Source organism: Coffea eugenioides, chromosome 5 (genome assembly GCF_003713205.1).
Source record: "Coffea eugenioides isolate CCC68of chromosome 5, Ceug_1.0, whole genome shotgun sequence".
Taxonomy (NCBI): Eukaryota; Viridiplantae; Streptophyta; class Magnoliopsida; order Gentianales; family Rubiaceae; genus Coffea; species Coffea eugenioides.
Window position 1 is genome coordinate 42,042,655 of NC_040039.1, and position 141,634 is coordinate 42,184,288.

General features: G+C 36.8%; 17 protein-coding genes and 1 pseudogene across 20 annotated transcripts in view; 3 read left to right on the forward strand and 15 right to left on the reverse strand.

Annotated features, from left to right (window-relative positions):
• Window positions 1–3,036: 3,036 nt before the first annotated feature.
• On the reverse strand, window positions 3,037–4,533 carry LOC113771693 (YJU2 splicing factor homolog). Its single transcript, XM_027316262.1, has 3 exons — window positions 4,409–4,533; window positions 3,254–3,509; window positions 3,037–3,162 (listed from the first exon to the last, which is right to left on the reverse strand). Exons 1-3 carry the CDS (start codon window positions 4,531–4,533, stop codon window positions 3,037–3,039), a joined length of 507 nt encoding a protein of 168 aa, XP_027172063.1.
• LOC113772377 lies at window positions 4,376–7,460 on the reverse strand. The gene is made up of 6 exons (XM_027316972.1): window positions 7,234–7,460; window positions 7,111–7,140; window positions 6,953–7,032; window positions 6,435–6,466; window positions 5,091–5,387; window positions 4,376–4,997 (listed from the first exon to the last, which is right to left on the reverse strand). The coding sequence occupies exons 1-6, from the start codon at window positions 7,394–7,396 to the stop codon at window positions 4,664–4,666; spliced, it is 936 nt and encodes a 311-aa protein (XP_027172773.1). The 5' UTR covers window positions 7,397–7,460; the 3' UTR covers window positions 4,376–4,663.
• Window positions 7,461–18,660: 11,200 nt separating this feature from the next.
• On the forward strand, window positions 18,661–19,230 carry LOC113770855 (annotated as a pseudogene).
• Window positions 19,231–20,243: 1,013 nt separating this feature from the next.
• Window positions 20,244–22,580, forward strand: LOC113770803 (F-box/LRR-repeat protein At3g26922-like). Its single transcript, XM_027315388.1, has 3 exons — window positions 20,244–21,231; window positions 21,801–21,974; window positions 22,073–22,580. The coding sequence occupies exons 1-3, from the start codon at window positions 20,263–20,265 to the stop codon at window positions 22,349–22,351; spliced, it is 1,422 nt and encodes a 473-aa protein (XP_027171189.1). The 5' UTR covers window positions 20,244–20,262; the 3' UTR covers window positions 22,352–22,580.
• Window positions 22,581–23,882: 1,302 nt separating this feature from the next.
• Window positions 23,883–27,722, forward strand: LOC113771694 (F-box/LRR-repeat protein At4g14103-like). The gene is made up of 4 exons (XM_027316263.1): window positions 23,883–24,851; window positions 26,413–26,523; window positions 27,058–27,231; window positions 27,324–27,722. Exons 1-4 carry the CDS (start codon window positions 23,883–23,885, stop codon window positions 27,525–27,527), a joined length of 1,458 nt encoding a protein of 485 aa, XP_027172064.1. The 3' UTR covers window positions 27,528–27,722.
• Window positions 27,723–28,577: 855 nt separating this feature from the next.
• LOC113771695 (pentatricopeptide repeat-containing protein At3g12770) lies at window positions 28,578–31,549 on the reverse strand. The gene has a single exon (XM_027316264.1). The coding sequence runs from the start codon at window positions 31,547–31,549 to the stop codon at window positions 29,306–29,308; it is 2,244 nt and encodes a 747-aa protein (XP_027172065.1). The 3' UTR covers window positions 28,578–29,305.
• A 1,871-nt stretch (window positions 31,550–33,420) lies between these two features.
• LOC113770400 lies at window positions 33,421–34,576 on the reverse strand. The gene has a single exon (XM_027314839.1). It carries the CDS (start codon window positions 34,524–34,526, stop codon window positions 33,807–33,809), a length of 720 nt encoding a protein of 239 aa, XP_027170640.1. The 5' UTR covers window positions 34,527–34,576; the 3' UTR covers window positions 33,421–33,806.
• An 11,887-nt stretch (window positions 34,577–46,463) lies between these two features.
• On the reverse strand, window positions 46,464–51,911 carry LOC113770687 (disease resistance RPP13-like protein 4). Of its 4 annotated transcripts, none has more exons than XM_027315231.1 (3): window positions 51,693–51,911; window positions 51,414–51,511; window positions 46,464–49,333 (listed from the first exon to the last, which is right to left on the reverse strand). In XM_027315231.1, the coding sequence occupies exon 3, from the start codon at window positions 49,326–49,328 to the stop codon at window positions 46,707–46,709; it is 2,622 nt and encodes an 873-aa protein (XP_027171032.1). In that variant the 5' UTR covers window positions 49,329–49,333; window positions 51,414–51,511; window positions 51,693–51,911; the 3' UTR covers window positions 46,464–46,706. The 4 variants fall into 4 exon arrangements, with proteins under 4 accessions (XP_027171032.1, XP_027171028.1, XP_027171027.1 ...); XM_027315227.1 differs by having other exon boundaries at window positions 51,414–51,606; XM_027315226.1 differs by having other exon boundaries at window positions 51,688–51,911.
• Window positions 51,912–52,885: 974 nt separating this feature from the next.
• On the reverse strand, window positions 52,886–54,045 carry LOC113771697 (fasciclin-like arabinogalactan protein 21). Its single transcript, XM_027316265.1, has one exon. The coding sequence runs from the start codon at window positions 54,043–54,045 to the stop codon at window positions 52,963–52,965; it is 1,083 nt and encodes a 360-aa protein (XP_027172066.1). The 3' UTR covers window positions 52,886–52,962.
• Window positions 54,046–55,722: 1,677 nt separating this feature from the next.
• Window positions 55,723–60,672, reverse strand: LOC113770191 (disease resistance RPP13-like protein 4). Its single transcript, XM_027314585.1, has 4 exons — window positions 60,448–60,672; window positions 59,933–60,356; window positions 59,616–59,836; window positions 55,723–58,561 (listed from the first exon to the last, which is right to left on the reverse strand). Exon 4 carries the CDS (start codon window positions 58,557–58,559, stop codon window positions 55,923–55,925), a length of 2,637 nt encoding a protein of 878 aa, XP_027170386.1. The 5' UTR covers window positions 58,560–58,561; window positions 59,616–59,836; window positions 59,933–60,356; window positions 60,448–60,672; the 3' UTR covers window positions 55,723–55,922.
• On the reverse strand, window positions 59,784–62,756 carry LOC113771698 (fasciclin-like arabinogalactan protein 21). Its single transcript, XM_027316266.1, has 4 exons — window positions 61,948–62,756; window positions 61,760–61,848; window positions 60,448–60,515; window positions 59,784–59,909 (listed from the first exon to the last, which is right to left on the reverse strand). The coding sequence occupies exons 1-4, from the start codon at window positions 62,754–62,756 to the stop codon at window positions 59,784–59,786; spliced, it is 1,092 nt and encodes a 363-aa protein (XP_027172067.1).
• Window positions 62,757–63,422: 666 nt separating this feature from the next.
• Window positions 63,423–67,530, reverse strand: LOC113770669 (disease resistance RPP13-like protein 4). The gene is made up of 3 exons (XM_027315200.1): window positions 67,255–67,530; window positions 66,881–66,989; window positions 63,423–66,536 (listed from the first exon to the last, which is right to left on the reverse strand). The coding sequence occupies exon 3, from the start codon at window positions 66,523–66,525 to the stop codon at window positions 63,715–63,717; it is 2,811 nt and encodes a 936-aa protein (XP_027171001.1). The 5' UTR covers window positions 66,526–66,536; window positions 66,881–66,989; window positions 67,255–67,530; the 3' UTR covers window positions 63,423–63,714.
• Window positions 67,531–71,966: 4,436 nt separating this feature from the next.
• LOC113771699 (disease resistance RPP13-like protein 4) lies at window positions 71,967–76,679 on the reverse strand. Its single transcript, XM_027316267.1, has 3 exons — window positions 76,373–76,679; window positions 76,189–76,262; window positions 71,967–73,531 (listed from the first exon to the last, which is right to left on the reverse strand). The coding sequence occupies exons 1-3, from the start codon at window positions 76,677–76,679 to the stop codon at window positions 72,035–72,037; spliced, it is 1,878 nt and encodes a 625-aa protein (XP_027172068.1). The 3' UTR covers window positions 71,967–72,034.
• A 10,311-nt stretch (window positions 76,680–86,990) lies between these two features.
• LOC113770169 (xyloglucan endotransglucosylase/hydrolase protein 9) lies at window positions 86,991–89,659 on the reverse strand. Its single transcript, XM_027314560.1, has 4 exons — window positions 89,354–89,659; window positions 89,134–89,234; window positions 88,340–88,533; window positions 86,991–87,619 (listed from the first exon to the last, which is right to left on the reverse strand). Exons 1-4 carry the CDS (start codon window positions 89,550–89,552, stop codon window positions 87,193–87,195), a joined length of 921 nt encoding a protein of 306 aa, XP_027170361.1. The 5' UTR covers window positions 89,553–89,659; the 3' UTR covers window positions 86,991–87,192.
• A 13,164-nt stretch (window positions 89,660–102,823) lies between these two features.
• Window positions 102,824–106,497, reverse strand: LOC113769863 (geraniol synthase, chloroplastic-like). The gene is made up of 7 exons (XM_027314168.1): window positions 106,276–106,497; window positions 105,814–106,066; window positions 104,729–105,101; window positions 104,291–104,509; window positions 104,063–104,201; window positions 103,536–103,787; window positions 102,824–103,114 (listed from the first exon to the last, which is right to left on the reverse strand). The coding sequence occupies exons 1-7, from the start codon at window positions 106,495–106,497 to the stop codon at window positions 102,824–102,826; spliced, it is 1,749 nt and encodes a 582-aa protein (XP_027169969.1).
• A 5,994-nt stretch (window positions 106,498–112,491) lies between these two features.
• LOC113771700 (geraniol synthase, chloroplastic-like) lies at window positions 112,492–114,906 on the reverse strand. The gene is made up of 4 exons (XM_027316269.1): window positions 114,809–114,906; window positions 113,730–113,868; window positions 113,203–113,454; window positions 112,492–112,782 (listed from the first exon to the last, which is right to left on the reverse strand). The coding sequence occupies exons 1-4, from the start codon at window positions 114,904–114,906 to the stop codon at window positions 112,492–112,494; spliced, it is 780 nt and encodes a 259-aa protein (XP_027172070.1).
• A 10,514-nt stretch (window positions 114,907–125,420) lies between these two features.
• LOC113769821 (geraniol synthase, chloroplastic-like) lies at window positions 125,421–128,953 on the reverse strand. The gene is made up of 7 exons (XM_027314125.1): window positions 128,732–128,953; window positions 128,270–128,522; window positions 127,352–127,724; window positions 126,911–127,129; window positions 126,683–126,821; window positions 126,161–126,412; window positions 125,421–125,739 (listed from the first exon to the last, which is right to left on the reverse strand). The coding sequence occupies exons 1-7, from the start codon at window positions 128,951–128,953 to the stop codon at window positions 125,449–125,451; spliced, it is 1,749 nt and encodes a 582-aa protein (XP_027169926.1). The 3' UTR covers window positions 125,421–125,448.
• A 4,497-nt stretch (window positions 128,954–133,450) lies between these two features.
• The window catches only part of LOC113771701 (tricyclene synthase EBOS, chloroplastic-like), a 24,806-nt gene continuing 16,622 nt past the window's right edge, over window positions 133,451–141,634 (reverse strand). Inside the window, exons 2-6 of the mRNA XM_027316270.1 lie at window positions 135,144–135,199; window positions 134,798–135,016; window positions 134,574–134,712; window positions 133,922–134,221; window positions 133,451–133,798 (exon numbers count right to left, since the gene is read on the reverse strand). Coding sequence (XP_027172071.1) covers window positions 133,451–133,798; window positions 133,922–134,221; window positions 134,574–134,712; window positions 134,798–135,016; window positions 135,144–135,199 — 1,062 coding nt within the window. The remainder of the gene's footprint in view (window positions 133,799–133,921; window positions 134,222–134,573; window positions 134,713–134,797; window positions 135,017–135,143; window positions 135,200–141,634) is intronic.

Consider the following 141,634-nt stretch of genomic DNA (forward strand, 5'->3'; position numbering starts at 1 on the left):
TTGAGCTTTGTCCATATTACCAAACAAACCATATGGTTAAGTCAAATGACATTCAACCCCTTTGACCATCTAAACGTTTATCAATAAGGCCCTTGCCATTATCAACCATTAATGCTTATAGTGACATTAACAAAGGAAAAGTTCTAGAGCCCCAAAAGTACTATGAGGGGGTATTGGTTATTTGGCTAAACCATAAGGTTTATTTAGTATTATGGATAAATCTCAAGGGAGGTAAATATGATTAACCCTAAATAAAATTAAGCAATTGTTAGTTGTACAAAACGTTTATTATATACAAAGAAATTAAAAGTTTATTGTGCATATTACAATTACAAAAAATTTGAAAATGGAATATTATCGTATTTAAACTAAGTCGTTGCATATGTTACTTGGGTTGTGATAATAACTAGAGGAAATTTTCTATGTTGTGTCAAATCAATGCATGCAACAAAACCTAAGCAAAATATATACTAAAACATTTTAATTTGGATACAACAAATTTTTATCAATTTCAATATTTGTAAAACTTTTACGTTATATATTTTTAGAAATTATCGATAACTTTTTTTGGGAGTTTTCTTAATCAGTATGACATAATATAGTGAATTTAATAATCAATTTAACCTTTTGTTTTGTCATTAATTGTTGAAAACCTTTTGTCCTCTTATTAATTGTGATTTTCTTCTAACCAATATGCATGTAAAATATAGCAGTTAATTTTAATTATCACACATAACAATATAATAGTTGGAGATAATTTTAACACATACAATAATTGGAGATGAGGAAAATGATTGGTGAATATAGTTGTAAATGGACAGTTTTTAATTTTAATTACTAACATTTTTGAGATGTAATTTATTGAAACTTTTTATTTTTCTTATTAGTGTCATGATTGAAATGCAACAGTTCCAATTAAAAGACGTGAGGGTAATTTAGGTATAACAAAACTAAGATCAAAATATGTTTACATTCTTATAGTACTCCCTATTGCCAAAACTATAATGATAATGACTAGTAAAAATTAGTGCGTGCAACGTGCGTGCATCTCTCATTTTTTTTGTTTACATACAAATGCAATGGCTCAAAAATAGTGCATGTGGTAAAATATATTTCCAATCCTCTATAAAAAAAAATTTATTTTTGGCTAGATCTTTTATACAATCAAAGAAATTAATAAAAATCAGAGTGTGCAATTTGTGTGGTTAAATATTCAGCATTCGAAAAGAATAATGAAATATATTGAGGTGCTATATCAAAATCTCTTTATCTTTGGTCCACGTTTGATACAAATGCAACATCAAACCGTAAAGCACTCAATAACACCACTCTATAGTTGGAGTCTACATACACTGAAATTCTCTGCAATGGAAAAGGTTTTAGTTGATAACCTTATGGTAGAACGGAATGAATAGATGGTATCTCCAGCCGGGGAAGAATGTTTGAATAGCCCATTTCCTGACTCCCTTCAGTAGCCTCAATCGACAGGCCAGTTCTTGATCTTCCCCCAAACATCCGTTTTGCAGGACCTGAATCCAACTTTGTTGACATTTTCAAGAAATCAAATCTTAAAGTGAACTTTGGTGGATGGGAAACCTGCAAAAAGATTGGAAAAGATGGGCTGATCACAAGAATTCTTTGCACCATTCAGTAGGGAGAAAAGCTGGAATATTTGATGCTGTAATGAATTCCACCAACCCGGGATCCCCAAATGAAGACCAGATTTTTAGGTTTGGGGAGAAATGGTGTCCTGAGGCAAATACATTTAACATCTCCTTGGGAAGAAGCTACAGTTGGATTGGAATTTGGAAGATATGATAATCTTGGGTTGTTATTCTGCTCCTGGTTTTAGGCCTGCTGACACCGATGAATGTGCAGAGGTAGAAAAGAAACCATTTTTAGCGAGATTCGAGTTGGACCAGAAGTAATCTAAGAAGGCCTCACACAGTCTTTGGTTGACTAAATTCATGGATGGTGGAAGTGAGAAATGTACAAAAACTGCACGGAGCATTTCTTGCACTATGGCTGTCTAGTTTTGTGTTTTGCAACACATCTACTGATGCAACTGTACAGAAAAATGTTAAACCTATTGCAGTCTATCTAGCTGGAGGCACTAAAATTGCTCTTGCACCAGTTGTTCTTGCTAATGTTTATGCTAGTTTGAGTGAGTTGAAAGGGGCTCCTCGTGATTCTAGAATCAAGCAGAATGCTGATGAGCAAGATAAAACATTGGAACTTTTAATTTCAGCCCTATTTCGTTTAGTTCAGATTCAGGATGGAAGAGGTTTCCAACATTGAATCCAAAGAACATGCTGGTACTTAGACTGGTGCTAAAATGCTATACATTCCAAAATTCTGATCCAGAAAGCTTCCATATTAACGTGTTTAACTCACAAATTCACAAGGAAAAAATATTTTTGAAATCCAAAAGTATTTCTCCCATTCTTTAGAAATTAGGTTACTTCGTATTTCGAATTGAACTTTGAGTCTTAAGTACATCTACCGTATAAACAGTTAAAAAAGTAAGAAAACGAATAGTTTCTTACTTAATGAACTGAGTCCTGCAATGAATTCTTCAAGTAAATACATGCAATGGATTCTGCAGGTAAATATAGAACAGCAGAAGCAGAATTGAGTAAAAATCCCCAAGAACAGGGTATAGATCAATATATATATATTTTTTTGTATCAAAGTTGCTAAAATAATTGTAAATGATAATAGCAAAATGAGAGAAAGAAAAAAAAAATCAGTTGCTCTTTAAATTGACATGTCATGCAATTCTTTCTTACAAAAGAATAGAAAAACTTCCAACTTTAACAATCTTCATAGCTTTCATACTGGAAAATTGAGTGCAAACTATTGTTAGTAACAGCCAAATTTTGTTCAACCTCCTGATTGGTTTCTCCCCTTTTTCCCGCTTTGTTTGCATTAGAATCCAAAAGCGGCTTCTTCAGAATAGAAATTCTCACAGTACAGGGCTTGGTGATGGATGATTTACTTTTGCCAATGTAGCATTGGTTTCATCATGCCTTCTCCTCACCTTCTCACAAAACCATAGGCTTCTTGATCTCTTAATCCTCCTCCCCTGAACACAGACCTAATAAGTGCTTCATCTTCATCATCATCCTCATACAACTTCTTTCTCTTCTCCTCCTCATCAGCCTGATGCCGGACACGAAAAATCAGAGCATCCAAACCTACTGCTGCTTGTCTCGATTTTACCGGCTTTAAGTTCTTCCAAATCAGCAAGAACGTGCAATTCTCGTTTGCCTTTTTTCTCCAACTCCTTAAGCGCACCACCCATCTCTTCAGTCTCCTCCTCCGTCTGCCATGGCTCGAAATACTGCTTTGCACCAAAGTCAACAACGTAATCGCTGTTCTTGGGATCAGTCTTGAATGTATTCTCAGACGAACAAATGTTGCACTTGATGTAAAACCGGAATTTTTGAATCTTCTTTTCAAGAATTCGATTTCGTATCTTTGTAGATGAAACTACCGCAGCGGTTCCACTGGATAGTCATCGGCAGCATCGTCTTGACCTTCATTTGTGGGTCTTCACTGGATCAAAATCCGGCGGAAAAGAATAAGAAAAGGCCAAAGGGGAATAAGGAGACTGTGGGGGTAGTTGTTGAAAAGTACGCGGGAGAATTTGAATGGATGAAAAATTGATGATTCAGTCCCTCAACTTTTATTTGGTCAATTTAGTTCTTTAGCTTTAATTTTTTATTCAATTTAGTCCTCTACTGTTTCTTTTTTTCTTTTTTTCCCGGTTGGCTGTGAAGAGAAATTGTACAGTATCCTCTATCACAATTAAAGGATTTGAAAACCTTTTTGCAATCCATTATCTCATTTGCTTTTTTTATTTTGCAAAAATAAATCCACCCTAAATCAATGTATATTGGCGATCAAGAAAACCATAAACAACTCAAAGAAACCCCTATATATTTGGCGATCACCCAATTTGACCAATTAAACATTTTGACTCCGAAGCAACCAATTCAACTAGCGGAGAATGCACGCCCTATATGTGTGCATATTTAAAAAAAAAAAAGATTGATAAACAGAAACAAAAGAAATATGGAAGTTATTGGTAACCATTATTTTAAAGTATGAGTATGAATTTTTTTTTGGAAAAAAAAATTAAAGTATTGGCAATCATGGGCTCTCGTAATTCTTTAGGATTCATCAAACATGTGAAACAGACAAATCACAAAGTGACGACTTTTTTTAACATCATGCTGCTGCTCTTGCATTTTTTTTTGATAATTCATCATATGCTACTGCTAAGGCAAAGAAAAAACCACAAAGTGGTAACTAACTTCTACATCATGCTACTGCTACTTTATGTATAAAAAGTCGGTTTACTAGTCCACAATTCTCTTGTCATGGTAGATAGTAAGCAAATTACTAGCCAGCCATTGCTGCATAATCTGTACAAGTGTGCTTGAGCTTTTCTTGTTCAATGCCTCTTAATGAGTGTGCTTCCTCATTGTAATCAATGGGAGACCACACAAGAAAATGCCAATAACCCATTATTAGAGCTATATCAATCATTCGCAACCAGTCCTAAGAATTTACATACCATCACAGAAACTGTTTCAACCAGGAGTCTTTTGACAACTCTCCTCATCCTCTCTATACCTCTAATGAAAAGTTGTCATCATCAAGTTGAAGGTGCATAGTGTTGTGAATATTTAGCTTTCCGCTCAGGATCTTTGGCATTAGCCTCCAACTTAGCATACTTCTCCCGCATTTTCTGGATAGCCTTTTTCATGTCCCACTCGGGACCAGGATACACAAACTTCGTTTTTGTTTCCACAGCCTCACCTTTCATGTTGGACTCGCAAATCGTCTTCCAGTTCTCATCATGGATGATTTGGTCCATCTCTAGTCCATTCTTTCTTTGAGACGAATAAACAGCGGCCAATTGATTGACTTCCTGAGGCACCCAGTGGGCTTTGAGTTCTTCAAGTTGATCTGATAGGTCCGCTATTCTCCTGCAGAGTTAAGTTACAAAATAAACAGAAAAAGTATGAATCTCCAAATGCAAAAACAGGCAGCCAAAATCCATACTGGTACAAAAACAGTACCAGTAAGTTTCTCTGAATTTGACTGGGATTGCTGGCCTGAGTTCCTCGTACATACTAACAGCATTCCTATTGTCACATTCAACAATTAATTTTGTCTTTCCTGGTACACGCTTTAAGAAGTAGGCCACTCCTGCTTGCATAGCTTGGAATGCAACCAGACAAACATTTTCTTCTTTATAAGGAAACTCCACAATGTGACCAAGAGGATCCACTAGCATTCCATTCTCGTCCCTGATGATACATGCTACTATAAACCGATCTCCCATTCTTGTGATAATTACATTAACCTTATAGAACCTGTATCGCAACAGCATATCAAAGGTCAAAGCAGATTCTTATTATAGAATCCATAGAAAGCACCAGTAACAAAACCAACTTGAATTCTGGAATTGAGCAAACTTTTAACTGCCATTTACATTTGGATCTCATTTGATTGGATTTTCATTAGACACATCTCACTTTTAGGCTTAATGCAGTTCGGCGATATTCCATCATGTCATGGATTCTTTAAATCAAGACATGCTAAGCATGGCTCAATGAAATCTAGGTCAAAGAATTAAAAGCCACCATAACATCTAAATAATATCAGATTTCAAGTGTTTAAGGTGCAGAAACACAAACTGAAATCGAAGCTGCTAAACTACACTGAAAAGTGCTTTTGCCTCGAAAGTTCCTCTACTTAAGGTCTTCTTCATCTCCAAAAATATTTAGAAATAACTATGTGATTCTAAGTTCAACAGTACCTGATAATAGTATACGGACAGCCCCAAAAGGAAAAAAGGGAAACTAATAAATATCAAAAAACTTCTTTTGGAGTAAAAAATACTACTAGTATAACATTAGGTTTCCAGTGATTCATATGCGATAACAGATATCCAGCTTACAGCAGCACTGCTTAATTGATAAAGTACCTCAGCATATATGGTAGAGGTGTTCCAATCTTCCAAGAAGAAGAGGTCAGAGACCTAAAGAATAGTATGCCTTTCGACAAGCAATTTTAAAGATCTTTGAGTATGTTGTAAGCATGCAAGATTGTCAGATCATTCCCTAAGCAACCATATCACAATACCTTGGCAAACGTGATGCAAAACCAGCATTCTTGTAAAATTTCAAGCTACTACTCTTTTTTTTATCAAGTGAAATAGTCATTTAAAGGGCATAGGGTGATGATAAATATATTCACCACATGTACTGTAATGCCAGCTGTTGGCCAGACATGGTTATCAAATAACTCATGGTCTCTGGGTTCTGAAATTCAGCATTCCAAGATAGGGATGGATACCCACATTAGACATATGTATAGAAATTAGTACATCACCAAGAAGTAAATAAGAATAGACTTACCCTGCTGGAGGCTTATCCCACAACCATTTCTCCTATAAATAATGACAAAGAAAAGCTATAAGGGAACATTTTACAGAGGCTGTGTAACAATAGCTATGTCCTTAACATTACAAGGACAAGGAATTACAGCTAATCATGTGAGACACCAGTTTGCTCGCAAAGGCATTGTATTCACAAGCAAAAGCAAGGGAAATTTAAAAGGGTGCAAGATAAGTCTATCATCTCTACAACAGCAAAAAGCCAAAATAACTCGAACCATGAGGCATACAGTGCACCGATTCTATGCTGAACTGTCCTCATTGTATGACTACGATGAACTCGTGTAATCAAGACGCCTTAGCATGGAATTGTCCCATAAATTATTGGAATGCTTGCTTAGCAAAATTTCAAGCTTAGCTGCAGAATTGTTCTACTTTACGACAGCACCTTCTACTTTACAACAACACCCAAGGCCAGAAAAAAAAATTAACCAATAAAAAATACAAAATTTCTCCAGGACAGCCAATAGTACGATTTACCTTCACCACTTGAATGACTTTAGATTCAGGGGTTTCAGCTGTTTCAGATCCTAGGCTCTTATTATGCTGTACATTTGTACCTAACAATTGATAAACGACTATCAGTTTCTAAAATTCAGAGAAAATCTAATGCAGTAAAAATTTTCAGAATTCCTTACCCAGCCTGCTCATTCCTGTTGGCATGTTTCCTAGAAGAAGGGAAATTAATCAACATCTATATCTGAAGCCCACAACAGAAATAAATCATTCTTTCAATTAAAGAAATAAAAATTGTTTCTTACCTTCAATTCTTGTCTCATTTGAACCGGGATTAGAGGGGAAGACCTGAGTAGACATCTCCCTTGGGTACGAGTAACTAGAGAAGGAAAGAGGAGATTTTGGTTTTGATCTTGCCGATAGAAAATGGGAAAGTGAGGGAATAGCGTGCTTAATTCTGCCAAACATTTTGGAATTATGAAAAGAACAGAGGAATAGTTTATCTTGCTGAGCAAATGAACAAGGAGAGTAGATTTTGTTTTTTTGGTTGGCGAGTTAAGGGTTTAAGGCTATTTTAGGGGGAACAGGGTTTAAGGCCAATTTGTAGGCTATTCTAGACGAACTGGGTTCAAGGCCAATTTTTATCTCATCTTATTTATTTTTGAAAAAGATCTCATCTTATTTAGAGTTTTGTTTTCTGAACATCTACTCCACTTCTACTCTAATCTATTCTAAAAGAAGAGGTCCAACTGAGCCAATTGAAGAATGAACGGTGATTAAACTACCACCATATCAAACAAATGCACTATGTACTCGTATGTATTTAATGTTGAATTAGTGGATTCCACAATCTTACTTACAATATTTTTATTGATCAAATACTCAAAACTAAGCTGGCCAATAATTCGAATTGTGATAAAATTTGTCGAGTGGACTTAGATGCATGTGCAAAACTTCCAATTTAAATTTTAATGCATGTGATATACGTGTATTTCAGGCAAATTTAGTTCGTGTGCACAGTTATCCAAATAAACAGGGCACAAGGACCAAAGTATGGGATACTTAGGATGCGTCTGATATCTGAAATGAAATTTGAATCCATTAAATTATTGAATTATTAAGTATTAAATCTAATGCATTAAACAAAACTCTCGCTAAAATAGTTTAAAAGAAAAGAAAACTCTCATTAGTAAATATTAGGAGAGACAAACTCTCGGTGAGATATCTTATGAGAAACTTTGTTAAACATAAAATAAAAACAAAGGAAGGGGAAGGAAAACTTAGGCTTGAGGTCAAAGATCTCTTTGGTACGGAGGAAGAATGGTGAAGAGAAAATTGAGAGTAAAGAGAAAGCAGAGATAATGGATGGGAAGAAAGAGAACGGATTATCTTGGTCTCAAGATGTTCTGCATCATTTGTTTTTCCGACGAACTTTGCATGACTATGAAATAGCTTAATTTAAACATCTCGATATTTGCATTCAAAGGTTGGTCATCTTACAAGATGATGTCCAAAAACTGCACAGTCATATTTTAGCATCTTACCTTGAGAAGTTACAGAGTTTTATCAATGCAAAAAATGAAAATAGAAGAAGAAAATTAATTTAAAAAATAGCCAATGGTAAAGGAAGGAAAATTCTTGAGTACGTAGGCAATCGATTTAAAGAAATAGTCAAGTTGTTGGAAACTAAATGGCTACTGAAACTGGTCAATCCAATTTTTTTTTTTTTTTAAAAAAAGATTATTTCATACGTTGCTGATGCTATGAGAATCAAATTGCTGTACTTTGACTTCAATTTAACTGGAAAATAATTTGGGGCTGCGGATTGGTTTTGTCTGAAAAATATGAAACAATCCAAAAGCAATGACATGTTATCCAATTGAAACAAGGTTGAGAGCCGGATCAGGATCAGAAGCTTAAGGTTCGAGGACAGAACGTTGTGTGTTTGGTTTGATTTATATCCGTATTTACACCATTATTTGTGGGTTATTTAAATTTGCTGTTTGATTAACGCACGTTAAGAGGGATTTCAGATATTAATCTTTTAGAAAAATACTAGAGAAGAAGAACTCGCGCAACGCACAAGAGTTTGGTACCTGTGACTAAAGAAAATTGTAAAATAGTTTAATTATGCATCCTATCTCAAACAATTAACAACAAAGATTGACCTTCATAGCAGATAGATTGAAACGAGTTATTGATAAAGTTAGCAATTTGGAATGATGATTTTCTTTTTCTAGGTTAGTGATAAGCTTCTCAACTTGATTTGAATGGTATAAGCTTCTCACTCATTACTACACCATGGTACATCTAATCTATTATCGAAGCTTATTACAATAGAAACTAATATTTACATAAGATAAAATCAATAGTCTAATCTTAAGGTGGTTTTCAGTATCTTTTTTTTTTTTTTTTTTGTCGATACGATAGCTTACTACATTATGGGGAGGGGATGGCCAGAAGAGATCTAGGGGTAATTCGAAGGGGACTGAACCACTATCGGATCATACGGGTGCGTAGTACATCTGTCTGGATTTTTTAACTAAGACCACATTTAATTATAATAAATTGATGGAAGGTAAGGTTTGAACCCTTACCATTCATCCCATCAATTTTTAATGCATTGGTGGTGGCTATCAACCTAAAGGCTCGTGATTTTCAGTATTGATAAGCTTCTCAACTTGATTTGAATGATATAAGCTTCTCACTTATTACTACACCACGGTATTCAGTATCAAGGAAGGTTTCTTGGATTCTCTGCTGCAAATTCAATATTGAGTAGCAATTAAGTAGAGTTCAAGAAGGTGATGAATTACTGAAGGGCGCGTAAGGTGGCATAGTAGAGAAGTATCCCCCTTCATAAATAAGTTGAATAAGAAGAGTTTGGATTTGGACAAGAACTTGAGTTAGTGATCCATCAATCAAAATCAAACTTCAGGAAAGACCTGGCGGGGCAACATTAAATAACATAAGCCTTAATAGGCTTTGGCTGCAAAAGTTTCATCAAACAAATACTACTCAATTAGTACCATTACCATCCTAATCAAACATACAAAACCAAATATAAATTAATCCCCTTAGGTACTAATCAATCAACAAGTATCACGACAATAAAAAAGTAAGGTAATTACAAATATGTCACAATCACTTGCATCCACCAGTAATAGTTAAGATTGTTCTAAAAACTCTTAGTATATCTCTTTTATTACAGAAGTCACAAACCTATTATTAAATCCAAAAAAGAATTTACATGCTAAATCAATTTACTACCTCTAATTTATGAAATGCAAGAAACAAAGCTCTAAGTTAAGAAACTGGATATTGATCAATCAGGAGAGAAAGAACACAAATCTCAAGCTAAACTACCAAGCATAGCTTCGAGCGAATACACCGAAATACTAAGTGAAACAAACTACTAAGAAGTAATGATATAATAGAAGCTGTAAGATAATCCAACGGAAGAAAATGGAAGAGCAACCATTAATTCGAACAATCACATACTAACCTGTCCTTAGACTTAAATGTCTGAAAGGTCATTTAAGTAATTGCAATGAAATCAAAGCTGTAATGACTTGTATTCAGTGCTCCAATTACACTTCAAATATTTTCATATTTCCAAATTATCCATATTCTTGCGGTTGAAATTCAAACACAACCTTTGACCACAACTCATTTTTATATAATATAACTAGGGAGGGAGAGCCCGCGCGACGCGGGGGAATTTGGTGCTTGTGATTCAAGATAATTAATAATTATTGTTTAATATTTTGTAGTATCGGAACTAAAGTATGATGATTTTATCATGTAATTTTAATAGAAAAATCACAAGTTACATAGTGAGTCAATAAAAATAATGTGCAATAAGACATCCTTATCGTTATACTATTTAAGAATCCGTTGTGATCAAAAGCTATGTTTGAATTTCAACTGCAAAGATAAGGGTAGTTTGAAAATGTAAGAATGTTTGAAGTGCAATTAAACAATATCCAAAGGTCTCTTCTAAAACTTATCTAAGATGATAAAACATTTTAAAGTATCAATTGGACCCTTCATCTCTCGAATCTATATATGTTCGTGAAAGATCCCTCAAACAATGTTCTTGATTTCTCCCTCGACTTAAGCTCAACCTGAATTATCAAGTCAAGTTTATCTATCAATCACTTTGCGTCCAATCTAATCTAAAATAATTTTATTTTTTACTAACTATTTATATAATTTGGTGCGTATAATACGACTTAATCACATGTTTCTTACAGAGATAATAATGCCCAAAAATGATAGATAGATAAGAAACTTAAGTGATCTTTTTCAAAATTTTGTAGAAACTATTTGACGGGATTTTTATATCAATGCAAGTTTAGTTCCGATTTTACACCCGTTGGACTGCAAGTATACAGGTCGCAATTGTAGTACAAGATGTGTATCGAGTCGATCCCACGAGGAGCAATTTAACCAATTACTAAGCCCTTGTTCTCTCTATTATTTAGACTACAATTAAATTGAGCAGAGAAAGTCTAATGCTGTAATCTACAAATCTGATATACAAATCTAGTTTAACAAATGCTGAATGCAAATAGAGAAATTTCACTTAAGGAAGATTCTAGGGATGTAGATTCCACTTATGACATAAACAACACAAATGAATGGATTTACTTCTTGATATTATTCTTGTTTAACCAGAGATTCATTTCCAAAATTTCCAAGTCTCATTTTCATGATGAAATGGCCTAAAGCAATATAGATTTCCCTATTTTCATGGTGAAATACTACTACTACTCTGTTTTATTTCATGAAATGCTAAATAATCCACCTAAGTGTATCTCTATTTTCATGAACATACAACTCAAGCTCTACTCATGTGTTTCCATTGTTATTACCAATCCTCATTGAACAATAACAACTAATAACAAGCTATTGGTGATCAATCAACAACAAGTAATCACAGCTACACAAGTAGACAAGTTAATAAAAGATCTAACAAGTGTACATCACCTTCAATTCATATTATTTAGCCATAAGTTTCATCTACTCCCTAGATAAAGAAAATTAGCTACTCATGAATGATTTAACAATCAAACTCACAAGTTTATTAATGCAAAACATCATGAAGTACAAGTATAAGAAAGATAAAAGAAAGCTTAGCCAATTGAAGGTGAAGCTCTCCAATTCCTGCTATGTTCTTGCACAAGATGATTACAAGTGAAAACTCCAAATGCTTCTCTAAGAACTCTTCTAGAGAGAAAACTTGTTACAAGAAGGAAAACTAGCTACCTATCTCCTTGCTTCTCCCCTGTGTTTCTGCATAAAAGGTGGTAGAAATTCCATTCCTCTCACTTCATAATTTCCTCCACTCAGATTTTGTAAAAAGAAGTCAAAGATATGATGTTTCCTTTTGTCCACACTCATTTGGTCTTCTCTTTTATTGCAGAAGCATGTGCCACCGATTTCTGTCCCTCAAAATAGCTGGAAAAGTTGTGAGAAAGGTAAAGAAAAACGGCTGTGCCACTTGCTGAGGAGAGAGACAGATCCGAGCCTCGGATCCGAGGGCTGAAAATGATCCGAGCTCGGATCATAGGATCCGAGGACTTCCCATGATGGATCCGAGGTCGGATCGTCCTGACCTCGGATATACTCCGCCAGAAGTACAGACGAGGGGTCGGATCCCTCTTGTACACACGGATCCGAGCTCGGATCCGTGTTGAGCAATTTTCCAGTTTTTCACTTCTTCCCTTTTTCTACATTTTTGCTCCCACTTTCTTGTGTACTTTGTCCTCTGGATGACCCTGACATTTCTTTCAACTTGTGCATGAATTTCATACATCAATTACCTTCACAATTTCACAAAATTAACGCATTAATCCACTCATTTATCAATTTCTTAACCCTTAAACAATATTTAAGCAATTATCACCAAAAGAGTTCAAATATGGCTTTAATCTTCTCAAAACATACCAAAAATTCATGCCAAATTCGTACAAAATGTACGTTAAATATTCACTTATCACTATTCAGATTTGGTGTTTTTGGCTAAGGGCATTTCTTTATAATCTCATAAATAAGTTCAAATCTGCATAATTGTTAAAGATCTGAATTGAAACTATCTTGATTATAAAAAATTGGTGCAAATAATATTTTCTAAATTTGAAATTGTAGAAAATGGTAAGTAAAATCAGAAGAAATTCCTCATATGAATTCGAATTGCAAACTATAAGTAGAAACTGCTTAATGATATTTTCCATTGTTTACTTGTATAAGTATTCAATATAACATCTCTACTTAATTGACTCGTTTGAACTATGGATAATAGTTGTTTCAATCAAATCAAGAAATATTATTTATCATTGTACAACATACAATTATGAGTAAATGAATTAATACAATGCAATCAAAATGGTGCTGTAGCTAAAGCATTTAAACTCATCAAGTTCCACTACAAATTCTTTTACATAGCATAAAAAAGCAAATTTTTTGTATTTGAAACTATATAAACAATATAATACAAGAACGAGATCATAACATGGAAAGCAAATAGAGTGCAAATGACATCTTAGTACTATGTAGCATGATTATTCTCTTTTTTAGTTTCAATGAAGTACAAAATTCTAAGTTAATAAATTTTACAATCATAAAATTTCCAATTAAAATAAACACAAGTTGAATTCGAAATCATATTACATGAAAAAATAACTACTTGAACCATAACTGCTGGAATGTAGTCAACAGATCCCTAGAGTCAAGAATAATAGGAGAAAGTTCATGAGACATAAGGTTATTTGACTTAAATAAAGATATAATATCTTGGCTGAGGAGGAGAAGATGATAAAATTACTTTTCTAATTATTTTAGAAAGTGACAACATTATCTCAAATTGTACTTTGACCAGAGACAGAATCTCTGGAATCTACTAAGAAAAATAATACAATTAGTCAGTTTTTGGAATTAGAAGTATCAAAAGGCAAACTATATGGAATTCTTGAATAAACCAATCATCATGAAAAAAAACTAAAATCGAAGAAGACAAACCCAAAGAACTCATCTCAATTTAAAGGAAAAACTATGCATTCCACCAAATATTTAATAGCCATAATAAAATCAAAGAGGTGAAATCGAAAAAGAAGAAAGGATATCAGCTAAACATGAGGACATAAATATGATAATAATTGTTCAAATAATAATTAAGTTAATTAATTGTAATTAAAATCCAATTATGTCAACATCCAATTAATTCCTTAACGGATGAGAAAGGTTTCAGGAAATTGGAAGGCTTGAATGTTAGTATAATAAATAATTAAAAGGACTTTTATGTAATTCTATCAAAATACAAGCTTTATTCAGTTGTACTTGATACTCAACTTGGCACCAAATATTGTAACATACCAAACCTGCCCCTAACCTAAAATGTCTGAAAGGTTATCTAAGTAATTATAGTGAAATTAAAGCTATAATGACTTGTACTCAATGTTCCAATTACTCTTTAAACACTCTCACATTCCCAAAATAGTCTCACCCCTGCGGTTGAAATCTAGTCCTAAACCCGTTCTTATATAGTATAAGGATATAAAAAATATAACTAGGGGGAGTGCCTGAGCATCGCGCGGGTGTTTGGTGCCTGTGGGGAAGGAGGTTTTTTTGTTGAATAAACAATAGTACATTGTGAGAAAAATAAAACTTAGTATGAAAGATAAATGATATAATCAATCAATTCATACAGCGTTACAATAAAACTGTGTCAAATTGAAAGTCGTTGATAATGCAGAAAGGCAGAGCAACACAGAAAACTAACCTTATTCCAGAATCCTTACCAAGAGCTCTTACTTGCTGTTGCTCCGAACCTATAAGATTATAACCAACCCAAACCAATTAGGGTTAGGCAACGCGATAAGAGTCGCTAATTGTAGGTACTAAAAACACACCAACAAAATTAAGGGAGGAACTGAAAAATTGGAGGGGGTGCATTCTAACTTCACGCTGAACCACCAGGAGTAGTTGGGACTGAAGAGTATTTTGATCTGATTAGTATGAAGCCAGGTAGAATTATCCCAATCCTAAAATGCAAATAGGGAGAAACTGATAATTAACCGTTTAGGCATTAACATACTAATAGTTGGGCAATTGAATTGGGTGTAATTAATGACGAAATAATAAGCAATTTTAGAATTGAGCTCGAATGGAAGAGAAAACGATGAGGCAAATCATTGTAGACAAAGGAAAAAAGGAAAAACTTAGCTTCTGAAGTTGAAAGGGGATAAACTGACCAACGTTTGTGGTTCATAAATGCAGATTATAAATGATAGAGAAATGAGTTCCTACCATTGATAGAGAAATCGTTGGCTCATTTTCTAAATCCGATTACCATTCAAACGTTTCAGACAAAGCAACATCTCAAACGGTTATCTGTGGCTGAAAAGGGGAATTATTGGTAGCTGAGGGATATTTTGGTATTTACACCAACACACAAGCATATATGGATTATACAAAATGCAAAAACAATTGCACACTAATTACACATTCCATCAATACCCAGATGGCTCAGCAATGACAACTTTAAATGTATTAAAATGAGATTATTTCAGTAAACATACCCAAATAATTGCTTCCTTAACTTGTACCTAAAGCTTTTAAACTAATACACAACATTTCATATTTCCAAAAAGCCCCCACCTATGCGGTTGAAATTCAACCTATCTTTGACCAAAACTCAATCTTATATAGTATAAGGAAATATAATTAATTAGGAAAATGTTAAAATATGAGAATGCAAGATTTGTAAAACTAGTCATTTGTGAAGTAATTGCTAAGTTGTAAACCATAAATATTGACCCCACAATTATGAATTACTGGTCTTTAATGAAAAAATAGTGCTCAAAATTTCTTTCAAGATTTTTTGGGTTCATTGTAGCCTATATACGTATGTAGGCATATATAGCAAGGGGTTGAACATGTAATAATCATTAAAAATAATTATTTGTTAATTTTTTTATGTCCCTTTCTCTTCTAATTAATATTGGGTTCGAATTGTTAATTCGAATGTATTACTTAGTCTTGGGACAAATATTGCAGCTTGATGTACGCTAGCCAGAATCTTAGATTCCTGATCCGCTACATGCCTTCTGATTTTTCTTATTCTTCTACTATAAAGATGGAAATCATATTTATCCAACTCTAAAGCAATTAAGCAGCTAAAACCATTGAATATTTGAAAAGTTGTAGGAATGGAAAATGTTGAGAACTTTGGTGAGCTTCTTGAAGCTCAAACTCATGCATGGAATCAAATGGTCAACTACAGGAAGTCTGCGTCTCTAAAATGTGCAGTTGAGTTGGGAATCCCAGAAGTCATATATCAACATGGGAAGCCCATCACACTATCTGAGCTGATTTCTTGACTTCCAATCAACCCTTCTAAATCTCACCATATTTATCCCTTAATGTGATTCTTTGTAAATTCTGGCTTCTTTGCTCAACAAAATCAAGGGTTTGTGCTCACGACTGCAGGGCGTCTTCTTTTGAAAGATGAGCATTTCAGTGTAAGGCCACTTATCTTTCTAACAAGTCATCGTATGTTAGTGAAGCCCTGGAATTTCTTAGCTGAGTGGTTCAAGAATAATGATGCTTCTCCATTTGAAACTGCGCATGGGAAAAGCTTGTGGGGTTATGCTGCTGGAGAACCTGAGTTTGGAAAATCTTTAATGAAGCCATGGCTAGTGATTCTAATTTAACCATGGAGGTGCTGATGCAGATTTGTGTTTGAGGGCTTGGAATCATCAGTGGATATTGGGGGTGGCACAGGCAAAGATGGTAGAGCAATTGTCCAAAATTTTCCTAACTTGAAATGTGTTGTGTGTGATCTCCCCCATGTGGTTGCCAACCAAGAGGGATCTCAGAACTTGGACTTTGTTGCTGGAGATGGTACCTCATGGTAATGCAATCCTACTCGAGGTAACTTAATTTTAAGTTATTTTCAAACATCCTTCCCTTAAATACCATTTGAATCATCAAGGAACAGTGCAGGAATTTTGACATAATAATATGGTCTGGGATCATTTCAAGAAACAGAAATAATCGTTTCAACATCTAGCTAGTTTTGTGAGTTGAGTTAGCGTGTCCTTATGTTTGTCTCGAGATGATAGATTAATACCTGCAAAAAGAAGTGGAGTTGTTTGCTGCTCAATTTAGATCATTGTAAAACAAAGATGGAGCACTATATATAACCTTTACTCTGTGATTTTATCGGCAAAAAGCGGACTCTCCATGACTGGAGTGATGAAGACTCTGTGAGGATTCTCAAAAACTGCAGAAGGGAGAGACGACGGGGGGGAAGGTGATCATCATAGATATCATAACGGAAAAGCCAAATAGAAGATAATGAGGCAATTGAAACTCAAATGAGCTTCGATATGCAGATGTTGGTTTTATACGGTGCCAAAGAAAGAACTGAGAAAGAATGGGCAACACTCTTCTCGGATGCTGATTTCAGTAGCTACAAGATATTTCCAGTGTTGGGTATATGGTGTCTCATTGAAGTTTATCCTTAAACTGAGGATAATTTGTACTATGACTACTAAGGTGCAATTCTAATCAACCACCCAAGAATTGTTACAATAACCATTCCTAAACGGTGTAGTACCATTTGCGTACATACATGCTAATAGATTGTAATAGTCAATTATTCTTTATGTAGGTCTAGGGGTGCAAACGAATCAAGCCTCGATTCGGGCTCGATCAATATCAAGCTCGAGGTCGAGCTAGTCGAGTCAGAGTCGAGCGTGAGCTTGAGCTCAAAACATTAAACTCGGCTCGCGAGTTCGAGTATATATATATATATATATATATATTTTTTATTTTTAATAGTAAAATTACATAAATATCCTTAATATTTTATTATTTATTAAGAAAAAATATTATTTTATTTATTTTTTTAAAAATAAAATAATTATTTTTTATTTTTTTCGAGCTCGACCTTGAAAATTACCAACTCGTCGAGCTCGAGCTCGAGTTCGAGTTTGATGAAATTAAGTCAAGATTTGACTCGATAAGGCCAAAACTCGACTCGGTTCGATTCGTTTGCAGCCCTATGTAGGTCTCATACATATTACTTTTGTCTCCGTTATGAATTATACAAGTAATTCATGATGAATTATAACTTGTTCAAATAGTAATACACCGTTCAGAAATAATTGTACTCCTTTATTGTCATCAAAATTTGTGTGATTTGTAGAGCTGTTAATCGAACCGGGTAGCTCGCGAGCCGAGCTCGACCCGGCTCGATAAGAGCTCGACTCGGCTCGTTTACAGAGAGAAACGAGCCGAGCTTGAGCTCTACTCAATACTCGTTTATTAAACGAGCCGAGCACAGCTCGGCTCGTTGAAGCTCGTGAGGCTCGAAGGGTAGGGGTATTGTCGTCATTTCATCGTATATGTGGTACTAAACCTAAGTCATCTCCCGTCTGTACTCTGTAGCCCTAATTTTTCTTTCCTCTTTTACTCTAACCTTTTCCCGCATAGCAGCCATGAGCCGTCACCCTCCATTCTCAGTCACACACCGCACGCCGCACACACCCTCCATTCTCACCGCCAGGCGCCATCCCTAACCTCCCCTGATTCCTCTTTCTGTCAACTCTTTTCCAGTTCCACACCCGCAGCCGCACCCTCCATTCTCACCACCGTCACCGACTCACCATACGGAGCAGCCGCACCCTCCTTCTCGTGACTCCATGAGCAGCACCATACGGAGCCACCTCGGTAGAGCCAGGGGCTATGCACGGAGCACTGGGATGCATCACCCCAGAAGTCCTTGAGAAATATCTTAAAGTGGACTTTAAGGAGCCAGTGTGGTTCAAAGCCGGAGCACAGATCTTCTCAGAAGGTGGGCTTGACTACTTGGGAAACCCCAACCTTGTCCATGCTTAGAGCATTCTGGCAGTGCTCGGCTTCCAAGTTGTTCTCATGGGTCTTGTTGAAGGATATAGAATCAATGGTCTTGAAGGCGTCGAAGAGGGCAATGATCTCTACGGTGGCCACTACTTTGATTCTCTTGGTCTAGCCGATGACCCTGTTACCTTTGCTGAGCTTAAGGTGAAGGAAATCAAGAATGGAAGGCTTGCAATGTTCTCCATGTTCGGCTTCTTTGTCCAAGCTATTGTCACTGGCAAAGGCCCTCTTGAAAATCTCTTGGACCATCTTGACAACCCAGTTGCTAACAATGCCTGGTCTATGCCACCAAGTTTGTCCCCGGATCGTAAAGTTTTCTTGCTTTGTCTGGACTAAAATTTGTGAATGGAAACTTTTTTATTAATTTATATTTATTTTGCCCAAGTATATAAAGCAATTGAGCTCATGTACCGTCACGGATCCGCGATAGATAATCTGTTTTGGACATTTTGGTCACTGATGTGTTGTGGAAATGTTGAATTGGAGATGATAAATCAGGGAAAGTTTATCTTCTTTTGTTAGGCTAAATACGAGTGTGGCAGGACCTGATGTGGTGTCTCCCGTAAACGAGCTCGAGCTCGAGCTTCGAGCTCGATGAGCTCGCTCGATCTCAAACTCGAGTTCGAGCCCGAGCTCGAATTTTCTACCAATATATCGAGTCGATCTCGAGCGCCTTGTGAAGCTCGAATTACTAATCGAGCTCGCTCGAGCTAGCTCGATTAGAGGTTCGAGTCGAGCTCGATTGTCCTATGCTCGAGCTCGACTCGGCTCGTTTAACAGCTCTAGTGATTTGTGGACCTTGTTATCCATTTTTTTCCCCTTGAATAAATTTTGGACCTAGTTATCACCACGCTAGTGCTTGATTTAGAATTGAGATGAGGTAACGCATCAAGTAATTTAGTTAGGCCCGGTTTGAATTGCTATTTTTTGCCAAAAAAAATTACATTTGTCATAAATTTTTTTTACACATTTCTTAATTACCTTTTACCTCACATATATCGTATCCTTAAAAAAGTTCTATAATATTTTTTTCCCTCAAAAACTCTTTGAAAATTTTCAATCCAAACAACCTCTTAGTGTTTTAGCAATGCAAAATGTGAATATGCAAATATAAGATTATACCAGCAGTAGTAAACTAGCGTAGGAAAGATTAATTGATCTCATTAACCCTTTTGAATAGTTGGGAAAATTATTGCACCAAAACACATGTAAGATTAAAAAGTAAAAAATGTTGCATTGAACAAAGACAGCCCCTATATGCTTATTTATTGACAATATAGTTGTATTTTCTACAAAAAAAAAATAAAAAATAAAATGGAAGCCCAATATTTTGCCCAACAATTACACTGCCTTTTCCCTCCATTATTTACCCTCCTAATTCCTAAATCCCAGTAACCCCGCCACCAATGGCGGAGCAGCCAGTAGCCAAACGGCCGGCCACGCAGCCAACAACCATAGACGACCTTCCAGAAAACCTCCTCATCCGCATCCTCTCCTTGCTCCCCCTGATTTCCGCCATACAAACTAGCTTCATTTCTAGAAAATGGCGTAACCTCTGGCATTCCCTTCCTTCCCTGAAATTCAAGATCACCAAATTCCCTCGTAACCCCGCCAGCCCACTTTCTTTAATTGTCCAACAGTTCTCCGACTTCGTTTCCCAAACCCTCATCAACCGCCCCAACACCCTTCCCCTCCGCAAATTCTCCTTGCTCTTCCTCTACTCCTCCAATCACCGCTATCGCTCCCTCGTCACCACCTGGCTCCGCTATGCCCTTGATTGCAGCGTCAAGGAACTTAATTTCAGATTTGCCGTCTATCCTAAACGTCGTGAGAATAATGATGGCTCTGAAAATAGCCCATATTATGATTTTCATCTTTCTGATCTCATGAATAATACGTCCGTTATTCGTTTGATGTTATGCCGCTGTGAGATTATCATGCCTTCGCGTAATTTGGTTCGTTTTGAATCGCTGCGGTCTTTAGAACTTGTTGAGGTGGATTTATCCGATGAGTTGCTTTCGGACTTGATCTTGAGGTGTGAGAATCTTAAGAAGCTTGTTCTTAGGCAGTTTCATGGGTTGAGGAAGTTTAGGATTGTTTCTGAGAAGCTCCAGGATTTAGAATTGAGCCGGTACTATGTTGAAAATGCAGAAGATTTTGATTCATCAGTTGAGATATGTACACCAAACCTGTCGAGGATAGAGATACGTTATTTCTATGTGGCAAATTATAAAGGGGACTTATCCTCTGTTGTTGAGGCTGAATTGAGACTTCTTGAAAGAGAGACAGAGGGCTATATTTTTCAGTGCTGGAGCAAACCCATGAGCTTGTTAACTGGTGTCCAGCGTCTCACTGTTCAAAACAATTTGCTCTTGGTAATTCTTTTCCTGATACTAGTCGAATATGATATGAGCCTTTCTATCGTATTACCTACCCATATTTGCTGCAGATCTTGGGAAGCATAATATGGACTTGATTTTGGATCTATGATTAGAGCCGGAAATCCATATACCGCTGGATATGAAAATTAAGTAAATAGTACAAGTATAGAGACCCAGGCTTGAATATTTGCCACAATGTCAGAAAATTTTGGATTTGTTGGAAGTTTACTACATTCAGGGCAGGCACACTAAACGTGGTCCTTGGACTTGGTTTATGTAAACGGTAGGACCAGATGAGTGGTATATTAGTGGACTTTGTTTCCAACTTCTGCATTGCTGTACCCTAGGATTGGTGTGTTAATGGACTTTTTCTCAAATTCTGCGTCGGTGTTGGAACACTTAAGTGTCATGGTTTTGGTGTGCCTAAGATTTGCATTTATAATCTCCATTTCCTTTATCTTTATATCTTTATAGATATATGCATGTATGCCTATAGTCTTAGAAAGTATTATTGTAATATCCATTGTTTGCCTCGTACTCATGTTAGTTTTTCATATGTGAAGTTTATACATTCAGAGATGAAGCCTGATGAGTCATTTCAATTCAAAAATCTCAAGCATTTGGAGTTGAAAACGGGGTATACTCATAGTGAGATGGTTGGTCTTGCTGCGTTGCTTATGCAAGCCCCCGTACTTGAGACCCTTGTCCTTGATTATGTCTACCAGACAGAGAAAGAGGTAAGTAAGCTGACTTGTTTCAGGCTCTCGGTCTCAAGATGCAAGTTTATTTCGTCGTTTTCTATTGCACACCTTAAGTTGAATTTAATTCCTTTCAGGCAAGCTTCTGTGATGACTTTAAGGCTAGGCCTTTCACATTTGATATACCTACTCTCCAGGAGGTGAAAATGACGAACTTTAGAAACACTGATCTCGAATATCATGTGTTGGCCCTCTTAGGACGTGAAAAGGTTGTCTTAAATAAGGTTGTTTTGGTCCCTGCAAAACCGGAAAGATCATCCTTGAGTGGACCAATGGTTTTTGATTTGACTGCATATGAAGATTGGACTTCAGCGATCGCTGCATTGTTGAGACATCGTTTGGTTCCCCAGAAGTAACATAAGCTTTTGAATAGAAAATCTCTGGCAGCGCATTCACATTTTGGCTTCCAAGTGTAATCTGTGATCTCCATAGATATCAACTTGTGATCTCCGATCAGGCCAGAGAGCTTCTAGTGTCTGGAGTTTTCATTGCTAAAAATTGTTTCAAACATAACAACGATTGTATAAGAATGTGTATGAATGTTTTGATTATGAGATGGAGGTCAACTTCCCAGTCTTAGCATTATTTGGTTTGTTGTTTTATTTGAGTCCTTGTCACTCCTTGGTAAGAATTCTGTGAACCTGCAACCTTTGATGATCAGCTGTAATGACTCAACGGGTAAGTCCAAAAATCCGCACAATATCAGAGAAAGTGATGTGTTACAGGTATCAAGAATCTCGTCAATTGTCATATTGACACTAATCCTTTGATCAAGTCATCAAACTCCAACAATTAGGAAAGCTGAACCAGCGGATTGCTTCCAATTTTACTAACATAGAGTTAATTCAGTTGAAGAGAAGGGAGTAAAATTGAGTGCACGGAAACCAATTGTCACTAATTGGAAAGCTGAACCAACCTATGTTAGACGCAATAATACTTGAAAAAGTACCACACATTTCACCGTAACTGTTGTAGCATTTAGATAAAATGGATGGCACAAAGTAAAATACGCTAATTTGCATTCTTATAATCATACCAAGGACCAACCAATGAACAAGTAACTTTATTGTATTTATTTTGGTTTTCCTCTTTTATGGTGTCATATATTTATGGATAAATTATTGATAACCCTCTTGTGATTTCATTTATTGTCACTTAACTTCCTAACATTTTAAAATCTTTACTCATTCCTCTGTGGTTTCATATAAGCTAGTACTTTAACGGAAAACAGCCTATATGTAACATCATTAGTTAAAATACCAGTAATGTCCTTACTTAAATGCTAAGTCAAACTACGATTTAATCATCTTGTACAAAATCATAGGGGGATTATGTTGATAAATGTAAAAATTACAAGGGAGTAGAGTGCATATTTATGCAAATTATAGGGAGTTAAGTGGATATTATGATTTTATCACACGCATCTTTAGAACACATGTGGTCTATTTCATACAATTGATTATGCATTCCGTCCATTTTTAGCCTTACATAAAATCACAAGGGAATAATATGACTATTTAAAAACTTTAGGGAGGGTCATCTAGTATTATACAAAACTAAAGGGGGGTTATATGTAATTTATCCAATATTTATGGAAGTGTTTTTTGTTGTTTACTTTGACAAAAAACCAAAACAAACAAACTCACGATACTTGTATGAAATTTGGATAACTACTTTGTCAAATTTCTTTTTTTTTTTTACACATTTTCAAGCTATTTTTTTTCATTTTTTTTTTGTTTTTCATCAATTATTCAACTATATATTCGTATCCAATTATTAATAAATACACCTTAAAAAAAATGGCAATCCAAACAGAGCCTTACCCCACTCCCAATTTGAGTATTAAATCCCCCTTCCCGCCACCATTGGCAAATCACCACAACAAAAATGGAAACAAGCAATTCCATCTCCGCCACCATAGAAGACCTTCCTGAGAGCATCCTCCTCCACATTCTCTCCTTCCTCCCGACCACCACCGCCGTCCAAACCTCAGCCGTAGCACCCAAATGGCGCAACCTCTGGCACTCCATTCCCGTCCTCCATTTCAACATCCGCAAGTTCCACTCTTGCGTCCCAGACAGATCTGCGGCCGCTGCCCGCCAATTTTTCGCTGAATTGATCAGTCAAACTCTCCTCCGCCGCCCCCGCCACTCTCCTCTCCGGAAATTTCGGTTGAAGTTCGATTACAGAAACTATGATTCCATTAGATCCTATGTTAATTCTTGGATTCGCTATGCCGTCAGTTCCAGAGCTGTTGAGCTTGACCTTACTTTTGGACTCTATCTTTCTGTTAAAGCAGAAGAAGATGATGATGGAGAAACTTCTGCTGATTATTGCTTTGATTTTTCTGACCTGATAAATAGTTCAGTTAAAGTTTTAAAATTGCGTGGTTGTAAATTTAGCTTGCCTAGGAGTAGAGCATTCCCTATTAAAATTGAATCGCTTACAGCATTATACTTATTTGGCTTTGATTTTGGCTTTGTATCAATGGATATGGATGTTTCGAAGTTGGTATCTTTATGCGTTAATCTTGAGTTTTTGTGCATTGAGGATGTTTCGGGTTTGAACAATCTGAAAATAGTGTCTCCAAAGCTTAAGGAGTTGAAATTAAGCATCTCTAGGCAAACAACTCTTTGGGATAAGTCCGTGGAGATATTTGCTCCAAGTTTGCAGTCGATAAGCTTCATTTGGTTTTACATGGGGAATTATGTTCTGAAAGATGTATCATCATTGATCGAAGCTCATGTGGAGTTTGACAGCAGAGAGGAGTTGGAGGATTTTGCCTGTTGGAGTAATCTTGTGAGCTTACTCAGTGGTGTTGAGAATCTGACTGTTCAAAATATGTGGATGTCTAGGGTATGCATACTTCTCTTTCTCTAATCATTTGACATATTGGACATAGTTGATTATAGAAATCTTTGGTAAAGTTTATAATGAAGTATGGAGTTTGAGTTCCCTTTAAAATACTTGCTTTGGTGGAAATTGCATTGCTTTTTGAGTTTTCATACATACATACATACATACATACATACATACATATATATATGGACATTTCAACCGATGAGACAAATGCCAAGACTGTCAGATTTAGAAATTGCTTGTAGCTAATGTACCCATGATGTGAGAAATACCCATGATGTGAAACTGAGAATTCTTGGATTGTGAATTATGTTGTTCTTATTCTACCAATTACATTTTGAAGCAATCAAATATGGATGGTCGTAGTTGCAAAATTGGTACAATGAAGTGATGAGCCATGCCATCAGGCACTTGGCTGGAGATAAATGAATCTTGCTGGAGAAGTGATCAGATAGTTCTTATATGGTCTTTGTTGGCGGAAGAAAATAGAGTAGTCCCAACTCAGTCATTTACGCTTCCTTATTGTGTCTGTTCTCGTTACCACATTCACTCAACATAGTCCACAGGATTTAAAAAATGGGATAATCTGTCGTGCTAAAGACACCAGTGTTCACAAGTGTTTCAGGATTTGTGCTAGGTCAAATTCTATTTTGATGGTCTGCTGCTGTTTCCGACACCCAAGGCATGAGCATACTGCTATGGGGGTAAACTATTGCATAGGACCTCATAAAGCAGTTTCAAACAAGGATTCTTCAATAGCATTGAGATGTTCAATTAAGGTTTGGTTGCAAATTTTGTCTCGATTGCTTACAAGAGTTGTTCAGTAGCATTGAGGTGTTCAACATTGGGCCGTAAATTTTGTCTCTATCATTCCATCGTTGTTTTAACACTAAACCTGGACTTAGGCATAATCAGAACATGTGATCCATTGAATCACCTGTCTTGGTTTGTTTACACCCTTCCATTCTTGAAGATTTGCAAATATATATTAACTCCAAGTTGGACAAATATTTTAATATGTTCATGAGACTTAAACAGCATGCTTATCCTGGCAATATTGTGATGTGTTTTCATCCTAGCCACATTATGGATGAAGTGACTTGTATGATTCTGATTCTTGGCCTGTTTCTGTAAAAATTTCAACATTGAGCTGAATGCATGTTTGCAGAAAGAAGTCTACATTCACTTTAATGATGAATAAGGTTTCACTTTAAAAAAAAATAAAGAGATGTTAACGAATTTTATGATATAATATTCTGGAAGGTTATTTATTTTTTGTTTAAATTTGTTCTAAAGATTCTAGCAAATAAGTGATTTACTGGTTTAGAAAAACAAGTATCGATTGCCCTTCGATCTATACTAGTCTAAGGAACTCATTTGGTAGCTGATTGGAATATTATTAAGCACCTGTAGTGTCTGATTATGTTTTGTGAAATTTGTTGTGATGGGGACCTATGGTTATTTACAAAATGGAAGGCTTGTTTGCACTTGATTTTTTAACTGTAGATTTCATTTATTGATTCTAGCATGTTGTCTGCTGTATTAATTTCCACTCTAGTTTACGCAAATGGCGGAATTGGCGAGCGATAATTTTGAAGAGGTTAACAAGATGTTAGAAGTTCAATTTGATGCAGAATCAGAAGATAATCAAGAAGAGTTGCATGGAAAGGTACTGAGTTATCCGTATATTTTATACGTATTCGTGTGTCTGTAGGGTAGTACGTATGTGTTTGTGTAGAGGGAGAGCGAAATTTGCTCTTTTGCTGAGAAAAGATAATTTCTTTACCTAATTTTTTCTTTTTTTTGGTAACTCTAATCTTGCTATAATCATGTCAAGTTGGATCTGATTTTATAAGTCTGTGTAAATTAAGGAAAGGGATTGGTGTGTGAATAGCTCAGAGCTCGTTGTCTTCATTCTTTGATAGTCAACCTGGCACTCTGTTAGAACCAACACTAGTTGTGTTTTGATTTTTTGTTTCTGATAGTAAAGGCAATGCTTAGATAAATAACCTTTTTTTTTGTTTTTTCCTTTCTGTTTTTGGGATTATTTTTAAGATGTTGGAAACTTTCGTTTTGATGGAGCATTCTTTTCAACATACTATGAAATAATAACTATTCAGCCTGGTCTTTTTTAGATGTGTTTCAGTGATACCATCATGAATATTTTTTGTTGTTTCTCAAGCTTGAGGTTTTTTGTCTACAGCTTTTGGTCGAAGAGGAAATTTTTTCTGAAACTTTTGCATTCAACAATCTCAGACACTTGGTACTATTGACTGGGTATACAGAATATGATCTGCTTGGCTTAGAAGCTGTACTTAAAGCATGTTCAATGCTTGAGTCTATGGTCCTTGAGTATTCATATGAGACAGATTTTGATGTGAGTATGCAACTTATTAGTTTCTCTTCACCGAATTTATTTTAGCTTGATACTTGGTCTGGATTTTAACTCATAATGGGATTATTTTACAGGATATTTTAGGAGAAGAAATAATGGAGAGACCAATTGTTATGCACATGCCAAGCCTTAGGCTAGTGAAGATGGAAAAATACAGGGGAGTGAAAAATGAAGTGTATGTTGTTGGCCTTCTGAAAAAGTATGGGTTGGTTTTAGAAAAAATTGTAGCATATCCAGCCAAAGTAGGTGAAACATTATCACCTCCATTTGTTCTTTGATGACCAGCTTAAGATCGTTTGAACTCTAGTATCCTACCCTCAAGAGACATGAGAAGTCAATTCAGCACTCAATTTGGGAAACTGAAATGCTTATGTATGTGTATGTTATTGCTACCATGTGCTACATCAGTCTAGCCGTAATGTTGAGTGCAAAATCTATAAAGCTATTCTCTACATTGTTGTTGCTGTTATCGTTTTTTGCTTAGCCTTGTCTTGAGAAATTTGTCCAAAAGACATGTATTTTATTTGAAATAAGGTCATTTTGATGTCTTCCTTGGCGCTAATGGATCCTATGATACAACTGAGAGGGGAATGGAAATCAATACTTTCAAATGATATTCAGGTGTCTGTTGTGTGGGATTTCTGCAGTTAAATTGTAATTGCTGATTTACTAGCTCAGAAACAGGCGCTGTAGAGTCTTAACCAATCTATGATCATTGTGGAGCGGAAAATGCTCCTTGTGGACCTTGATAGAATTAGAGGCCGTACAGATGTTGAAGAAAACCATCGCAACAGCTGTAGAGGAAACTAGTGTGCGGATCCGCTGTCGGAATAATGGAAAAGAAACTGCCCCTTTAAGAACCAAAGGGTATTGATCAGCTGCAAACATTAATTTCACCATTACTACTATGCTAGATGGAGCCATGGCACCGGAAAAAAAGAAAAAAGAAAAATGAATGCGGACACTTGTCACTAAAAAATTGCAAGTTTAGTATTAACCAGATTCGTGGTTGGCTTTTTTTTTTTTTTGTTGGCTTTAAAGATGATTATGTTTCGAAAGGAAGACGATATCACTTGTGAAGCCCAAAGGTCTAAAGGCATCTCTTCCATGAGAGGCAGTTGCATGAACCTCTATATGAAAGGTAAGCTGAGCAAGGATCAGAAGCACGTATCCTAGGACAAATCAAAAGAACTGAAGTAAAGAACACGAAGGCCAGAAATACAAAAGAGCATAATGGGTTATATTTTGTACATGTCACTTAAAAATGTCAAGAATTCTGCAAATTAAAACAAAATATTCATGAACTGTATTACTTTCTCTTATTCGACCTGGAAATCCCAAGTAAATGAAAGAAGAAAGATTGAGATTCCCAACTGTGACAACTAAATTCTGGGAGATTAGAAGTCCTTCATAAAAGGTCTAGTCTATTTGGAGGGTGGCTCCGTCACACTCCGCACTATGACACTCGCGTCCTAATTTTAAGCTCTCTCTCCCAGCCGTATTGGCTCTACCTCTCAAATGAAATGTAACTTTTATCGCATCTAAATCAGTATTAGGTGGATTAATGGAGCCATTTCACCATGGACTTACCTTATACGTTCTTTAGATGTCTATGCACATAGTGTAGACAAGATGCAAGGACTATCCTGCTGAGAGGCCGAAATTTCAATAGGCACTGGCTGGTCAATTGAGACTTTTTAGCTAGGCAAACCAAGCCTGCACTCGGATCTAAGAGAGTGGAAGAACCTGATAGTTTGAATCTGTGTTGGATTCCTTCAAGGTGTGAACAGCAGCAGAGGACTTTTTGGCACACAGACTGATGGAGCCGGCCAATGTGCGAAAAGGCACTACAAAGCACAAACTCTCTGACGTTTGTCTTTTTGGTAAATCCAGTGAAAACCTTTTCAGATTTTTGTGGGGGCTATCAGTTTGCCAAGAACGAAAACAAGCCTCCTGATCATGTTCTGATGTACTGTAAAGTACATGGACAAATAACAGCCGAGCTTTCTGGGTAGGTATTCTGCTGAGTATAATCAGAAAGCTAGTTGTAGCCATCTCACCAAAAATCTCCACAAGAACAAAATCCATCCTTGAAATGATGAAATCGGTTTGCATCCCGAACTACTATCTCCCTGTTCACAAGCTTTGTTATCAGCTTAGTTGCTGAATGACAATTTACGCATGCCCTTAGATTCTTTGTAATCCTTAGTGTTGTCCCAGGTGGAGTGCTAATTAACCCATAGGCAATGGCTAATCTCTCACTGTGATTACATAAAGACACCTGTTTGTCTTCAGTGTCCAGATCATGCAAAGCAGATTCTGCATCTGGAACAAATCCTGCCTCCATTAACTTCCTCTCCAATATCTCAAGCTCCTTATAGATGTCCTCTGACCTTGGATGAGACTTGTCACCCATTCGGAATGCTTGAAGCTTTCCATTTACTTCAATCATACTATACCCAAGGTCCTTAGTTAAACCTTTCTCCTTCATCAATACTCGTACCTTTGCTACTCCCTCCCACATGCGTGTTGAAGCATACAAATTTGATAGTTGCACATAGTGCCCGGTATTCAGTGGGTCTAAAGAAAAGAGTTTCTCTGCAGCATATTCTCCCAGTTTCACATGGCGGTGGATTTTGCACGCACTCAATAGTGCTCCCCAAATTGAGACAGCTGGTTCAATTGGCATATTCTGGATAAAATTGTAAGCCTTCTCCAGATGTCCAGAACGGCCAAGTAAGTCAACAACACAAGCATAATGTTGGTGCCGTGGCTCAATCCCATAAAGTCTCATGCTGTGGAAAAGTTCCCATCCCTCCTTCACTAGACCAGAATGATTACATGCAGTAAGAAGCCCAATGAAAGTTACATCGTTAGGGTGCACACCTGCACTCTTCATCATATTAAAAAGATCAATGGCTTCTCGGGCCCGCCCATGCAATCCATAACCTACTATCATTGCACTCCATAGGACAACATCTCTGTGTATTGACTGATCAAACACTTTTCGAGCTAATTCTACACTTCCACATTTGGCATACATGTCAATAAGAGCTGTCTTCACACAGATATCATCTCTAAACTTGCTGTTATATACATAATTGTCCATCCATCTTGCTTGATCAAGTGATCCTACGTGAGCACAAGCCAATATTGTGGACTGTACTGTCACTGAATCTGGTCTAATGTTTCTCATCAACATCTTTTGGAAAAGCTCTACAGCTTTGCTAGCATGACCATTTTTAGCAAACCCTGAAATCATGACATTCCACAAAATAACATCCTGGACCTCCATTAGGTCAAACAACAGTTTAGCCACCATGATCTGCCCACATTTTGAGTACATAGCTGTAAGTGCTATAAGCAAGTCTGGTTCATATTCAAGTCCCATTTTCATCACCAAACTGTGAACACATTTACCTTGTTCCAAGTCCTCAGCATCACTATAAGCCCTTAGAACACTTACCAATACAATCCAATCAGGTTCCACATTCAATTTCCTCATTTCACAAAAAATTCTCAAAGCCTCAATAGGCTGTCCATTCTGCGCACAGCCAGAAATAATAGAAGTCCAAGAAACTATATTTCTTTCAACCAATCGATCGAAAATAATGCGAGCCAGCTCAATCTTCCTACATTTTGTATACAGTGTGACTAGCCCATTTTGCACAAACACATCTGATTCCAACCCATGTCTAAACGCTTGAGCATGTACAGCTTGACCAAATTTGACAGCCGATAATCCACTACAAGCTTTAAGCACATGAGGGAACGTGAAACAATCAGGACTGACATATGCCTCTTGCATATTGTTATACATATCAATAGCTTCATGGAACATGTTGTGGCTGGAATAGCCTCTAATAATTGCATTCCACAAGAACACATATGGGTCGGAAAATTCATCAAATATCTTCCGGGCATAAATGATTTCCCCGATATTAGAGCTCACATGAATGAACTTGGTGATGATGTACCCATTGTTCTGGAGCCCAAATGTGAATAGTTGGGCATGGATTTGGTTTAAAAAGGACTTGTGGGTAGATTTCGACAGAAGGGATGTGTAGTAGGCCTCAGGTTCAAATGTGTAATATAGATTGTTGTTATTGTCAAAGTTGTGGTCAAGAGTGAGAGGCAATGACGAATAGCAGTAACCGAGACATGAGAATTTAGACGCGGGAAATTCAAATAGCTTGAACGGGCTAGGATATAGCCGTCGCAAAGTGGAGGGAAGAGAAGAGGATAGAGAGAGGAATGAACAGGTTGGGATTGCTCTCAAGAGAGACTGGCTTAAGGCCATACGGATATGCCTCTTCTGGATCTGGCCTGTTAAGAGTTTATTTAAGTAGTAAAATTCAGGTCCTGATTTTCTTATCAGTCATTTCTATTGTTAGAAGTATAGGAATTAGGAGTTTCAAATCCTTGTGTTTTTAGTTACTCCAGTTTGACTTGTACTGTAATTAGGGGAGGTTTTATCGGTGCTGCAGAGCCATTCTGGCTATACATGCAATTTCGCTAAGGTTTTTGGCAGGTGGTGATTCTTTAAAGAAGTGTAAACGCCTTCGAAATTACTTTGAGCAAGTCAAATAAAGGAGACAAAATTCGATTTAGGTTGCTCATTTAGGACTTTATCCATGATAACATAAACGAGACAAACTTCAATCTAGGTTGCTCAATTAGGGGCTTTATCCAAGAACTCGAGTCGAGTTTCCAATCATGATAGCATGTACACACAAAAGCAGACTCATTTCTCTCACTCTCTCCTCCAAGCGGTTCATGCTCCTTACGAAGAAATAACAGCAGACAACATGAAATGGAGCTTGTGACTGCAAAAGGAACTAGAATACAGCTCAAGCTTCACCTACCACCGCCCCCAATATACAAGCCTCCAACTACATCATGTTGCTGCCTCTGTTTTCTGTCTAGCTTCCAAGATTCATAAAGAAGCACAGTGATTACGATCATCTGAGTACAGGAACGTTCAGGGATTGCTCTTATCTTGACTATGTTGGTTCTTTTCATAGGAGACCAGATATGAAAGTAGGCAGCACCATCCGGATAGGCACCATCAATGGTTGAAGTTCGGTGTCTCTACCATTCCGCCATTGAGTTCCAGAATAGGCACTTGGTCTTTTCTTTTGATGGGAAAAAAGCATAAAATGAGTTAAAAGGCATGTCATATCTGACAAATCCAATGAACGCGAACAGGCTCCATTTCCTATGCCATCTTAAACTTTAGCTATCTTGGAAACTTAAGAACGAATACAGAGGATCACTGAAAGTAGAAGCAGAAAAGATCTGCAACTAATGAATACTGCAAAGCCATGGATAACTTCTGATGCTAGTGAATCCATAAGGGAAAACTTGCCACCTCTAGCTCTGTTAGGAAAGTTCCCTTATGAAGAGACTCAATTTTGACGGCCTGACATTTTGCCCTAATGTAGGCGTCAGCAGTTATATACATAAAGTCTGTTCAACTGAATTGTTGTATCACCAGTCACCGATATGATTCAGAGTTCTAAAGAAAGGCACTAGCAGCCATTTTTCCAAAGGCTTGTCATTTTTTCTTCAAAAATTGAACTACAATATGCAGACACATCACAACTAACAGAATTAAGTTTACAAGTTGACCTGTGGCATCATTGTTGGACGCAGGTTTGCTACATTGGCAACCTTGAGTAAAACTATGTTCCCAGAAAAATGTGCTATTTTACTTGGTAATGTAAACCACTAAAAACAAGCTGCACTCATCTCTTTTAAGTAGACTATTCTTAGGTTCTTCTGACGCTATGGTTTGAGAAGCAAAGTTCAAGAACCCTACTTACATCCTTCACCTTCATTTTTGGAAGAACTTCCCAAATAAAATTTCCAGGACAGAGTAATATGAATACATCAGAAATTCATTCCACAACCAAAAGGCAGTGTATAAGGGACACATAACTCACTCAAGGTTCGCTGACAATAAACATTCAGGATTAGCATACAATATGGTATGCACTAACTAATGCAATTCCGAGGTAGCATTTCATTTGCAATTCAGAGATTTCTTCAAGTGTATATAATCAACTGGAACAATCACCAATTCAACTCACATAGTATACAGTAGAATCAAAATCTTACACCATTCACTTCCTAGATTACCATACATATTCGAACTCCTCCAAGTCCATATCCAGACAACTTTGCAGATTCACCATTGCACTAAATCAAAATTTCAAACTTCCAGTAGTACATAAATCTTTACAAGCAATGCATCAGACTCATATAACTATAACAAATAAAACTCTTCTCAGATAACTTTTGTTACATAAAGATCCTTCATAACTACATGGATACTCCTACACATCAGAATGCCGTGTAAGAGTTGCAAGTCTCAACCATTCCACTAAATCCACTTCACATAAGATACATACATGTACAATCAACAACAAAAAACCATTACATGATTAATTCTAGCTCCAAAATGAATTAACCTATCAGTAAACAAACCAAACCTAATTCAGATTACTTCAAACCAACTACGAAAATAAGAAAAAAGATAGCAAAGGAATCATTTTTCATTCAACTCTCATAATAATCCTAGTCCTACGTTCCCCAGCCAACCTCACATTTTTAACATCAACCAACGCAGATTTCCTAAACAACTTAACAATTTCCCTCACTTCTTGATCTCCACACTCCTCGACAGCCACCATACAGACTCCCCCACTCCTCACAGTCCTCTCCATCTCCGCAACATATCGGTCCGGGAACAGGGCCCGATCAAGGTACCCAGAAAACCCGAAATCAAACACATTATCGAAAAACGGCAAATTATGCGGATCAGCCCGGCTAACAAGAGGAGGAGAGTCCACCAACTCCACCCCAGTAACATCAGCTACTCCCATTTCCTCCAACGCCATAACCCCATGGCCCGGCCCGGCCGAAACGACCAGGGCCCGAGAATGGTTGAAGAGGTGAGTCCTTACCGGGCCTTGGAGAGACGATGAAAAGAGGGATTTATAGGATGAAACCGTCTGAACCCAGGCCTTAGAATTCCATAACTTCTTGTTTTTCTTGTCCAGGGAGGTATAGGCCCGGTGGGTGTAGTCGCAGGTTGATGTCGGGAAGGATTTCTGGTGGGCCCGTTTGGAGAGGGACTGGGGGTGTTGGGGGATGGTTGTGGGGTCCACGCAGGTGGAAGGGGTCTGGAGGAAGAGAAAGAGAAGGATGAAGGTGGCTATGGTGATTGAGACGTAGGAGACTTTGTTCAGAAAGATCTGTATATGTCTATCCATGGCTTTCTTGATTCCACCACAACTGTGGAGAAGGATAAGCGAAAAGGTTGCGATGGATCGTGGGACCTGGCACGGCATCGTTTTGGCCAGTGAATATTATTTTTTATTTTTATTTTTGTTAGTATAAATCAACCGTGGGTGTGTATTATAGGAAATTCATTATTGTACTCTTTCTTATTTTAACTTTTCAATTTTCATCTTTGCTTAATGGACATTTGGGGATGAATGAACAAAATACTCCTTCAACTCTTTTTTAATCCTACAAATAACTTTTTGGCCCTAAATATTTAACATTATTCTTCATCTCGTTTCAAATTTACTCACTTCAACTATCATATTAAAATAATTTTGTAAAATCATTCTTTGAAATATATGTTCTGTACAAGATCGATCGTACATGTTAATACTTACATTTAAAGTTCGAAGCATATGTCTATTTACATGACACATGTATTTAGTTTTTATGTTAAGTATATTTATGTGATAAATGTCTTACTAAATTCATATTTCTGTCGTTCTCTTATTTTTATTTATTCAATTTAGAATTGGTTAAATACCTCGTCTACAAGTTGAAACATAGTCAATTTGGCATAGTTTTTTTTTTGGAGATTAATTTTTTTCACATTGAAAGCGTATATACTAACAAGTTTAAAAGTATATAAGTGAAAATTTTTGAATTTGAATTCTTATTTTTGTATATGTATCCAGACTTATTACTATTTTGCATTAAAAGTTAAAACCCACTACCTCTATTTACCACCACAAATAAGAGCAATCTATTTTTAGCAAAGAAGAAAAAAATGTTTAAAGAAAAACATGCCTAAGAAAATAAATTAAAAAAAAAAACACTACTCTAAAGCTACGTAGAATATGGAAGTTGACTTGAGCTCTTCCATGCTTTTCACAACCAACGTTTTCAAGTTTCTCCTCTTTGCATATTTGGCGTGCATCTTCTTCCCAGTTTCCAGCCCATTTCCCTTGTCATCACGCCTGCTCCTTTCTGCTTATTCTCTCCTGTATCTCCCAAAACATTAAAGGAAAAAATCGGTTGAAAAAAAAATTTTGAAGAGAAACCCCTTGAACAAAGATTCTTCAATGATTGCTGAAATGTTGTCATCATCCATACCAACTTCCAAACCATGATTGCTGAGCAAAAGAAAAGCAGAGAATCTGCTTGCTCATTTTACTTCCTGAATCCACTCTGGAAAGAAATATCCAGCCATGTCTCCCAATCTGAAACTACAGGTCTATAAATGTAGAGTCTCTTCATTGTATCCTAGAGTTAATTTACGGGATTCTTCCAGTAACGCGTCTTGAAACCATCTCTCTTGCTTCAACATCAAGGTACTGCAGTATCCACTGAGTTCTTTAGCTCTTTTTTGATGGATGTCAAACTAGTTGTGTTTTGTATAGCAGGTAATGCTGGTTAGAAACCAGTCAGTTGCGTAGATTATATATGCTTGCAGAGTCTAGCAGACTTGCTACATTATACTTGTTCTACACATATAATGGCATTCTGCTTCCTTGTTTGCAAACGCGCTCGAAGACAGTCCTTAGTTGCTACAATTGAAGTAAATCAATTTCTTTGGATGATAAGTAGTTGCTCGAATTGAAGTAATTCATCTTCTTTGGATGCATACAAGAAAAACATTAGATGTTGTGTACAGATGGGCAGTGCAGAGGCCCCGTTCCGGGCCCAGACACGTGGCAGCCCAGGAATGGCCGAGCTGGGCCTTGGCCCCCAGACCCCTGGGAGCAGCCCCGGGCCGTACCGACTAGGGCTCCCAGGGGAGGCGAAGGTCCGTCCCGAAGAGGTCGGGGGAAGTCCCCCCCCCGAGTGCGGGATACTATCTATACCGGGCAAGTCCCGCGTCGTGCGGAGGTCGGACTCCCTCGCAGGTATAAATAATAGCACACATCTACTGTACAAAGGGGGGCTGATTATTTGGCAATTAACTCTGGACAGTTGCTACTTTCCGTGAACCCTACTCACCGGAAAACTAACTTGGCCGTCGGAGCGCCCTCGGGGACAACCCTCGGGCCCCCTTTGTTAGCTCATCTTCTCTGTTTTGCAGGTCTTGGATCAGCTCTCCCATCGACACCCCGAGCTGATCAGGTCAGCTCTCCTCGGGGAAGCGTCTGCGCTTCTTCAGTTGGCGCCGTCTGTGGGAACCGTAAGGTAAGTAAGATTGTGTTGATGGCCCGGACGCGATCCAAGCGTACGGCAGAGAGCGCCGGCCCTGAGGGCGGTGAGAGGTCCCAGCGGAAAGAGGCCGGGGCGTCCCAGGGCGTCGGTGGCTCGGCCCTTTCAGGGGAACGGAGGCAGCAGATCTTCCAGTTCGTGACGGAGAATCTCCCCATGCTGGAGGATATAATTCGGCAGGCCAAGCAGGGAGAGGGGGCTGGAGGTGCACAGACCTCCAAGGCCAAGGGAAAGGAGAAGGATTTACCCACTGATCCTTCAGAGGATGACTCGCGTGACCAGCCCCCTAGGAGGAAGCGACCCCGGACTCCTCCCCGCCCCCGAGCCTCGGTGGTTGAGGACAGCGAGAGGTATTCCCGCGACAGGTCCGCGAGGAGCCAACCCAGAGACCCCTCTCCGAGGAAGCCCACACGGAATGGGTTCGAGCGTTCCCCTGCTCGGTCTGTCAAAAGCCGGCCCCGCGATCATCCGGACCCTGCTCGGGATGAACTCGAGCAGATCTTGAGGCCCCGGTCATACGAAGATAACTATGCAACCTCGCCCTTTACCCGGGAGATAGAGGACTACCCCCTACCCCGGAGGTTCAAGATTCCGAGCATCGAGATGTACGATGCCTCTACAGACCCGGAGGACCACCTCTCGGTATTCCTGACGCATATGCGCATGCAAACCGCCGCGGATGAGGTCCGCTGCAAGACCTTCCCTATGTTCCTAAAGGGGAAGGCGCGGCTCTGGTTCCAGGGACTGAAACCGGGATCTATACGGAGCTTTCCCGAGCTGGCCCGGCAGTTTGCAGCCCAGTTCGTCTCCTCGAAGGTTTACGCGAGAAACGCAACCCACCTGATGTCCATCAGGCAAAGGCCCGACGAGTCGCTGAGGAATTTCATGACCCGCTTCAACGCGGAGAGCTTGCAGGTCAGGGACAAGGACGAAAAAGTGGTGATGGCCGCCTTCACGAACGGGCTCAGGGTGGAGGAGCTCTTCTACGATCTGGCCAAGAAGCCTCCCGTAAACCTGGAAGAGCTCCTACGCAGGGCTCACGAGGCTGCCAACGCGGAGGAGGCGGGTCGCCTAAAGAAAGAGTCAGATCGGGAGATCGGAGATCGTAAAGGTCGGACCAACCCCCTGGAGGTGAAGGAGGCCCCGGCCAAGAAAAATGTCTTTGATCGGCTCTCGAAGGAGAAGGCCCCTGCTCTGCCACCACTCTCAGAAAAGACCTACACCCCTCTAACACGGCCCAGAGCTCAGATCTTGGCCGTCATGGAGGAGGAAGGGCTGGGAGATCACCGCCCAAGATGGGGACGCCCCGGAACAAAAGGAACCAGGACCGATATTGCGCCTTTCACCGTGACGTCGGACACGACACGGAGGGGTGCTGGGCCCTGCGTAAGGAGATCGAGGACCTGATCCAACGTGGCTTTCTAGGTCGGTTCGTACGCCGACCAGGACAGGAGTTCGGACGCAACCCTTACGGAGATAGGCGCGAGGGACAGCGTCGCGACCGTCCAGAACGACGTGAGGCTCCTCGGAACCACTCTCCCGACCAGGACACCCAGAACCTGGTGGGAGTGATAAACACCATCGCGGGAGGCCCCACGGGGGGGGACAGTCATGCAGCTCGGAAGAATAAGCGGCCACCTCCCGAAGGGGACGACTCTTTGAAGCGTCTGCGCATGGACGAGGAGATTACCTTCGGACCAAGGGATGCGGTTCCCTTGGCTTCCGGGAACCATGAAGCTATTGTGATAGACATTGTCACCAATAACTACCGGGTGAAGAAGGTGTATGTCGACCAGGGTAGCGCGGTTGACATCATGTTCTATCGCGTGTTCAAGGAGCTCGGATTAAGGGATGACCAGCTGACCCCGGTCCGGACGCCCCTGGTGGGCTTCACCGGACCACCCATCAGCTCGGAGGGAATGATCACCCTGATGGTCACCGTGGGACAGGCCCCCAGGTGCCGGACCATTCTCGTTGATTTCGTGGTGGTCAAGCAGTCGTCCCCGTACAATGTGTTCTTGGGGAGACCCGCTCTGAACGCCCTCCGAGCTGTCTCCTCTACTTTCCACCTCAGAATCAAGTTCCCCACCCCTGGGGGGATAGCCGAGGTGCGCGGCGACCCAGAGGTAGCCAGGGCCTGCTACCTGGCCACTCTCCGGGGGCAGGAGAAGGTGGTCGCCCAGACAACCTGTTTAGAGCCCTACATCCCAGGGGATGAGGCCCAACTGCTGGGCACCCCGGATGAGATTGAGGAGTTCCCCTTGAGGAAGGAACGTCCCGACCAGGTCATCCGCATCGGGGCATTGCTGCCAGCGGACGAGAAGGAAGATTTGAAGGCCTTATTGAGGGAGTACTCCCAGGTCTTCGCATGGACGGTGGATGACATGCCCGGGATCCCTACGGACCTGGCGGTCCATCACCTCGACGTGGACCCTCACTTCAAGCCAGTAAAGCAAAAGAGAAGGAGTTTCGCCCCCGAGAGAAATGAGGTGATCAGGGCGGAGGTCGGCAAGTTGTTGGAGTCCAAGATTATCCTGGAGGTCTACTACCCGACCTGGCTGGCCAACCCCGTCCTGGTCAAGAAGGAGGACCTGACCTGGAGGATGTGTGTAGACTTCACAGACCTCAACAAAGCTTGCCCAAAGGACTGCTTTCCCCTGCCTCGAATTGGCAGGTTAGTAGATTCCACTGTGGGCTTTGACGTTCTATGCTTTCTGAATGCCTTTAAGGGATATCACCAGATAGAGATGGCCGAGGAGGACCGGGACAAGACCTCCTTCATCACCGAGGAGGGAACCTACTGCTACAGGACCATGCCCTTCGGATTGAAGAACGCGGGAGCAACTTACCAGCGCCTGGTGAACAAGTTATTCCAAAACCAGGTCGGCAGGAGCATGGAGGTTTATGTGGACGACATGATCGTCAAAAGTCGGACTGACCAGCGTCTCATACCCGACCTGCGGGAGGTACTGGACATCCTACTGAAGAGCCGGATGCGCCTAAATCCGAAGAAGTGCACTTTTGGGGTCAGATCGGGAAGGTTTCTCGGTTTCCTGGTGTCCCGAGACGGAATCCGGGCCAACCCGGATAAACTCCAGGCCATCATGGACATGGCCCCTCCGAGGAGCGTGAAGGAGGTCCAGCGGCTAACAGGAAGGATGGCCGCCCTGAATAGGTTTCTCTCGCGCTCCGCGGTCCGGGGGCTGCCCTTCTTCCGAGTACTGAAAGCGCCGAAGGACTTCCACTGGACTGAGGAGTGCCAGAAGGCCTTCATCGACCTAAAAACATACTTGGCCGAGCTACCATCTCTGACAGCCCCAGAGCCGGGGGAGACCTTATTCCTATACCTATCTGCCTGCAACGAGGCCGTCAGCGCGGTCCTGGTGCGGGAGGATGAGGGGGCTCAGAGGCCGGTGTATTACGTAAGCCGAGCTCTACAGGGGCCAGAGACACGATACTCGCCAGCCGAGAAGTTGGTCCTTGCCTTGGTACATGCGGCACGCAAGCTCCGCCCTTACTTTCAGGCTCACGGCATTGTAGTCCTGACTGACCAGCCCTTGCGTCAGATACTCACCAAGCCAGAGGTCTCGGGCAGAATGACCAAATGGGCTGTCGAGCTAGCCGAGCACGACATCGGCTACCAGCCCCGCAAGGCTATCAAGGCCCAGGCCTTAGCGGATTTCCTGGCTGAAGGGGCTAGCTTGAGTCTAACCGAGCTGAGCCCCCAACACGAGGAGCGGCTGCCGAAGGAGCCCTGGGTGTTGTTCGTGGACGGGGCCTCCAGCAAGGAAGGAAGCGGGGCGGGTCTGCTACTCATTTCACCCACCGGGGAAGAACTGACCTACGCCCTCCGGTTGGACTTCCCCGCGTCCAACAACGAGGCCGAGTACGAGGCCCTGCTCACAGGGTTGCGGATGGCCCACCAGATGGGCATAACCGCGATCCAGGTCAGGAGCGACTCACAGCTCGTCGTCCTTCAAGTCCTTGGGGAGTATGAAGCCAAGGACGAGGTTATGAAGAAGTACCTGGCCAAAGTTCGAGAGGCGGTGGCCTTGTTCGAAACGTTCGAAATCGAGCGGGTGCCAAGGTCCCAGAACAAGCGGGCAGACGCCCTTTCAAAGTTGGCATCCTCCTCATTTGCCCACCTGAGCAAGGAGGTATTGGTGGAGGTGCTAAAGCAGAAAAGTATCGATCAGGTCCAGGTCCTGGCTATAGACAGCTCGGCCACCTGGATGACGCCCCTCATTGACTTCCTCAGCTCGGGTGCCCTCCCCGAAAACAAAGCTGAGGCACGCCGAATCCGGCTCCGGGCTGCCAAGTACGCCTACACCGGGGGTACCCTCTATAGGAGGTCGTATTTGTCCCCCTGGTTAAAGTGCGTGACTCCCGAAGAAGGTGATTACGTCCTGCGCGAAGTCCACGAAGGAATATGTGCGGCACACGTGGGATCTCGGGTGTTGGCCAAAAAGTGCCTCCTTTTGGGCTACTACTGGCCATCTGTCTTCCGAGACGCAGCGGATCTGGTCCGGAAATGCCGAGCTTGCCAGGTACACGCCTCGCTGCGTCATCAGCCAGCTCAGGAGATGATTCCCATCCATAGTCCTTGGCCCTTCGCTCAATGGGGAATAGACCTCCTGGGTCCCTTCCCCCGAGCCCTAGGAAGATATGAGCACCTCGTGGTAGCTATAGACTACTTCACAAAATGGGTGGAAGCGGAGCCCTTGGTCTCTATCTCAGGGAAGGCAATTCAGAAATTCTTTTGGAAGAGCATAGTTTGCCGGTTTGGGATTCCGCATGCCCTGATATCCGACAACGGCCGCCAGTTTGCCGAGAACCCTTTCCGGAGCTGGTGCGCCGAGCTCGGAATCAACCAGCACTTCACGTCGGTTGGTCACCCCCAGGCCAATGGCCAGGTGGAGAACGCCAACCGAACTGTCCTGCAAGGGTTGAAGACTAGACTGGAGTCCGCCCAATCGAGCTGGCTGGATGAGCTCCCAAGTGTCCTCTGGGCTTACCGCACTACGCCCAGGGCGGCTACTCACGAGACCCCGTTCTCCCTAACATACGGAGCAGAGGCGGTGGTGCCCGCAGAGGTTGGTCTTCCCTCACCCAGAACGCAGAACTTCGTGGCACCGCCCAACGAGGAAGAGCTTAGGTGCAACTTGGACATGCTCGAAGTCAGGCGGGAGGAAGCGGCTATTCGAATGGCTAAGTATAAAAGCCAGCTTGCTCGCTATCACAACGCCAAAGTAAAGACTATACAATACCAGCCAGGAGACCTCGTCCTGAGGAAGAACTCGACAAGCAGAGTACGCGGCTCCAACAAACTCGACCCAAACTGGGAGGGCCCCTACAAGGTCCTGGAAGCGAGTCGAGCTGGTTATTGCAAGCTCGCAAGGATGGATGGATCTGAAGTACCTCGGACTTGGCACTTCTCCAATTTGCGGTTGTTTGTAGCGTAGGTTAAACCAGGGGGTTCAGTGGCTTGTCCTCGGAAATCCGAATTTTTGTTTTTCCATTCAATCACAGCTCGTTTTCATTTTCATTTGTATTTGTTTTATTTTCCACTTTTACAACCAGCACATACACTAGCACATTCAGCAATCCCTCGCTCAACGTCCTAGTGGGAGGCTTGGGGTAGTGGGTGAAGTGTGAAGTGTTCGGCCCAGGAGGTCGGCACGAACGCACTTAATGAAGTGTGAAGTGTTCGGCCCAGGAGGTCGGCACGAACGCACTTAGTGAAGTGTGAAGTGTTCGGCCCAGGAGGTCGGCACGAACGCACTTAATGAAGTGTGAAGTGTTCGGCCCAGGAGGTCGGCAAGAACGCACTTAATGCTTAAAGTACTCGGTCGGAAGTGCGAATTGTTCGACCTAGGAGGTCGGCAAGGACGCGCTTAATATTTAAAGCACTCAGCCCCGAGGGATGAGGTGTTCGACCCCGGAGGTCGGCACATAGCATTGCGAGTGGGCAAGGAAAGAAGAAAATAACTCTTCGAAATCTTATGTATACATTGCAAGCCTATCTATTACAGAGCTTTCGAGCTGCCTATCTATTACAAAACGCCCTGCCTATCTACCGTAAAACTTCCGAGTTGGTAATCTCCTTCGATGTCTGTTCTACCTGCGGGTGGCCCGACCGGGGTGGAAGCTGAAAGTACACCTCAAGCATGTTGAGAGGCGTATGGTGAAGGCTATTCAGGAGCCCGGGAGCAGGGAACCCATTCCGTCCTGGATGGACCTCCAAGAGCATTTTCAACTGGAGCATGGTCACATCCTTACAAAAAGACAGAATGGGCTTCTGGAGTGGCCACCGCCCTAGGCCACCGGCTCTTTCCCGGCAGCTCTGCCTGGAGACCCGTCCTCCTCCAGGGGAACCTCCTCTAGGTCTGCTCCTACGTCGGTTCGGCGGACCAGGCTCTTCAGGGCATGCCCCTTCCGGTACCCATCAAAGAGCCAGTCCAGCCTATCCTCGGCTGCAGGATCGTAGTCCTTGAAGTCCGCCACGTTGAAGCCGGGTAGGTTGAGGCCCTGCACCTGGGTCAGGGCCCGCGTAGAGCCAACCTGGAGGATGGGCTGGTTGAGGAGGGCGATGTCCACCTCGAACTGATCGGAGGAGATAAACTCCCGAACAGCCTTCTTCCGCTTTCGGCTGACGGTGCCGGAGAGCTCCACGGCATGCTCCTCCTTCAGCCTGGCCACACCAGCCCTCTCCTGGTCGAGTTCCGACCTGGTGGAGGCGAGCTGGACCTGGGCGGCATCCATCTCCTTCTCGGCCTTGTCTAATTTGGCCTTAAGGGAGCTGGCCTCCTGGAGGGCCTGGGAAAGCTTCCTCTCCACCTCCAAGTTCTTCTTCCTCAACTTCTCCAGGTCGGGAGACAGCTCGGAGAAGCGGGTAGCCAGGGCGGCACCAGCAGCGTTGGACTGGAAAAGAGAGAGAGCAGATCAGCATGCCACATCACTTAACCCAGACACGGGGGTGAAATCAACCCAGGGGCGATACTTACTTGGGCCTGGGCGGTGTAGTACGCGTCCAAGAGCTCAGAGGGGCTGGCCAGCTCCATCCACTTCCTGTCCCTAGGAAGGACCGAGCCCACCATCAGCTCGCGAGCCACCTCGGGGAACTGGGCTCGGTCGTTGATGGAGAGTTTCCAAGATGGACAGAAGTGGCGGGGGTCATGCATCGTGGGGGCTTGGCCTGGCTTCAGGGGAGCTATGTGGCGGAAGTGCCACAAGCTCGGGGGAGCCGACTCCTGGACCTGCTCCTCGGCAGAGCCCACGCCCAGGTGGACTGGTCCCCCGGAGACCCGCGCAAGAGGAGGAGGCTGTGCGGAGACTAGGGCGAGCCTCTTCTGCCCAGTCTGAGAGGGCTCGTCCCCTCTGCCCCTCTTTTGACCGGCCGCCTTCTTTTTGCTGGCGGCCTGCTTGGAGGGGGATGGTTGTGATGTCTCCTTCTGGGGGGCTGAGCCGCCCCCCGGGGTGGAAGCCCCACCTGGGGCCCCCCGAGCAGCTCCCGGCTGGGGGTCGGGAGTGGCCTCCTCGAGAGATGCGCCCAACAGCTGGGAGAGTTTCCTCACTGAAATGAACACCAGGTCAGCCAGACGAAAGACAGTAAAAGGCAAAAAAGGGAAAGTCTATACACTATGAATAAAGACAGGGTCAGAGCCAGCGTTACAGGTGTCGAGTTTGGGCTGGGGGGTCGCCACTTCCCCAGAGGATCCGGACAACGTCCCCATCAGCCCTGTTGCGGAGATCTGCTCGGTAGAGATCCTGGTAACATCGAGCTTCACCTTGGAGCCCAACAGCGGGCTGAGGGTCTCGTAGTCCAGGTCCTTTGGGTAGGGGTCGGCCTTGACCCCCCCAACCTTCCACACATTGGGGGGAAAATGTGTGGATCTGACAAAGAAGAAATCCTCCTTCCAATCCTTAACGGAGGAGGGGAGGCCGAAGAACAACTCCTGGGCCCCTTTCCCTCCCTTGGTCTGGGGGCCCCGGCGGGAGAAGTAGTACCATCCCGGAAGGGAGGACTTAAGAATGAAGGCGGCTCGGAAAAGGGAGAGAGAGTAGGGGATGTCGCAGAGAAGGCAGTAAATCAGGAATCCGGTGATGATCCTGATGGAGGTAGGGTGAAGTTGGGTGATTCTGAGCCCCCAGTAGGTCAGAATATGGGTCAGAGCTGGATGGATGGGGAGACGGAGCCCTGCGATGAGCTGCTCCCTGTAGATGGCCACGAAGCCTGGGGGAGGTCGGCAGGCTCGGTCGTCGGGCCCGGCCGCCCTCGGCTCGAAGGCCGGAGGGATGGAGTACGACTCGGCCAGCTCGGCCACGTCCTGGGGCAATAGGGTGGCCTCCTGTAGGTCTGGGTAACCGTAGGAGAATTCGGGATCCTCCCCCTGCTCCGAGGTAGGGGTCCCCTCAGAGGGATCCCTGTCTTCCCCAGCTCCGCCCTGGGCCCTGCCAGGGGAATCATGGGGGGACTGGGGAGAGGAGGTGGTTGCGGCCTCTCGCTCGAGGTAGGCGTCGAGCTCAGCCGTTTCCTCTAGAGCGCGGGCAGAAAAAGGATGGGATGAAGGAGACTGGGGTGGAGGAGAGCTCATGGTGTCAGTAGGCTCGGGCAGGTCTGAGGTGTGGAAGCTGGGACTAGAAGCAGAAGAAGGGGAAAGAGGGGGAGGAGAAGATGGTGACGAAGATGAGGGTGAAGGCGAGGAAAGAGCGATGATTCGGGGAGCTCTGCGGCGGACTGATACTATAGCAACAGAGGAGGAAGAATGATCCGACATAAAAAGTAGGAGGTAGCAGAGGGCAAAAAAGACACTGCAGAGGGGGAAGATGAATCGCAGAAAGGACTTACTGAGAACGGCAGAAGAAGGACTGAAGGCTCGCCGGAATCTGGGCACAGGACGCCGGAGGTTGCTGGAAAATGGAAATGTGAGTGCACAGGGAGCGTGATAACTTGAAATGCACAAGAAGAAGCGGAAATGGCAAATGGGACAGATGAGAATTTGGCATCCCCTATTTATAGGGGGAAGAGTGGAGGGAAAACGGTTGCGTGAATTTGAACCGACCCCCATGTGAACGCACTTAATGCTGGTACGAAAACCGAAGAGGCGGGACAGCTAAAAGGACGCGGGCACAGCGTCCCTGTGACAGCACTGTACCAGAAGTGACCTCGGCAGAGTAGTGCGCGGCTCTGGCCTTCCACGTGGCGGAGGTAGATTAGGTCTGCCTGACAGTCCTACCTAATCTAGGGGGCTAGTGCAGAGGCCCCGTTCCGGGCCCAGACACGTGGCAGCCCAGGAATGGCCGAGCTGGGCCTTGGCCCCCAGACCCCTGGGAGCAGCCCCGGGCCGTACCGACTAGGGCTCCCAGGGGAGGCGAAGGTCCGTCCCGAAGAGGTCGGGGGAAGTCCCCCCCCGAGTGCGGGATACTATCTATACCGGGCAAGTCCCGCGTCGTGCGGAGGTCGGACTCCCTCGCAGGTATAAATAATAGCACACATCTACTGTACAAAGGGGGGCTGATTATTTGGCAATTAACTCTGGACAGTTGCTACTTCCCGTGAACCCTACTCACCGGAAAACTAACTTGGCCGTCGGAGCGCCCTCGGGGACAACCCTCGGGCCCCCTTTGTTAGCTCATCTTCTCTGTTTTGCAGGTCTTGGATCAGCTCTCCCATCGACACCCCGAGCTGATCAGGTCAGCTCTCCTCGGGGAAGCGTCTGCGCTTCTTCAGGCAGTAAAAAATCTCAAAATCATCGATGTCTTATTTCAGCAAGCACAGTTATAGTTCTGCGGTACATTTTTGAGCACAAACATAGAATTACCTGATCAAACTGGAAGAGAAAAACGTGCTAATGACTGTTAAGCAAATACAGATACAAATCCAGATCATAACATACATATTGTCCAAGAAGTAGGAGGTAGATCATTTCAAACTTTAAAATGCTTGTCCAAGATCACACCATGTCATCTTGCTGCTTTCAATCTTCTTGACTGAATACATTCTCTGACTCACATTTTTTTTCCTTGTCGTCCTTGCACCAGACCCCAACAGCCTCAACATCACAAGGAAATGAAGCCAATAGGTTGCATTGGCTGACCTCCAGGCGTCTGATCTCAGGCATCACTTCTTGGAATTCTTTCCATGACACCTCAAGTCTTTGGCAGAACTTTAAACACAACCCTTTGACATCCCATTTATGCTGTTGGTCTCCCCAAAATTCTTGGTTCATCTTTTCTATTCCTGAGTTCTCCACAGAAAGATACTGCAGTTGTTGAAGTGACCTGGGATTAATCCATGCTGGCGTAGTTTCTCCAAGATAATGCTTCAGATACAATTCCTCAATGGAAGAAGGGGGTGACAATTTATTCAACTTGCTTAAAATGTTCTTATCTTTGCAATCACCTGCATTAATGGACAATAGCTTTAGTTTCTCCAGCAGTTCCAACGCACCCAATTCCTGATCCTCAATAGCGCTATCTTCAGTTATGTCTATCTGCAGGACACGAAGTTCAGTCAGAGCCTTCAGCTCTGCAAGGTGGGAACCAGAAGCTTTCCCAGTACCAGCTATCTTAAATCCATACAGCTCCTGGAGTTTGGAAAGGTTCGAAAATCCTTGTGGTAGACACCGAAGACTTGGGCAATTACCAACATCCAAGATAATTAATCTTGGAAGGTTAATGATTGATGTGGGAAGCTTTTTGAGATCCTTGCATTCTCCCAGAATCAGAACTTGAAGGCCCCATAATTTACCTATTGAGTTTGGAATTTCTAACAGCTTCGCAACATGCCTGAGGCTCAAATAAGCTAGGCGCTTCAGGGAAGTGATCCATTGCCAAAGATCCTCTACACGAATTCTGTCTAGTTTGACACGTGAGAGGTCCAGTACCCTGAGAGACCTGACTTTGGCCAGCTCAATTTTTCTATTGAAACCGATGTAATCAGTTTTCGTTAGAAGTAGTGCCCTGAGCTTTGAGTTTCCATGCAGGGTCTGTAACTTTGTCTCTTCTGTGACTCCAAGTCGGCGAGAGCCAACATCAGCAATATGATTTCTATTCGCATCGAAGCTGCAGAAATCTTCTTCTCTTGCTATTTTAATTGTCAAATCTCGGACCATGTCATGCACCTTGCAGGTATAAAAACTGCCATCAAAGTATCTTCGCTGAGCTACTTCAACCAGGCACCGACTGATAAGTTCTGACAATGACTTGAAAGCAGATTCTGTCGCAGTTTCTGAGCTCATGCCGCGGACAAATCCTTCTCCTTCCCACCAGCGAATCAGCTGGTCAACATCAACTTCATAATCCTCTGGATAAATCGAGAAGCACAGTATACATGGTTTCAAGAAAGCAGGGAGCACGTCATAGCTTAGCTGCAGAGAGGCAATCACATGCGGATTACCCTCCGAACAATTGCCTTCTATACTCGTTAACTTTTGAAGAAAGGTCTCGCGGATCCTCCTCCACTTAATGGAAGACCTCTCCTCCGATGAGAGTAAACCACCGACGGTCTTGATTGCTAGGGGAAGGCCCCCACATTTTTTAACAATTTCTTTTCCTTCTTCAACTAACCTGGTGTTTTGTTCATCAACTTCAGACACGCGTGCAACTTTGCAAAACAATTTCCAGCTCTCTTCATCATTAAGATATCTGGGTTGATGAATTTGTGCATCCTGAACTCCCATATTCTTGACAACCGTCTTTATTCTTGATGTGATGATAATGCAGCTGTTGTGGCCCTCTTTCACGGGTAGCCCACCAGAGATCCGTTCCCACCAACCATCATCAGTGCTCCAAACATCATCCAGGACAATCAGGTATGCTTTGTCTGAAAGCAATCCATGAATTGTACTCAGCATGTCGCCTTTAGGGGATCCGCTGCCATCTGCATTGAGTTGCTTCAACATGCTTTTCATGATTTCGTCCTCTTTGACAGGTTGAGAAACTGAAACCCAAATTTTCTCCTGGAAGCGTCTCGTGAGGTTCACATCTCTGTAGATCATTTTTGCAAGGGTGGTTTTACCCAAACCCCCCAGCCCCACAATTGCAAGATGCAGCAGCGGTTCATTCTGACCAAGAATCCAGCCCCTGACTTTCTCCACATCTTCTTTTAGGCCGACGACTTCAGATTGGTCGATAAGCGGAGCAGTCCAACGCCTCTTTGTGTCATTGCCATTTTCACTACTTGAACGCTGACTTGGGGTGTAATAGGACTTCAAGTATTCACCCATACGTTTAATTCGGGTGGTGATTTCTGTCAGCTTCTTTCCTGTTCGATAGCGGAAGCTTATCTCTGAAAGACAAGGGTTGCAAGAACTAGCCTCCGTTTTTATGTAATCTTCTCGAATCTGGCAATCAACAACGAGGTCATCTGCTTCGTAGATCAGTTGTTGCAGTCCATGTAAGGTTGTCTTGACTGTTTCTTGCCCGTCTTTGAGCTTGCTTGCATCAGCCACAAATGATTGCATAAATTTCAGCTGTTCCTTCAACTCTGTGAACAGGTTTGGAAATTGAATGGCATATCTGCTTTCACGCTGGATTGCCTCCGTCAAATATTTCACAAGTTCTTCAGCAACGGCATCTACTATTGGAATTTCCGGCATTTTGTCTGAGGAATATTCCGTGGAGGCAAATACTCAGAAGTAAGTAATAATTTAAATGTAAAAATTACCCTGAGGCAGGCATAGTTTAACGATCATTTTGCATTATTTTTATGGAGACACTATTGACTACAAAGCCTTAATTATTTAAAAACAGAAACTCCGACATTGTTTAAAGTTGTAAATATCCATATAAAAAAACAATGAATAAATCTAGAAGTAACACACGACTTCGAAACAAAAATGTCTACTACTTTACTCAAAGACTACTACAAAAATGATCATCGTTATTAGCAATTTTCTCCACCATTAAATATATAACACTTTAATACTAATTTAAGAGTAGGAAAAACTAAGTGAATTCAAGAAATAAAGTAGAGAAGTTGCTAGTAAACATATTAAGGGCAATTTTGTCTCTTACGATATTTTGTATATTTTTGTGTCATTTCATTCAAATAATTTTTTTTTAAAAAAAAGAGTAGAGTATTAAGGGTACTTTGTTGAGTTTATTTATTCATTTATGTATAATTTTAACAGATATTCAACCTCACCAGTACACTAAGTCATGCATGTTCGGATGCAAAATGTAGAGATTCTAAGCTCATGTGATAAAAGCTTATTTGACTGATTTATTTTCATTCAGAGCAGGATATAAAAAAAGATCAAGGCTGAGACTGATGTAGTTTGTAGTTATCAACTTGAAGTCTTGAGAAAGTTTTGATGAATTTGTCTTATAACAAATGGTTTCTGAAGCTACGAAAAGCACTATCCTAAGCATCTCCAAATATTTACCAGTTATGGCTGGCATGAGTTTGACAGTAGTCATAAAGCCTTAAAGGTTAGACTTTGGATTTTCTGATTTTTTTCCCTATATGGCTACTCATCTAGTTTAAATTGAATTTATTCTTGAAGACAAAATATTTTTATTATTGTGCAGGGAAGCTTGAAAAATCATATTTACTTTTTGACAAGAATTTTCATCACAAAAAAAAAAAAGAAGAAGCTCGAATAGACTTGCTCATTAACCATAGAATATATAGCATGCATTGACCTTTGGGATAATTTCAAAAACCTCCATTGAGATTTTTGATAATTTCACTGAGCTCCCTTGACGTTGGAAAACTTGCACTTACCTCTCTTGATTTGATAGTTTTAGTAACAAAATCTTAAAATAAAACTGACTTGGTCAATTTTTTAAATGAATATCCAAAAATGCCCTTGTGTAATGAGTTTTAATTTATTTTTCTATACAATTATGAGATTATCTAGTCTAATTATAAGGAAAAGGTGCTAAATTTTTCATGTCCATAACTATTATTTGATAAACAACTATAATAATAATTTTATCACTATGATAAGATAATTTTGATGGTATTTTATTAGGGATTTAAATTTATAAGATAGAAAAAAATGTTAAAATAATTCAATTAGAGTTTATGAATTTTTCGGGTAGTGGGATTATCATAATTTGGTAGTGATTTTGGGCCATTTCCTTTTGATTTATTGATAATTTTAGTACCAAAAATAGAAAACAAAGATCAGCAAAAACATTGGATTACATATAAAATTAACTCGTCAAAAAAATTGCTAGTTCGACGTTTTGTTACAATAGAAACTAGAAGTAATAGTGGTAGTTTTTATAGTTTTATTGGCAAAAAATTAAAAAAAAAGGAATAAGAAGGAAAAAGAATGAAAAAATAATTTTAAAACTCATTCTAATTATAAGCATATCTAATAAGGGAATTTCATTAAAATATTTAAGGGAAAAATTGTCATTTTAAATGACAAAGGAGGTATGTGCAATTTTTCAAATCTCAAGAGAGCTCAGTGAAATTGTCAGGAACCTCAGGAGAGGCTTCTGAAATTATCCCTTGATCTTTTGATGTTCATGCATAGTTTCTGCTTGATCTAGTGTAGTGTTTCCTAGAGGACAGCATAGCCCCGTGTATTTTGTTTTCTTCTGAGTATCTGTGATTTCTTGCTTGACGGAATAATTAAAATTCTGAGGCTACTTCCATTATTGACTTTCATTTTCAGCTTCTGAGAATCAAATTACAATATGTAGGAATAATTACACTAAGATGTTACCTGACTCAATGTTTTTCCAACAGAAGGAAGAATCTTTGGTCTAAAAGTAAGCAGAGGCACTTGAACAATATATGCCTGATGGATATATACCGGAAGTTCTGTAAAGGTAAGCAGAAGAGTTGGATCATATGCCAAAGATTAACAGCACACTCCAGTCCAGGACCTGAGAATGAACAGAAGAAAGGAACCACCTCTGCGTAGAGGGAACAAACAGGAAACAAACATACATCTTTTAGAACAAAGCAAGACTCATGAGCGTAGCAGAAAAACTCACCTCACCTCTGCGTAAAGATTAGTTGGTCCTATGAGCAGCCAAGTGTTTATACAAAGGATCACAAGCACAACTGCGGTGCTATGCAATGATTGAAGAAGATGTTTATAGGATCAATAGCTTTACAATCAAACTAACTATCTGAGTGACATGGGCTGTGGTTTTTATCAACGTAAGGCTCTGAAATGAAATGTGGCAATGTGGTTAATTATAGTGACTTTTATACAATGCTTGCTGGAAGTTCTAGTGGTTAAATTAACAGAGATAAATAGTTATTTCAGCTTGGTATTAATCTCTTTAATCCATTACACGATCCTCACGTGGAAGAAGTCAACCGGGGTCAATCCCTTGCTCCAAAAACTTTCCTTCCATCAAGATTAAAGCATGTCTCCCACTAGTCCCTTACTTTCCATAATGCGCATCACTGTCCTCGAATTTTTGTCCGAGGCAGCAGGAAATGACAAGAGCTCTGTGGCCTTCAATTGTTACGTGCAAAAGCAAAGCTGTTGTGCTTTTACCATTATGAACATCAGAAGTTTTTGGACTATAAGGACACTGACAATGCATGAATGATTGTATTCTGCTCCAGTGTGCTGCGCAATAACGAAATGATGTAGGACTTCAGATAGGAGAAGTGAGAGTTTACAATCATTTTTCCTAAGTATCAGCACAAAACCAATTTATAAGATATTCTTATCTCCCTACGTCCAAATATTAATTACTTCCTCATATTTGGTAACAAAAAACTCTTAGGTTCTAGTCTTGTACAGTCGTACAGAAAGGCTATTACTCAAAAATGGGAGCACCTGTCTCCTACTATAAAGCATGTCAGATTAGGCTAAGGCTTCCATAGATCATCATTTTGAGATTCCGCATTGGTCTGTTGCGGAGCTTGCTAAAAATCTAGGACCAAATGGGAAATGCAACAAAACTTGAATGCATGTTTTTCCACTCTTCACTATTCATTCCTTCTTCATCTGTTAATATCGTAGGTTTTGCTAAATACCTAAATCTACATTTCCTTTTTTGCATCATTGGTTATCAGACAGTTATACCGTTTCGAATATTGAGCTGGAAATTTGTAAAAAGAAGACTGCAATTTGGCACTGATGGGAATGGTGAAATACACTAACTTTCGAATCCCTAATAAATGCTTGCAACAAAAAAATGGAATGTGAAAACACTAACATTAGAGTATTAAATCATTCTGCAAAAGCAAAAGTTCAACAACTGAACCATATTGCAGAATGCTATAATCTTGGAAAATCTCCCCACAGGCTATCTTGATGTACCAGAAATCTTCTCCACACTAAGAGCTCTGGAGATTCCGTGGATCACAGCTTCCCTGGATGAGAAAATGTCAGCTTCTGTGATCTCTACCCCATCAATTGCCAGTGATCTTTTAGAAACGCTGATAGTAACTTCAAGATTTTCATCAGATAACAGGGTTTTGAGAGGTGATTTATCAGGTAATAAGGCCAATTCTCTGTATGTAAACCTCTGCGGCAAAACATGTAACCTCACTACTCTACCAAGCAATGGCGCAGGCATTGCTATGAACGTGAAGTATGGTGGAGCAAAGATGGTGACAGAGTTCAAATCAGCATAATCTTCAACAATCCCATCAAGAACAGACTGCAATCCTATCGAAAATTGGACAAATCCGTTAGCACTGAGAAACTGGATTATACTTGGCCATCGAACAAAGTTCTTCATCTCATTAGTACTGTTGAACCCACGACTCTGATTAAAATTCTCGCATGTGGGAGGGTGAATAAAGTTCCAATCCTGATCAATATGACCAGGAAGGTCTGACGACGAGAATGATCCAAGAACACCATGCACTGAAAAGGGACCTTCAAGAAACACATCAGGGTGAGAAATCAACACATTATTGATCTCAATTTCATGCTTTGCTCCATCATTCTTGGTAATCTTGATGATCTTATCATGAAGTAGGGTACTCAAGCAACTGCCTTCTGGTTTCTTGAATAATTCTTGCATGGGAAGTTTGACAGGAGACGTGTGGTATTTAAGGAGTTGCTTCATTGCCCAAGGAGGTAGATGTCCTGAAATATTGGAAATGGAGGAATCTTGGATTGCAAAAATGGTCGATTCAGAGGATGAAAGAAAGAGCTCAGGGGAGATTTGGAGAAGGGTGGCCATGACATTGAAACCATGAGCTCTTAGAGCTTTGGAAGCATTCAATGAAAGCCCTCTTCTGGTGGCTTGGATTGATGGGGTTGAATTGCTTTTGGCGTCTTCGTGCAGGTTTGTTGTGACTGCCAGAAACGCAAGAACCACAGACATGCAAAAGTAGAAAGGGCAATGCCACCAATGTGAGCAAGAAGAGTTTGCCATTTTCTGAGGCAAATCAAGAAATTACTAGTAGAAGATTTTTGCTTTTCAATGTGTATTTTCTCTGGGTTCAACTAGTAATTTGTTGAAGAATCTTGTTGTCGTTCACTGTAGGTTGCGTGTGTTTTCTTATTGGCGTTGTTAATTGCTGGAAAAATTTAGAAATTGGTCAAATTTATAGAATTAAGTAAAAAAGAAATCAAGATTCAAAACTTGTTCATTGCCTTTGAAATTGTGTTTCGGTTTTCGTAATTCATTGGTTAGAGCAAAACTTCAATCTGGGCCCAGACACCCAGACAAGACAAATGAGAAAGGCCCACTGTGAAGGTCAAAGCGTGACCTTGTGAAAGCTTAAAGATAACACGCCTTTGATGGGAACGGATGAAGCTTTTGTATCCACACCTTCCTAAATTAGTAATTTTGATTTTTTTTTACCTTGAAATGAAAACTTGAGTCTTTGCAATAATCCTATGGCCATTTCATGTAGTTTTGGGTAGGGAGTTTCTGTATAAAATTTTCTGATGAGAAGGTAGTATGCTTCACATATTTCAAAGTTTTGAATCATGTTGGAAGATCAAAAAAACTAGCCCTCCAATTTGCTCGCTTCTATTTATGATTTATGCTTCTTTTTGATTGCTAGTGATTATGATTGTATAATACTTTTGATTGCCTTTGATTTATGCTTCTTTTCTATCACTAGTGTTTCTATAATACATATATACTATTTTTCCCCTACAATTTAGTGCGTCATAATAAGAGAATGTCTTATTTGACCTTTATGATCTTCTTTTTTTTTAGTATAAATAAGATGTCTCGAATTCGAGACCTCTTATTTATACTCCTTCCACCTTGCTATCCAACCCGTCCCTCCCCATTTTTATGACTATTTAACATAATAGATAACTTACATTTTACTTTAATTCAAATCATGAAGAGTTAAAATACAGATTTCCAAATCATAAGTATCTAAATAGGCCTTAATAAGAAAACTTATGGCTTAAGTGCATTGGCAGGCATTATTAATTGCTAGAATTGTAGTAAATCATCTTCTTTTGGATAATACAAGAAAAACATTAAAATGTTGTGCATAGATGAGTGAGAGTAGAAATAGTTGATATCTCTACCTTTACATTTATAGTAGGCCTGTCAACGGGTCGGGTCTAGACCCGGATCCGGACCGGATCCGTGAAATTATTGCGGGTATGGGTAGGGATTTAATTCCGTTTTCCGGATCCGGATCCGGATCCGTTTTGTCAAACAAAAAAACGGGTCGGATACGGAATATAGTATTCCGGCCCGTATTAGACCCGGATCCGGATATAAATGAATTAATAATTTTAAATATATATATTTATCAATATAATTTGATTAGAGTGATGTATTTTAATAAAGTTAATTTGATTTCTTTTCTTATTTGGTTTTTTCTTTGCATTAGTTAAAAATTAGTTTACAAATATATTTTTTTTTCATTTTTATTAGAAATTATAAATTTTGCTAAATTTGTTCGGGTAGACCCGGATCCGGATCCGGGACCCGCCGGACCCGCCGGATCCGGATCCGGAACATAGAATAAAAGACCCGTCGGGTAAACGGGTCGGGTCCGGGTCCGGCATAGTAATTCGGGTCCGGGTCCGGAATAATGAATTCCGGCCCGGACCCGGCCCGTTGACAGCCCTAATTTATAGTGCTATGACAGAGTTGAAAGCACCAAATTAGGCTTACATGATCAAAGTGGAAGAGAAAAGAGTACCAACAAGTAAAGTTCAGCAAGTACAAATACACCTCCAAATCACTAACAAATACCGCAACATATTGTCCAAACAGAAGGATACAGATAACTTCAAACTTGAAAATGCTTTCCAAAGATCAGACCATGTCATCTAGCTGCTTTCAATCTTCTTGACTGAAAACATCCTCCGACGCACATCTTTTTTCTTTTCGTCCTTGCACCAGAACCCCACAGACTTAACATCACAAGGAAATGAGACCAGTAGGTTGCATTGGCTGACCTCCAGGTGTCTGATCTCAGGCATCACTGCTTGCAATTCTTCCCATGACACCTCAAGCCTTTGGCAGAACTTTAAACACAACCCTTTGACATCCCATTTATGTTCTTCATCTCCCCAGAAATCTTGGTTCATCTTATTTATTCTAGAGTCCTCCATACAAAGATACTGCAGTTGTCGAAGTGACTTCGGATTAATCCATCCTGGTGCAGTTTCTCCAACATAATGCTTCAGATACAATTCCTCAATGGAAGAAGGGGGTGACAATTTATTCAATTTGCTTAAAATGTCCTCGTCTTCGCAATCACCTGCATTGATCGACAAAATCTTTAGTTTCTCTAGCTGTGCTAAGATCTCCAATTCCTGATCATTGATTGTGCTTTCTTCAGTTATGTCCATCTGCAGGACTCGAAGTTCAGTCAAAGCCTTCAGCTCTCCAAGGTGGGAACCTGCAGCATTGCCAGTGCCAGCTATCTTAAATCCGTATAGCTCCTGGAGTTTGGAAAGTCTCGAAAATCCTTGTGGTAGACACTGAAGATTTGGGCAATTGCCAACATCCAAGATAATTAATCTCGGAAGGTTAACAATTGATGGGGGAAGATTTTTGAGATCCTTACATTCTCCCAGAATCAGAACCTGAAGGCCCCATAGTTTACCGACTGAGTTTGGGATTTCTGACAATTGTGCAACATACCTGAGGCTCAAATAAGCTAGGCGTGTAAGGGAAGTGATCCAATGCCAGAGATCTTTCATACAAATGCTGTCTAGTTTGACATGTGAGAAGTCCAGTACCCGGAGAGACTTGACGTTAGCCAATTCAATATTACTATTGAAACCGATGTAATCGGTTGCGGTTAAAAGTAATGCCCTGAGCTTTGAGTTTCCTCGGAGGGTCTGGAACTTTGTCTCTTTTGTGACTCCAAGTCTACGAGAGCCAGCATTAGCAATATGCTTTCCATTTCCATCGAAACTGCAGAAATCTTCTTCTCTTGCTATTTTAATTGTCAAATCTCGAACCATGTCATGCACCTTGCAGGTATAGACACTCCCATCGAAATTTCTTCTCTCAGCTACTTCAACCAGGCATCGACTGATAAGCTCAGATAAGCAGTTGAGAGCTGATTCTGTCGCAGCTTCTGTGCTCCTACAACGGACAAATCCTTCTCCTTCCCACCAGCGAATCAGTTGGTCAACATCAACTTCATGATCTTCTGGATAAATCGAGAAGCACAATATGCATTGCTTTAAGCGAGGAGGGAGCTCATCATAGCTAAGCTGCAGAGAGGCAATCACATGCTGATTACCACCAGCACGACTGCCTTCTGCACTTGTCAACTTTTCATGGAAGTTCTTGTGAATCCTCGTCCATTCACTATAACACTTGGCTTCTGATGAGAGTAAACCACCAATGGTCTTGATTGCCAGGGGAAGGCCCCCACACTTTTGAACAATCTCTTTTCCTTCTTCAATTAACTTAGTATTTTCTTCATCTTCTTTAGAGATCAGTGCAACCTTGCAGAATAATTTCCAGCTCTCTTCATCATTAAGAAGTCTGGGTCGATGAATTTGGGCATCCCGAACTCCCATTTTCTTGACAACTTTCTTGATCCTTGATGTGATTATAATGCAGTTGTTGAGGCCCTCTGTCTTGGGTAGCCCACTGGAGATCCGTTCCCACCAACCATCTTCAATGCACCAGACATCATCTAGAACAATCAGGTAGGTTTTTTCTGAAAGCAATTGACTGATTCTACTCAGCATGTCACCTTTAGAGGATCCGCTGTCATCAGATTTGAGTTGCCTCAGCATGCTTTTCATGATTTCGGTCTCATTGACTGGTTGAGAAACTGAGACCCAAATTTTCTCTTGGAAGCGTTTCGTGAGATTCACATCTCTATAGATCATCTTTGCTAGGGTCGTTTTACCCAAACCCCCCAGCCCCACGATTGCAAGGCGAAGCAATGGTTCATTATGACCAAGAATCCAGTCCCTTATTGTTGCCACATTTTCTGTTAGCCCAACGACTTCAGATTGGTCAAAAACAGGGGAACTCCAAAGTGTCTTTCTGCCATTTTTGCTCTCACTATCTGAATGCTTTGCAATGGGAGTGTAATAAGAGTTCAAATTTTCCCGCATTCTTTTAATGTGGCTGTTGATTTCTGTTAGCTTTTTCCCTGTTTTATAGCGAAAGGCCATCTCAGAAAGACAAAGGCTGCAAGAACTAGCCTTTGTTTCCGTGTAGTCTTCTCGAATCTGGCAATCAACAACCAGATCATCTGCTTCGTAGATCAGTTTCTGAAGTTCTTGCAAGGTCATCTTGACTGTTTCTTGCTTGTCTTTGAGCTTGCTTGCATCAGCGACAAATGATTGCATAAATTTCAGCTGTTCTCTCAACTCAGAGAACTGAGCTGGAAATTGAATTGCATATTTGCTTTGATCCTGGATTTCTGTACTCAAATCTTTCACAAGTTCTTGAGCAATGGCACCAGCTAGTGCACTTGGCAACGTCATGTCTGAGGAATTCATGAAGGCAAATACTTGGAAATAAGTTGAATTAAATTTACAAAAGGATGCAGAAAAGTAGACAAGCATTTACTATGATTTCTTATAATCTTGAACAATAACCAAGCCAACCTCAATAAGTAGGCCTTAATAAGGCCTTATCTATCCTTTGTTTGGTACTTTGCTGAGTTGTTTGTTTAGGGGATATTTATTTTCATCAGTACACTAAGTCATGCATGTTGGGATTCGAAGTGTACAGATTCTATGCATGCTAAAGAACGTATTATAAGCTTATCTTGCTGATTTGTCAAACACAATTCATTCAGAGCATGTAGTAAAACAGATCAAGGTTGAGACTGATGTGGTGAGAGTTATCAACTTGAAGTCTTGGTGAAAGTTGTGATGTATTTGTCTAACAATGGTTTCTAAAGTTATGAAAAGCACTACCCTAAGCATCTCCTGATATTTACTACTCGTGGCCTGGGTATAGTCATGAAGCCTCAAAGGTTAAAACTTTGGATTTTCTGATTTTTGGCTATCTGGTTACTCAACTAGTTTTCCTTGGTTTTATTCCCAAGGACAAAAAAATCTTGCTGTTACAGGGAAGCTTGAAAAATCTTGTTTACTTCAACAAACATATTCAATATTTGGACATGGAATCTGGATGTTACCAGCTCTCTTCCGTTCAAATATTATAAGTGTATACAGGTCAAAAATGAACACAAAACAGTGAGACACTAGAAAACTTGAGCAGAAGGACCATTTAGTAAGACTGTTGGGTAAATAAAAAGTTATGAACACCATCACAAAAAGGTGGCTCCAATACACTTCCCCATTACCCTAGAATATACAGTATGTTTTCATCTTTAGATATTCATGTATAGTTTCTGTCTGGTCTAGAAATTTCATAGAGGACAGTCTCGGCCATCCCTTGCTTAACAAAAATAATTAAATCTCAGAAAATAAACCCAATTGACTACTTTAGTTCATGTTCTGTACCATTGACTTCATTTTATGCTTCCGAAATCAAATTACAATGTTGAGAAATTATACTAAAGATGTTACCTGACTTTCAGTGGTTTTCCCACAGAAGAAAGGTATATATCAGTTGACAGCAATTCTGGCCTTAGAAGTGGAGACAGTTGGACAATGTATATCTGTGGACACCGGAAGTTCAGTAAACGAAATCTTCGCTTACGATCATGCTGGAAAGCTGCTACGCCCCTTTTTCCATCAAAGAAGGTAGATCATCCGCAAAACACTAGAAGCATATTCCAGTCCAGGACCTGACAGTGAGATGTAGAAAGGTATCATGTAGAAAGAACAAACATCTGATGAAATAATCACAAGGAGAAAGAACTGCAAGCATAGCGCAAACTCACTTCAGAAAACACCAGTTGCTCTTGTGAGTAGTTCTTCAGTTGGTTATCCAAAGGATCACAAGTGCAGTGCTATGCGATGATTGAAGATGTTTATTGGATCATTAGCTTTGAAATCAAGCTATCTGAGTGATCTGGGCTCTTGTGTCAACAAAGCCTACATACAGAGGGCACTGAGACTAAACCTGTATGGAATTAGTCTAAAAACGTTACCTGACTCTGTTTTTCCCACAGAAGTAAGAATATTTTGCCTAATAAGAGTAAGCAGGGACGCTTGGACAACGTATGTCTTGGTGGATACCGAAAGTTCAGTAAGTGAAATCGTCACTTATGATCATGCTGGAAAGCTGCTATACCCTTCCCTTCCCTCAAAGAAGGTACATCATATGCAAAACAGTAGCAACATATTCCAGTCCAGGACCTGACACTAAGTTACAGAAAGGGATCATGTAGAAAGAACAAACATCTGATGAAATAAGCACGAGGAGCAAGAACTGCAAGCGTAGCACAAATTCTACCTCAGAAAAGATCAGTAGCTCCTCCGAGTAGTTCCTCAGGTGTTTATCCGAAGGACCACGATGCAGTGCTGTGCAATGATTGAAGATGTTTATGGGATCATTAGCTTTGAATTTAAGCTATCTGAGTGACATGAGCTGTTTTGCCAACTGAGCCGGTTCTGAGGGCTTTGAAACTAAACCTGGATGAAGGTTGTTGTAACCTTCATAATGCTGAAGTCTTAGTGGGAAGATTCTGTTGGCAATGTGGTCAAATTAACAGACATTGATATGTTGTTTGAGCAGCCATTAATCTTTTTAATCAGTGACATGAACTTCACGTGGAAGGAGTCAAGCGGATCAATCCCTTGCTCCAAATTTCTTTTCTCTACGAGATGCTTTTTCTTCCATCAAGAATAAAGCATGTCTTCCACTATCACTAGTCCCTTGCTTTCCATGGTGCAGGTCTCTCCAGGAATTTTCGCGAGAGGAACAAGAAAATGACAAGTGCTGCGTAGTCTTCAATTATTACGTGCAAAAGCAAAGCTGTACTTTTACAATTATGAAATGAGAACTTTTGGACTATTAAGGCACTGTAATATATGGTCGACTGTATTCTGCTCCAGGTGTGCTACATGATAACGAAACAACTTAGCACTTCAGATAGGACAAGTGAGAGTTTATAATCATCTTTGCTAAGTTATCAGCATAAAACCAACTTATGATATTCTTAACTTATCTCTCCAAATCCAAGCAATTGCTTCCTTATATTTGGTCAAAAAAAAACTCCTAGATTCTAGTCTTGTTCAGAAAGCTTAATACTCAAAAATGGGAACACCTGTCTTCTACTACATAGCATTCCGGATTAGGCTAATGCTTCGTAAAATCATCATTTCAAGATTCCGCATTGGTCAATTCTAGCTTTTCACGAACCTGTTTGGGTGCTTGCTAAAAATCTAGGACCAAAATGGGAACTGCAATAAGACTTCAAAGCATCTTTTTCCCACTTTTCACGTAGACCTTCTTCATCTGTTAATACCGTAGGGATTTGCTAAATATCTAATCTAGCAAAAGTTAAGCAGGTAATCTGTGAGAGGAAACAGCAATTGGCACAGAAAAGAATGCAAAATACACAAACTTCTGAGTCCTGGTTCAAGCCAAAAAAAGAAAGAAAGAAAGAAAGAAAAGGCTTGCTACAGAAAAAAGAAAAGTAATAGCACTAATGTTAAATAAGTACTAAATCAATCTGAGAAAGCAAAAGTTGCAACTTTTGAATGCTATGATCCTGGAAAATTTCCCAAAAGCTATCTTGATGTATCAGAAATCTTCTCCATACCAAGAGCTCTAGAGATTCCGTGGATCACAACTTCTCTGGATGAGAAAATCTCTGCTTCTGTGATCTCTACCCCATCAATTGCCAGTGATCTTGAAGAATTGTTCATAGTAACTTCAAGACTTTCATCAGATAACAGAGTTTTGAGAGTCGATTTTTCAGGCAATAAGGCCTATTCTTTTTACGTAAACCTCTGCGGCAATACATGTAAGCTCACAACTCTATCTAGCAGTAGTGCTGAGAGTGCTATGAACGTGAAATATGGTGGAGCTAAGATGGTGACGGAGCTCAAATCAGCATACTCTTGAACAACCCCATCAACAACAGACCGCAATCCTTTCGCAAATTGGACAAATCCGTTAGCACTGAGAAACTGAATTATACTTGGCCATCGAACAAAGTCCTTTATCTCATTAGTACCGTTCAAACGATGACTCTGATCAAAATTTCCACAAGTGGGGGAGTGAATAAAGTTCCAATCTTGATCAATATGCTCACGAAGGTCTAATGATGAGAATGATCCGAGAACACCATGCACTGAAAAGGGGCCTCCAAGAAACACATCAGGATGAGAAATCATCACATCATTGACCTCAATTTCATGCTTTTCTTCATCCTTCTTTGTAATCTTGATGATCTTATCGTGAAGTAGAGTACTGAAGCAACTGTCTTCGGGTTTCTTGAATAATTCTTGTATGGGAAGCTTTACAGGGGAAGAGTGGCACTGGAGGAGTTGCTTCATTGCCCAAGGAGGTAGATGGCCTGAAATATTGGAAATGGAGGAATCTTGGATTGCAAAAATGGTGAATTCAGGGAAAACAAAGAGCTCAGTGGAGATTTGGAGAAGGGTGGCCATGACATTGAAACAATGAGCTCTTGAAGCTTTGGAAGCATTCAATGAGAGGCCTCTTTTGGAGGCTTGGATCAACGGAGATGAATTGTTGTTGGTGTCTTCATGCAGGTTTACCATGATTGCCACAATTGCAAGAACCACAGACATGCACAAGGGGAAGGGACAATGCCACCAATGTTAGCAAGAAGAATTTCTCATTTCCTGAGACAAATGAAGAGAATACTAGTGGAAAATTCTTGCTTTTCAATGTGCTTTTATCTGGGATTTTAGCAGCAGAATGAATGTAGCAATTTTCAGAAGAATCTTGCAGTTCACTGTTGGTTGTGTGTGTCCTGCTGTATTGTTAATTGTCCCCGGCGGGGGAAGGAGTAGAAATTAATCACAATTACAGGGTTAAATAAATCAAGATGCACCCTTCATGGCCTTTTAAATTGTATTTGGCTTTCCAAATTGAAATGCCCGTGAATACTCGAGTGATTAGTTTTTAATCCGTAACTAGATTTTAACTGATGAGATGTTTGTCTCTCTCTTTTTTTCTTTTTTTTTTTCCTTCCCTAAGATCCAGAGTTTAACTGATGAGATATTAGTCAGGTGACAATGATGTTCACTCTTGAACTCTCCCATTTCCCCTCCTCTATGTAAGACTTGGAGCCTTCTCATAGACCAAAATATATTTCTGTTCCTTTCCAAAACGTGAAATTCTAAAACCAATGAAATGGGCCATCATTTAGTTTATTTCTGTCGCTGCTGAAGTTGGATTGTCACTTATTATAGTAATGATTAAAACCACATCATCATGGAAAGGAAAAATCATAATTTGAAAGCACCAACTCCAACTTAGGCTTACATGATCAACATGGAAGAGAAAAAAGTAACAATTAGTAAATCAGTAAAGTTCAGCAAATACAAATACACTTCAAATCACTAACAAATGCCACAACATATTGTCCAAGAACTGGGATACAGATCACTTCAAACTTTGAAAATGCTTTCCCAAGATCGGACCATGTCATCTAGCTGCTTTCAATCTTCTTGACTGAAAAGTGAAAACATCTTCCGAAGCAAAACTTTTTTTCTTTTAGTCCCTGCATAGCTCCCCACAGACTTAACAAGGAAATGAAACCAGCAAGTTGCATTGGCAGACCTCCAGGTGTCTGATCTCAGGCATTACTGATTGCAATTCTTCCCATGACACCTCAAGTCTTTGGCAGAACTTTAAACACAACCCTTTGACATCCCATTTATATTCTTCATCTCCCCAAAATTCTTGGTTCATCTTTTCTATTCCTGAGTTCTCCACAGAAAGATACTGCAGTTGTTGAAGTGACCTGGGATTAATCCATGCTGGCGTAGTTTCTCCAAGATAATGCTTCAGATACAGTTCCTCAATGGAAGAAGGGGGTGACAATTTATTCAACTTGCTTAAAATGTTCTTATCTTTGCAATCACCTGCATTAATGGACAAAAGCTTTAGTTTCGCCAGCACTTCCAACGCATCCAATTCCTGATCCTCAATAGTGCTGTCTTCAGTTATGTCTATCTGCAGGACACGAAGTTCAGTCACAGCCTTCAGCTCTGCAAGGTGGGAACCAGAAGCTTTCCCAGTACCAGCTATCTTAAATCCATACAGCTCCTGGAGTTTGGAAAGTTTCGAAAACCCTTGTGGTAGACACCGAAGACTTGGGCAATTACCAACATCCAAGATAATTAATCTTGGAAGGTTAATGATTGATGTGGGAAGCTTTTTGAGATCCTTACATTCTCCCAGAATCAGCACTTGGAGGCCCAATAATTTGCCGATTGAGTTTGGGACTTCAAGCAATTGTGCAACATCTCTGAGGCTCAAACAAACTAGGCGTTTAAGGGAAGTGATCCAGTCCCAAAGATCCTTCACAAAAACGTAGTCTAGTCTGGCATGTGAGAGGTCCAATACCCTGAGAGACTTGATTTTTGCCAACTCTGTTTTCCTATTGAAACCGATATAATGGGTTGTGGTTAGAAGTAATGCCCTGAGCTTTGAGTTTCCTCGAAGGGCAGATAACTTCGTCTCTTGGGTGACTCCAAGTCGACGGGAGCCTACATCAGCAATATGATTTCTATTTGCATCGAAGCTGCAGAAATCTTCTTCTCTTGCTATTTTAATTGTCAAATCTCGAACCATATCATGCACCTTGCAGGTATAGACGCTTCCATCATAATTTCTTCGCTGAGCTACTTCAACCAGGCACCGACTGATAAGCTCTGACAAACACTTGAGAGCTGATTCTGTCACAGTTTCTGTGCTATTGCCACTGACAAATCCTTCTCCTACCCACAAGCGAATCAGTTGGTCAGCATCCACTTCATAATTCTCAGGATAAATTAAGAAGCACAATATGCATGGCTTCAAGAAAGCAGGGAGCTCATCATAGCTTAGCTGCAGAGAGGCAATCACATGCCCATTACCCTCCGAACAATTATCTCCCATACTCGTTAACTTTTCATGAAAGGTCTCGCGGATCCTCCTCCACTTAATGGAAGACCTCTCCTCTGATGAGAGTAAACCACCGACGGTCTTGATTGCTAGGGGAAGGCCCCCACATTTTTTAACAATTTCTTTTCCTTCTTCAACTAACTTGGTGTTTTGTTCATCAACTTCAGACACGCGTGCAACTTTGCAAAACAATTTCCAGCTCTCTTCATCATTAAGATATCTGGGTTGATGAATTTGTGCATCCTGAACTCCCATATTCTTGACAACCGTCTTTATTCTTGATGTGATGATAATGCAGCTGTTGTGGCCCTCTTTCACGGGTAGCCCACCAGAGATCCGTTCCCACCAACCATCATCAGTGCTCCAAACATCATCCAGGACAATCAGGTATGCTTTGTCTGAAAGCAATCCATGAATTGTACTCAGCATGTCGCCTTTAGGGGATCCGCTGCCATCTGCATTGAGTTGCTTCAACATGCTTTTCATGATTTCGTCCTCTTTGACAGGTTGAGAAAATGAAACCCAAATTTTCTCCTGGAAGCGTCTCTTGAGGTTCACATCTCTGTAGATCATTTTTGCAAGGGTGGTTTTACCCAAACCCCCCAGCCCCACAATTGCAAGATGCAGCAGCGGTTCATTCTGACCAAGAATCCAGCCCCTTACTTTCGCCGCATCTTCTTTTAGGCCGACGACTTCAGATTGGTTGATAACCGGCGCAGTCCAACGCCTCACTGTGTCATTGCCATTTTGACTACTTGGACGCTGACTTGGGGTGTAATAAGACTTCAAGTTATCACGCGTACGTTTAATTCGGGTGTTGATTTCTGTCAGCTTCTTTCCTGTTTGATAGCGAAAATATATTTCAGAGAGATATAAAAAGAAGCCCGAAGCCCCCTTCATTTTTCGGTAATCGTCTCGAATCTTGGAATCGAGAACCAAATCATCTGCTTCATAAATTAGTTCCCTTAGTACAGGCAAGACTGTCCTGACTGTTTCTCGATTCTCTTTGAGCTTGCTTGCTTCAGAAATGAAAACCTGCATAATCTTGAGCTCTTCCTCCAAAATTCTGAACCGAGTTGGAAATTGAAGGGCATATTGGCCTTGGTCCTGGTTTGCAAGAGCTAATTCTTTCACCAGTTCTTGAGCTACCGCACTCACTAGTGCACCCTTAAGGCCAACATTTGAGCTGCGGTGCTTGATGAGATTGGAGCCACTAATGTAGTTAGTGGCTTGGAGATTTTGATGGTAGGTAAAAGAATCTCCAACTAGTGAGCTGGAGATGTTGAAAGATGAAGCTGAGTGAGAGGGGTCAGAGAAATTAAAAGAGGGTGATTCTGATACTGTAGAAATATCGCTGGGAGTCCTTTGAGCACTGAGCAGGAGGTCCTCCCTGCGAAGGGTGGCTCGAACAAGCCTTTCCCAATTGTCATAAATTGCAGACATCTCTGATCAATCTGGGAGTAGTACATTAACAAGCATATTATTTGAACGCATATATATTTGTCTAGCTGCTTTAACTTAAGAAGACTAATAATACAGATTTCTTGCGAAGTTTAAACATGTGTCCGAACTGTTTATTTTACTTCTTTTTTTTTTTTTTGAGTCATTACCTAGTTTTATGCGCCCTTGCATTTTAACTCCTATTGGGTCTTAAGAAATTCACACTCACCAACAGGAAAAACTTCACAATGACTAATCATAGTTCTTCATTCCCTTTTCTAGTACTACGATAGACTTCCATTTTCAGCTTTTGAAAAGCAAAACATGCCATATTTCAGGAATAGGGTAAAGTTGTTACCGGAGTTACGGTGTTTTATCCCACTGAATATAGAACGTTTCAGTTGTCAAACAATCGTGGCCTGACCACAGGAACCACCTCCCAAGGTTGTTAACCTGTCCAATGGATACTGAAGTACAAGAAATCAAATCAAAACATCATTGATATATAATCATCCTGTAAATCTGGCACGCCTTTCCATATTAGAAGAAGGTCCATGTCAAGGCATTAACAGCATGTATTCTTCAAGATCTTGAGAATAAATTGGAGAAAGGAAGCATTCCTACTTAGTCTCTTACATCCTTAGTTCATGTACAGAACAAAAAATTCAGATTAAATGAGAAGAAGCAGTCAGAACCATAACTATTACAGATATTACAGAAGCGTGAACTTACCACAGAGTACAGATCAATATCTCCAAGGAATGGTATGCTGATCACCTATGTGCTGCTTCAAACAAGCTGTTGGAATATCCTGGACTATCTTGTCAGTGGAGCCTATTTTATCTTGTATATGCAATTTCTGAAACTAGACGAAGATCGTTTATAGGTTTATGATTCAGGATTCCCAGTGGTGAAATTCCCTTTGCAGTACTGTGAATGAACAGACATGATTTTGTTGTTTTAGCTGGTATTTTCTCATAACAATATTAACTTCACGTAGAACAAGACTCTCTATTCAGTCATCATAATAGGTCAATTTCCTTTACGAGATGCTTTTTCTATCCATGAGATTAAAAGACAAAAGCATGTCTCCCACTAACGACTTGCTTTCCAAAAGTTCAGGTCTAGCCCTGAATTTTCCCCAAAGGGAATAAGAAAGTGACAAGAAACATCAGTCTTCATCACAACAATTATTCGGAAAATAGAGCTGAGATATTTCACAATCATGCAATGAGAAAGTTTGGACCATTAGGCAATCATCAACTTTGGCTCTGGTCCTATCCAAGCAAGCTGTCTTGCAATGACAACAGTAAGTGTAAGACTGACTTCACACGGAACAAATGAAAGTTCATGGTGATTGTATGCTTAATAATGCACGTTTGATCGACCCAAACTGGCACTCGAGTTATACCTCCACATTTCCGAGTAAATTTCCAAAAAGTGAGAATTTATAAAATTAATTCCCAAAAGGGGGTGTTTTAGAGCCTCTTCCTAGAAGGATTAAAAAGGCATTCTCGTGGTTTCCTTAGAAAGATGTATTCACACAATGAGTTGTTTCCTTAGAAGAGAGTATTCACACAATGCATTGTTTAGAGTAAAATTAATGCGAAAGTAAATTTGGTACCTGATGTATACTAACATTTAAGCACATTTGGTATTTTTCACGGGTTTTTTCAAATTCCTACTGAAAAAAAAAAATCATTTGCTATCATGTGCCTGACAATGAAATTGTAAAAAGTTCTAAAAAATAACTAAAATACCTATTAACTCGGTGGCCAGTTTAAGGATTAATATTTTTTTTCTAGTGTAAGTAGGAGGACTCGAACCTGAGACCTCTTGCTTACACTCCCTCCTCCCGTACCACCCAACCCATCATTCTCCAACTAATAGAATATATAAGTCACACATTTAAAAAGAAAATAACTTATGCTATAAAAATACCCAATTGAGCTAATAATCATACACGCTTAAAACTTCCCTCTCCTATCCATACCCTCTAATAAAAAAAGAAGAAAAAAACTTTGATACCCTTATTTCAATGGAACCTTTATGGATTCAACCATGAAATCGTAAGAAAAAATTTACAAAATTTTCTATTTGTAAGAGTTTGTAACAATAATTTGAAGATCCTTCAACTAGGTATAAACGTTAAATCTTTTTCACAATTTTGTTGTCAAGCACGTGACAGCATGTGATTTTTTTCACTGGAAATTTGAAAAAAAAAAAAAAAAAAAAAAGGCCTATCAAGGGTACCAAATGTGCTTAGATATTATAATATTAGGTAGTAGATTTGCTTTTATCCAAAATTTGGATACTAGAATTGCTCAAAGGATAAAGTTTAGATACCAATACTATATTTTACTCTTGTTTACAAGACACATTTTGTTTCGGAATTTTCACTATTTTGGAATTTTCCTTCAAAAGTATTACTAATTTAGAAATTTACTCCTTGCTCATTAGGCAAATTGCCAATGTGTGTTTCAGGCCAAAAATAGCGTCAGGGCCTTTTGAACCTCGGCTGAAGATGTTCTATTTTTAGCTCAAGAAATCTACATTGTAGTACAAGAAAACAGCTATGGAAAGCGTGAAATAATGAATCGATGGTTCAAGCATATGGACAAACACCTCATAGGCATTAAATCAAAGCATCAATAGGAATTTTAAAATCTTGAATTTTCAGTTTTTTTGAGCCACGAGTATGATTGCAATGTAGCCCAAAATGCAGTTAAGTACGGCCCAGCCCAGATGATTGAAAAGTTCAAGACACTTGCCGCGAAGGCGTGGAAAGCAAAGACAAGCGCGTCTGGATGAGAGGAACCAATCACGATGGAAAGGCAAGAAAGTGGTTCAAGAACCACAGCTTTGTAGGACAAAATAAAAAGTCCATTAGTGTGTTAAGAACCGAACTCGCACTGCAAGAAATTCAATAGTTGATTGGGTTAAAAAAGAAAAAAAGCAATTCTTTATCTTAATAATGACCAAAAGCATACATAGAAAAGAAAAATCCTAGGAGCATTCCGGTAAGAGATTATTTGAAACATTATTTGGAATAATTATTATAGCACTATAATGTAATGTATGTGAGATAAAAAAGATTGAAAAGAAAAAAAGTTGATTGAAAATGTGTATGTGAGACAAAAAGATAGTTAGGAAAATAAGAAGCTAATTTGAAAACACGTTTTTGATATAGTAAAATAATATTTGAGAAAATTGTGGACCGTTTGGATTAGCTATTTTTAGAAGTATTTATAAAATACGTTATTGTAATTTTTTATATTAAAAACTTGGAAAATCGTTCAAAACATCTCCACATTTCGTTAAATGAATTTTTTCGTCATTCACTTTTAAAATGTTAATTTTATGCGCCTTACAAATTCAAGTCAACAAAATTTGATTCTAATCTAGGTTTCCGACCACTTTTTAATGTAAAATCACTACATGACTCACTTGTGGCTATTTTTTAGGTATAAAAAAGGTCGAAACCCACTTTTGTAAGGGCAAAAATGAATATGAACAGGGTCAAATTTTACTTTTTTTTTAGAAAAAATGGATATAGTTTGGGTTATATTACACTTTTTTAAAGAAAAAATGAATGTGGATCGAGTCATTTGTCTAACAACAAGTGGTATCTAATCTTTTTATCTCTAAAAAGTGACTATATGTAAATCACATGATGGATTCATGGTAAAAATAATGGTTGGAAACATAGGTTGGAACTAAACTTTACTGACTTAAATTTGTAAGAAACACAAAAGTAACATTTTAAAAGTGAAGAATGAAAATTTTCATTTGGCAAAATATGAAAACTATTTTGAACGATTTTCTTTAAAACTTTCACTATGTAGATGTATTTTAAGGTATTTTTAAATTTTAAAAACTTTATTGAGATATTTTAAAAAAATTAATTATCCTTCCTACCACAACCATCCACCATCCCTCTCCACCCCCCCTCTCCTAGCAATACCACCCTTCACCTCTACTCGCCTCTCTTAGTAGCATGATCTTGCACTGCTACCACCCCATTCATTGATCTTCCTTTTTTTCTCTGTCTTCTCTCCTCCTTTCTCCTCCCTTTTTCTCTTCCCTATTATTCCCGTCATTTCTCCTCCTCGTTTCCTTCCCCTTGTATCCCCTTCCGTTCTTTCTGCAACCAAATCTCGTCGTCTTAATCAGATTTGGTCAATGTGATTCCTTTTTTGTCCTCTCATCTTCCTTTCTTCCCTCCCCTCTTCTTGCCCCACCTCCTCTCTCTCTGACCTCTTCTCTTCCCTCCCAATAACTAGATTCAGTCCTAGAAAGAAAAGGAAGATGAGAGGAGGAGAAGAGGGACAGAAGCAAGAAGAGAGAGGAAGACGGAGGTGAAAGATAGAAATAAGGAAGAGAAACAGGGAATTGTAGCAACAGAAGGTGGGAAGTAGTGGCAAGAGTAGTAGTATAGGAAAAAGGGGTGATATTTTATTTTTATTTATTTATTTTGTAATTATAAGGTAAGTTGTATTTAGATTTTAGAAGTTTTGGATTTATTGGGAGTATTTTTTATATTAGCGTTATTGTAAACCTGTATTTGAAGTACAAATTTTTTATGAAAACTGGAATACATATGCAAAGTCAAGCAATCCAAACATAATTTCTATAGTAATTACATCTATTTCAATTAAGATGTAATTTCCCTTACATAAACAAACCGAGCAACTTTTTTGGATAAAATAGAAGTCAATATTATTAATAAATTAGTTGAAAATCTTCCAGCATAATTTGTTTGACAAAGAAAGCTACACTAACGACAGAAATTACATAGAACATATTATGGATATATTAGATTTGAAAAAAAATCATTAGATTTAATAGAGTTACAAAATAAGAAAGGCTACACTATGAATCACAAACCATCAAATCTAACCAATTGCATAAGTTGCTCTATAAATATATGTGTATGTCTATTCTCTCATATCTACTATCCAGTTGGTTTAAATTCAAAATTGATGTTTGTGATTCAATAAATTCCAAATCTAACATATAAATCTAAAAAAACATTAAATCTGAGAAAAATAATAAAAAACTAAACAAAATTCTCATTAATAAATACTAGGAGAGAGAAAACTCTCACTAAAATATCTTATAAGAGACTTTATTAAATATAAAATAAAAACATAAGAAGAGGAAAAGAGACCTTAGTTTGAGACCAAGATCTCCCTCCAATAGAGAAAGGTGGAAAGAAGGTTGAGAGTAGAAAAAAGACAGAGAGAGCAAATAAGTAGAGAGAAAATTATAAATCAAGTTTCTTGAACTAGAAATTAACAAACTGAGCAACTTGACTTCGTATAAAATTGACCATCTTGATATGTCGTCAAGCTTAAGTGTTGTCAAGTTTGAGTTCAATATTGAGCTTACTTCTACTTTTAGGAATTTAATGAGTTTGAACTTGAGCTAACAAATGCCACAACATATTGTCCAAGAACCGGGATACAGACCACTTAAAACTTTGATAATGCTTTCCCAAGATCGGACCATGTCATCTGGCTGCTTTCAATCTTATTGTCCCCCCAGACTCAACATCACAAGGAAATGAAACCAGAAAATTACACTGGCTAACCTCCAGGCATCTGAGCTCAGGCATCGTCGCTGGCAGCTCTTCCCATGGCACCTGAAGTCTTTGGCAGAACTTAAAACACAACCCTTTGACATCCCATTTATATCCTTCATCTCCCCAAAATTCTTGGTTCATCTTTTCTATCCCTGAGTTCTCCACAGAAAGATACTGCAGTTGTTGAAGTGACCTAGGATTAATCCATGCTGGCGTAGTTTCTCCAAGATAATGCTTCAGATACAATTCCTCGATGGAAGAAGGGGGTGACAATTTATTCAACTTGCTTAATATGTCCTCATCTTCGCAATCACCTGCATTAATGGACAAAAGCTTTAGTTTCTTTAGCTGTGCTAACACCTCCAATTCCTGATCATTGATTGTGCTATCTTCAGTTAAGTCTATATGCAGGACACGAAGTTCAGTCAGAGCGTACAGCTCACTAAGGTGGGAACCTGCAGCATTGCCAGTGCCAGCTATCTTAAATCCATACAGCTCCTGGAGATTGGAAAGTCTCGAGAACCCTTGTGGTAAACACCGAAGACTTGGGCAATTACCAACATCCAAGATGATTAATCTTGGAAGTTTTACAATTGAAGTGGGAAGCTTTTTAAGATCCTTACATTCTCCCAGAATCAGCACTTGGAGGCCCAATAATTTGCCGATTGAGTTTGGGACTTCAAGCAATTGTGCAACATCTCTGAGGCTCAAACAAGCTAGGCGTTTAAGGGAAGTGATCCAGTCCCAAAGATCCTTCACAAAAACATAGCCTAGTCTAGCATGTGAGAGGTCCAGTACCCTGAGAGACTTGATTGTTGCCAACTCTGTATTCCTATTGAAACCGATATAATGGGTTGTGGTTAGAAGTAATGCCCTGAGCTTTGAGTTTCCTTGAAGGGCAGATAACTTCGTCTCTTGGGTGACTCCAAGTCGACGGCAGCCGACATCAGCAATATGTTTTCCATTTGCATCGAAGCTGCAGAAATCTTCTTCTCTTGCTATTTTAATTGTCAAATCTCGAACCACGTTATGCAGCTTGCAGGTATAGACACTTCCATCATAATTTCTTCGCTGAGCTACTTCAACCAGGCACCGACTGATAAGCTCTGACAAACACTTGAGAGCTGATTCTGTCGCAGTTTCTGTGTTATTGCCACTAACAAATCCTTCTCCTACCCACAAGCGAATCAGTTGGTCAGCATCCACTTCATAATCCTCAGGATAAATCGAGAAGCACAATATGCATGGCTTCAAGAAAGCAGGGAGCTCATCATAGCTTAGCTGCAGAGAGGCAATCACATGCGGATTACCCTTCGAAAAATTGTCTCCTATATTCGTTAACTTTTCATGAAAGGTCTCGCGGATCCTCCTCCACTTAATGGATGACCTCTCCTCTGATGAGAGCAAACCACCGAATTCTGAATTCTGAACCTCATATTTGGGGGTGAAAAGGCTATGGGAGACGTGGCAGGGGTAGAAAAAAAAGTTTTTTAAAAGAAAAACTTGTCTTCCATGGAAAAAAAAACATTTGTTATCCCTAAGAACGGAAAAATTACCACTTGTTATTTATGGCCGGTTAGAGTTAGTTCATAGTATTCCATAAACTGTATATCTGAGAATCAACTGTTAGAGAATCATGTTTGATGATTTCCATTATGAATTTTGGATGTTTTGTTGAGAAAAGTGTGAAAGTGGTGGTCTTTGGCCAATCTTAATACGATTATAAAACAGATTCCAAGAAATGTGCAAATCTTAAACAAAGCCTACTGATGACATTATTGTGCCTCCTCTTTGCAAAATCCTTTCATTTATTTACGACTAAATGGTTTGAAAGGAGCTTAAATTTTGGAAAGTTAAAAATATTAAAAAAAAAAAAGGAAAAGATGGAACGAAATAATTTGCAAATAAAAAAGAAGAGAAAAAGAAAAGCTGTCCTCCCTGGTTGAAGCGAAAGAAAATTTATCCAATTTTTCAGGACCTATAGAAAAACTCATCCTTGAATAGGTTTTCTAAATGATCCTGTGAAAAGTCAAAAGTCAAAATACTTTTTTTTTTTTTGTCATTTATGATCACTTCAAATTTTGGTTTTAGCATTTTCCAAGTTTTTCCTCTAGTAGAAGATTAGCTGTTAACCCATATGTTTATGGATTCTTGGGGCTTGGATTAAGCATATACTTGATTGTTCTTTTTGTCAATTGAGCGTTGATATTCTTATAATCTCTCTTTATAGGTGCGCAAAACAACATAACCACTGCTCTTTGAGGCAAGGTGAACTCAGGTACCGGGCAGGAACAATTGTACAATATAGTAATTTATTAATAAGTTGTATAACACACCTAACTACTTATAAAATTTCATAATGGAAACATAATTATTATATATGAAATTCACATTTTTTTTGTAGTCTATTTATGAAATTCACATGATCAGGAATAGAAAATCACATCAATGTTATAAAGTTATATAAGTAATTAAACGTGTCTTATAACTGGCTGAATTTTAGTTTGTTTGGATAGTGTATTATTTGAAATATTATTTGGAATAATTACTGTAATATTTTTTGTGATATGATGTATGTGAGATAAAAAAGTGATTGGAAATATAAAAAGGTAGGTTGGAAAATATGTTTGTGATGCAAGTAAAATATAATTATGGTTTGTTTGGATTGTGTTTTATTTGGAATATTTTTACTGTAGCACTTTTTGTGATGTGATGTGTGTGAGATAAAAAGGTAATTGGAAAGATAAAAAGATGTATTGAAAATGGTAATGATGATGTAAGCAGATAAAATTGGGGAAATAAAACACAATCCAAATTTGAAATAATTTTGGTATCCAAACACTCCAAATTACACTGTTCAAGAACTATTGGTATGACAATCGTTCCTATCTCCTTACCGTGAACCTAGTGGTGTGTCAGCACGTGGGATCTAGATCTTTTGTTGCTTAGAAGACATGGAGTAGCTGTTACCATTTGGCACCTGTGAGGGTGGCAAGTGAGGAATAGGAGGACCTTCGGTAATTCTCTTGACTATTTTTTCTTGGCCCAAAGTTCCAAGATTCCAGGAGAATTAAAAATTGGGGTTTTGATTTTAAATGTTTACAAGACTAGTTATTTTGTTTTGGCTAAGACGCTAGGGACACTCGCTAAGAGAAGTTTTTAGTGTTAATTTCTTAATAAAAATAAAATTACTTTGAAATGTATCTAAATACAGGGTGGATGTGTGTATGTGTATGTAAATAGTTAGGGTGCGTCTAATAAAATTGAATTCTGAAATCTGATATCTGAAGTCTGAAATTCATTAAATTATTGGATTGTTAAATATTAAAATTAATACATTTGAGTGCATATCACATTCAATGATAAGTAAATAGTTTATCACTTAATTTTAGGAGTAAGTTTTACCTAGAAAATTCAGTACAACTTAATTAATTCAAATGTTCAATTTCTGGTTATCAAACGGTTTGAATATGTTAAGATTTGAATTCATTAAATTTAAGTGCTGAATTGAATTATCAAACAAAACTTAATTCGACGTAAATTATGGCATAATGAATGAATGTTTGAGACGCCTATTAAAAAAAATCCTTTCACTATTATTACTATTATTTGTTTATTATTTGTAAAGAAAGGGAGGGGAAAATAAAATTGAATTTGTACCTTACTATATACATATAGAATGTGGAATTTGGAATTTTGTGCCTTGGAGGGCAGACACTTGAGGAGCTTCAAATCTAACTCCGCTCTTCTCGGGGATTCCCACCTATTACGGCACATTCCACGGCCTCTGTGTCAATTAATGAAACTTCAAATCTTATGAGACAGGGAGAGGCAGGAAAAAGCATAGTTCTTGAAAATCGAAACATATGTAAATACAACCATTTCTAAACCACGCAAGTAAATAAACAAAGAGTAATTATAAAAGAGAATATTAAGCTAGAAAGCTTTTATATTTTTTGTGCAGAATTAACAACTAAGAGTATATTATTATTGATAATTGCACTTCCAATATCCTCAATTTGTACATAACCAAACTGAAAGCCCATCATCAAAAGTATGAAAAAATAAATCAAATCCCTCACCAAAATAGCACTATAAAATCTCAGCGTATCATTCTTCTGGTCTCTAATATTCACACCTACTCTCTGTTCGTTGGCTAGTAAAATCATGGAGTAATGAGAATACATATTCATGCATAATATATATAACTCTAAAACTTCAACAGTTGAAGTGAAAATTACTAAGTTATTGCTTAATGTTTTTCACCATCCGAAGATGATTCCTTTCTGGTGACCCGAATGTAGCAATAAACAGCAGCAAAAACAGCAGCCACAAGTCCACCGATAATGACACCACCACCAGCAACAGACTTATCAGTTGAATGATGCTTAGACATCTTTCTAACTACAACTTGATCAGGAGCTTCAGCAGCCGTTTCCTCTGTTGATCCACCTTCTTCTTTTGAATGATCAGCTGCCCCATTGTCAACGGCTGGTGGATCAGCTATGCTTCTCTCCATTTTTACTGACAAATGGACCAGTTCTTGGACCTTCAGCTCTGATCTAGCAGCCATAGATTGTACCATGAAAATCCCAGACAGGATCAAGAAAGCGAAAAAAAATTTACCCATGATCCAGTTAAGATGGTTGGAGATAATGGGATATCTATTCTTCCTTCTCGTAGTGTAAAGCTGAAATGGTTTTAGTACAACGTGAGGTCTATTTGGGCACTGTAAAAGATGGAGAAGTAAGGCTGTATGAGCTCTGAGATGGGAGGACTGAGGAGGGTTTATATTGTTACGAGGAAATAGAAAGAGTAGGGTGTTTGGTCAGAGATCTATGAGCTGTAAGTAGGCGGGAGGATAGATACAAGGCAGTTTATTGAAAGAGAACTTGGTGTACAGATTCTTGTGAGCTGTGAAGATCCGCGTGGTTTGAAAGCTTGAAGCTTAGGGGAAAGTTCAGAATTGAGTTCACTTGAGTAGGACTGGTCCATGGGTCAATTAGGTTTCCTGTTTTATAGTACTTTAATTGCATTAATTAATGTATGCAAGGATTAGAGTAGTTTAACTGTTGTGACTTTTGAGGGACCGTTGGGGTGGGGTCTAGATGAATTGAAGATTGATAGTATGAGGTTTCTCCAAATAAGTTTTTCTTTTCATTGGAGGACATTGCCTATGCTCTTGCGAAAATTTCTGTTTAATTTAGAGATTCTATTAAATACTACTACATTTGTATCCCTATTGTTAGGTGTAACCGTGCTCTCAATTGGATCAAAATATGGTTCATCTTGACGGTTAGGACTTAGGATTGATTGACGTGTATGGTCATATCTAGAATACACATAGTAATTTTGGTATGCACAACAAGGGGTGGGGTAGCAAGGATTGATAGTGCAAATATTTTAGCACAATGTACAATCTATAAACATATTATAATTTACGACAAATAACTTGTACAATTTTGCAAAGAACACAGTACGTAGGTGTTACTTATCAGGGTTTGCCCAAATAATCAAGACAAGACTCTCAGAATCCTTTTCATTATCAAATTCAAAGTTCGAATTCTCATGATTGGATGCAAGAGGCTATGGAGAGGGATGGGAGGAATTATTAGAAAAAAAAAAAAAGAAAAAAGACCCATATATGCAAGTTGCATGAGAACAACACAAATTTGGTCATATGTAATTTGGCCAAGATAATATTATCAATTGAGAAATTTTGTCGAGCAAAAAAAAGTATTCAATCAAAATACATTCAAGAATGTGTGCTAAGAACGGACACTATTAGACGCTTGGTACCATGTCATAGTGACCAAGAGTACATCTGAATGTGGACAACTGTATGGACTGGATCCAATCGGACAAGGATGACAATAAGACACAGTATTGAAATCTTTGGATGTGGTGAAAACATCGGATGGACCATAAAAGAAGATGCCCGAGTGAAGACCGACCGGTCAGAGCTAAACTGGAGTGGCGGAGCTTTAATGCATGGAAGCACGTTCCAGAGTTCACACTTCGAAAAATGATTAGAATAAGCAAAAAAGCAATCTGAATTCTCAGTTCCAAACTGAGCATGACAGATCTCTTCTAAGTTCATGGAAAAAGGACAAACATCTCCAGGAATGGCAACAACTAGGATTTTGTTGCTTATGATCACCGAAGCTTCCTTCGGTATTATAATATATTTTGAGTCTAGCGAAATTGCTGAAACAAGTGTGCTTCATGTAGGGAATCAACACTGGTTCTTCGCCTGCCCCTTGATAATAATTTTGCCTTCTGTATGTTTGAATTTAGTCTATAAATTTGAAAAGTTATTTGCCACTTAAGTTTCAAGAAATATAAGTAATATATTTCCAGAAGCAATTCTTGAAGCAACTGAAAGGAAGAAAGAATTTTGGGGGAAATATCTTTATAGTGTTACAATAATATGAGATGTACATATAACAACAGGGCAAGATACAATGAATCTAGATAATCATTTAAAACAATAACTTACCTATTCCATTCTTATCTAATATCTAATTAATATATAATTTAAATTCAAAAAATTACATAATTACAATTTACTCACTCCAACAACAGCCTAATTTGAATCACAGATTACCTCACGTACATCACATCTTAAAAATATGCTACAGTATTTTTTTTCTCCAAAACTTCCTAAAAAATGCAATCTAAACGGGGGTCTTAGTTTTCTTAAAGACTAGAAAGGACACACTAGGAATTCAAAAATGGGATGAGCTGAAATCTAATCCTCATTTTAGGAAGAAAGACTTTTCTAGTTCTTTTTTGATTATTCTTTTGTAAGTGTTATAGTAGTACACGCCTACAGTTCTACAACAACATTAGTGAAAGGATTGGAGGCCAAGTAATTCAATATAGAAAAAGCACGAGTAGACTGATTGAATCTAATTAAACAACAATATGTACATTAAATCTGCATCAAGATACTAGTTTTGTACATTGTACATTAGTCCGTGTATGTCATATGGTTTGGCAATCTGTAAAATCACAAATTTGATGGAACTGGATCCCATTGAAGGCCAGGGATAATTAACGCTGCGGACCTCATGTTATCAAGGTTGTAACCAGTTGGTGAAGGTGATGGACTTCTGGCTTGTAGTTCTTGCCCTGAGCTACTGGCTGAGAATGAAGGATGATCAGGAAACTGCTAGCTGCAGGTTGGTTTTTAGTCCTTGTTATTAGTCAAAATCAAGTGCTAGCAAGTGGAACGGGGTGGTTTGGTTGGGAGGAGACAGACTCAAAAATGTCAAATTCCAAGATTAGAGTTGAAGATAACGGATGCATTTTATGAACTTTGATTATTGTAGAGCTATTATTGAATAATCACAACCCTAATTAAATCTGTGATGCACCAAGGATATACTCTTTTAAATATCTATATGTTAATTTAAGGATAAACTTTTTTTTGGCGTTTTTAAACTCTTTATTGTTAAATTTGAACATAATTTAGACTTGAAAATACATTTTATATACTTTAACAAAAAAGATGGAGTATTATTTAATATAGAGACAGATTTCTGCTATTGTTACATTTCATGTGGTTTCGAAGATTGCATTTTTCATGGAAAAATTACTGTAGCGATTTGATGTATGTGAGAAAAAAAGGTAATAGGGAAATGTGATCACGAAAAACGATGCAATTTTCCCGCAGAAAATAACAATCCAAACAGGACAAGCTTGGCGATAAAATCTTGGCATAGGCACCACATACTACTTGTGTCTGCTAACGACAGCCAGTGGAAATTGAGCAATTTCCAACCTTCAAATCAAACCTACAAATTGAAGAAAGATAAGAAATTAAATTCCAAATTTCTATTTAACGTAGTTCCAATTTTGTTTTTTATTCACCTCTCCTTTTACAAAGAAAAACTGTGTATTAGATGGTCCTTGGACAAAAGAAAGGTCGGTGTAAAACTTCCTCCCAGTCAATACGATGATTAATTACAACCAGCTGTGAACTGACAATGGCCATCACTGCCATTGGTGAGCAAGGTCAAATTTGATTTGTAGTACTCAAAAAGCGGAAAGCAACACAGGTTGTCACGGATTTAGTCAAAAGGTTCGAACTTTCGATCTCCTTGGGCTTGGGAGAAAGCATGCACTCTAAGGACGGGAACCCCATCTTTCTCACACCGTCTCTCTTAAAGTTGGGTAAAATACAAGAAACCCCCCTATGATTTCGCGAAAAGACATCTTACCTCCCTGTTATTTAAAAACCTCCACATAAACACCCTAACTCTCATATCTAAAGTGAAAATTACCTTTTGAACCGGCTGAGTGACCGGCAGCAGGTCAAATACTCTCGTCTAACCCGTGGCCTACTAAATTAGTAGGAATTGACAATCCAATGTATATCCAGAAACGAAATGTAAGCTTGAAAGCTTTGCCTTGGAACTTTGAATCAAAAGCACTCTAAGTGTACACGGAAACCTTTGACAGGACTCGGAAGAAAAAAATCAAACTGGAACTTGATATACCAAATGCAGACCTTTAGTTGCAGCCTTTGCTACTCTTTGAGCTTCTCGAATTGCACGCCTTTTTGCTTTTGTGGTCTGCTCTTTCAGTGGCTTCGAACTGGCCTTGGATCCCGTCTTCGATCGCTCCTTCTGCACTTCAACACCAGCTCCGCCATCTTTTTCTATATTTCATCCATAAACAAAATTTATAGCATCAACCACCCACGGAAAAAGATAAGGCAAGGCCATAGATGCCCAAAAACCGTGCCGAAGCTTGAAGAGTAATGGTGAAATCCAGTATATCAATGGGAGGAGAAGATGAGAAAATATTTGCAAGGATAGAGGAGATAATTTACCTGTTATGCCAGGGGGCATGTTGACAATGGAGACGGTGGTGAAACTACTAGCCGGGAAATTATTCTGCTTAAGGGATGACATATCAAATCCACCAGCTGGCAGGGAGGAAGCAAATTTACCAGAATTGCTCCGACGAGCAGTCCAATTAGGGGAGAGAGCATCGTCAGTGAACTCTGAGGCCGTGGGAGCGACAAACTCGGAGGGATTGTAGCTGCCGATGGGGATAGAGTCGCGAGCGGCCCGCATAGGGGAGAGCGGGGCAGCAGGAGAGAAATGGGGTATTTTGGGTATTCGACCTGCAGCCGGTAACTTAGCCGGTTACAGGTCTATTTTCACTTTAGTTATGGAGTTTAGGGCGTTTATGTGTATGTTTCTAAACGATAGGGGGGTTCCGTGTCTTTTCGCGAAACCATAGGGGGGTTCTGTGTATTTTACCCCTTAAAGTTTTGTTGTTTTCATTTCCCAATTAATAATTAATTATTCAATAATGTCTAAGAAACTCTCTTCTTGCCACTACAGATTAGTTGTGACAACGAGCTGAGCAACTCACGAGTAGTTTAGTCAAATGTTCGACTTAAACTCGAGCTGTCCGAACCCTTTATTACATCGTTTTTGAACATTAAGGCATTCAATTTAAAAACTCAACGAGTTTTTATATGTTTTTTTTTTTTTTATATAATGGTGAAATTGCCTAAATCTCCATTAGTCATATGGTCAAATTCTTGTTTCGGACAAACTCGAGTTCGAACTCAATTTGAGCTCTTTTTGCTTGCTCCAGAGAGCTCAAACTCCTTGGTATTTAATCGAGTCAATTTCAAGCACTTGAATATAACATTAGTTGAGGTCGAACCCGAGTTTAAACTTAAGTTATTATCTTCAAGTTTGAACTTAAATATACTAATATTTGGATTTGTTGCCGCTTGCCACTGCTACTACAAATCTTATCTACGGTGAAAACATGACCTTTGGTTTTACATTTTTATGTTATCAAAACTCCAAAATTTGAAGCTATATTTCAGTGTCAGTAGGTGTAGCAGACAGACAAATCTTGCTTAGACATTTGACCAACAATTGTAGGTCCATAATGACTCTTGCATGTAATAATTGGCACAGACGAGAAAACCGAGTCAACTTTAGTTACCGGCTTTTGAAGGTTTCTCGCAGGTCAACTTTAGTAACGAAAAAGTCTGAGTTTCTCAGTCATCGAAAAAAGAGAAAACCGAGTCGGTTGTTGATTCACCTGTTGACTGCAGTTGAGCCCATAGAGAAAACTGGTAAAGATGTTCTTGGATTTGGGAATCTAATGCTCAGCCTTGAATGTGACCAGCACTTGGTGGGATGGGTACAAGCCCATTCAAGCAAGAATCTGACGGATATTTCCATAATTCGGCCACTCAAGTAGCTGTCTATCGTTTCGGAAAAAAAAAAAAAAAAAAGTAGCTGTCTGCCTTACACCTCAATTACTTGGCCCAAATCCATTCAAGTTGGTGTCCGCTATTATTGCTTTATTTTCTTTTCTTGAATTCTGAGTTTTACATATTAAAAAAGTGAGATTAATCTTTTTTACACCGTCAATATAAAAATTTTTATATATGCACAGGTTTAGATATATAACATACAATTTTTATTTAAATTTCAAATTCTTTTTTCATAAATGTTGACATGGATTTAAGGCTACTCGTGTAAAAAAAAATTTTACACTAACGGTGCAGAAAAGATTTATCATAAAATAGCATGCAAATAGTATAACAAAACTCGCCAATTTATGTACTTCATCTAGTCTGGATAGTGAGTCATATACTACCACTTATAGAACTTAGCAAATGAGAAACAAAATTCGTGTATGAAATTCTACAAAAAAAACAAACATATTTGTAGACATAATAATGGATTGGTCCTATTGCTGTGCTGCTTATTTAGATGGCTAAACAATGGTACACATTGTGTTGGGAGTTTGATTATTATTGTAATTTTTTATCTTTGGAGAGGCTTTCAAAAGTCAGAGGGTCCGTTTGTTTCGGGTGAAAATGTTTTCCAGGAAAATATTTTCCTAATTTCCCGTGTTTGGTTGCACAAAAGTTACTGAAAACATTTTCCTATGTAAAATATTTTCATTCATCTTATGGAAAACAACTTCCCTTCCAAACTTACTGAAGTTGTTTTCCGAAATGCATGCATCCCGCCTGTAGTATGTTCCAAACTTACTGAAAACATCTTGTAGTATGTTCTTTTTTTTTTTTTAGTATAAACAGGAGAACTCGAACCCAAAACCTCTTCCTTACACTCCCTTCCCCGTACCACCCAACCCAACCCAGTCATCCCCCTAGTATATTCAAAATAAAAAAAAAAACCTCATCCTGCTCATCTTATGCTAGTAATTAATTATGTATAATAAGGATATTCTTTTCTAGAGAAACTTTCAGCAGTGAGAGTGCAAGATATATGTCACAATAAGCATTGCATGTGATTGATATTTGACACTAAATGGCCAGCAATTTGTTTATTGCTTAAGGAAATATTTTTTATTCATATATACATTTCTCCAAGATTTTTTAAAGTTAAACAATGAGATAAATTTTCTTATTTTGCATGGGAAGAAGTATGTAGTTATAATGTGTAGAAAGTAAAGATAGAGATAAAAGTGAAAATATTTCAAAAGTTAAACAAACACCAGAAAAATGAAGTAAGAAAATATTTTCAATAAGCTAACCAAACACCTGAAAATGATGAAAGGGAAATGATTTTCATGGAAAATTACTTCCACGGAAAATGTTTTCCTTTTTCCCAAGGAAAACATTTTACTTCCAACCAAACAGACCCAGAGTTTCTAATACAAACTAGTTAAAAGTACACATATAGGGTAGGAATTGATGTACTTCGCATAATATGTGTACATGTATTTCTATAAGGACCAAATCCCTTTAGCAAACTATTACCAACAGCTTCTATTGCTGTGCTATTTCTCACTAAAGCATAGGATTCTCAAGTCAATATCCTCAACTTTTTTTGGTAATTTTCGATCTATCACTTTTTCTTGATTTATTGGATGTGGTCCAAAATCCCATTTTCTTTTCTTGTTGGGTTATAAATGGAGCACATAATTGAGGTCCAAATTTCCATATCCTTCAACTTGACAAGATAAACCATTTCCTCCTAGACATTTTACTCTCTCTCTCTCTCTCTTCTACAGATTTCTCAAAGCATATGGGACTGGGAGCCTTTACTGTCAATAATTGCTGTCTGCAACCACAATTTTAAAAGCAAACGATTGTCCTATATAGCCTCTGGTGAATGAAGGAACCAAATAAAAGGGGGCTCCAAAATCCATTGAAATCCATGGTCCACCCATGGCCCCAAGGGTGCATGGCTCCATCAAGTTCGATCAATCTTGTTCATGGTTCTAGGTTATACGCTATCAGTGTTCCATGCACTGGATCCAGCTGTGTAACAGGAGCAGCATTGTATTTATCCTTGCTTTGTCACTAGAATCACTAAAAATCAAATCCAATGATTAAGCTGCCTGTCAATCTTTTCATCTCTTCTCATATGTTAATCACAAAATCTTGTGAAATTAAAAATTTTTAGAATCTTCCTTTAGGACCATGCTTAGTCCACTAGGCAATAAAGAAAAGGGGTGGTTTTAATTTGTTGAAATAAAAGTAAAAGAGGCATCTAAAGACTAAACAATTTCAAGCAAAATAAAAGTTTGTGAGGTTCCCATCTCTCATTGTTTCTACTTTAAAGTACTTGTGTGATAATTTGGGTTTAAGGCAAGATTATCAATGTGTAAGTGATACATCTATTGAGTTTGGGCACAGCACAATACCACATAGTATTAAATTCACTTAAAAATAACAGCAAAAATTGGAAGAGAAGTGTTCTTCAACCTTGGAATGTGGAATGATAGCTTGTGAAGACCTTAAGCTCTATCATGTCTTGTTTAATCTTTTCTTGTGGCTTTGAAGTCTCCCCTCCTTTTAGGTGGGCAAGTGTACATCCTATTGGTCACAAGTGTAGACTTTTGAGGAATATTTTTCTCCTAAAAGTCATAGGTCTTTGACAAACCATAACAAATTAGTCTCACAAGGAGATCATCCTGAAGATCAGTGTAATCTAAGTTGTACTAATGCACAGATTTAGCTAACAAGATACGTTTTCAGACTGCATTATTGGACATATACTTGCTACTTTATGAGAATCAGAACATTTATCTAGTTGTAGTTGGGGAGCATTAGATTCATGGTGTCATGGTCCACTGATAGAACTGGTAATTATTGTGAGGGCATTGAATTCATGATGTGGTTACACTTGCACCAGGCAACAGTACTACACTATTTAAATCTGCCATAATTGTATCTCTGTTTGATTAGTGCTCAACAGCAAATTGTACTACAGTTTGACACAGGACTCATGATTATATAGTTCAAAGTGGACATTGCAAAACCCATGATTAACTATTCCACAGTGGAAATTTAGCACTAATTAGTCTCTGAAGGAGCATAATTGTGTCATTATTTTGAGCTGTAATGGTCAATTATTCATCTATGTATCAGTACTAAAAAAAGAAAAAGCATTTATCCTATCCTTTCCTTTTAATAAGCCTCTTTTGATCAGCCAAGAATAACTAATTATCCAACCACAATGTTTAAGCAATTTTTAATTAGATTTAACCCCAAAGCAAAAAAGTTACTTGCATAATCAAGCATATAGTATCATCACACTTTCAATTGTTAATTACATGGTGGTAAAAATTTTGACCAACCAAAACTAGGCTAAATTATATAGTAGTTTCTCACAAAGTTGAGAAACAATCACAAAATGCTTATACACAGATAATCAAACAATTCTACTTAGTGCAAGCATTATACTCCTCATAGATTTCATCAGATCTTGTAAGTGCCCATCAGAACATGGTTTTGTTTTTCTTTCTTTTTTTGTTAATTCCATCTTGTTGATCATTATCCATATCAATCTTAGTCTAATGTAGTGAAGCTGCATCTCCAGATCATAACCGACAAGTATTGTACAAGAACCAACCACCACCTCAAGGATTTATTGTCCAAACAAAAATCAATAAAAGTACCTTGAAGGTGATTTTGTGCCCCCAAAGTGTTGCTTTGATCCATTTCATGTCTGCAGTTTTCACCCTTAGCCATCAATTATTTGTTCTAACCCTACCATGAATGTAGACACACTACTACTTGAAAGGTCCCTTTTGGAGCACGCTTTCCACAGTTTATCTATAGCAATTGGCATGTCTCCAAAATGTTTTCCAGCTATCCTGAGGTTTGTTCTTTGAATAGATCCCAAGTGTTTATTCAATTGAAGAGGAAAAATGACCAGCAAATAAACGCTTTAGGGATATGTCTTGTCATCATCTTTTTCCTTTTTTCTTCCTTTTCTTCTAGCAAGAAAATGGTGGGATATTGTTCTTCCCTTTTCTAGCAAGGAAATGGTGTAATTTAAAAAGCAAGAAGGAAAGCAAAAAAATTTAAATTTAAATTTTTAAATCTTAAAATTTCAACTTTAATCACTAGACATAAACCTTTTCCCCGTCACCGTTTGCTTAAGAAATTGCTGGCTAATATTAACCAACCCTTTCAAGCCATATATGCAGCTACTGGTTTCAAGAAATTGCTGGTTTCCTCCACTGACTGTTGGGACAACCCCATATTGGTACACCGTACACCCCTCTGATTCTTGAACAGCAATTGAGACCCACACCTGTCAACTTTTTCTTTCGGGCCCTGTCATCATGGCCCCGGCTTTCCATGTCCAAGCTCCCCTAATGGTCCCGTGAGCAATGCACTAGGCCAAGGAGGTGTGTTTGGATTTTTGATGCATTTTTCAACCAGCCTTTCAATTTCTTTAATCATTACAGATTCAAACTGTATTGTTCATGAGTTTCACATGTGAGAAAGAGACTTGCTCCTACTCCTTTCAAATTGGGAGGAGTCGTGCAAGGATAAGCAAATTCATCTTTTGCATAGTCCAACATGAAACAGGATGATGGAAGACTAGAAGCATGCTAAAATGGAAATGTGTAGACATCAGAAAAAGAAAAGTAGATTAATGAATAAACAAAGCAACCATTATCTTACATGCCCAAAACAACAAGTGATTGATTGAAGATTTATGTAACATGATGGAGTTCATGTCTATTTGGCACTAATGCCTTCATACTTAAATTTTTTACAGTCTACTATGAACCCCTTTTTTCACCAGAATGGCTGAGCAGTGGTGGCACTAGTGGCGGTGCTGGTGGTGCTGGCACTCAAGAGGTGCAACCGGGAACCGAGCAGTATCAGTGCAATAATCATAAAACATATGGTTGGCCCTAACCCAAATGAGCTGGTGGCTCTGGTGGATGCTAAGCTCTCCAATTGTCGGTTCATCCCACCAATACTTCTTCTCATTGCTGCTGCTACACTGCTTAGAATAATCTGCTGCTGCCACTGTTGCAGGAACCACACAAGAATCGATCTCAAAGCCCGTATAGGAAGCTACAAAGGGTGCATGGCTCCAATCAGTCTTTACCCTACCACCTTGTGTGGCCCAATCATCAGCATTCCATATGGAACTATAGACTCCCATAGGTTGATCCTTAGGGAATGGTATGCCCTTATCCTCCTGGTTAGAGTGTTCTCTTATAGGTGTCTCATCTACTAAGAATCTGAAAAAGTTGCACATTATATAATCACTACTATTTCATTAGATACAATAATCTTAAATTGTGTGTCAAAATTCAAGAAACTAATATATTTTGAAAAAAATCACTTGATAGTTAAAAGGCTATAGAAACTCTTTAATTTAGCCAATGAGAAAATGCCAAACGACATTAATTTGAATACATGGGAAGACAGGAGGCGTTAATTTGTCAGTCAATCATAATATGCATGGACCCCTTGGGTAATCCATGCATACTCCTCTTCCTTCCATGTCTTTTCCATTTTGTTTGTAATGGCAAAGTTTGTTTGCATTCTTAGCAAATTGGCTCTAGCCTGTGGACTATAAGCAAACTGGCAGTACTAGCATTTAGAAACTGGCCCAAGTGATGAGAGTAAAACAAGCTTCAATCCTGTTTTTAGTCTTGTTCTGTTCCACTTTTTTACACCCCCTAAACATGATCTAGAAAAGAAAAAGGAAGGTGGATAATCAAGGGATTGTCCAGTAAAGCCTCAAGAACCTTATCAACCTAATATTTTCACACAGACATAGGCAGTAAAAAAAGCTCTAAGCTTTTTTTTTTTTTTTGTAGTCCTGTTCTGTTTCCCTTTTTTACACAACATTTATCCAATGTGCTTTAGTAGTCAGGAACAGAAATAATCAAGTAATTAACCTCAAAAAATTGTGCGAAAAAATTTCAAATAGGCTAAGATCATTGAGAGCTTACAGGACTTTGCGAGGGGTCCAGAGGATGGAATAGGCATGGAAATCAGTGGTAGGATCAAACCAGAGCTTCAGTCTTTGCTCTCTGTTACCAACACCATTGATGTACAAATTTGTCTGAACAGAATAAGGCTCACCAGTAGTGTTGCCAAGAAACTCAAAATCAAACTCATTGTGGGTTGGACCATCAGATGACATCTGCCCATAGTAAAAAATAGTAAAATTATCACATTTAAATCACATCATTAAGCTACCACTAAAGAGTAAAATTTTGACTACAATCATTAGCAAAGTCAATCTTATAAAAGTGATGACATAGTGCCAATAAACAAGGCCAAAGCCAGTAGATGATCTTACCAATAAAGCCACTTATGTGAGTGACTTGGGTGCCAGATGAAAAGTAAAGAATCTTGATTGATTATTCAAATGTAAACAATGTGTGGACAAAAAAGTGGGTTGAAAAAGGACTAATGGTGAAAGTAATAATAATAATAATACTTCTCCACCCTATTGGATGGATCATGCTGACAAGATTGAAAGGAACAGGGCACTAAGACTGACCAAATATATGCATTACAATAAATTCGGGCTTTATTTCTTTCTGGCACTGCAAATCTAATACGAATTGCATTCAATGAATTGTAGTACTACTACTAATCACTAATCACAAAGTAACTTTTGCCAAAATAAACACACAGAATTTTGAGTATAATCTCATGCTTTTGTCTCCATGGAAGTGACTTTTTTATGTGATAGAAGTATAAACAAAGCAAAGAAATACTAGCAAATTAAACATACATAGAAAGCAGTGACAGTTCCAGCAGAGTCACCCTCAACAAGCTTGATCTGAACTGTAACTTTTCCATACATATACTTGCTCTTTGACTGGAATCCAGCACCTGATTATTCAAGAACCAAAGAATGATTAACGTGAAAATAACATCAAGTGGAATGAGTACATTAAGTCAAGAAAAATGAGCAATCAATGTTGATTATATAAGTAGTTATGGGGATATACCAGAGTTGTAATCCAGCTTCATCTTAAGAACCTCATCACCCTCATAGACGAAATGGTCATTAGCCCAACTAGCCTGAAAAAGCTCATCAAATTTTGATGATGAAGAGCTAACCAAATCCACCACTGACAACAAAGCAAAGCAACAAAAACCCAACAAAACCCATAATTTTTTCATCGAAATGGAACCCAAACTAGCCATTGATGGATCAAGAAAACTTGGAATAGTTAGTTACAGCAGTAATAGAAGAGGGTAGTGGAAGAGGAGGAGGAGAGCTTGAAGCTTCTAGTGCAGAGGGCCATTGTATGGACAGTGGGAATTTATAGCCCAGAGGGAAAAAAAAATTTTGTGAGAGAGAGAGGCTTCAGTGGGAAGCCAGGTGCCACGTCAGCATATCCACGTGAGATTAATGTTGTACACGTCGGATTCCGGTTCCGACGAATCATCGGTGAAATCAAATAGTAAATCAAACGTTGTTGTAGCCGTTGGAATGGGGAAAATGAAAATCGGCTTAAATGAGCAGGGTCGGAGCTGGTCCGTATTGTAGGGGCAAAGGGGTAATGTCAAGTCGCTGTCGGAAAAGAAGGGGTGTACAGATACGGACGAATGGATGGAGGACACGTGGAGTTTTCACAGCTGGACAATGCAGAGTCCAGTTGTCAATGGCAGTAGCAGTTAAAAAGACGATGGGACTATTTGCCTCCTCCTTCCTTCCTCTCTTTAAATTTTCCTCGATTTTGCATCCCTGGAAACTTTTTTAAACTTTGCTTGTGGGCGAGAGATATGCTAGAATTTTTTTTGTTTTCTTATGGAAAATAGAGAATCTTTTGTTAATCGTTTAGGATTAGGGATTGTCACCATTATTAATCATGTGTAGTTTAGTGTGAGGACAATTTTTTTTTTTTTAAAAAAAAGAACGAATTATACTATATAGATAACGAGGATAGCAAAAAAATGGTCTAATTTATGAGAATTAGTACGTTGGATCCAAAAACCATCATTGTTAATCTTACTCAATCCACTTAATGACACGGACTTCTAACTAAACGTTTGACATTCGAATTTATTTTGTTCTTCAATGGTAGTTATTTAGAATAATCTAGGTTGTTTTACTCGGTGTGCCCTACAAATTTTGTTCCATTATATTGGATCTGGTCTAAAATATGACTAAAAGGTAGTGGAAATTGATTTTAATTTGAAAGAGCAGTACTTAAAATTGAAGGATGTTAACCTCTATACATACAAAGTGGAAGGATTTTATTAGCAAGAGATAATTTGAAATGTTTTAAATAGAGTTATCATAAAACAAAAAACAAAAGAAAAGGTTTTAGTTAACCCTTGATAGTTTCATCAAAGTTTCTTTTTTCACCATGACTAATGATTATTAAGACTTTCCTCCTATTTAAGGTGGTCATTAGGCAATTTTGAAAAATTGCAACGTTTTTGTGAACATATTTTTCAATCACTTTTTTACCTCACATATATCAAATCGTTACAGTAATTTTTCTATAAAAAATTCAAAAAAATGCAATATAAACAAGGCCTAAGAATTTCAACACTACAATAATTTGCTATGTTTGGGCTGTAACTTTCTGAAAAAACGGCCTTGTTTGGATAGCCATTTTCCGTCAAAAAATTGCATCGTTTTCTGTGATCACATTTACCTATTACCTTTTTTTCTCACATACATCAAATCGTTACAGTATTTTTTCAACAAAAAATCCTAGAAAATGCAATCCAAACACAACCTTATTTTCATAAACACATTTTTAATCACTTTTTTATCTTACATACATTAAATCGATATAATACATTTTTATCAAAGCTCCAGAAAAATAGCAATTCAAACGATAGATTTTAAATCAATTTACGAATTGTATTTACAAATTTAAAAAACTTTTTAAAAAATAAGGATGAAGTTACTTCAAGTTATATTTAAATTCCGAAATTGGTCCCAAAAAAATAAGGACAAATGTGATGCCCAAAATTCCAGGGTAGAGTACAGTTTAGAGGTGGGCATGGGGCCTATAGAATGATCAATGATGGGGAAGCGCTTCACTTTAATTATCCCCTGTCCTCTTGGTTTTCCCTTTGCTGACGGCAATTATGCCAACTGGACTCTGCCAGGCGCACTCAATAAATACTGTGCCATCGCCTTTGTTTACTGTGCTTTTATTTTTGAAATGGATGCTCATTCACTTCGATTCGTGAAAAGCATTAAACTTTTCAAGTCTAGAGATGTGAGCCCCATAATCATTTCGAGTATATTAACAAGAAAATGCGCTTCAAATCATCTATCTGATTTTATTTCTGTCCGGTCTTTGTTTAAATATCATGTATATTATGCTGCTAAATTTATCCGTTAATAAAATTTTAAGAGTTATTGATCGTTGAATTTATTCACAATAGAATCCTAAAACTTATTAATCAATACACATGGTAGTTAAATAGGGACAGGACAGAAACGAAATCCAGAATATACTACGATTTCGAGCAAAGAAAATGTGGTACTTGAGATTTTTTTTCAGCTTGATTTTGTTTCATTGTAATGATATATATAACATGTGTATTTGAATATGTTATTATTTGAAATATTACTTGTAATAATTATTGCAATATTGTTTATAATATGATATATGTGAAATAAAAAAGTAGCTTAGAAAATATATTTATGATGCAAATAGCATATATAATATTAAAAATAATTTTGTAACCAAATACAACCATTTCATTTTTAGTTTTTTTGACATTTTTCGTATATTTTTAATGATTTATTAGTATGTACTATGAAAAAAAGGTACAAGAAACTAAAATAAGCCGTGTAAATGTCATATTTACCTTCATAAATTTCCAATAGTATGTAAAGGTAGTCAGAGTATAAGTGAAGTATAATGAATGATGAACATTTTTCTCGCACATTATTTGAGAATGCTAAGGAAATGTTATCTGCATTCTATTATTTGTTATTTATACTCCCACCATCTATTTTATCATATAATCTGATAAGTAAAAACTGTATCATTAAAATGATAGTTGGAGTATGATTAATAAAAATGAGAGTGCAAATAATATTTTCTAGAATACTAAGGGGTTTGTTTGGATAAAATATTATTTAAAATAATTACTATAACATTTTTTGTGATGTAATGCATGTAAGATAAAAAGGTGATTGAGAATATAAAAAAAAATGGGTTGAAAAATTTATGTATGATACAAGCGAAATATTATTTTAAAAAAAATTGATATCCAAACGAAAATAATTCTAAGAATTAGATAGAGAGTGACTATAGTTATTACAACTTATCTGGAAAGGTAATTACCCTTAAAAGTCAGCATTAGAAAAGTAAATTTTGTTTTTGTCAAGAAAATGAGAAAAAATATTTCCGCCAAAAAAAAAGAAAATGAGAAAAAGATATGTAATTTTATTTATTTATTTATTTATTGGAGAAATATGCAATTTTGGCTTGGTAAAGAAGCTGTCAAAAAGGAATTGGAGCACATGAACTATCATAATTCATAGTACGTAGCTTCAGAGAGTACCCAAGTACAGCTTCTGTACCAAATTTTAGGCAGGTCCAACAAAGGGATAATTTCAGAAACCTCCCCTGAGATTTCTGACTTTTACAGTCACCTCCCCTGTGGTTTGAACAATTACACTGACCTCCCCTGAGGTTACTAATCCTTTACAAATTTAGTCCAAATGATTAAAATATTGTTTTAGAGAGTGAAATTAGAATTTTGTACCTGATTTGTCCTTTGTGCTACATGTCCAATGAATGACAAAGTATTACAAATTAATTAATAATTAATAAACTTAAGGAGCGTAGTTTATAGGCAAATACGTATTATTTATTTAAAGTACCAACTCTTTACGGATATTTTACTTTCAAACATTTACTTTATTACAAATATTTATTCTCTAATACAGATTTGTATTTACTCTCAAATATTTAATTTTCGTTAAATAAAAAACCTACCAGTTTTTCTTCCGTAGAAATATTAATATAACACTTTTTCAATTTTAGTTATAAATATTTATGTATTTAGCATAAATTAAATGATTCAGGATAAAATACTCATAAAGAGCTAATACTTTACTCATATAATGGATGAAAATCATAAAAAATTAATACTTTATGGGCCATTTCTTTTTTAAAAAAATATTTAATTTATATCAAATAGATAACCTACTGATTTTCTTTTTGCGAGAATATTACTGTAACACTTTTTAATTTTTAATTACAAACGTTAATATATTTATCATAAATTAAATATTTGAAAATAAAATATTTGTAAAGATCGGGTACTTTAAATAGGTTATGTGTATTTGCCTATAAACTACTCCTTACTTAAATCAATAAACTACACTCCTTCCTTTAAAGAGTATAGTTTATAGGCAAATACACATAACCTATTTAAAGTACCGACTCTTTACAGATATTTTATTTTCAAATATTTAATTTATGATAAATATATTAACGTTTGTAATTAAAAATTAAAAAGTGTTACAGTAATATTTTTGCAAAAATAAAATCAGTAGGTTATCTATTTAATATAAATTAAATATTTTTTAAAAAAAGAAATGGCCAATAAAGTATTACTTTTTTATGATTTTCATCCATTACATGAGTAAAGTATTAGCTCTTTATGAGTATTTTATCCTGAATCATTTAATTTATGTTAAATACATAAATATTTATAACTAAAATTGAAAAAGTGTTATATTAATATTTCTATGGAAGAAAAACTGATAGGTTTTGTATTTAACAAAAATTAAATATTTGAGAGTAAATACAAATCTGTATTTGAGAATAAATATTTGTAATAAAGTAAATGTTTGAAAGTAAAATACTCGTAAAGAGTTGGTACTTTAAATAAGTAATACATATTTACCTATAAACTACGCTCCTTAAAGTTTATTAATTATTAATTAATTTGTAATACTTTGTCATTCATTGGACATGTAGCACAAAGGACAAATCAGGTACAAAATTCTAATTTCACTCTCTAAAACAATATTTTAATCATTTGGACTAAATTTGTAAAGGATTAGTAACATCAGGGGAGGTCAGTGTAATTGTTCAAACCACAGGGGAGGTTAGTGTAAATGTCAGAAACCTCAGGGGAGGTTTCTGAAATTATCCCTCCAACAAAATATCCTAGGGCGTAGGCCAAACCTAACAATAGAGAATGATGGACTCTCATAAAGTTTTGATTTTTTTTTTGGGATAATATTAGAAACCTCCCTTGATGTTTTTCATAATATCACTTGGCATCTCTAGAATTTTAAAAATAATCATTTGCCTTTCCTAATAATTGTGAAAAGACTATATTAACTCTCATATGATATGTAATAAACATATCAAATAAATAGAGGTAAAAAAAAAAGAAACAAAAGTCATTTTTTTTCTTTCCCCTTTCTCCAACATTCTCTCTTACTCATTTTTTTGGATAACTATGCAATTTTTTGTTTATAAATTATAGCAAATTAAATTTTGTTTTATCTTTTGCTTGTTGTGATTTTCATAAAGTGGAATATGATTTCTTTATTTATTTTGAGTTAAATTTCATAATGATCAGTACAATTTCGAAGTTTAAGGACAGGCTAAGAAGAAGTTGAAAAAATATAAGGTCATAAGAAATCTATTTTGAACATATAGAGTTAATTTGTTTCTAGTGTATTTCTTTGCAAATATCTTTTTTTTTTTTAAATTTATACTTTATAGACTATAACATTGTGATGCAGTAGTACTACTAAAGATTGTGTTTCAGGTGATGATTCTCTTGGAGTAAACAAAGTGATTTAGGAATATTTTTATTTAATAAGTAAAATGGTAGTTTAGAGTTTTTCAAATTTTTGTTACACAAATAACAAAAGTAATAAGGTAAGTAATGTTTTCAAAACCTTAAGGGTATTAGGTGACATTAAGAGAAACATTAGGGAGGCTTATGATATTATCCCTTTTTACGTATGCAAAGCAAATGCAACCCTTTGGCCTTTACCTAACTATTCTCCACTTGAATGACAATAATTTTCTTTTTTATTTTTTAGGAATGTGTCGATGTATAACCTTAATCTAGCATGGATCAATTTTGTCATACTTTCATAAATTAGTGACAAAGTCGGATTTTTTTTTTTTTTGTGAGGATGAGTTCTAGGAATAATATGTTATTACAAATCATTTGGATAAATGCATATGTGAGAAAAAAAAAGGTAGTTGAATGGTATTTAAAAAAAATTCTCTAAAATGGTTTTATGGAAAATTTCAAATCCAAACCACAAAACCATTATATATTTGTGTTATAACATTTTGATTTTTGGTTGAAATGATAATATCATCATTCGAATGGTAAGAAAGTATTAAAGCACTAATGGTATTTACTCAAGATCTACAAATTGTTACTAGGAAGTCTTTTTCTCACACTCAAATATTCATGGCTAATTATCCAATATGGTAAATTTGTTATTGTTATAAAATGTTATTGTAAATGTACATAATATTTTTCATTAATAAACTACTTAAAATCTTGCTTTATGCCACCATTAATTTTTTTTCAACTCGTGTTTGGATAGTAAATTATTTGAAATAATTTTTAAAAGTAATACTGTAGCATTTTTTTTATGTGATGTTAATGATGCAAGCAAATAAATTGTGATGAATAATCTACTACCCAAACAAACTTTAATTGGCAAAGTCATCAATTCCCCTACTGAAGTGGCATAGGAATTATCGTTTGGAAAAAAAAAAAAAAAGTGGCATAGGAATAGAAGTAGAACATGAATTGTGCATTGGAAACTACCAATTGAAGCACTCATTAAAAAGCTTATCCTCCAAATTTGTTACCTTCTTATTGAATAAAAAATATAGTATGAGATTATCACCTGTGAAAAATATCTTGGAATCCATATTAATTTTTGGAAACATTTCAAGAACAAATCACGACGACTCAATATGAAGTTTGAAGGGGGGCAAAAAGAATCTCTACGCATACCCTTTTTGCATAGTTAGCCAATTATGATACAAAGGACTTATTAGGCATCGATGTTTTCCATGATCTCACTTCCGTTTCATACTACAAAATGCCGTGACTCGGTGGATAAAAAAACAAGGAGGAATGGGCTAAAGAATGATCACAAACATATGGAACATGATAAAATAAGTCACAGATTAAACTAAAAGGCTTTCTCTTGTTGTTGGATTGCATGCATCGATTTACAACTGGTGGTCCTATATATTACCCACTCAAATACTCCACTTTTGATTTGAACTATTGCAAGTTATAGGCACCAAATGTAATTTCAGTGTGGAAAGATGCATTGAAATCTATATATTTCATTTTGCGTTTAAATTGACCCACTATAATCAACAATTGCAAATTTCATTCCTTTTATTGGTGTTTGGACTTCAATTTTTTGAGGAAAAATTTTTATGTTTTTTATAGATATATCTTTCAATCACTTTTTATTTAATATATATCAAATTGTTATAGTTTAATTTTATACAAAAACTTCAAAAAATAGCAATTCAAATGAGACAAGTGTTTGAATTAATCAATCCAAAACTCAAAATTATTGGGATGAATAGCCTGCCTTAAAAGAAGTATTTTAGCTAAGTAAACCCTAATAATAGATATACTCCGGAGAATGCTAAAAACTTGGCATTCTTCAACATCAAAAATAGCTAAATTGATTCAAAAGAACATATAAATCAAATAAAAATCAAAATAGTGTTTTAAAAAAAGGATTGGATTGCAATTTGTGGCTTGGATTTTATTGAGTGTGCTTAGATAGGAGAACGCTTTATGTGATATGATGTATGTGAAATAAAAGGGTTCTTGAGAAGATCAAAAATTGCTTGGGAATTGTAACTGCGATGCAAGCAAAATTATTTTTGTGAAAAAATAATCCATTATTGCAAAACTTCTTAAATGTAAAATTCAAATACCGCCTATTAAACCCGATACAAGTAATGTGTGCTGTTATTATGAATAATACTACAAATAGACCTTTTTCTTTTGGAGGGTGCAAATGGACTAACAAGAATCACGTGTCGGGTCTTTACATTCATATTTTGAAAATATATATAAAGGGATAACTTTACAAACCTCACCTAAAATTTTTAACAATTACATAGAGTTCCTCTCAAATTTTAAAATTACATATATCTCTCTTACTTTTACTGTTATGTAACAATAATAATATAGTGTGTTTGGATTGTAAGTTTTTTGAAATATTTTTACTGTAGCACTTTTTGTGATGTGATGTATGTGAGATAAAAAAGTAATTGAAAAGATAAAAAGGTGTATTGGAAATTGTAATGGTGATGTCAGCAAATATATTTGGCCAAATAATTGGCTGTCCAAACACACTAAATTATGTCCAAATCAAGTGGACCTACATGTTATAGAAATTGCGCATCATCATTGGACATTGGACAAGGCAAAATTGTACCAGTTATATATGTGCTCATACTGCGGTGGTGTATGGTGCACTTTTTTGTTAGAAGTAAAATTTTTTTGGTGAATTTAACTTCAGTTATCATTATGAGAGGTCAAGAAATTGTCTTTGAGATCATAAATCATTTATAAGAGTTCTTCTAAATTATTTATCAATACAATATTAAATCAATAATAAAATTTGAATACACAAACTTATATACAAAAAAATAAAATTTATTTATCAACTGAGTTAGATTTGTGTTATTTGTGTTTGGATAGAGTAATATTTGAAATGTTATTTGAAATAATTACTGTAATACTTTATGTGATATGATATATATAAAATAAAAATAATTAAAAAATACAAAATAAATTTATAATACTGGATAGAGTAATATTTGAAATAATTACTGTAATACTTTTTGTGATATGATATATATAAAATAAAAATAATTAAAAAATACAAAATAAATTAATAAATAAATTAATAATATAAATTAAATATTATTTGAGATAATTCAACCATCCAAACACAATCATATTAAGTACTACTACTATTTTAACTGTATACCAAGCTGCATGCACGCATAATAACGGGGGATGGGTGGACATGTCCTATCAGAAATGAGGACTCTAAAGCTTTTCTCCCAAGCATTCTAGCTGTATCCAAAGCCTCCATCCTACCCTTACCTTTTTATTATTGGCGATCATCGCACATTGTAAAATGTGCCATCCTCTCGGCGGCTTTTCCGTTTACCAATGCAAACTTATAGTCGTAGCGCTTCAAGAAACGCGTTCAACGTGCCCTCCTAGTTCTTGCCCAATTATTATTATGAATTTAATTCTCTTTTAACATTTGCATCGTTTACTTTAATTCATTGCTTGGTGGTTGTTTTGAGAAATTGATATGATTGAATTATAATTATTTTTGGGAGAGTTTTAAAAATTAGTTTGCTAAAGTATGTATGAGATAGTATTGATTGAAGAAACTCAAAAGAAAATTTTTAAAAAATAAAAAAATTTCAACCAAACATAACTAGATATCGTATGTGTGATCTTGATAAGGGAAAAAGCAATGAATATTCTCCAAAAAAGAAAAAGTAAAGAAAAGAAAAGAGAATAGGAATCAGACATTATCCATTTATCTAAAATATATTTAGCTCCTAAAATTTATTTAATTTTTTTAAACTTCCATTTTGATGCTAGATTAGTTTTTCATACGTTCTATGACTCAGAAAAGGTGCTTGGAATATGATTTTTCATTGAAAATTTCTTATGTTTTTGTAAAAATAATTTTCAATTATTTTTTTACTTCATATATATTAAATTATTATAATAATATTTTTTTACAAAAATTTCTAAAAGTGGCAATCCAAACGAGCTTGAATGATTAACCAAGGGGACTTAACCCTTTCTCCGTTAAACATGGGTCGAATTAAATATCCTCAAAGTGGGCAGAAGTCATCACCTGTTTATCAAATGAAAACATATAGTGTGTAGCTTATCGTTTAACAATTAATTCCACAATGATGAATCGACCAAACGCTTGTAGACCTTTATGGGACGTGCAATTTGGGCTAAATTAGTTAAAAACAAAAGTTGAAGAGCTCGAATGGGGGAAATAACACTTGATATTATCACTGAATATTTAACGTCACACATTTTCTGAGATATAATATATGCGAAATAAAAATAACTAAATTATAAAAAAAAATAAATTAAAAAAACATTTATGAGAAGTACTCTTGAAAGTTATGCAAAAGAGTGACAACATAAACAGGAAAAAGAAAAGCATAGAAAGGATGGAGTACTACCATTTCCAATAAGCAAACTTTTTTGTCGTTTAGATTTTAAGAAGCCATTAATTAATGGAGACATGGACCACAAATTCTTTTTTTTTTTTTATGCTGACGTAGTGGATATTCGGGATTTGACGAATTATATTTCCGAGCCCTACTATTCCCACTCCGCTTATGCCTCCACCCCCAAAAGACACAAGATGATAGGAGGGATCGAACCGCGACCACACGGTGCCTGGACCTAAGGAGGCACCCCAGCACCAGCCGAGCCAACCCGGGGGTATGGACCACAAATTCTTGCTTCCACGTTTTTTATATGTTTTTTCTCCATGAATTAGTGTGTATTATTAACTTATTTTGTCCTACAACTTTTTCTTCAAGACAATCCAAGGACTAAATGCCACGGGAAAGCACGCGGCTTGGTGTTGGAAATAATCCCCCGGCAAGGCGGTGACGGCTGTCCAATCGGGAAAGTAAATTTGCTTTGAGCCATTTTGTCTATGGCTAAAGAGGTAAAGCAAAGAATTTTTAAGCATAAAAAGAACGAAGGATTCTAATCTATTTTTGTGCATGCACAGACTCTCGTACGTGTTCCTTCATTTCCAAGAAACATAAAATAATCAAAGCATAAGCATAGAAATATAAAAAATTTAAGTAAATCCTGTATATACCCAAAAAATATAGATTCACTCTATGACATATGTGCAAAAATTAAAATTGAAATTGAAATTTTTCATAATTATCATTCATCCAAAACTGACACCGTGTACATACTTAGCGTAAGAAAGATTAATCCAAAAAATTTTACTCACATTTTCAAATGTGAAGTTTCTTCGAAAACGATAACGCACGCATACAAGCATTTTTGTCATCCTCGAAGAAGAGGAATATTCTATTTGAGCAGTCGGTTTTATTTTTCCCATGAAAATTATTACTATATAGGGCACAGTGTTTTGATTCTAATTTTTTTTTTATTTAAAAATCCCCCTAGAACCAAGAGTGTTTTGATTTTGCTGAAGCTCAAGTTAAGTGGTATTAAAAATTAATGTAACATTTTTTTTAATGTAATAAAATAGAAAATGATTGAAAAAGTGGTTAAGGAGTAATAAAGAAAAAACTTTTGCAGCTAATGCTATCAAAACAGGCCCCAAACATTTGGCCAACAATATGAAAAATAGTTATCTTTTAAGGTTCAAATATATTGGAATAAGCTCTATTGATGGAAAAGAGGAAAACGTATAGCATGTTGTTAAAGCGCAAACCATTGTTTTTATTCCTGTCGGGTTTCAATACTATCCTATCCGCTTTCTTTACTTTTATGCAAGGATTAGTGGAGAACTCTATATATTATTCTAAAGGGACTTAAGAATTTCATGTTGCTTATTTGTTGATTGAAACATGGGAGTAACACCCCCTATATTGTTGGTAACATTATTGAACCTACTTAAAATGTTGTCAAATTAATAACATTTCATCAAATTGACAAAAAAGAGATAGTTCTTACAGCCAATTGTCAAACTAAAACTGTCCTTATTTCCTTGGTTTGAAAAGTAAATTATTATAGATTAATCTTTTCTATACTGTGAATGTGTATATTAGCGAGCCTGGGCATATGTTACGTTATCTCGATTTGAATTTAAATACTTAATTATATATATATATATATATATATATAACATGCATCTAAATTTGTTAGTGTATACACTATCAGTATATAGAAAATGTATCCTTTTTTATTACATCATAAACATATTTTTTAATCATATTTTTATTTTCTCAACTATTAATTTGCTGACATAAATTATAATCCAAAGAATTTCTCATCCAAATACGCCTTGAAAAGTCCAACGTACGAAGACCCATTTGTAGCATGAAAAGATCCCCTTAAAAGAGCACTGGGCCTTTGCATTAATTTTCTAGGTTTCGACAGATGAATTTATCTTCAGGCCCATTAACCCAATGCTAGCCTTTTGATCAAACTTTTTTTTTTTTTTTTTTAAGTGAGAGGTTTTAAATCCAAAACCTTCTACTTATAATCCATCATCTCTTTACAATCAATCATTATACGTGCAACTATTATGATGCACTCAAAGATTGGATGAAGGATTGAAAGTCCAAGTTGAAGATTATTAGCAAGTCTATCTAGATTGAAAATTATTTGGAAAAATGTTTTAGTATTACCTAATATAACACTTTCATGATATGATTTAAGTGCAATAATAAAGTGATTAAAAAAAATGTATTTGCAGAATAGCAGGAAAAAGTATCGCTTCGGTTATGTGTACATGTCGCAGTACTTACATTGTTGATGGAAATTCACATCTTATCAATGGTTTTTCTTTTTTCTTTTTTTTTTTGTTATTGTAATCTTTGTTTTGTGGAGAATGACATGTATGGAATCTAGGATTGCAAACGAATCAAATCATTTGCGAGTTGAATTGGTCAAAACTCGACTTGAACTTGAGTCGAAATTGAGCCGATCAACTCGAGCTATTAAACTCGAGTCAAGCATAAAGAAACTCAACTCATTAGTTCATGAGTTGGTTCGAATATACATACATATACACACACACATATTTATTTTAATAGTAAAATTACATATATATCCTAATATTTTTATTATATATTAAGAAAAAAATGACTATTTTATTCATTTTTAAAAATTAAAATAATTATTTTTTTATTTTCTTAACTTCGAGTAGGCTCGATAGGATCGAATTTGATAAAATTGAGTTGAGACTCGACTCGATTAAATCAAAATTCGACTCGACTCAACTTGTTTGCGACCTTAATGGCATCCATATCTTCTTAAAGTTTTCACAACGAAATATGCTTCTCTCCATTATAATTTTCTTATCCTTCTAAATAACAAGGAGTGTTTAAACTTAAGTTTTTTTTTTGACATATTTCTTTAAGTGATCAGTTGAAACATGAAAGGATATGGTCAGTGACTTTCTTTACCTGCTGTAATGTCACCAATAGAGTTCCAGAGATAAATTATGAGCTTGATACAGTATTACATCTCTAGACCGACTAAAACACAATAAAGGGCCCCATCAACCATATTTGAATTTTATTTTGAAAATCGAAGAGTTTAATCCGTGAAACATCTAAAAGTTACTCAAAAAGACGGGCTAAAACAATGGATTCTTTTTTATCATCAAGAAAATCATAGAATATACATACAATAAGCCCATAGCTATTAATACTTATTTATGTATAATTTTACATTGATCAATTAATTATAGGGGTGAAAAACAGAGACTCCACATAATTATCTACGCTGGAAAAGTAGCTTTCTTCTTCATGCTGATACACAACTTGAGAAGATCTGGCCATGTTGAATGCAGCTTTGATAATTGCAAGAGGCATTGCATCTCGAGACACTAATTCCCAGTTGAGGTCCTTCCACAGATTATCTATGAGTTGCAAGATTCTTTTTCTGCCTTCTTCATCACATGTTATGTTGTTCTCCCTCATGAATAGTTGTATGCTTGATGCAAGGTCGCCCCTTTCTTGCTCCTCCTAAAATTGTGTTACCGAAAAAGAAACATTATCTACAAATTAGTTCAATTGCTTCCAACTTGGCTTGGAAAAACTGTAAATTTTACAATCAAGTTGGACTTGGTCTTTAAGTGATGAAGTTGCATAAAGTTAAAACCTTGGAAATTATCCCTTCCAAGAAAATTACCTGAGCATCGCAAATTGCAGAGAATAATATGTGGGACAATTTAAGGACTAGTTTGACACAATGGTAGAATTTTTAGATCAAATCAAAGATTCCAATTGTTACAAGGCTTAAAATTAACCTTAAAATTTTATTCGACGGTCCGTTATAGGTATCTAAGCCCTTTTTTTTCCATTTTTGCTTTTTTTTTTTGTGGTACCACAATATTGATTTTGGACAAAAATTTGTAAAGCTTCTGAAAATATTGTAACAACATACCTTTGCGGTCCCTAAATCATCCCAAAGTCGAAGAATTCTGCCCGAGCAGGAAAAGAGCTTAGGATAGGGTTTCATCAACAATTTTACATTTTCCTCTGTGACCCCTTGTCCTATGAGGAAGAATAGATGCACCATGGCCATGTAGGCTCCTGCTGTTGTAACACCATTTTCTACATATTCTTCCATGTTTGGTACTTGACCATTGTTATACCAGCTTGCTTCCAGCATAAAGCCTTCGATCATGTCTATCCACTGTCATCACGAAAGTGACAAACAGAACATTAGGCTTAACAATAATAAGATGGCAGCCAATATTTGCTTTCTAAATCAAGTTGGAAAATTAATGAGGCATATTTGTCCAAAAAAATTACTATAAGATAATGTCATATTTGTCCGAAAAATTGTTGATTTGGATGGACCAGCTTTGAGGAGCCAATTCAAGAGCCAGCTATTGAGACAACGAAACACCAATTATAGTTTACCTTTATGAAAGAAGGAAAAGAAAAGCTTGAAAAAGATTGTATTACCGTTGCTTTTAGATATGGGAGGACACTCCAACCATTTTCTTTGAGGATCTTGTAGCAAATTTCGTTAGTAGTATTGTACAGTGCCATGTAACATATTCTCATGTATTCAGGTAGCCCTTCCATTGCCTCAAGATCCCATCTGCAAATTGCATTTATCAACATGTTAAAACCAATCAAAATATGTAGTTTCAACTCTTCACACACAACAATTTGAAGAGCTAATTTTACCTTCGAATTGCATTTGTAAAGAGAACAAGCTCATCAATTGTGCCATGCGTGTCAAAAATATCATCAATCACCAACAAAATGGCAATGGTCTTGGCCAACTCAATTCTGCAGTTTGAATACTTGGGCTCTGGAAGTATTCCAACAGTCCACAGAAAGCATTCCAGTGGTCTATCTCGAGCAAAGGTCAGCTTGTCAACAAGGCCTAATTGTTTCCACCACCTGAAAAGATATTCAAAGACATTATTAGTATTACTATTTTATTCAAGAGCATTAAAAAAAAGCATCTTTTCTCCGTAATTATGGGAATACTAACAAGGCATATACAGTTTAATGAGCTGCAAAACATGCTTTACCATAATTATGGGAGTATTAATAAGAAGTCAGTGTAGCCAACCAATTGATGGAATGGAATATGCAAAAAAAAAAAGGGGATTTTACCTAGATATCTCAGTTAACTCCATTTGGTGGAGAGATTGGATCTTGTTGTAGTCCAATTTGGCTAGTTCCAAAAGGTTTGGGTCGTGTCCAATTTCCTCACTGTATTCTTGAATAAACCTTCTGGCTTCTAACCTTGCCATCCTTCTATGTCTTGGTAGTTCCAGGGCACTAGAAACCTTTTTAGCAAGTTGGGTTGGTAAGCTTGGAAGTGACTGTTTTAGGCGGGCTTCAGTGAATTCCATGGCCTCCAGCAATATGTCTTCTCCATTTGCACCTAGGTGTGAGGCTTCATACAAACTCAACAACCCCATGGTATCTTCTTTCAGGGAGTCTTTGAATTTTCCATTCTTGTCCATGAACTTCTGGAAAATATCTGTAATTTTAAAAGATGTCATGAAACCAATAGAAAAAGACTGCAAATATACATAATGCAAAACAAACAGAAGGAAGAGGTACTGTTAGCCATTTCAAGAAGTATGTAGTGGTAGATTATTCCTAAGCTTAATTTATGTAGTGGTAAACTTATGCTCATATTATGCTTATGATCAAATCATCATATATATGCTCAATCCTTAAATGGTTGAGTTTTCAGTAATACTTAATAACAAAAGATTTGGTGATGAATGTTCAATCAACATCTTTCAAAAATTTAATAGTGTTTGGACAGCCAATTATTTGGCCAAATATATTTGCTGACATCACCATTACAATTTCTAATACACCTTTTTATCTTCCCAATTACCTTTTTATCTCACATACATCACATCACAAAAAGTGCTACAGTAAAAATATTTCAAATAACTTACAATCCAAACACACATAAGTGGCAATCATGCAAGATTCTCACAGTAAAAATATTCTTTTCCAACGTCCTATATACAATCTCCTGAGTGGCAATCATGCAAGATTCTCGTCAAACTAGACAAAGAGGAAGGAGATGAGAAAATCACAAATAACTCAAAACACAAAGCTTTTTCAGTGAAAGTTTTACCTTCTTTCTTGGTAAACGATTCAAACAATTATCAGATATTGAGTTAGCTGTTTTATCTAAATTAAAGATAGCATGGTGAAGATCTTACCAGAACTTATTTTGTGACCATTATGCCTTAGCAATCTAAAACGCAATGCAGTAGCAAAGAGATCTCCATCAGATTGACCACTTGAAGATAACTGGGATAATATAGCATTCATATCATCTTCAAAATGGTATGCTAATCCCAGTCGCTGCAGCGTGTCAATCAAATTCATGGCCTTTAAGGGTTCTGAAGTTGATCTCAATTGCCTTCTTGTTCTTCCTAGTAGTTCTTTCCTGCTGTCATCAACTTCATGTGGAAGCACCTACAATACATATTTCCATCCCGCCAAATAAACGTGTAAGAAAAGAATTTAGGAAGCATACATCACTTGTTTAAGTATCGTTAGCGTTACTTGAGGTTTGTTTTAGTTGCAACAAACCAAGATACGAGTTTTCGTAGAAAAAGAGACTCTCTACATCAAAATACCAAGTAAGAAACACCATTAATGATGACCAAGAAATTGTTACATACCGAAGGCTGGCGCAAATATTTGAGTAGGGATTCATTATCTCTGATCAACGGCGTTGCAATGGGCTGCGTCGCGGTTGGTGTTGGCATGCACATGCAAATGCGCGAGGTTTTGAAGATAAATTGCCTTTTTAGCCACAAACCAGTTGCCTTTGGAGCTCCACGAGGGACATCAAGAACTGCCCAAGATTTTGATAGGGAGGAAAAGTTACTTGTACAAGCCATTTTTGCCCTCTTGAAGAGAAAATGACTCGTCTATTTGCTACCAAGTTTAACGGGATATATAGATAGGAGGATGCGGTGCACTATATAATAAACAATTAGAGCGCATGCCTCACGGGGGAAACATAAATCATTGAATTCTACAATATAAGGTAGACTTTCCAATTTGTCATCTTGTGGTTCTTCTGTTGTTGTTGTTGTGGTTATGTTGTTGTCGTTGTCATTGTTCTTGTTGTTTATAATTTCAGTTTATTTCTTTTAAATTTCGATAATATCCCTCTGTTACTCTAGAATGAAAGAACTCTGGTGAAAAAGATAGAAAGGCAAATGGGAAATCTCATATCTCGAAGCAGAGAATATTGTGTTAGACTTCAGTTGACTGTTTAATTAAGGTTACTACCCTAATTATTAGTGTAAGTTGCAGAACACGAATGATATCGTATACGTAAAAATATTATTTAAATTTAGTTTTACGTAAAATAGTTCACGCTCAATAATACAAAATACGAATGCTACTATCTATACTGTACATATTCCAGGCCCTCTATAATCTAATTTAGAGTTTTCAAGGAAGAGGAATACCCTTTGCAGAGATCAATTTGATGGTTTAATATATATTTTGATAGTATGCTACACTAATACTAGTGTTAGGTTTCAGTAATCTTTTAGGTGACATGAAATCAACATTGTTATTCAAGTTACATAAACAAACATTTTCATCATTTTGTTCAATTCATATTGAACAAACGTGGAGGAATTAAGCCAATACATTGTTATCACTTTATTTAATTTAGATAAACGTGGAGAAATTCTTTTTGAAATCTAAATTCTGATATTTTTATGGGTGAAGTAAGACAGGGGAAACAATTATCACCTTGTCTATATTTACTTGAACAGTGTGAGTATTCTTCAGCATGTTTGCAAAAGTCTATTCCTACTTTTATACGACGGGGGTAAGGAAAAGCCTAATTCGACATGTATTAGAATTGAAAGGGAAGATAGAACGCACCTCCATATCAATGTACTATCATATTTTCTACCTTTTAACATGGATTCGAACATGTGGCTTCGTTTCTAGGAGAGTTCTAAGATGGTTTCCCTGGATAGTGATTGACTCCAAATTATTTGGTACTGCCATTGATTGATACTGTCTAAGATGCTTTTAACAGGATTATATTTTCTAGTCATTGATTGATACCAAATAAATTTGGTGCTGCCAGTGATTGATAACTGGTACTGCTGTCAACAAGTGTATGGCGGACATTGGCTCAGGTCCACCACAAAACTGATCTAATTAAGATAATTTTCAAGTTGCTGTGTGCTAAACTTCCGTTGGTCTGTCCAACCTTAAAATTTGTTGGAGTTTTTTCACCACAAAAGACCTAATCTAGATGGCAAATGAAGCTTCACTGAGGACCACCCCTTACCTTTTCAGCCAACAAAAACAAAAACGAACATGTACCAATTGAAAACACTAGTTTTCGTATCAGGATCTTCATGGCTTTTTATGATGCTGTATCTCCTAGAGATCTAGAAAGAAAAAAAGGAAACAAATTGATGGAGAGAGAATTGTCCTTGTGTGAATACCTTTCAATAGTTTATAGTATGCAGCAATTGCACAAGAGATAGGCACTCCAAAAAGGCCAATTAAGACATCCTTGTTTAGTGATTGATTCTAAGATGGTTGGGTTCGACTTTTACTAATTCCTTCGATATTGAAAATATCAGAAAGAAAACAAACCTTTAAATCCAATTACCAATTACAACAACCAAAGTTACTAAAGAACCACTAATTCTCTGTTTAATCTTTTTTATTTATTAAATTCCATTTTGTAATCTGAGTAATACACGCGAACTATAAGTGTTATTAAACTCTGATTTGCACCATCACATAATATTAATAGGCGTTTTTTAACCTAGATTTTTTGGTCACCATGCTCCTGTCAATTTGGTGTGAAAACATAGGCTCCATTTGGATTACCTGTTTTGGGAGGTGCTTTTTAAAATCTTTACTGTAGCTGTGTATATGAAAAACTTTTAATGTAGATGGTTTTTGGATTGTATTTAGAGGTATTTTTAAAATATATTTTTGAGTATTTTTATAATTTACAATTTTTTTGAATTTTTTTTAAATATATACTGGCTCTGTTTCTATCTATTAATATTTATTTATTTATATATAATATTTTTTATTTCAATTTTGTTTTATAATGTGTATATTAATATATATATTATAAATATAATATGTATACATATTATATATAATATATATTTATAAATATAATTATACATATTATATTTATAAATTATATATGTATTAATATATGTATTAATATATAATAATATAATATTATAAAACAAAATTGAAATATATATATTTATATAAACATATATAAATAAATATACTTATATATTTGTGTAAATATATACATAAAAATATTTTAAACAAACTATTTATATTTATATATAAATATATATTTATTTCAATTGATATAATATATATAATATAGATAATTGAACTATACATATTAATATTAATATAATTTATATATATATAATATAATATACATAATTGAAATATACATATTATAAAACAAAATTGAAATAAATATATTTATATATTTATATAAATATATAAAAATACATAGAAATAAATATATTTATACAAATATAAATATATGTATAAATATATATAAATATATTTTAAACAAAATATTAATATTAATATATAAATATATATATTTATTTCAATTTATATAATATATATAATATACATATTAATATACATAATTGAAATATACATATTAATATTAATATAATTTATATAGATAATATAATATACATAATTGAAATATACATATTAATATATATTACTATACATATTATAAAACAAAATTGAAATAAATATATTTATATAAATATATAAATATAAATATATTTATAAATATATATAAATATTTTTAAACAAAATATTTATATTGATATATAAATATATAATATTTATTTCCATTGATATAATATATATAATATATATATTAATATGCATATTAATATTACTATAATTCATATATATAACATAATATACATAATTGAAATATACATATTAATATACATATTATAAAATAAAATTGAAATAAAATATAAATATAAATATATTTATAAATATATATAAATATATTTTAAACAAAATATTAATATTTATTTCAGTTGATATAATATATATAATATACATATTAATCTACATAATTAAAATATACATATACATATTAATATAATTAATATATATAATATAATATTACATAATTGAAATATACATATTATAAAACAAAATTGAAATAAAAAATATTATATATATAAATAAATAAATATTAATATATATATAATATAAAACAAAATTGAAATTGAAAAATCTTATTTCTATTTCCAATTTCAAAAACTCCATTACTGAATTCAAACCAAATTCGCTCTATTTGAAATCAAAAATTTCGAATTTTTCTTATATTTGGAGTTGTTTTTGATATATTGTTCGGATATGGTATTTTTGAAGTTGTTTTTATTTGTGTATTACTGTAGCATTGTAGATAAAAAAATTATTTTTTAAAAAATGCTGAATCCAAACAGAGCCATAGTATCTTGAGAAATGACACCTGGTCAAGTTGAGATCAGGACTCCTATCGTTTTGGTAGCTTTTTGAGAGCCGGCCACGGAAGAAGTCAGGGGAAATTGGGAGTCTTTCTTTTACGCCCTTTTGTTAGCCGAATAGGAAGTGCAGATTACATAGGAATTTTGTGAGCAGAAGTAGCCGTCAATTTTGACTTCTCTTTGGCTTTGGACAATTTTGTCCTTTAGTGGCTAGGAGTCCACATATGTTGGACACTAGGGTAGAAAAACGGGGAGTCATCTTTTGACTTGGGGAGTTTTTTTTCCATTGTTCTTATTCTATCGTTTTCTCATCTCAATTTCGGAGATAATGTCCGTAACTGATTCTACAACTTTGTGCGGGCTTTTTTCATCGTGAATGAACTAAATTCCTTTGTCTAGTCAAGGAACTACGGAGGTTTTGATTCATCTAAAAATTATAAGATCGAATTAATTTTACTCATTTCTTTTATTTATTGGTATTTGCACATTCCATGGATTTAGTGCTTATGGTTGTTAAATTAATTGATTATCTTTGATCCGAATAGTGAATTGGTCTAATAATCTATTGTCAATTGGGGTATTAAATCAGTAATTGTTTAATTACCTTGAAATAGTGACAACTGGCATGATTGGGTTTGTGTCAGGGAAATACGCAGGCTAATCTAAAATAACCCTGGTAATGCGTTAGGCTCTTCTAATACGTAAGGCAATTGGGGAATTAAATCTTACGGGCGTACCTAGAATTATTTCTCAATTAGAGCAGTGATTAACGAGCGTACTTTAATCACGGACACAGTAAGTAGGGGTTAACTGTCATCGCTTGTTTGGCAGTTATAACCTATTTATTAGTAAATAATTGGAATTACCTTTGCATCGATGATCAATTAGGTGAACCATTACTGAAATTATTTCTTGGCTAGACCTTTAGTTATTATTAATCTGATTGTAGTAAATTGTCATTTAATTTTTAGTTAGCTATTTATTTTTAGTTGAACTGCTTTAATTGTCATCTTTTATACAAAAACACCCCGTCTTACTTTGGATTTCAAAAGAGACAAATACCCCCAGTCCATGAGGAGACGACCTTACTTGCCCTTTATACAAATCAATAATTCTTTGTAAATAAGCAATCCCATTCTCGTATATCTGATTAAGCAAACTTTTCGGGAATAGGGTGAATCAAGTAACCCATTGTACACCTAGAGTCGCTGTTTCAGTACTTAGAATTGGGTTCTGATTAGTTTGGAAAAATGTTTTAGTATTACCTAATATAACACTTTCATGATATGATTTAAGTGAATAATAAAGTGATTAAAAAAATGTATTTGCAGAATAACGGGAAAAAGTTCTAAATAACCATATCTAAATCTATTTATCTCTTAGGCTACGTGTACATGTCGCATTACTTACATTGTTGATGGAAATTCATATCTTATCAATGGTTTTTTTTTTTTTGTCGTCATAATTTTTTTGTTTTACGGAGAATGACATGTATGGCATTTACGGTTGCAAATGAATCAAACTGATTCATTTATGAGTTGACTCGGTCAAAGCTTAGCTTGAACTCGAGTCGAAATTGAACCGACCAACTCGAGCTATCGAACTCGAGTCAAGCATAAAGAAACTCAACTCATTAGTTCGCGAGTTGGTTCGAATATACATACACACACATACACATATATTTAATTTAATAGTAAAATTATATATATATCCTAATATTTTTATTATATATTAAGAAAAAATGACTATTTTATTCATTTTTAAAAAATAAAATAATTAATTTTTTTTAGTTTCTTAACTTCGAGTAGGTTCGATAGGTTCAAATTTGAGATCAATTTTGAATTTGGTAAAATTAAGTCGAGACTCGAGTCAATTAGACTAAAATTCAACTCGACTCAACTCATTTGCAAGCCTAATGGCATCCATATTTTCTTAAAGTTTTCACAATGAAATTTGCTTCTCTCCATTATAATTTTTTATCCTTCTAAATAACAAGGAATGTTTAAACTTAATTTTTTTTTTACATATTTCTTTAAGTGATCAGTTGAAACATGAAAGGATATGGTCAGTGACTTTCTTTACCTGCTGTAATGTCACCAATAGAGTTCCAGAGATAAATTATGAGCTTGATACAGTATTACATCTCTAGACCGACTAAAACACAATAAAGGGCCCCATCAACCATATTTGAATTTTATTTTGAAAATCGAAGAGTTTAATCCGTGAAACATCTAAAAGTTACTCAAAAAGACGGGCTAAAACAATGGATTCTTTTTTATCATCATGAAAATCATAGAATATACATACAATAAGCCCATAGCTATTAATACTTATTTATGTATAATTTTACATTGATCAATTAATTATAGGGGTGAAAAACAGAGACTCCACATAATTATCTACGCTGGAAAAGTAGCTTTCTTCTTCATGCTGATACACAACTTGAGAAGATCTGGCCATGTTGAATGCAGCTTTGATAATTGCAAGAGGCATTGCATCTCGAGACACTAATTCCCAGTTGAGGTCCTTCCACAGATTATCTATGAGTTGCAAGATTCTTTTTCTGCCTTCTTCATCACATGTTATGTTGTTCTCCCTCATGAATAGTTGTATGCTTGATGCAAGGTCGCCCCTTTCTTGCTCCTCCTAAAATTGTGTTACCGAAAAAGAAACATTATCTACAAATTAGTTCAATTGCTTCCAACTTGGCTTGGAAAAACTGTAAATTTTACAATCAAGTTGGACTTGGTCTTTAAGTGATGAAGTTGCATAAAGTTAAAACCTTGGAAATTATCCCTTCCAAGAAAATTACCTGAGCATCGCAAATTGCAGAGAATAATATGTGGGACAATTTAAGGACTAGTTTGACACAATGGTAGAATTTTTAGATCAAATCAAAGATTCCACTTGTTACAAGGCTTAAAATTAACCTTAAAATGTTATTCGACGGTCCGTTATAGGTATCTAAGGCCTTTTTTTTCCCATTTTTTTCTTTGTTTTCTTGGACCGCAATATTGATTTTGGACAAAAATTTGTAAAGCTTCTGAAAATATTGTAACAACATACCTTTGCGGTCCCTAAATCATCCCAAAGTCGAAGAATTCTGCCCGAGCAGGAAAAGAGCTTAGGGTAGGGTTTCATCAACAATTTTACATTTTCCTCTGTGACCCCTTGTCCTATGAGGAAGAATAGATGCACCATGGCCATGTAGGCTCCTGCTGTTGTAACACCATTTTCTACATATTCTTCCATGTTTGGTACTTGACCATTGTTATACCAGCTTGCTTCCAGCATAAAGCCTTCGATCATGTCTATCCACTGTCATCACGAAAGTGACAAACAGAACATTAGGCTTAACAATAATAAGATGGCAGCCAATATTTGCTTTCTAAATCAAGTTGGAAAATTAATGAGGCATATTTGTCCAAAAAAATTACTATAAGATAATGTCATATTTGTCCGAAAAATTGTTGATTTGGATGGACCAGCTTTGAGGAGCCAATTCAAGAGCCAGCTATTGAGACAACGAAACACCAATTATAGTTTACCTTTATGAAAGAAGGAAAAGAAAAGCTTGAAAAAGATTGTATTACCGTTGCTTTTAGATATGGGAGGACACTCCAACCATTTTCTTTGAGGATCTTGTAGCAAATTTCGTTAGTAGTATTGTACAGTGCCATGTAACATATTCTCATGTATTCAGGTAGCCCTTCCATTGCCTCAAGATCCCATCTGCAAATTGCATTTATCAACATGTTAAAAGGAGGATGCGGTGCACTATATAATAGGAGGATGCGGTGCACTATATAATAAACAATTAGAGCGCATGCCTCACGGGGGAAACATAAATTATTGAATTCTACAATATAAACAATTATTGAATTATAATTTCCAATGTGTCCTCTTGTGGTTCTTCTGTTGTTGTTGTTGTCGTCGTTGTCATTGTTGTTGTTGTTTATAATTTCAGTTTATTTCTTTTAAATTTTGGATAATATCCCTCTGTTACTCTAGAATGAAAGAACTCTGGTGAAAAAGATAGAAAGGCAAATGGGAAATCTCATATCTCGTAGCAGAGAATATTGTGTTAGACTTCAGTTGACTGTTTAATTAAGGTTACTACCTATACTGTACATATACGAAATACGAATGCTACTACCTATACTGTACATATTCAAGGAAGATGAATACCCTTTGCAGAGATCAATTTGACAGGCAATAATTTAGATAGTTTAATATATATTTTGATTGTATGCTACACTAATACTAGTGTTAGGTTTCAGTAATCTTTTAGGTTTCAGTAATCAACATTGTTACTTGACAAACATCGTTATTCAAGTTACATAAACAAACATTTTCGTCATTTTGTTCAATTCATATTGAACAAACATGGAGGAATTAAGCCAATACATTGTTATCACTTTATTTAATTTAGATAAACAAAGATGCATGGAGAAATTCTTTTTGAAATCTAAATTCTGATATTCACACAGGGGAAACAATTATCACCTTGTCTATATTTACTTGAACAGTGTGAGTATTCTTCAGCATGTTTGCAAAAGTCTATTCCTACTTTTATACGACGGGGGTAAGGAAAAGCCTAATTCGACATGTATTAGAATTGAAAGGGAAGATAGAACGCACTTCCATATCAATGTACTATCATATTTTCTACCTTTTAACATGGATTCGAACATGTGGCTTCGTTTCTAGGAGAGTTCTAAGATGGTTTCCCTGGATAGTGATTGACTCCAAATTATTTGGTACTGCCATTGATTGATACTGTCTAAGATGCTTTTAACAGGATTATATTTTCTAGTCATTGATTGATACCAAATAAATTTGGTGCTGCCAGTGATTGATAACTGGACATTGGCTCAGGTCCACCACAAAACTGATCTAATTAAGATAATTTTCAAGTTGCTGTGTGCTAAACTTCCGTTGGTCTGTCCAACCTTAAAATTTGTCGGAGTTTTTTCACCACAAAAGACCTAATCTAGATGGCAAATGAAGCTTCACTGAGGACCACCCCTTACCTTTTCAGCCAACAAAAACAAAAACAAAAACGAACATGTACCAAATGAAAACACTAGTTTTCGTATCAGGATCTTCATGGCTTTTTATGATGCTGTATCTCCTAGAGATCTAGAAAGAAAAAAAGGAAACAAATTGATGGAGAGAGAATTGTCCTTGTGTGAATACCTTTCAATAGTTTATAGTATGCAGCAATTGCACAAGAGATAGGCACTCCAAAAAGGCCAATTAAGACATCCTTGTTTAGTGATTGATTCTAAGATGGTTGGGTTCGACTTTTACTAATTCCTTCGATATTGAAAATATCAGAAAGAAAACAAACCTTTAAATCCAATTACCAATTACAACAACCAAAGTTACTAAAGAACCACTAATTCTCTGTTTAATCTTTTTTATTTATTAAATTCCATTTTGTAATCTGAGTAATACACGCGAACTATAAGTGTTATTAAACTCTGATTTGCACCATCACATAATATTAATAGGCGTTTTTTAACCTAGATTTTTTGGTCACCATGCTCCTGTCAATTTGGTGTGAAAACATAGGCTCCATTTGGATTACCTGTTTTGGGAGGTGCTTTTTAAAAACTTTACTGTAGCTGTGTATATGAAAAACTTTTAATGTAGATGGTTTTTGGATTGTTTTTAGAGGTATTTTTAAAATATATTTTTGAGTATTTTTATAATTTACAATTTTTTTGTAATTTTTTTTAAATATATACTGGCTCTGTTTCTATCTATTAATATTTATTTATTTATATATAATATTTTTTATTTCAATTTTGCTTTATAATGTGTATATTAATATATATTATAAATATAATTTATAAATATAATATGTATACATATTATATATAATATATATTTATAAATATAATTATACATATTATATTTATAAATTATATATAAGTTATATATGTATTAATATATATTAATATAATATTATAAAACAAAATTGAAATATATATATTTATATAAACATATATAAATAAATATACTTATATATTTGTATAAATATATACATAAAAATATTTTAAACAAAATATTTATATTTATATATAAATATATATATTTATTTCAATTGATATAATATATATAATATAGATAATTGAACTATACATATTAATATTAATATAATATATATATAATATAATATACATAATTGAAATATACATATTAATATATATTAATATATATTAATATACATATTATAAAACAAAATTGAAATAAATATATTTATATATTTATATATTTATATAAATATATAAAAATATATAGAAATAAATATATTTATACAAATATAAATATATGTATAAATATATATATAAATATATTTTAAACAAAATATTAATATTTATATATAAATATATATATTTATTTCAATTTATATAATATATATAATATACATATTAATATACATAATTGAAATATACATATTAATATTAATATAATTTATATAGATAATATATTATACATAATTGAAATATACATATTAATATATATTAATATACATATTATAAAACAAAATTGAAATAAATATATTTATATAAATATATAAATATATAAATATATTTATATTTATAAATATATATAAATATTTTTTAAACAAAAATTATATTGATATATAAATATATAATATTTATTTCCGTTGATATAATATATATAATATACATATTAATATGCATATTAATATTACTATAATTCATATATATAACATAATATACATAATTGAAATATACATATTAATATATATTAATATACATATTATAAAATAAAATTGAAATAAAATATAAATATAAATATATTTATAAATATATATAAATATATTTTAAACAAAATATTAATATTTATTTCAGTTGATATAATATATATAATATACATATTAATCTACATAATTAAAATATACATATACATATTAATATAATTTATATATATAATATAATATTACATAATTGAAATATACAAATTGAAATATACATATTATAAAACAAAATTGAAATAAAAAATATCAGAGCCAGAAGGGGAAGTGGGGAGATGGCTATCTTTCTTTACTTATTATGATGTTGGTAGTGTAGATCTACAAGTTTATATCTTCCTGATGAAATTTATTAATTTCGTGATTACCATCTTTCTTATTTATGCTACTGATAGTGTAGATCTACAAGTTTAGATCTTATTAGATGAGACTGGTTAACTTCGTGATTACCATCTAATGTATTCAAGTTTATTATAATTTTGATAGTTCTGATTTCATGACTTTGGATCTGATTTAATGGCATGGATCCAGTAAGTGCCAACGTCCGGTCCAGGTAAGACCATGGGATTTGGCTCTATAGGGGCGTTGAGGTTCTTGGGATGTACTCCAAGACGGGGAAGTGTCACAAGATCAGATCCAGGGAAAATGGGTTTTTACTATCAATCTTATGATTTTGTTTGGAAATATGGTCGTCATGTATAGTTAATCTTTCTCAAAAGATTTAGATCTATTCTCGTAGGTTTATTTTTACTATCTTTAATATGATGGAAATATGGTCGTCATGCATAGTTAATTCTTCTCAAAAGGTTAATCTTTTCTTGTAGGTTTCACACTATCCTTTATAATTTGATTAAGAAAAATAGTTTATCCTCCATGGATCCCGAAGGATTCTGTGCCAAAGGGAAGAGGATTATAAAGTTTATTCATTTATTTAAGCTTATTTTTAATTTTACTTGTCTTTTTACATGGCTTCCTTTTTTAGAACAAATTCTGCATCTTCTAGTTCTTCTTCAAACAACAAACTAAAAGAAGAAATTCATATACAAGATGTCAATCAAGACATAGACAATTGGGAAATTCCAAAATATACTCAAACTGATATATACGAAAGAGATAGAAAATGGATGTTTTCCACCTCGGATTATACAATCAAAACAGTAGAACAAACTATAGCTTTAGATGCTGATCATGAGGAAATCAAACTATTATCCAAAAGAACAATAGAAAAACATAAAGAAAAATACAATTACATTCATTTTGGATTAGTACAAATTGCAGCTAAACCTTTGACTAGAGAAGGACTAGATACATCCCTACTCCTTTGTCTTAGAAATAGCAGATTCTTAGAATTCAATGATTCCCTCCTAGGTATGGCAGAAACTAGCCTTTGTGGAGGACTAGTATACTTTGATTGTTTTCCAAACTTTACAGTTTCTTTAAAAGACAAAAATATTCTAGATACTTTAACTTTAAACATAAAAACTGCCAATTATAGAGTCAAAACTGGGACTCTTCCTGTGGCTATCATTTATAGAATTCAATACAAAGTTATGAATTCAGCATTCAGGACAGGAGCCTTAAAGACATTGCAAAAAGGAGAAACAGTCCTATTCCAAACAGATTTGGCCAGATCTAGGATTACAGTCCCAAGATCTATTACTTGGAACCAGATCTCATTACCAGAAAGCTGGGTTCTTCCCGAGGTAGCTCCAGCAGATCCAATACAAAATACATCAGTTTCAAGCATCCAACAATTTACTTCTGGAGCTGTTCAAATCAAATTCAACATATCCATGAGTTTCAGGGCATCATCTTCATCAACAACTGGTATAGATATGCCTAGATACTCAACAGGAAGAAGGTCAGTTTCAGACAGACCGCTGACCCCTTCCATTTCAACCAGACTTCAAGATCTAGATCTTTCTTCTAAAATCCCACAAGCAAGGTATGCAGCCAGCAGACCTACTCCTTCAGAGGCCCAAGATGAATCCTCTGATGATGCGGAGCAAGAAGGAATTCCTAGATCTCCTACATATTCTTCAATAACAGAGAATCGTCCTCAACTTGATGAGTTAAGGGTGATTTCTTTGGACAAACAAAATATCAGAACAGAATTTTATGCTGACAACAATTATTCAAAAAGAATGTGGTTCTTTGACAAATACAAGGGACAGAATCGACAAAAGATACAAGAAGAATTCTATTGGTTTCTAAGAAGAACAAAACAACATATTCAGTTCTTCGATTGGTTTGAAGTATATTCACAAAGAAAAGGGATTGATTATCCTTTTTCGCAAACAACAAATGTGGTAACAAGGTGGCAAACAGCTGAAGGAGAAATCCAAGCACAACTTCCACCATCCAAGTCAATTACCTTCACATACAAGTCAACGGAAATAAATGCCAAGCCATTCAAGCTTAAAAATATCCAGGATGAAGGAGCAATTAATAGCAAGGACATCCAAGGAATTTATGAGCAAAACAACTACACCAACAAGTATCTCCAAGCACTTGGAGAATATCTTTTAACCCAACCTATTCTTAAAAATCCTTCTACAACCACTTCTTCATCAAACCCAATTTTCAAGCCTCATGAAATATCAACCAAATTTCAGAAAGAGCTTCAAAACAAACCCTTAACCCAATTAGAAAAACGGATAGCCAAAATAGAACAATCCTTCTCTACCCCACCATCCAAACAAGGGTCAAATAACCAAGGTTCTGCAAGTGTTAGTCAAACAGCTTGCACTATTATCAAAGGAGAACCTCAAGAACCCTTGACTTTAAACAAATTACATCAACCTTCTTCTTCACAAAATCAAATTTCCAATTGGAAAAATCCACAAAAACTATACTATTCCAGAGCCACTTATCCAGATATCCTTCTTGAAGAAAAACCCAACATCCTGCAAAATTCATATAATGCCAACAACATATATGAATGGAGTATAGATGGGATTTCTGAATACAACATTCTCACAATCCTTCAACAAATGACGATGGTGGCAACAGCCTATAGGACATCACATGGCTGCACTGACCAATTAGCTGCTCATATCCTAATAACAGGATTTACTGGGCAACTAAAAGGTTGGTGGGATGAACACCTCACTACAGAAGACAAAGACAACATTCTCAATGCCGTCAAGGTGGATACTAATGGTGAACCAATTCTTCGAGATGGAGACACTATCTCAGATGCGGTAGCAACCTTAATATTCACTATTGTAAAGACGTTCGTAGGTGATCCAGGGATATTCAGGGAAAAATCATCGGAGTTGCTAAACAATCTCAAATGCAAAAGTCTTTCAGACTTTCGATGGTATAAGGATACATTCTTAACCAGGATATATTCCAGGACAGATGGCAACAAGGCCTATTGGAAGGAAAAATTCCTTGATGGTCTTCCAAAATCTTTACGAGACCTTGTTCGAGAAGAACTAAGGACTCAATACAATGAAACTGTACCATGGGAAGAAATAACTTATGGACAGTTAACCAGTCAGATTCAACAAGTTGCACTCAAAGTGTGCAGACAAGACAAGATGCTCAGACAACCAGCAAAGGATCGAGCCCAAAGGAGAAAAGATCTTGGATCCTTTTGTGAACAGTTTGGGTTACCCAGTTGCTACAAAAAACCTCACAAACGGCCCAAACCCACAAAACATTTTGAAAAACCACCTATATACAAAAAGAAATATCAGCCCAAACAACCTTTACCCATAAAGTCTCCACCCATCCAGTCTCCTCAAATAACAAACTCCTCTCAAATGCCACAAACCCGGACATATAACCCGTTACTGTAAACTTAACCAAAGGATCAGTACCTTAGGGCTAGAAGACCAAGTTAAAACCCAAATATCAAATCTTCTAATCGAATCAGAAACTGATGATTCTGAAAGAGAAGAAGATTATCTCAATCAGTTAGAAGATGATATTTCAACATCTTCTTCCTCTCATACCACCGGCGACAAAGAAGAAGGAGGTCCTACTGGAGGTCCTACCATCAATATTTTGACAAAAGATCAAAACCTTCTTCTTGACATCATTGAAGATACTTCTGAAATAGAGAAAAGACAACTCTATTTAGACAAATTCAAAGAATCCTTGAACCAAGCCACAAATTCTTCAAATCCCTTAGCCAGAGACCCTAGAATTCTTAAAACCTATAATTTCACAGACATTCTTGATAGGTTTCCTTCCAAATCTATTAAACCTTTGACCCTACAATACCTCCAAACAGAAATTGATCTGCTCAAAGAGGAGATTAGATCAATTAAAGCCAAACAAGACCTTAACAACCTTGTTCTTCAAAACCTAACACCAATTGAGGAACCTATCAATCAAGAGGATTCTGAATTCCTAGAACAACTTTCTAAAAAACCCAAGGAAGACAAGGATTATTTGGTCCAGATTCGATTGCTAATTAATAATAATTATGTGATCGAAACTGAAGCCCTATTTGATACGGGGGCAGACCAAAATTGTATTCTTGAAAGCCTTATCCCACCTCAATTCTTTGAACAAAACAACGAAATTCTCAGAGGAGCTAATGGATCCAAACTTGAAATTAACTTCAAGTTAACAAATGTTCAAATCCAATTCTCCTCCTTATCTATTCCAAATACATTTCTTCTAGCCGAAAAACTATCCACTAATGTTATTCTTGGAACACCTTTTATTCAAAAACTTGTTCCTTATCTTACTACAAACGAGGGCATAATACCCCAACTTCTTGATTCAAATGCCCTCCTGCCTTTTTCTAAAAAACTAACAAATTCTGTTTTGCAGGAAGAATGACAAATTCAGCAACAGTCGACGAATGGATACCTCAACATCTTGCCAATAATTCTATTGCAAAAGAATATTATTCTCACAAACATCAATGCAGGGAAGATAGGATCAGATTCTTCAATGTTGTATTTTACAACTTTGAAACTGGACAAAGAATTCCTCCCTATCTTCGGTATCAACATAACAACATTGTTGCAAAACCAACAAACTACACAGTTCACAGTTTGAAGGATCAAAGCTTCATAAGGCGAAGAAAAATTCAGAGGCTAATTCTTCACAAACATTGGATCAAGCATCAAGGGGGAACACAAGCACCTGAGATTGACAAAATGATTCAAGAGACAAAACAAGAGCTATCCGCAATTATCTTCTAAAAACAAAATATTCAAGCTAGCTCAATCGGAAAAGCTGGCTCAATCGGAACAAAATTCAGAAAAAATCATTTTTACTGTAACACCGGAAGCACTGTAGCAATCCGGCAAGTTACTATGCAAACACGGCAACAAAAGACAAACATTGCACTGTAGCGGTACTGTAGCAAATTACTGTAGCGGGTACTGTAGCATTACGGAAATTTTGCTATAAATACCCCTCAAACCCAACACATTCCACACACCATTCTTACACCAATTCTTCAAAACTACTTCTCTCTCTAGCTTGAAGAATCCTCCTCCCTCTCTCTACAAACAAGTTCCTAGTTTTTATATTTTAGTTTTTAGGATCAAACAAAGGAGCTTGTCCAAGCTTCATATCCTTGTAAGTTTTTCTTTTATATTCTTGTATTCTAATTCAATCAAATGGTTGGTTGAGCCACCTACATTCATATTCATTTACTTATTTTTATTTGTTTTGATTATATTAACCATACATGGCTGGTTATACCGCCTGATCTAACACTCTAATTTATTCTTACATTTTATTTACATTTTGTTTATACATGGCTGGTTCAACCGCCTATACTAACTAGTGGCAGTCCGGCTGCGACCCACTTCCTAACTTTTATGCTTTCCTCCTCTGTTATTTACTTGTTCCTGGTTTAAGGGGCTAACCCCTCGTCCCGTCTGGTATAATAAATAAATATTAATATATATATATATATATAATATAAAACGAAATTGAAATTGAAAAATCTTATTTCTATTTTCAATTTCAAAAACTCCATTACTGAATTCAAACCAAATTCGCTTTATTTGAAATAAAAATTTTTGAATTTTTCGTTTATTTGGAGTTGTTTTTGATATATTATTCGGATATGGTGTTTTTGGAGTTATTTTTATTTGTGTATTACTGTAGCATTGTAGATAAAAAAATTATTTTTCAAAAAATGCTAATCCAAACAGAGCCATAGTATCTTGAGAAATGACACCTGGTCAAGTTGAGATCAGGACTCCTATCGTTTTGGTAGCTTTTTGAGAGCCAGCCACGGAAGAAGTCAGGGGGAATTGGGAGTCTTTCTTTTACGCCCTTTTGTTAGCCGAATAGGAAGTGCAGATTACATAGGAATTTTGTGAGAAGAAATAGCCGTCAATTTTGACTTCTCTTTGGCTTTGGACAATTTTGTCCTTTAGTGGCTAGGAGTCCACATATGTTGGACACTAGGGTAGAAAAACGGGGAGTCGTCTTTTGACTTGGGGAGTTTTTTTTCCATTGTTCTTATTCTATCGTTTTCTCATCTCAATTTCGGAGATAATGGCCGTAACTGATTCTACAACTTTGTGCGGGCTTTTTTCATCATGAATGAACTAAATTCCTTTGTCTAGTCAAGGAACTACGGAGGTTTTGGTTCATCTAAAAATTATAAGATTGAATTAATTTTACTCATTCCTTTTATTTATTGGTATTTGCACATTCTATGATTTTAGTGCTTATGGTTGTTAAATTAATTGATTATCTTGGATCCGAGTAGTGAATTGATCTAATAATCTATTGTCAATTGGGGCATTAAATCCGTAATTGTTTAATTACCTTGAAATAGTGACAACTGGCATGATTGGGTTTGTGTCAGGGAAATACGCAGGCTAATTTAAAATAACCCTGGTAATGCGTTAGGCTCTTCTAATACGTAAGGTAATTGGGGAATTAAATCTTACGGGCGTACTTAGGATTATTTCTCAATTAGAGCAGTGATTAACGGGGGTACCTTAATCACCGATACAGTAAGTAGGGGTTAATTGTCATCGCTTGTTTGGCAGTTATAACCTATTTATTAGTAAATAATTGGAATTACCTTTGCATCGATAATCAATTAGGTGAACCATTACTGAAATTATTTCTTGGCTAGACCTTTAGTTATTATTAATCTGATTGTAGTAAATTGTCATTTAATTTTTAGTTAGCTATTTATTTTTAGTTGAACTGCTTTAATTGTCATCTTTTATACAAAAACACCCCGTTTTACTTTGGATTTCAAAAGAGACAAATACCCCCAGTCCATGAGGAGACGACCTTACTTGCCCTTTATACAAATCAATAATTCCTTGTAAATAAGCAATCCCATTCTCGTATATCTGATTAAGCAAACTTTTCGGGAACAAGGTGAATCAAGTAACCCATTGTACACCTAGAGTCCCTGCTTCAGTACTTAGAATCGGGTTCTGATTACTTTGGAAAAATGTTTTAGTATTACCTAACATAACACTTTCATGATATGATTTAAGTGAATAATAAAGTGATTAAAAAAATGTATTTGCAGAATAACGGGAAAAAGTTCTAAATAACCATATCTAAATCTATTTATCTCTTAGGCTACGTGTACATGTCGCATTACTTACATTGTTGATGGAAATTCATATCTTATCAATGGTTTTTTTTTTTTTTGTCGTCATAAATTTTTTGTTTTGCGGAGAATGACATGTATGGCATTTACGATTGCAAATGAATCAAACTGATTCATTTACGAGTTGACTCGGTCAAAGCTTAGCTTGAACTCGAGTCGAAATTGAACTGACCAACTCGAGCTATCGAACTCGAGTCAAGCATAGAGATACTCAACTCATTAGTTCGCGAGTTGGTTCGAATATACATACACACACATACACATATATTTAATTTAATAGTAAAATTATATATATATATCCTAATATTTTTATTATATATTAAGAAAAAATGACTATTTTATTCATTTTTAAAAAATAAAATAATTAATTTTTTTTAGTTTCTTAACTTCGAGCAGGTTCGATAGGTTCAAATTTGAGATCAATTTTGAACTCAAATTTGAACCTGGTAAAATTAAGTCGAGACTCGAGTCAATTAGACAAAAATTCAACTCGACTCAACTCATTTGCAAGCCTAATAGCATCCATATTTTCTTAAAGTTTTCACAATGAAATTTGCTTCTCTCCATTATAATTTTTTATCCTTCTAAATAACAAGGAATGTTTAAACTTAATTTTTTTTTTACATATTTCTTTAAGTGATCAGTTGAAACATGAAAGGATATGGTCAGTGACTTTCTTTACCTGCTGTAATGTCACCAATAGAGTTCCAGAGATAAATTATGAGCTTGATACAGTATTACATCTCTAGACCGACTAAAACACAATAAAGGGCCCCATCAACCATATTTGAATTTTATTTTGAAAATCGAAGAGTTTAATCCGTGAAACATCTAAAAGTTACTCAAAAAGACGGGCTAAAACAATGGATTCTTTTTTATCATCATGAAAATCATAGAATATACATACAATAAGCCCATAGCTATTAATACTTATTTATGTATAATTTTACATTGATCAATTAATTATAGGGGTGAAAAACAGAGACTCCACATAATTATCTACGCTGGAAAAGTAGCTTTCTTCTTCATGCTGATACACAACTTGAGAAGATCTGGCCATGTTGAATGCAGCTTTGATAATTGCAAGAGGCATTGCATCTCGAGACACTAATTCCCAGTTGAGGTCCTTCCACAGATTATCTATGAGTTGCAAGATTCTTTTTCTGCCTTCTTCATCACATGTTATGTTGTTCTCCCTCATGAATAGTTGTATGCTTGATGCAAGGTCGCCCCTTTCTTGCTCCTCCTAAAATGTTGTTACCGAAAAAGAAACATTATCTACAAATTAGTTCAATTGCTTCCAACTTGGTTTGGAAAATCTGTAAATTTTACTATTAAGTTGGATTTGGTCTTTAAGTGATGAAGTTGCATAAAGTTAAAACCTTGGAAATTATCCCTTCCAAGAAAATTACCTGAGCATCGCAAATTGCAGAGAATAATATGTGGGACAATTTAAGGGCTAATTTGACACAATGGTAGAATTTTTAGATCAAATCAAAGATTCCACTTGTTACAAGGCTTAAAATTAACCTTAAAATTTTATTCGACGGCCCGTTATAGGTATCTAAGGCCTTTTTTTTCCCATTTTTTTTCTTTGTTTTCTTGGACCGCAATATTGATTTTGGAGACAAATTTGTGAAGCTTCTGAAACTATTGTAACAACATACCTTTGCGGTCCCTAAATCATCCCAAAGTCGAAGAATTCTGCCCGAGCAGGAAAAGAGCTTAGGATAGGGTTTCATCAACAATTTTACATTTTCCTCTGTGACCCCTTGTCCTATGAGGAAGAATAGATGCACCATGGCCATGTAGGCTCCTGCTGTTGTAACACCATTTTCTACATATTCTTCCATGTTTGGTTCTTGACCATTGTTATACCAGCTTGCTTCCAGCATAAACCCTTCAATCATGTCTATCCACTGTCACCACGGAAGTGACAAACAGAACATTAGGCTTAACTATAATAAGATGGCAGCCAATATTTGCTTTCTAATTCAAGTTGGAAAATTAATGAGGCATGTTTGTCCAAAAAAATTACTATTGGATAATGTCATATTTGTCCGAAAAATTGTTAGTTGATTGGGGTTGGACCAGCTATGAGGAGCCAATTCAAGAGCCAGCTATTGAGACCAATTATAGTTTACCTTTATGAAAGAAGGAAAAGAAAAGCTTGAAAAAGATTGTATTACCGTTGCTTTTAGATATGGGAGGACACTCCAACCATTTTCTTTGAGGATCTTGTAGCAAATTTCGTTAGTAGTATTGTACAGTGCCATGTAACATATTCTCATGTATTCAGGTAGCCCTTCCATTGCCTCAAGATCCCATCTGCAAATTGCATTTATCAACATGTTAAAACCAATCAAAATATGTAGTTTCAACTCTTCACACACAACAATTTGAAGAGCTAATTTTACCTTCGAATTGCATTTGTAAAGAGAACAAGCTCATCGATTGTGCCATGCGTGTCAAAAATATCATCAATCACCAACAAAATGGCAATGGTCTTGGCCAACTCAATTCTGCAGCTTGAATACTTGGGCTCTGGAAGTATTCCAACAGTCCACAGAAAGCATTCCAGTGGTCTATCTCGAGCAAAGGTTAGCTTGTCAACAAGGCCTAATTGTTTCCACCACCTGAAAAGATATTCAAAGACATTATTAGTATTACTATTTTATTCAAGAACATTTAAAAAAAAAAGCATCTTTTCTCCGTAATTATGGGAATACTAATAAGGCATATATAGTTTAATGAGCTGCAAAACATGCTTTACCATAATTATGGGGGTATTAATAAGAAGTCAGTGTGGCCAACCAATTGATGGAATGGAATATGCAAAAAAAAAAAGGGGATTTTACCTAGATATCTCAGTTAACTCCATTTGGTGGAGAGATTGGACCTTGTTGTAGTCCAATTTGGCTAGTTCCAAAAGGTTTCGGTCGTGTCCAATTTCCTCACTGTATTCTTGAATATACCTTCTGGCTTCTAACCTTGCCATCCTTCTATGTCTTGGTAGTTCCAGGGCACTAGAAACCTTTCTAGCAAGTTGGGTTGGTAAGCTAGGAAGTGACTGTTTTAGGTGGGCTTCAGTGAATTCCATGGCCTCCAGCAATATGTCTTCTCCATTTGCACCTAGGTGTGAGGCTTCATACAAACTCAACAACCCCATGGTATCTTCTTTCAGGGAGTCTTTGAATTTTCCGTTCTTGTCCATGAACTTCTGGAAAATATCTGTAATTTTAAAAGATGTCATGAAACCAATAGAAAAAGACTGCAAATATACATAATGCAAAACAAACAGAAGGAAGAGGTACTGTTAGCCATTTCAAGAAGTATGTAGTGGTAGATTATTCCTAAGCTTAATTTATGTAGTGGTAAACTTATGCTCATATTATGCTTATGATCAAATCATCATATATATGCTAAATCCTTAAATGGCTGAGTTTTCAGTAATACTAATACCAAAAGACTTGGTGATGGTTGTAATAAAAACTATCATGGGTTATGGTTGTAATTGCTATATTCTTTTCCAACGTCCTACATACAATCTCCTGAGTTGCAAGATTCTCGTCAAACTAGACAAAGAGGAAGGAGATAAGAAAATCACAAATAATTCAAAACACAATAATGATTTTTCAGTGAAAGTTTTACCTTCTTAATTTCTTGGTAAACGATTCAAACAATTATCAGATATTGAGCTAGCTGTTATATATATACCAATCAAAAACAAAAAGAAATCTAAATTAAAGATAGCATGGTCAAGATCTTACCAGAACTTATTTTGTGACCATTATGTCTTAGCAATCTAAAACGCAATGCAGTAGTGAGGAGATCTCCATCAGATTGACCACTTGAAGATAACTGGGATAATATAGCATTCATATCATCTTCAAAATGGTATGCTAATCCCAGTCGCTGCAGCGTGTCAATCAAATTCATGGCATTTAAGGGTTCTGAAGTTGATCTCAATTGCCTTCTTGTTCTTCCTAGTAGTTCTTTCCTGCTGTCATCAACTTCATGTGGAAGCACCTACAATACATATTTCCATCCCGCCAAATAAACGTGTAAGAAAAGAATTTAGGAAGCATAGATCACTTGTTTAAGTATCGTTAACGTTACTTGAGGTTTGTTTTAGTTGCAACAAACCAAGATACGAGTTTTCGTAGAAAAAGAGACTCTCTACATCAAAATACCAAGTAAGAAACACCATTAATGATGACCAAGAAACTGTTACATACCGAAGGCTGGCGCAAATATTTGAGTAGGGATTCATTATCTCTGATCAATGGCGTTGCAATGGGCTGCGTCGCGGTTGGTGTTGGCATGCACATGCAAATGCGCGAGGTTTTGAAGATAAATTGCCTTTTTAGCCACAAACCAGTTGCCTTTGGAGCTCCACGAGGGACATCAAGAACTGCCCAAGATTTTGATAGGGAGGAAAAGTTGCTTGTACAAGCCATTTTTGCCCTCTTGAAGAGAAAATGACTCGTCTATTTGCTACCCAAGTTTAACGGGATATATAGATAGGAGGATGCGGTGCACTATATAATAAACAATTAGAGCGCATGCCTCACGGGGGAAACATAAATCATTGAATTCTACAAAAGAAAAAAAGAGTTAATAATGCTGTGGAAACTGGACTAGTCAAGGAGGTCTCAAATTGGAGACTCAATCAATTGTCAATAATGCGGAGGACAAGCGAATTGAATGAGGATTCAATTTGGAGAATCAATCAATGGCCTATGGTCCGGACAGAAGAATGTCACATATTGGTCTGAAACGAATTCAACAGTCTAACGTCAAAAAACTAAGCTATATTACACGAGGAATAGTCAAATTCAACATCTAATTTACTTTTCTAAATCATTCCAAGAGAATGTCAACTTCAGTTTCTTGAATAAAGTTTAGAGGCATAAAACATTTCTTCTCCTTTATTACGTTTATACAAACAAAAAAAAATTATATATATATATATATATATATAGTGGCTTGACATGTTCCCAGTATTTTCTCAAATTTTAACTGGCTTTGGAAAAAGAAAAAAGGGCACTTTCAAGTGGTGTTTGGGCATGCAAGGGGGATGCTTGAATTGTGAACAAGACCTCCAACCTCTAGAAGAAGTGTTCTCACCAAAACCTGCGTTCTATTTTCAAGAAACTCATTTTGTTTGGTAAGCAGGGATGCTGCAAATCAGGCTAACAAGCAAAAGATTCTGGATTTTTTGACTAGTGATATCTGTATCATCAAAGAAAGAACCTTAGCTACACCTGGCCTTTTGTTGACCCTCTAGAATGAAGTGATTGTATCGTGCACGTAGAATGCTCATAATTTTTTAACAAGTAGAGTTAATTGTCATTTGTACCCCGAAACTGTTTGCAATAAGTACTTTACTCCTTAAACTATCAATTGTGGCAATATGGTAAATCAAGCTTTTTAGTTTATCGTAAAAATAGTTCAAAAACCTTAATTAGACTCTAAATTAGTTACCCTTTCTAAATTAAAAGGGGAAACAGTTCCTTAATTAGATGAATTGCAACCAATGGCTCTTTTCAATAGCAGCTGAATTGCTGATTTTTTAGTATTATTTAATTTTGATCTCTTAGACGAAGAAAAGGTATTACATTCACAGATACAAAAAACTTAAAAAGAATTTCTTGTCAAGTCGATATTCTAAAAGGGTAAATTATGCAATTCAAAAGTTTAATTGCTCTTATTCTCTTTTTACTACTAAAATCACTGCCAAATTCGATCTATATCCCAAACTTTTTATGCGTTCAAGGTATTATAGTGTTCAAAATCGATAATTTAGGGGAAAAGATTCTAAAAGGAATAGTCTAGGGGTGCAATGTGCAATTAGCACTAAAAACTGCAAACATTAAGTGACTCATGGATCAGATCCAACTAAGTATTTGTCATATCAACGATTTTTCTTTTCCTCAGAACTCGAATTATTTCAAACTAAAAGCATTCAGCATATATGAAAGGCGCACAACCAGAAGTGAATACAATCATTTTTTTATAAATACATTGTATAGATACGTACTTAACGGCATAATCGTTTGAAGTCTCTTAACATCTTAAGTGCTTCAAATTTCGTATCTTAAGCTTGCCAATTCTCCAAAAAATTTTGTATGTTATGTTTCTAATCATTCATAGAAAGAGCTGACCAAAAAAAAAAAAAAAAAAAAAAAATCATACTAAGTTGAGCCTTTTTTTTTTTTTTTTTTAAAGGAACTAAGTTGAGCTTTGGATACAAATTGCAAGTTGAGGAGTATGCCTAATAATTCAACATTGGTATACTCATCAGGGCATTCAGAAGGTGGATGAGAGGCACTTTGATGAACTCTTATTTTGATGAAAAGACTCGAATCCTGATATCAAGTAGTCGTCATTAATACATGTACGAAATGGTACTATTAACTTGGAAATAGTCAGCAACTGGATTCAATGTTTGCTTGCAATTTGCAAATTGCAGCATACTAGAACTTTGATGGAGATGCCCATTTTGAATATTTCATCAGTAAGTTCAAACTTCAAGAATGTGAATCAAATAGTAGTACGAAGTTTCTTGCGCCGTCTCCGCTTCATGCACTGGCGGCTACCGACGACATGTTGACGGTAATAACCGGATAATGGTGTCGCAGCCTAGTTGACTTTGTTATTGTTTGGGTCAATTGTCGTATGAACCCTTGAACTATTAGTCGTTTGCACTTCGTTCCCTAAAGTATCCATCTTGATCAGGAATAATTTCAGAAACTTCTCCTTAAGTTTTTGATAATATCATTTAGAACCTCTGAACTTTTATAAAACTGTCGCTGCTCTTGTCACCCCAATGTCAATATTACCAGTTATCGATCCACATTTCTATCCTTTGTGCTTTAGGCTTATGTTGGAAAAATATTTACTCGCCAAACAAATTGACATGTTTGCTTTTCCTTTTCTCCCCCTAATTTCAAAAAAATTTTGCTTTATCTAAAATATTTTTGGTTATTGCCTTGCAATTAGAGCCACAATTTCATTCTCTAATGTTGAAAGAATATGGGTGAATTGTATGTTTTACCTCTTAAACTTGAAGAGGCCATACTTGTGCTCTCTAATTCATAATTTTGTACTTTCAAATTTGCTCTACATTATTTCAACTCTTTTCACGTCCAACACCCTTTATGTGTAGCTCAAGAATCATAAGTCACAATTGCTATTACAACAAAAATTAATCTACTTCATAATTGTTGGTGTTATATTTTGTTGCATTAAACTAACAAATCATACGTATTTTTCCTTGATTTTCTACCATTCATTAACACTAATGTGGGTCTTTAAAAATAAATTAACAAGCGAGAAAACACAAAAGGCAATTGTGGAATGAGATTATGCTCTCTACTTATGTGGATTTTTTTAAAATTTTGTATTATCTTCTAGAAGCTGAATATGTTACAAAAACAATGAATTAGAGGAGGTTAGATTAGTGAAATCAATGCCAACAATCTATAAGTTCACGTACCAACGAGTTGTAAAGGTGAAAAATAGTGCATGGCCATGGTAATTATCCAAACAATGTATGGCTTCCTTAGAGATCTTATGAGTGACTAAAAAATACGAGTGAACTAACAAAACTACTCTAGAAGATGAAATCCACGCAGTTTGTATATATTCATCAAAGGTTGGAGTAACTTTTTCGTGATTCCAATTATCTTCCAGAAAGTATGATGTTTTGTCAAAAACAAGCAAAAAACAAAAAAAAGCCTCGATAGTAAGTTATTTAAGTAAATACATTGACAATAAAATGCCTTTTAGTTGATAAAATGCTTCACCTATAACCAATAAATTATGAATTCGAGTCCAACTTTCTTGTGGCAGCTTTGCTAGATGCACTGGCGGCTACTGATTAATTCGTTGATGCCCTGTTTGGAACCGACGTCACACAATTTGAGTTTCACAAGTTTGCCCCTAGCGTATACATGGAGTTTTAGATAGAAAGAAAATCCAAAAGTTAGAATTTGATGTAAATAAATCGGAGTTGAGTGTAAATAAGTTGGACACGACTGTAAATAAGATGAAGTTGGATGTAAATAATTTGTAGCATGATTTAGATTACTTTCAAATTGGACCACATGGAACTTGTGGTCTTGTTCCCCCCCCCCCCCCCCCCACAATGTTTATAGCGGCCTCTAGAAGTTGACCTTCTATTCATTGTTCTTTGGCTTAATAGCAATGTGAACCCTGAAATTATTACACGTTTTGGCTTTGCCTCAAAAACTGTAAAATTTATGAGTTTAGTACCTTATACAGTCATAACATCACTTGGTGCCATATTGTTCAAAAAAGTCGATCTTTTTACCTATTCTAGAATAAAAGACTTTAGCATCCTAACCAATATATGTTGAAATGCAATCGCTCAATTTTGAGTACTGAACTCTTGTAATCTAGAAATGTCAATCGAGGATGCTAAGTAAAATTGATAGAAGTTATCCTTTCTACATATAATCTTCGTGTTTTTCCAACAAATAATTTTAGACATGAAATTTACGCCATTCTGAATAACTTGTAGTATTAATGAAAAATTTCATCCTATCACAAGTAATAAAATTAACATAAATTTATTTCCTAGAATTTCAATCTTTTTTTGTTTTTTTTTTTGAGCGATACTATTATAAGGTTATACAGAAATGGCTTGCTATTTTACTTGCAGCCTTCGTGATTAATCTTCCATAATTTATCATGTAGAACTTTTGAGCTAAAGGACAAGTATGAGGTGTCTTGTACTTAGTTACCCCTTAGATCATCATGATCACACGGCCTTATTTGTATTGTCATTTTTTCTCAAAATTTTTTTTATATTTTTCATGAACACATAATTTTTAAGTATCTTTTTATTTTACATATATTAAATTGTTACAGAACATTTTCTTACAAATATTTCAGAAAATAGCAATTCAAACGGGCAAAGTTTTTCATCTTTAGGACGAGGCAAGTAAACTTTTCCGTTCCGTGGTAGTATTTTGTGCTGTCTCCAACAACTGGATGGGTTCTAGGACCACTGAAAAGATGCGGTTTCTCGCTATAACGCCTGGAGAACTATGAGCATCTCCATACTGGTACTGGCAGAGAGCAATCCGAGCAAGGTCAACAGCAATTTCAGTGAAGTTTTCTTCAAAAGGTGATGGAGATATCAATTCTTTGTTCATCTTCATCCAGCATTCCTCAATCATTTGGCTTATGTGCTCTCCAGCAAGTTCCTCAGACTGGCCAGTTTCATGCATGTAACACGTGAGTGCATTTGTAACTTCACCTCTCTCTATCTCAGCCTGCAGACATATCAAGATTGTGTTTTCTAGTGTTGTTGCACTTAATGTATAAGAACTCGCGACAACTGCAATATTTGTGTCCTAATTCCTATGTTCATCAATGTAGTTGCATTTTTAACACACTTGATCCAATAGAATAAATGGAAATGCTATAGAACTCATTCGAGTAAATGCCTTAGTTGCGTACCGATAAGGTACTAAAATCATTGTAAAGGCGCAAAATTGCAAGATGCCATGATGATTATCCAAGCAATGTATGGCTTCCTTTGAGATCTTCTCAGTGACTAAGAAGTACGAGTGAACTAACAGAACAGCTCCAGAAGATGAAATCCATGCGTTTTGGATGTATTCGTCGAAGGTTGGAGTGACTTTTTCATGATTCCATTTAGCTTCCTGTAAGAATGATTTGCATAGATCTGCCCACTGAAAAGCAGAACAGAGATTAATTACATTATATGACTAATCAAGCTTTAAATCATACACATTCATAGTGCAACAGGAGAGAATGAATCAAGTTAATAAAATGAACTAGGCTAAACAAACATATTGTTATCTTCGTTAACTTGTCTAACTCAACTTGCACTTGGCTCGGTAAGTAAAAATTTTACCATTATATATTAGTTACTCGAGTGTTATTGAGCTTGAGAATGATGATCAAGTTGGAGTACAATCTTCATGTTTTCAATAAATTAAACAGACTTTTATTATCGTTCTTTGCTCAATTCAGATCAGTTACATACACAATAGAGTGAATTAAAGCTGAATCTTTACTTACTGCTTTGGTGAGGTGAGGGATGACCACCTCTCCTTGTTCCCGAAGAGTGTCGTAAGCCAACTCATTGACAGTGTTGTAAACAGCAAGGAAGAATAACTTCAAGTAGTCAGGAAGATCTTTTACAGCATCAAGATCCCATCTGAAACAGCAACATCGGGATTAGAAGAATAAGTATTACATCCAATTCACAGATAGGGAGAAAAGCAATCACAGAGAAAACAAACCTCACAACAGCTTCTGTGAGTTGCTCGAGTTCATGTAGAGAACCGTAAACATCATAAATATCATCAAGGACAGTGATGAGTGCAAGTGCTTTGGTTAGGCCTCTTCGACATTTACTATATTGAGGTTCAAACGCCATTCCAACTGTCCAAAAGAAACTTTCCATCAGCCTGTCTCTGGCAAAGCTCAATTTATCTGCCAAGCCTACAGCTTTCCACCACCTAAGAAATGTGACATCAATCAATTATATAGCAAATCCCAAATACTATGAAAAGACATATTTAGACTTCAAAGTTGGATCATTCTGATAAATCAGTTCCATTTTGATTATGTCTTTCTTCATCTTACCTCAACACGTCTTGGAGATCTCCTTGCAGCACAGACTGAACCATGTTGAAATCAAGCTTGGTGATAGGGATATAATTATGCATTTTATTTGTGGTTATTTGGTCTTAATTTTGGCAGTTTAGTATACAAAGTATTGGATTTCTGCTCATAATTAGTATTTGTGTTAATTACAGGCAATTAGTGTTGAAAGTGACGAAAGGGAGACAAAATCCAGAAGACTCTTGCCTCTAAGGCGTGGCCACGCCTTAGAAGGTGGACGAAACCGAAAGACGGACCATGGTCCACGTGAACCCGAAGCACTGGATTGGAACCTTGAAACAAAAGTTGTGGGCCTCCTAACCCTTTGAAGACGACTGGCGGCTACAAAAGGCGAAAAAGACCAAAAGAAAAGGGGATTGACGTTTTGTGATTTGGGGAGATTAGCTCTAGTTTTCTTATTTTTGTTCCCTAGCCGTCAGACGTCGGGAGACCTTTTCGTTTTCGCACTTGGTCTTGGATTTTTCTTCTCTCGGCTTTTGCTTTATCATTGTGAGTGGCTTAGCGGCCGCATTGTTTTTCACTTCGTCTTGGGTTCAGCAAAAACTTCATGAGAACTATGAATTGCTTCGTCGTTATGTGGCAAGGCTGAATCTTTTATCTAGTTGAGGAATAAATCAAGGATTGGAGCACCATAACTGTGAGATCGTTTTAATTGTTTTATTTTTGATTTATATGTTCATGGGTATTTGATTATTCTCTATTTTTCCCTGAGTTATTACTGTTTAGATTTATTGGATAATTAGGCCTGTTATTCGATTGTCTAAATAATTGATAGCCAATTAGGATGTTGGCGCGTCGCCTTTAAGTATCTTGATTAGTGGCAAACGAGACAATTTCACCGCCTCGCAAGCGGTTTAATTTGGATCGTGGGGATAATTAATCTAGCCTAAATAAACCCGCATGTGTGTTTGTCATCTAGAATTGGGTCTTTCTAATTCCTAATGCTGTGGCTACATTAAATCCTGTGAGCATTCCTGGGGTTGTCTAATCACAAGAGGGTAGTTTATGAGCGTCTCTTGACTACCATAAAATTAAGGAAAGATTGGTGGTTGGGTGCGTCGCTTGACCACTATAACCAGTTTATTCGTGAGTATATGAATTGTCCCTTGTATCTGTGATCAGTTGTGTGCTTCGGTGCCAAGATTAATTCCTTGACTAGGTTGTTTTAATTAATTGTTATTTGTGTAGTTTGGTTCCTGCTATCTTAATCAACTTTAAATTTCAGTTTTTATTCATTTTTAATTAGTTGGTACTACTGCTAAAAATCCCCCCCCCCATTTTCCTGTGTGATTTGCCTACCTGTTCCCTGAGGAGACGACCCTACTCACCACTATACTCATTCAGTTTTGGTAGTAGGTCTAATATAAATTTTATTTTTGGTGGTTTGACACCCACCAAATTTTGGCCCCGTTGCCGGGGAACTGGTGTATTAAGTGACTTATTGCACAGGCTTTAGTTTTTATTTCTATTTTTATTTTTATTTATTTTATGCCTCGATCTTCTCGTACAGGAGAATTAGAATTTGATCCAGAGATTGAGAAGACTGCAAGAAGGTTGACCAAGGAGGCAAAGTTGCGTAAGCAACAAGATTCAACGTCACCTTCAGAATCTAAGCAAGAGTTTGTTTCCAGTGATTCATCTAGTGAATCTGAAAAAGAAGAAGTGCATATTCCCCGAGTAGCAATGGCAGCCCCAAGAACTTTGAGGGAGTTGGCAACTCCTAACGTGAACCATCAGCCATTATGCATTACATTTCCTAACACGGAAGAGGCATTGGAGCTTAAATCTGGTCTTATTCACTTACTTCCTACTTTTCGTGGTATTGCAGGTGAAGACCCACATAAACACTTGAAGGAATTTCATGTGGTGTGCTCCACAATGAAACCTCAAGGAGTCACTGAGGACCACATCAAGTTGAGAGCCTTCCCTTTCTCTTTGGCGGATAAGGCTAAAGATTGGTTATTTTACCTGCCATCTGGATCCATCACTACGTGGGAAGAATTGAAGAGAAGATTCCTCGAGAAATTTTTCCCTGCCTCTAGAGCCGCCAATATAAGGAAAGAAATATGTGGAGTTAGGCAGGCAAATGGGGAAGTTCTATATGAGTACTGGGAGCGCTTTAAACAACTGTGTGCCAGCTGCCCGCATCATCAAATCCCTGATCAGCTCTTAATACAATATTTCTACGAGGGATTATCACCCATGGATAGGAGCATGTTAGATGCAGCCAGTGGCGGTGCTCTGGTTAACAAGACCACAGACGAAGCCACGTTATTGATCTCCACCATGGCTAAAAATTCCCAACAATTTGGAGTGAGAGCTGAGGGAGCAATAAGAAGGGTCAATGAAGTGAATCACTCTGACTTAGAGGGTAAACTATCTGAGCTTACCTCTCTGGTACGTCAAATGGCAAGGGGGCAATTACAATCTGTGAAGACTTGTGGTATCTGTGCTACTCCGGGACACATGACTGACATGTGTCCAACTCTCCAGGAGGATTCACCTGAACAAGCCAACATAGTGGGAGATTTTTCTGGACCACCTCCACGAAGGAATGATCCTTTTGCACCCACTTACAATCCAGGGTGGCGAAATCATCCTAACTTTAGCTATGCTTCAAAACCCCCTGGCTTTCAACAATATTTCCAGCCACGGCCACCAGTGCAACAACCATCCACTTCCAATTCAAACATGTCTCTTGAAGATATAGTGAAGTCACTGGCCCAAAGCACGAGTCAATTACAGCAAGAGGCTCAAAGATCTCAACAGGAGTCTCACAGATTTCAACAAGAGACTCGTGCTAGCATTAGGAATTTGGAAGTACAGATGTCTCAATTGGCAACTTCCATGAGCAACCTGGAAAATAGCAATAGAGGAAAGTTACCATCTCAAGTAATTCCTAATCCCAAGGAGAATGCCAGTGCAATGCAATTACGGAGTGGCAAGGAGGTACAGTCTCCTAGGCGTGCCCACGCCAAAGAAGAAGAAGTGCCCAGGAAGGGGGAAGAGGAAGATGAGAAACAATCCTCTGAAGTCTCAAAGAAAGTTGACATTCCTCCTTTTCCTGGCAGGTTTACAAGAGCCAAAAAGAAAGAATCTGAGCAAGAGATTTTGGACACCTTCAGGAAAGTGGAGATCAATATTCCTTTATTGGATGCTATTAGGCAATTGCCCAAATATGCTAAATTTTTGAAGGGCTTATGCACTAACCGCAATAAGTGGAGTCTGGATGACAAGGTGAAGGTGGGGGAGAATGTCTCAGCGATGTTTCAAAGGAAGTTGCCCCAGAAATGCAAGGATCCAGGTATGTTTACTATACCATGCATAATTGGCAATCAAAGAATTGAAAAAAGCATGCTTGACTTAGGTGCTTCAATAAATGTCATGCCTCTCTCAATTTTTAAAGTTTTGAATTTAGGACCCCTCAAAGAAACTAGGGTAATCATTCAACTAGCTGACAGGTCGAATGTCTACCCTGAGGGCCTAGTTGAAGATGTTCTAGTAAAGGTCAATGAATTCATTTTTCCTGTGGATTTTTACATTGTTGATATGAATGATGCATACTCTACTGATTCAGCAGTGATTCTTTTGGGTAGACCCTTCATGAGTACAGCAAGGACTAAAATAGATGTACATGAAGGGACTTTATCTGTGGAATTTGATGGAGAGAAGGTCACTTTTAATATTTTTGATGCAATGAAGCATCCTGAGGATACTGAGTCTGTAAATTTTGTTGGCATGACTAACACTATTGTGCAAGAGAATTTTGAACAGAATTTCATGGGGGACAAGTTGGACTTTGTCTTGCAACAAGGCAAGACCAATTTGGAAGTGGACGACATGGAGGAGGAGGAAGTCAAAGAAGCTATCATGTCCTTACATTCACTACATCCGCTTCCAGGCAGGTTTGAAAATTCTTTTCTACCATTACCCACTTCTAATGAAAGGATTCTACCTTCTGTTCAACAGGCACCTAATGTGGAATTGAAGGAACTGCCCCAGCATTTGAAATATGCTTACTTGGGAGATAACAAGACTTTGCCTGTAATCATTGCCAATGATTTAACTGCGTTGCAAGAAGAGAGGCTTCTACGGGTCTTACGGGAATTTAAACCAGCAATTGGATGGACGTTAGCAGACATCAAAGGCATCAATCCATCCATTTGCATGCATCACATCCTTTTGGAGTCGGACGTAAAACCCGTGAGAGAGTATCAACGCAAGCTCAATCCTGCAATGAAGGAGGTGGTGATGAAGGAGATTCTCAAGCTCTTAGAATTAGGAATTATTTTTCCTATTTTTGACAGCCAGTGGGTGAGTCCAGTCCATGTTGTTCCCAAGAAAACTGGAATCACGTTGGTGAAAAATGAAAAGAATGAGTTAGTGCCAATGAGATTGCAAAATGGGTGGAGAATGTGCATTGACTTTAGGAAGTTAAATGCCGCAACTCGGAAAGACCATTTTCCACTCCCATTTATTGATGAAATGCTTGAGAGGTTGGCAGGTAAGTGTTTCTTTTGCTTTTTAGATGGTTACTCTGGATATTATCAAATTATTGTTGCTCAAGAGGACCAACATAAAACTACTTTTACCTGCCCTTTTGGAACTTTTGCATATCGCCGTATGCCTTTTGGTTTGTGTAATGCTCCTGGAACATTTCAAAGATGCATGATGAGTATTTTCTCTGATATGATTGATAATTGCATTGAAATTTTCATGGATGATTTTACAGTATACGGTGATTCTTTTGATCAGTGCCTAGACCATTTAACAAAGGTTTTGAAAAGATGCATTAAAACAAACTTGGTTCTTAATTATGAAAAATGTCATTTCATGGTTAAGGAAGGCATAGTTTTGGGCCATGTTGTTTCATCAAGGGGTATTGAGGTAGATAAGGCTAAAATTGATTTGATCACTAGTCTACCTTACCCTACTAATGTCAAGGATATTCGTAGTTTTCTAGGCCATGCAGGTTTTTACAGGCGTTTCATAAAAGATTTTTCAAAAATTGCTCAACCATTGTCTCGCCTGCTTCAAAAGGAGGTGCCATTCAACTTTGAAGATGATTGCAAATTGTCCTTTGACACACTCAAGGGTATGTTGACCACGGCACCCATCATCCAACCCCCAGACTGGAAGCCACTACAAGAAAATTGCTCATCAGTGACAACACAAAGTCATCACAGAACATACAAATATCGTCACAAATATCTTTTATTGACGACTTTTTGATCGTCACAAAGTCGTCACTAAATCCCCGTCGGTAAAAGTAAACAGTGACTACCTAAAATGTCGTCACTAAATAGTTGTCATTAGTGACGACTTTAAGTAGATCATTTTTGACAAAATATCAAGTCGTCAATAAAACACTTCCAGATTGTCGTCACTAATGACAACTATTTAGTGATGACTTCAAATGTCGTCACTAAATAGTTGTCATTAGTGACGAAAATCCGGAAGTGTTTTATTGACGACTTGATCTTTTGTCAAAAATGCTCTACTTAAAGTCGTCACTAAAAAGCACCGAAAGCCATTGTATATAACTATTTTACTCACAACAATTGTCGTCACAAATGTAGCTTAGATTTAGTGACAATCTCTGTTGTGACAAGGAGTTTTTATTTTCTATTTTGTGACAACTTTGTTTTGTCATTAGATAATTTCTCAATAGCTTAATAATCATAATTTGGCCTGTAATCATTGCTAAATCATTGATTTTAAACAAATCATACAAATAAACATGAACGATTGATAACCAAAAGTATTTGCATTAGATTACATGGTAATAATATAGCATTCTCAAATGCCAAATTCAAGTGTACATTACCCAACTAATGCCTACAAAAATAACATTTGTCCAAAATATCACTTGTATATATGGTACATTTACAACAGCAATCACAGTTTAAGAAATTGAAGAACATCTAAATGAACCATTCCATGAGCAAAAGGCAATTTTGTCTTCAACATTCTTCAACCATAACCATAGATATCTTCCAAAAGCTAGTATGAATAGCATTTATCTGTCATAAAAGAGTAAAAGAAGTAGGTAAGGAAAGGAGTACAATAATAAAGAACAAGTAATGAGACTTAGATTATTAAGACAAAAATTACAATTCATTAAGAACCTCATATAATTTGGGCCCACATATTACAACACCAGCAAGAAGTTAGAAATCACAGTCCAATCTATACAAATACAACACTGCATAAGCTCAACTAAAGAGCTCTCTAAAACAGTTTTTTTTTATTTTCTTTCTTCTTCTTTAAATAGCTCAACTTATTGAACAATTAAATTGGACTCCCACAGTAATTATTGTTTAATCTTTATGCTTTTGGTTGTTTATATATTAAAACACAGAAAGCAACTTATTGTACGAGGTGTGAATACAGGAGGTACTAGCCCTCTTTGATTTTAGGAGTTTATGCTTCAAAAATCATGAAGGAAACGA

Coding starts and splice junctions, on each gene's coding strand:
- LOC113771693 (XM_027316262.1), bottom strand. CDS start 4,533: ATGGGTTATTGGCATTTTCTTGTGTGGTCTCCCATTGATTACAATGAG. Junction 3,510..4,408: donor TATGCAGCAATGGCTGGCTA/GTAATTTGCTTA, acceptor ATGACTATCCAG/TGGAACCGCTGCGGTAGTTT. Junction 3,163..3,253: donor AAGGCAAACGAGAATTGCAC/GTTCTTGCTGAT, acceptor GTCCGGCATCAG/GCTGATGAGGAGGAGAAGAG.
- LOC113772377 (XM_027316972.1), bottom strand. CDS start 7,396: ATGTTTGGCAGAATTAAGCACGCTATTCCCTCACTTTCCCATTTTCTA. Junction 7,141..7,233: donor AAATGAGACAAGAATTGAAG/GTAAGAAACAAT, acceptor CCCTTCTTCTAG/GAAACATGCCAACAGGAATG. Junction 5,388..6,434: donor TGGGATAAGCCTCCAGCAGG/GTAAGTCTATTC, acceptor GTTGCGATACAG/GTTCTATAAGGTTAATGTAA.
- LOC113770803 (XM_027315388.1), top strand. CDS start 20,263: ATGGCGGAGCAGCCAGTAGCCAAACGGCCGGCCACGCAGCCAACAACC. Junction 21,232..21,800: donor TTCAAAACAATTTGCTCTTG/GTAATTCTTTTC, acceptor TCATATGTGAAG/TTTATACATTCAGAGATGAA. Junction 21,975..22,072: donor TCTACCAGACAGAGAAAGAG/GTAAGTAAGCTG, acceptor AATTCCTTTCAG/GCAAGCTTCTGTGATGACTT.
- LOC113771694 (XM_027316263.1), top strand. CDS start 23,883: ATGGAAACAAGCAATTCCATCTCCGCCACCATAGAAGACCTTCCTGAG. Junction 24,852..26,412: donor AAAATATGTGGATGTCTAGG/GTATGCATACTT, acceptor TTTCCACTCTAG/TTTACGCAAATGGCGGAATT. Junction 27,232..27,323: donor CATATGAGACAGATTTTGAT/GTGAGTATGCAA, acceptor ATTATTTTACAG/GATATTTTAGGAGAAGAAAT.
- LOC113771695 (XM_027316264.1), bottom strand. CDS start 31,549: ATGGCCTTAAGCCAGTCTCTCTTGAGAGCAATCCCAACCTGTTCATTC.
- LOC113770400 (XM_027314839.1), bottom strand. CDS start 34,526: ATGGATAGACATATACAGATCTTTCTGAACAAAGTCTCCTACGTCTCA.
- LOC113770687 (XM_027315231.1), bottom strand. CDS start 49,328: ATGCCGGAAATTCCAATAGTAGATGCCGTTGCTGAAGAACTTGTGAAA.
- LOC113771697 (XM_027316265.1), bottom strand. CDS start 54,045: ATGGCAAACTCTTCTTGCTCACATTGGTGGCATTGCCCTTTCTACTTT.
- LOC113770191 (XM_027314585.1), bottom strand. CDS start 58,559: ATGACGTTGCCAAGTGCACTAGCTGGTGCCATTGCTCAAGAACTTGTG.
- LOC113771698 (XM_027316266.1), bottom strand. CDS start 62,756: ATGTCTGTGGTTCTTGCAATTGTGGCAATCATGGTAAACCTGCATGAA. Junction 61,849..61,947: donor TTACATGTATTGCCGCAGAG/GTTTACGTAAAA, acceptor CAATTCTTCAAG/ATCACTGGCAATTGATGGGG. Junction 59,910..60,447: donor AGCTACTGATCTTTTCTGAG/GTAGAATTTGTG, acceptor CTATGCTTGCAG/TTCTTTCTCCTTGTGATTAT.
- LOC113770669 (XM_027315200.1), bottom strand. CDS start 66,525: ATGTCTGCAATTTATGACAATTGGGAAAGGCTTGTTCGAGCCACCCTT.
- LOC113771699 (XM_027316267.1), bottom strand. CDS start 76,679: ATGGCTGCTAGATCAGAGCTGAAGGTCCAAGAACTGGTCCATTTGTCA. Junction 76,263..76,372: donor AAAGGAATCATCTTCGGATG/GTGAAAAACATT, acceptor TGATTTTACTAG/CCAACGAACAGAGAGTAGGT. Junction 73,532..76,188: donor GATTTTATAGTGCTATTTTG/GTGAGGGATTTG, acceptor TATGAGGTTCAG/AATTCAGAATTCGGTGGTTT.
- LOC113770169 (XM_027314560.1), bottom strand. CDS start 89,552: ATGGCTAGTTTGGGTTCCATTTCGATGAAAAAATTATGGGTTTTGTTG. Junction 89,235..89,353: donor GAAGCTGGATTACAACTCTG/GTATATCCCCAT, acceptor TTGAATAATCAG/GTGCTGGATTCCAGTCAAAG. Junction 88,534..89,133: donor GAACTGTCACTGCTTTCTAT/GTATGTTTAATT, acceptor TACTATGGGCAG/ATGTCATCTGATGGTCCAAC.
- LOC113769863 (XM_027314168.1), bottom strand. CDS start 106,497: ATGGCTTGTACAAGTAACTTTTCCTCCCTATCAAAATCTTGGGCAGTT. Junction 106,067..106,275: donor AATATTTGCGCCAGCCTTCG/GTATGTAACAAT, acceptor TATGTATTGTAG/GTGCTTCCACATGAAGTTGA. Junction 104,202..104,290: donor TTTACAAATGCAATTCGAAG/GTAAAATTAGCT, acceptor TGCAATTTGCAG/ATGGGATCTTGAGGCAATGG.
- LOC113771700 (XM_027316269.1), bottom strand. CDS start 114,906: ATGGCAGTACCAAATAATTTGGAGTCAATCACTATCCAGGGAAACCAT. Junction 113,869..114,808: donor GTTCGAATCCATGTTAAAAG/GTAGAAAATATG, acceptor TGCAATTTGCAG/ATGGGATCTTGAGGCAATGG. Junction 113,455..113,729: donor TCCCATATCTAAAAGCAACG/GTAATACAATCT, acceptor TCGTGATGACAG/TGGATAGACATGATCGAAGG.
- LOC113769821 (XM_027314125.1), bottom strand. CDS start 128,953: ATGGCTTGTACAAGCAACTTTTCCTCCCTATCAAAATCTTGGGCAGTT. Junction 128,523..128,731: donor AATATTTGCGCCAGCCTTCG/GTATGTAACAGT, acceptor TATGTATTGTAG/GTGCTTCCACATGAAGTTGA. Junction 126,413..126,682: donor TCCCATATCTAAAAGCAACG/GTAATACAATCT, acceptor CCGTGGTGACAG/TGGATAGACATGATTGAAGG.